Source organism: Schistocerca cancellata, chromosome 6 (genome assembly GCF_023864275.1).
Source record: "Schistocerca cancellata isolate TAMUIC-IGC-003103 chromosome 6, iqSchCanc2.1, whole genome shotgun sequence".
Taxonomy (NCBI): Eukaryota; Metazoa; Arthropoda; class Insecta; order Orthoptera; family Acrididae; genus Schistocerca; species Schistocerca cancellata.
The window spans coordinates 189892667-190036845 of NC_064631.1; the positions used below are offsets into that span (position 1 = coordinate 189892667).

The window sequence follows — 144179 nt, forward strand, 5'->3', positions numbered from 1 at the left end:
ATAGTGAGTGGTACCGTGCAAAGTTATCATGACTGGTAAAAAATTTGACCTGATTGACTGTACAGTGTGGTTTAAACTTATATTTACGAAGCTCACAGTAATAAATTGTACTTTGTTCCGCATAATATAATATATAAAAAGAAAAAAAAAATGCAGTACGCAAGTACAGAACCTGCGACCTCTCATTCAGTAGCCATTAAGGTTACCAGGAGATATTATTAAGCCGCGCGGGATTACCCGAGCGGTCTGAGGCGCGGCAGTCATGGACCATGCGGCTGGTCTCGGTGGAGGTTCGAGTCCTCCCTCGGGCATGGGTGTGTGTGTTTGTCCCTAGGATAATTTAGGTTAAGTAGTGTGTAAGCTTAGGGACTGATGACCTTAATAGTTAAGTCACGTAAGATTTCACACACATTTGAACATTTTTGAAGATATTATTACTGTTGCGACCTGGCCGCTAATCTACGGTCTATTAATACGAATACAGCTGTTCCTGTTTCCTACTGCCTACTTTTGATTGTAAGGCTAGTTTTATTCCAACACGTTGTAAAAATATTGTATTAGACAAAATTTTATGGGATAGATCTGCAAAAATATGAAGCATGGGTAACCATATAGGCACGTTTATCAATTCATTTACTAAGGTACTGCGCATATATATTTGAATCCAGTGCTTTATTTCGTAAGACAAAAGAGACATTGAGCGAATTTTCGTATTACCGAGTAGCAGAAACAAGAAGTGAGTCGATATAGAACTTCAAATTAGCGATGGATTTTTTCCTTGCACTTGCAAACTAATATTGGTTCCCTTTTGTCATGCCGACTATTGGATAGGACCAATTTAACGCGAATTACGAAAACAGGCGTTCAAATTCGATACCGCAACAAGAACTGCGAAATCAGCTTTCGCTTTTAATAAAGGATAGCAGGGAAAAAACTGTGTTTTATGCTCGCCACACCGAGCGAGGTGGCGCAGTGGCTAGCACACTGGACTCGTATTCGGGAGGACGACGGTTCAATCCCGCGTCTGGTCATTCTGGTTTAGGTTTTTCGTGATCTCCCTAAAATCACTCCAGGCAGATGCTGGGATGGTTCCTTTGGAAGGGATGGCCGACTTCCTTCCCTAATCCTATGAGACCGATGGCCTCGCTGTCTGGTCTCCTCCCCAAAACCAACCCCCCCCCCCCCCCCCATGCTCGTCACAACAAATGCATTTTGTCTCATTTAGATTACATTTGTTGAGATTTTTTGTTGCTAAATATCCGACATGTTCCGTTTAAAGTCACTGAGCAGTTTTAGCAGTTCATTAGACAGTTGAGTGCACTTCTCTAATATACCGGGTGATCAAAAATTCAGTATAAATTTGAAAACTTAATAAACCACGGAATAATGTAGATAGAGAGGTAAAAATTGACACACATGCTTGGAATGACATGGGGTTTTATTAGAACCTATTAGAACAAAGAAAAAACGCCCCATATTGCTAGATACGTGAAATATCTCTTGCGTGCGTCGTTTGGTAATGATCGTGTGCTCAGCCGCCACTATCGTCATGCATGGCCTCCCAGGTCCCCACACCTCAGTCCGTGGGATTATTGGTTTTGGGATTACCTGAAGTCGCAAGTGTATCGTGATCGACCGACATCTCTAGGGATACTGAAAGACAACATCCGACGCCAATGCCTCACCATAACTCCGGACATGCTTTACAGTGCTGTTCACAACATTATGCCTCGACTACAGCTATTGTTGAGGAATGGTGGTGGACATACTGAGCATTTCCTGTAAAGAACATCATCTTTGCTTTGTCTTACTTTGTTATGCTAATTATTGCTATTATGATCAGAAGAAGTGCCATCTGTCGGACATTTTTGAACGTTTATATTTTTTTTTGTTCTGATGAAACCCCATGTCATTCCAAGCATGTGTGTTAATTTGTACCTCTCTATCTACATTATTCCGTGATTTATTCAGTTTTCAAATTTATACTGACTTTCTGATCACTCGGCATACAGCTAAATATGCTGCAGAAGTCAGTGTATCACCAGCGGCGCAGTGGGCCCAAAATGGCGGCCACTGGCAAGTTGGCCGTACTCTCCTTATGCAGGGCTTTAGGAGTGATTAGAGAGCCTGTGTAGGGAGAGAGTGGCCAACCGGACGATACGGCGGCCATTTTTCTGCCAAACTGCGGGCAGGACTTTTGAATGGCCAGTGGTGGAGTACACACTCACCGAATCAAAAGCACAAGACGATATAGCGAAATCATCCGTTAAATGCCTTTGTTTATAGGAATAATGTGTTATAATAATTTTCACACAGCCAATTTACAGGTCTGTTTTCAAATTTAACTATGTATATTGCAAGTTGTTTTATATGTAGTAAAAAGCAAAAACGACTTACTTCGCATAGAGTACTTGGTTAGTTTCCGCAAGGCTCCTGTTTGATTTATGTCAGCCCTGTTGACTGCGACTGCCCACTGCTTTCGTCTTTCTTCATTGCGCGGAAATGCTAACATGCGAAATCCACCTTCGCCTCTATTGGAACAACCAAATGCAGCACAACCTGGCATCGTTTACGAACGTCTGCAGAACGAATTACAGATGTCAAAAACAATACTGTACAATTACCGACGTGTTTACTTCAAACATGTAGGCCTACCGACTTCATCACAAAACGCTTCATTATTTCAACTCGTATTTAAGATCGCAAACGCTAATTACGTACTAAAAACGATATACAACTAAATCGAACATGCATGCACAACGCGTAACAAGTCTCTCAATAATTCAAATACCTTTTAATCGTTTCCAAAAGTCGTCTGAACTTCAATTCAACTCAAAAGCACGGCGAACATAGGAAGCGCGAGAGACGTTTGGCGGCATTTTTCTGCCAAAGCTAATCAACCAATCACGGGCAACTTCACCTATGGCCACTTTCTCTGTATACAGGCTCTCTAATCACTCCTAGAGGGCCTGTATACAGAGAGAGTGGCCATAGGTGAAGTTGCCCGTGATTGGTTGATTAGCTTTGGCAGAAAAATGCCGCCAAACGTCTCTCGCGCTTCCTATGTTCGCCGTGCTTTTGAGTTGAATTGAAGTTCAGAGGAATTTTGGAAACGATTAAAAGGTATTTGAATTATTGAGAGACTTGTTACGCGCCGTGCATGCATGTTCGATTTAGTTGTATATCGGTTTTTAAGCTATTATTTCTTTAACAGCTCGTGCATACTGGTAGCATCACAAGGCTTTCTGAAGCCAATATTGACAGTCCTTGCTGGAAACGGTGACGCAGGCAAGTTTAAGCTCGTTTCCCGCAGTTCTTGTGGTTGCTGAAACATTATTCGTAGTAAATAATTGTAGGTACTCTTGAAGACAGTTTTTAATTGGCCTACTTACTGTGGGGTGTGACAGATGTGAAAATTACCGAACAATCAGTTTAATAAGCCACAGCTGCAAAATACTAACACGAATTCTTTACAGACGAATGGAAAAACTAGTAGAAGCCAACCTCGGGGAAGATCAGTTTGGATTCCGTAGAAATACTGGAACACGTGAGGCAATACTGACCTTACGACTTATCTTAGAAGAAAGATTAAGGAAAGGCAAACCTACGTTTCTAGCATTTTTAGACTTAGAGAAAGCTTTTGACAATGTTGATTGGAATACTCTCTTTCAAATTCTAAAGGTGGCAGGGGTAAAATACAGGGAGCGAAAGGCTATTTACAATTTGTACAGAAACCAGATGGCTGTTATAAGAGTCGAGGGACATGAAATGGAAGCAGTGTTTGGGAAGGGAGTAAGACAGGGTTGTAGCCTCTCCCCGATGTTATTCAATCTGTATATTGAGCAAGCAGTAAAGGAAACAAAAGAAAATTTCGGAGTAGGTATTAAAATCCATGGAGAAGAAATAAAAACTTTGAGGTTCGCCGATGACATTGTAATTCTGTCAGAGACAGCAAAGGACTTGGAAGAGCAGTTGAATGGAATGGATGGTATCTTGCAGGGAGGATATAAGATGAACATCAACAAGAGCAAAACGAGGATAATGGAATGTAGTGGAATTAAGTCGGGTGATGCTGAGGGAATTAGATTAGGAAATAAGACACTTAAAGTAGTAAAGGAGTTTTGCTATTTGGGGAGCAAAATAACTGATGATGGTCGAAGTAGAGAGGATATAAAATGTAGACTGGCAATGGCAAGGAAAGCGTTTCTGAAGAAGAGAAATTTGGTAACATCGAGTATAGATTTAAGTGTCAGGAAGTCATTTCTGAAAGTATTTGTATGGAGTGTAGCCATGTATGGAAGTGAAACATGGACGGTAAATAGTTTGGACAAGAAGAGAATAGAAGCTTTCGAAATGTGGTGCTACAGAAGAATGCTGAAGATTAGATGGGTAGATCACATAACTAATGAGGAAGTATTGAATAGGATTGGGGAGAAGAGAAGTTTGTGGCACAACTTGACCAGAAGAAGGGATCGGTTGGTAGGACATGTTCTGAGGCATCAAGCGATCACCAATTTAGTATTGGAGGGCAGCGTGAAGGGTAAAAATCGTAGGGGGAGACCAAGAGCTGAATACACTAAGCAGATTCTGAAGGATGTAGGTTGCAGTAGGTACTGGGAGATGAAGAAGCTTGCACAGGATAGAGTAGCATGGAGAGCTGCATCAAACCAGTCTCAGGACTGAAGACCACAACAACAACACTGTGGGGTAGAAGGGATACCGTAGTTTTCTTGTTATATTTGGTCATTATTACAGTAGCCTACATTTAACATTACCTGATTTTTGTAATCTTTTTCGTTTGTTATCTACGAAAGGTATATATATATATATTAGGAAGCAGTTGTTTACTTGTAACATGCAAAAAGTTTGAAGACGTGGCAAGAAGTACTAATACGTCTCCCACTTTTTGCATGTCACAAGTAAACAACTGCTTACGACTTTCATTCATCTGACGTAATAGAGGTATTTTAAATCTTTGGCGTTATGCACTTCCGATACGAAACAAGTTCTATATACTATATTTTTTATTTACGTTACTTTCATTGCAATATGTCTAGTGAACGAACTTTAAAGGAGATAACTGTAAGTAACGAATAATTTTTACAGCCATTGTATCAAATTTTCCTGTGCTGTACGTATTAGGCTACTATGAGTATATTATAGCGGTAAAGAAAGGCATTTAACGAATGATTTCGCCATATTGTCAGGTGCTTTTGATTCGGTGAGTGTGTACTCCACGACTGGCCATTCAAAAGTCCCGCCCGCAGTTTGGCAGAAAAATGGCCGCCGTATCGTCCGGTTGGCCACTTTCTCCCTATACAGCAGGGCCGGCCAAACGCTGCACAGTGTGCAGACGTGCAGAAGTGCTGCACATGTGCGACAGCGACATTTGGTGTTAGACATGTGTCCTAAATGAACGGGGGCAGCTCCTCTTCCCTGTTTGTGTGATACAAGCAAGAGCGCAACATACCCAGTCTCGTTTACCCCTGGTGACCGTAACCTTAACAGAGAAGTACTGAGAAATGGCAGGTACTGTGAAAAAGCTAAGGACGGGAGATCTATGTTCTCAGTCGTTTCGATCAAGCATCAGTGGTGAAAATCTCCCGCAACTGCTTGTGTTTGTCAATGAGCCGTGCTTTTGTGCCCGATATTAACTATATCATATCTCATGACGAGTGATAAACTTGTTTGGATTTATTCCTTTCATAATTAAAGATTATTGTTTGCTAACTGTGCATTATTGTCTCATTCTGCTCCATTTTACACTATTATCAGGAAAATTGGTCATTAAACCGATTGTTGTATACTTACATTTAGTTTTTTTTTAAATGTGTGAAGGGCTACGCTCAGCTGAAGTCGATGAAACATAACATTCATCTAATTGTCGATTATTATGCAGATTTCAGACGGAACTGATGAAAGATGTAGCAATAATGGTACAGGTGATCATAGAGGGGTCTGCGGTTGTCATTCTGTTCAGAGGTCAGTGAGACAGAAATTATGTGGGTGTAACTGAGGGCACCGAGAATTAGTTACAGGGAACCTTGCATTGGTTTATGTTATTTGAAATCATGACCAAGGTTCGTTGGAAGTCGCTAAGTGCTCTCTTTCTTAAATACTAGATGATAAACGTTACGCGTGTTTAGTGCCGTCAGTCAAGCTGCCTTAATAAAAACCCACGGTTGTTAACTGTATTACTTGTCTTACTGGGTTAAACTGTTAACATGAAAGTAGACGTCTCAATGAGTAGACTGTGACAATATTTTAAATGTTTCATACGCGAAATACCTTCCCATGGTTGGCTTGCAAGCTGTGGAAAGAGCACCAGAATGCGCCGGTACAGAATATCTCAGCAAGTGGATAAAGCGACATCTGTGCGTAGAAACATGCACTACGTGAACGCTGGCGGCTGCGGCGTGCACGCCGTGACCCGGAAGTTGCACATGTGCAGGAGCACCGCACGCGTGCAGAATTTCTGGCTGGCCGTGCTATACAGGTTCTAAGAGTGATGGACTTGCAGCGCTCCAAGTGGCCTGGCGGCGAACCAAGGACGTATTACTGAAGGACCTATACGAGTTTAAAACTCTGCCCCCGCCACTGCTGCGCACAGTCCACGACTGCTGGGCCACTCCCGCAGATGCCAGACAGCTATCACGGAAGCGTGCCGCGCTTGTAGGAACATACCTTTAGAAATGTTCGGCTAGTATAGAGTTGGGAGCATGGAGGTAAGAATAAAGGTCCGGACACACATGCCCGGACCGTGGCCGTGCCGAGACACGTCCGAGTATCGGCCGTCACCCGGACAACGAAATACATCATTAAAACAAATGTAGCGGGCCCCACTTGACCGGGCCGTGCACGGGGAACGTCCACGGGCCGGGGCCGGGCCGGGCGGGATTCGCCGTGTTTAATTTTTCACGTGACGGACACGGCCTGACGGTAGAACTGTCTTGTGAGCTGTGCAACTGCACAAGACCGTTCTGTGTACAAAACATGGATGTGGAACGACTAATAGAAGAAGTTCATAAGTTTCCTGTTCTTTACGATCAGGGAAGTGAAAACTACAGGAATATCGAGTACAAAGACAGAGTTTGTCATCAAGCTAAAAGAGGATTTTTTCAATTGTACAAGACTTTGAGGTGAAGCAACTCATGAATGACGTATCAGTCCATCAATTCACTCCATCATCCTCCAATTCCTCAGCAAAATCTGTTTCAACACCATATCCTTCACCTGTGGAAAACGAGTCAACAGAACCTACACAGCAGCTTTTGGATCTGCAAAGGGATTTCCGCAATTCGTATATAAATAACCAAAGCGATCATCCTCCAAGTTCCCCTGCATCCTCATCAGCTTCAGAAACTAATTCACTGAATAGTCCTCATTTGTTCTTCTTAGGGTAGTAGAAATTTAACTGTATTATTTACTAACTTATATATTTATCTTTCAATTACTAAAGTAATAAAATGAAAATGCTGTCCTTAAAACTTCGTATTTATTTGTGTTCTGTGTACTTTTCTTTAACCTACCTTAAAAAAACAGCCAGTCGTTCTTTGGGTGAAACTGATACTCTCCAGAAAATGTCCTGTTTTCGCAGTCTTGGTTCTAGTTTCTTTAAAAGTTCACAGAAGCTGTACTGCGTCATCCTATAATATTCATAAAACTTAGTTTCATCATCTATGAGATGAGAAAATAATGTTCGAAACTCTCCCTGTACTGGTCTTGTTTTCCAGGCACTGTGGATCCATAATTTTCTTCTTCTGTTTTGCTTTGGTTCTTTTTCCTCTTCGTCTAAAGCAAGTGCTATAAGTCCTAATTCACTATTACGAAAATTAGTGAACATGTTTTACAGCTTTCACAAACAGAAACAAAGATCACCGCGTCCGAGTCACACTACAAGGAACAACAAAGACACGGACGTGCCCCGGCCATGTGTGGCCCCTGCAGGAACGGACCGGAGCACGGCCGTCGCTCGTCCGGCGCTCGGCCCTGACACGGCCCGGACGTGTGTGTCCCGACCTTAAGGGGAGATGGCGCTACGTATCCCAGCCGTACTACGTTTTGAAGCCATGGGGGCGTGGCTCGCTGCCATGACACTCTGATCAAAACATTGCCAGTGTGCTATAGCGCTGCGTGTATTACAGTCGCTAATTGCACCATATACGCATGTAACGTCATCAGATTGGTTGTTCAAAGTTTTTGTTTAAAATAAAATCTCGTAAAGGCGAAATTCCGCGTTTCTTCTGATTAAAAATAGTTTTTAATGTAATATTACGAATAGCTAGCCTTCAATGTAAACGATACAATTTTGTTAATTCAGTAATAAACGTGTATCACAAACTAAATAATAGAAACTGAAAACTAAGTTAGCTATACCCTCCCTCCAAAGCCCCATAAATACATCTTGTTTGTAATACGTACTGGGACATTTCAGTTACGTTACGCTACTGGGAAACACTGTTCATTACCACAAATATTTACTGAAATACGGTACATAGAATGGCAAATCTACACAGTGTCCTGTTTAGGCCTATACTTTACGCCTGTTAATGTAGTGTTAGCTTTTAATTTGGTACATGATGAAGACAAAGTGAGTTACTCAACACTTCGATTATCGACTATACGTACGTATTATACTGAAACGTGAACTTGAAAACTAAGAATTTAATACTTTGAATTAACATACCTTTTGCAAATGTTTTGGGTGTGTAGGGAAAACTGATGGTACAGCATTTTCTCGGAGCCTTACTGTTGAAAGGGAAGTTCGGTCTATGTCCTCTTGTCGGAAATGCTGAGAACATATAGTGCTCCATTTAGACGCACGCCAATTCTTTCTCCTCACGGCATTCTCTCCCAGAGCTTTCCGACTTTCATTTTTAGGAAATCTAAAATGATATCCGGCCATCCTGATTTAGGTTTTCCGTGATTTCCCTAAATCGCCCCAGGCAAATGCCGGGATGGTTCCTCTGAAAGGGCACGGCCGACTTCCTTCCCAATCCTTCCCTAATCCGATGAGACCGATGACCACGCTGTCTGGTCTCCTTCCCCAAAACCAACCAACCAACCATCTAAAATGATACAGGAGAAAAACACGCTATAGTACAAGTACCGATGTAGCACACGTTCATTCACAATGAAGTTGTAAAATCACACTTAACGAGACAACTTACACATGAAATGTTATTCCCTTCGATTTCGCATCACAATCAGAACGATTCGTACATCCGAACACCACACAAGTCACCAAAATAGCGCAAAATCCTTCCAAAAGCGAGCGACGAGCCTATGCACACAAGCTTACAGCAGCAATGTTTTGGTCAGATTGAGATGGCTACCCTCGGCTTCACATAGCTTGACAGCTGTGACGTCACGGCGTCTCCCTCTATTCTTACCTCCATGGTTGGGAGCCTCGTGTTGGTAGGTAGACGAGCACATGAGAGCGGTGTGTGGCGTGTTGCAGGCTGCCCGGCGCAGTGCGAGGCGCGCGCGTGTGACGCGGCCGGCGGCTGCTGCCACTCCAGCTGCCTGGGCGGCTGCTCGGGGCCCAGCGACCGCGACTGCTTCGTCTGCCGGCACGTCGCCATACCGGGCCGCTGCGTCGCGCGCTGCCCGCACGGCCTCTACCAGGTGAGGGAACCCAGCCTCTGCTTCACTGTCTACCTACTCACTAATCACACTCACCATTTGGTTGTACTGCTCTTGCTGATAAAATTACCGGGTGCTAGGTCCACCTCTTACGCAAACAAACTTTCTATTTTCTTTTTTTTTTCCAATCTAAACCCAAACACGTTTCAGCACATTTGTGCCATCGTCATTCAGCAGATTTTATTCAAATTTGTAAAATGTGAACGTGTTTTGAGTGATAATTATTCTACGAAGATTAGGCAAAAACAACAGGTTTTTGATGTTGTCATGACGTTTACATTGTCGGTATCTGAGGGAACCACTGTACTTTATCAGATACTGGCAATTGCAACTACATGATGATAACCTGAGTCTTGGTTTGAACTTTGTCTGCGAAAATACGATGTATGTCGACAAAGTACGAGGTGCATTCAAGTTCTAAGGCCTCCGATTTTTTTTCTAATTAACTACTCACCCGAAATCGATGAAACTGGCGCTACTTCTCGGCGTAATCGCCCTGCAGACGTACACATTTTTCACAACGCTGACGCCATGATTCCATGGCAGCGGCGAAGGCTTCTTTAGGAGTCTGTTTTGACCACTGGAAAATCGCTGAGGCAATAGCAGCACGGCTGGTGAATGTGCGGCCACGGAGAGTGTCTTTCATTGTTGGAAAAAGCCAAAAGTCACTAGGAGCCAGGTCAGGTGAGTAGGGAGCATGAGGAATCACTTCAAAGTTGTTATCACGAAGAAACTGTTGCGTAACGTTAGCTCGATGTACGGGTGCGTTGTCTTGGTGAAAGAGCACACGCGCAGCCCTTCCCGGACGTTTTTGTTGCAGTGCAGGAAGGGATTTGTTCTTCAAAACATTTTCGTAGGATGCACCTGTTACCGTAGTGCCCTTTGGAACACAATGGGTAAGGATTACGCCCTCGCTGTCCCAGAACATGGACACCATCATTTTTTCAGCACTGGCGGTTACCCGAAATTTTTTTTGGTGGCGGTGAATCTGTTTGCTTCCATTCAGCTGACTGGCGCTTTGTTTCTGGATTGAAAAATGGCATCCACGTCTCATCTATTGTCACAACCGACGAAAAGAAAGTCCCATTCATGCTGTCGTTGCGCGTAAATATTGCTTGGCAACATGCCACACGGGCAGCTGTATGGTCGTCCGTCAGCATTCGTGGCACCCACCTGGAGGACACTTTTCGCATTTTCAGGTCGTCATGCAGGATTGAGTGCACAAAACCCACAGAAATGCCAACTCTGGTGGCGATCTGTTCAACAGTCATTCGGCGATCCCCCAAAACAATTCTCTCCACTTTCTCGATCATGTCGTCAGACCGGCTTGTGCGAGCCCGAGGTTGTTTCGGTTTGTTGTCACACGATGTTCTGCCTTCATTAAACTGTCGCACCCACGAACGCACTTTCGACACATCTGTAACTCCATCACCACATGTCTCCTTCAACTGTCGATGAATTTCAATTGGTTTCACACCACGCAAATTCAGAAAACGAATGATTGCACGCTGTTCAAGTAAGGAAATCGTCGCCATTTTAAGTATTTAAAACAGTTCTCATTCTCGCCGCTGGCGGTAACATTCCATCTGCCGTACGGTGCTGCCATCTGTGGGACGTATTGACAATGAACGCGGTCTCATTTTAAAACAATGCGCATGTTTCTATCTCTTTCCAGTCCGGAGAAAAAAAATCGGAGGCCTTATAACTTGAATGCACCTCCTAAGTTCCGTTTGTTTATATAAAACAAACGTGTACAGAGACAGAAAAAATATTTATTATATATAAATCTACAACTGTTAAACTACTTTTTTACATAGCTTCCGAAATTTTGTAGGCACTCGTCATAGCGTGGCACAAGTTTTTGTTTGTGTTCTATATAGAAAGTTGCCGCCTGTGTATTCAACCATGTGGTAACATGTTCTTTCAGCTCGTCATCATCGTTGAAGTGCTGGCCACCAAGGACAGATTTTAGGTGTAAGAAGAGATGAAAGTCGCTAGGAGCGAGGTCCGGGCTGTGTGGAGGATGATCAAACGCATATTAGTGAAAATCCCGTAAGAGTTGTTTGGTCACATTCGCTGTTTGATGTCGGGCATTATCGTGGAGAGAAAAAAAAGCACCTTTTGACGTTAATCCTCGGCGCTTATTCTGTATTGCGCGGCGCAATTTCTTAATGGTCTGGCAGTAACCATGTGCATTGATTGTTTGGCCTCGTGATAAGAAATCAGTCAGCAAAATTCTTCTCTGTCCCAAAAAACGGTGCACATGACTTTTCAGGTGTCGAGATTTGCTTAGGCTTAACCTTTGTTGGGGACGAAGTGTGCCACCATTCTGATTGCCGTTTTGTTTCAGGGGTGTCGTGAGATACCCAAGTTCCATCCCCCGTGACTATCCGAGCAAGAAAACCATCGCCTTCTTCATTGTAGCGTGTTCAAAACTGAAGCAGCCCATACGTTGTTTTTTGTGTTGTTCAGTAATAATTGTGGGTACCAAACGTGAGCAAAGTTTTCGAAATTTCAAGTTTTTCAGTAACAATTTCTTAGATTAGTGATCGTGAGATTTGCAAACTTCCATAGCAAGGGCACTAAGTCTAAACTTACAGTTGTGCTCAATCATCTCTTCAGTTGTGTGAACCAGTTCATCAGTAACCACAGACGGGCGTCCACTTCGTCCTTCATCGTGCACTTGATAACGTCCTTCACTGAACAGTCTGACTCATCTTCTAACCACTGAATCACTCATAACATTTTGTCCATAAATCTCGCAGATTTGCCGATCAATTTTCTTTCGTTTAACTTTCTTTGCATTTAGAAAACTAATCACAGATCTGATTTCGCACGCGGCGGCATTTTCAGTTACGGCTGACATTATAAAGAAGCACTACAAAGCACACGTCGGCAGCAACGATCTGAAAATGGCGTACATGTCTTCTCCTTGAGTCAGAGTAACTGCCGCGCATACTCGGAACTGCGATCGTAACGCTGCCGCGAATAGATACAGAAACTTTGTGGACGACCCTCGTATTTCGCGACTATATTTGCGATTATTTACGTTTTGATTTCAAAAATCCTTTTTCATCTGCATTCCTTTAAGTTGCTGAGAAGCGACACAAAACAGTGCACATACACTGTTCAGTCACATTAATGTCACCGTCTCCTACACTATGCGATCAAAAGTATCCGGGCATCCCCAAAAACATACGTTTTTCATATTAGGTGCCTTGTGCTGCCACCTACTGCCAGGTACTCCATATCAGCGACCTCAGTAGTCATTAGACATCGAGAGAGAGCAGAATGGGGTGCTCCGCGGAACTCACGGACTTAGGACGTGGACAGGTGATTGGGTGTCACTTGCGTCATACGTCTGTACGCGAGATTTCCACAATCCTAAGTATCCCTAGGTCCAATGTTTGCGATGTGGCAGTGAGGTGGAAACGTGAAGGGACACGTACAGCACAAAAGCATATAGGCCGACCTCGTCTGTTGACTGACAGAGACCACCGGCAGTTGAAGAGGGTCCAAATGTGTAATAGGCAAACCAGACCATCACACAGCAATTCCAAACTGCATCAGTGTCCACTGCAAGTACTATGACAGTTAGGCGGGAGGTGAGAAAACTTTGATTTCATGGTCGAGCGGCTGATCATAAATCACACATCACGCCGGTAAATGCCAAACGACGCGTTGCGTGGTGTAAGGGGGGTAAACATTGGACGATTGAACAGTGGAAAAACGTTGTGTGGAGTGACGAATCACGGTACACAATGTGGCGATCCGATGGCAGGGTGTGGGTGTGGTGGATGCCCGGTGGACGTCATCTGCCAGCGCGTGTAGTGCCAACGGTAAAATTCGGAGGCGATAGTGTTATGGTGTGGTCGTGTTTTTCATGGAGGGGGCTTGCACCCCTTGTTGTTTTGCGTGGCACTGTCACAGCACAGGCCTACACTGATGTTTTAGGCACCTTCTTGCTTCCCACTGTAGAAGAGCAATTTAGTGATGCCGATTGCATCTTTCAACATGATCGACCAGCTGTTCATAATGCATGGCCTGTGGCGGAGTGGTTACACGACGATTACATCGCTGTAATGGGCTGACCTGAATTCTATAGAACACCTTTGGGATGTTTTGGAACGGCGACTTTGTGCCAGGCCTCACCGACCGACATCGATACCTCTCCTCAGTGCAGCACTCGGTGGAGAAAGGGCTGCCATTCCGGAAGAAACCTTCTAGCACCTGATTGAACGTATGCCTACGAGAGTGGAAGCTGTCATCAAGGCTAAGGGTGGGCCAACACCATATTGAATTCCATCATTACCGATGGATGGCGCCACGAACTTGAAAGTCATTTTCAGCCAGGTGTCCGGATACATTTGATCACATAGTGTATGTCGGAGATAACGTCCAATAACCACTCACAGACGGCAGGTGGAAGCACAAACATGGAGGGTATATAAAGCATGTCGTGGGGACACTATCCACAGTGCCGTCGTTGTCGCAATCCGAAAACAATGCGTTTTATCTTATGTCCAAAAGAGCACGGTCAGTGGTGTTACGGTCAAGTGCGGAAGCATTTCCAAAACAGCTTAATTTGTAAACTGTTCTCCTGCCACTGTGCATGCCAAAATGGCGCTATCCAAAACCGGCGCCGAGGCAACTATGGTTCACCACGCTCCATAGATGCCAGGGGTGAAAGTTCGCGACTGCAGAGATGTGCACAGGTGAACAGACGTGCAACTGTTGAGCAGCTCAACACCGACGTTAACCAAGACGCTACACAATAGTGTCACCCAACGACTCTTCAGCAAACGTTTCTGCGTACGGGCCTCGCAGCAGGCACCTGGTTCGTGCACCCGTTTAAATGCGCCATTGGACAGATGACCATTAGCTTGCATAGCCCTGCAAAAATCGTTGTTTGCGTCCGTAGTGCAGCTGGGAGCGTTGTTGTTGTTGTGGTCTTCAGTCCTGAGACTGGTCTGATGCAGCTCTCCGTGCTGCTCTGTCCGTGCAAGCTTCTTCATCTCCCAGTACCTACTGCAGCCTACATCCTTCTGAATCTGCTTAGTGTATTCATCTCTTGGTCTCCCTCAACGATTTTTACCCTCCACGTTGTCCTTGATGCCTCAGAACATGTCCTACCAACCGATCCCTTCTTCTGGTGAAGTTGTGCCACAAACTCCTCTTCTCCCCAATTCTATTCAATACCTCTCATTAGTTATGTGATCTACCCATCTAATCTTCAGCAATCTTCTGTAGCACCACATTTCGAATGCTTCTATTCTCTTCTTGTCCAAACTACTTATCGTCCACGTTTCACTTCCATACATGGCTACACTCCATACAAATACTTTCAGAAATTACTTACTGACACTTAAATCTATACTCGATGTTAACAAATTTCTCCTCTTCAGAAAAGCTTTCGTTGCCATTGCCAATCTACATTTTATATCCTCTCTACTTCGACCATCATCAGTTACTTTGCTCCCCAAATAGCAAAACTCCTTTACTACTTTAAGTGTCTCATTTCCTAATCTAATTCCCTCAGCATCACCCGACTTAATTCGACTACATTCCATTATCCTCGTTTTGCTTTTGTTGATGTTCATCTTACGCTCTGAGGATTGTTTTCGTGGCACTCTGTAGGCCTAAGTTATCTCTTCGCTCGGGAAGGCACGATGGATCAACACAAATATGCATCTATCCTTGAGCACCATGTCCACCCCTACATGTAGTTTTTCTCCCCAGCATAACAGCATCTACCAGCAGGACAATTCAACGCGTCACACAAAAATGGTTCAAATGGCTCTGAGCACTATGGGACTTAACTTCTAAGGTCATCAGTCACCTAGAACTTAGAACTACTTAAACCTAACTAACCTAAGGACATCACACACATCCATGCCCGAGGCAGGATTCGAACCTGCGACCGTAGCGGTCACGCAGCTCCAGAGTGTAGCGCCTAGAACCGCTCGGCCACTTAGGCCGGCTCGCGTCACACAGCTTGCAGTGTATTTGTGTCGTTCGAAGAGCGCCAGCACGGGCTTACAACACCGCCCCCCCCCCCCCCCCCCCCCCGCCCCTGGCCGTCAAACTCCCCGGGTTTAAGCCCAGTCGAGAATCTGTGGGACCACCTCGTCGGGCTGTTTGCGTCGTGGATCTTCAAGCGAGAAACCTGGCGCAGCTGGCCAACACACTGGAGTCGGCAGGGATTCAGATCCCTGACAGTACCTTCCAAAGCCTCATCGACTCCCTCCCTGCACTCCGCGGTACAAAAGGTGGTTATTCAGGATTTTGACTGGTGGTCACGTTAATGTGACTGGACCGCGAATTTTGCGTAACTTCGTTCGTAAATAACACATTTCAACCTTTACCAGAAAGAAACCTATCTGTGTCAGATCGCAGTCGCCATTCACTTGTTCTGAGAGTGGTTTGCGCAGAATTATAATATATTTTTACTTTCTCCCTCCCCGTCTGCTGTGGCATTAGCAAAGGAAAACAGATTACAAACGAACAGACTACATTACGCAATGGCGCATTAAAGAGACATTAAAGGAACTGCACAGAAAAGACTATTGTGAATGTAGTATTTGTATTGTATTGAACTGGGGACCTAGAAACGACGGAGAGGCTTCGTCCCCGCCGCAGTGGTTCACAACCCCACAACAGGTTACAGCAATCCACTCACTCCACCGCCGCCCACACCGAACCCGGGGTTATTGTGCGGTTCGGTCCATAGTGGACCCTCCAGGAACGTCTCACACCAGACGAGTGTAACCCCAATGTTTGTGTGGTAATTACGGTGTACGCGTACGTGGAGGTTGCGCAGCAATCGCCGACATAGTGTAACCGAGGCGGAATAAGGGGAACCAGCCAGGATTCGCCGAGGTAGATGAAAAACCACTTTAAAAACTATCCACAGACTGGCCGGCACACCGGACCTCGACACTAATCCGCCGGGCGGATTCGTGCCGGGGACCGGCACGCCTTCCCACCCGGAAAGCAGTCCCGTTAGACCGCACGGCTAACCGGGCGGTCCGAATGTAGTAACTGAATGCTACTATTAATTCATATAAATATCCACAATAGCAAAAAAACTCTCTATGGTTCATAGCCTTCGCACCTTAAGATTATTAAGGTAACACTTGCTCTGACAGGGCACGTTATAACAGAAATGTGGCAGCAAAATAAATAATAAAAATGGCATTTATTAAGAGTATGTTACAGATGCTACTTAACTTTGGTGCTGTTTGATTTGTGGCACTTGATGCTCTAACCTAATACAATGATATCAAAATAAAGAATAAACCAACAGATAAACCAACACTATCCCAAATTGACTGCTTGATAGTTCAGCGAAGATGCCTCACTAAGACAAATCAAATATTAGATACTCCAGGTACGAATATCAACAATGTAGGAAAAGATAGATTGTTATTTACCATAAAGGTAACACGCCAAGTAGCAGACAGGCACAATTAAAACACACACACACACACACATTATATTTAAAAATCACATACATATAAGCTTTCGGCCACAGCTTTCGTCGAAAAAAGAGAAACACATTCATTCACAAAAGCAAGCATACGTCACTCACACATGACCGCCATGGCAAACTGCTGAGTCAGGCAATAAATAATTCAATCACTGTTAACAAGAATATTTTGCCATGAATGTACTCCAGATTGGCGCTCAGTAAGAAGCAAATATCTAAACGGTAAGAACAGTGACGACAGGCGATAACAGAGTGCAGTAATCACCAGTGATTAATAATAGCAAAACGAACGAATATTTCAGTTCAAACTCAATGCGCCGGTGTGCGTCACTAAAAGAATGAACGAATAGACCAATCGATGTGTACAAAGCTACAATCGACTGATTCAATTATTTTCATTCGTAGCTCCCATTGATTGGTTTCATTCAAAAGAGCGAATGAATGATTCATCTGGTACGTAAAACTACAAATGGTTCAGTCGATTGTTTTCCAACAACCAACTGAATCGACTGTTTTCATTCGATTGTTCTCATCACTGCGTGTATGTGTGTGTGTGTGTGTGTAAATCACTGCATAAAAAAAAAAGTGGCTTAAGACAATCACGTAAATGGTCAGTTTGCTAACATTGTTTTCATTAGTAAGTGTGCTGTTGTTGTTGTTGTGGTCTTCAGTCCTGAGACTGGTTTGATGCAGCTCTCCATGCTACTCTATCCTGTGCAAGCTTCTTCATCTCCCAGTACCTACTGCAACCTACATCCTTCTGAATCTGCTTAGTGTATTGATCTCTTGGTCTCCCTCTACGATTTTTACCCTCCACGCTGCCCTCCAATGCTAAATTTGTGATCCCTCGATGCCTCAGAACATGTCCTACCAACCGATCCCTTCTTCTAGTCAAGTTGTGCCACAAACTTCTCTTCTCCCCAATCCTATTCAATACCTCCTCATTAGTTGCGTGATCTACCCACCTTATCTTCAGCATTCTTCTGTAGCACCACATTTCGAAAGCTTCTATTCTCTTCTTGTCCAAACTAGTTATCGTCCATGTCTCACTTCCATACATGGCTACACTCCATACATATACTTTCAGAAACGACTTCCTGACACCTAAATCTATATTCGATGTTAACAAATTTCTCTTCTTGAGAAACGCTTTCCTTGCCATTGCCAGTCTACATTTTATATCCTCTCTACTTCGACCATCATCGGTTATTTTACTCCCTAAATAGCAAAACTCCTTTACTACTTTAAGCGTCTCATTTCCTAATCTAATTCCCTCAGCATCACCCGACTTAATTTGACTACATTCCATTATCCTCGTTTTGCTTTTGTTGATGTTCATCTTATATCCTCCTTTCAAGACACTGTCCATTCCGTTCAACTGCTCTTCCAAGTCCTTTGCTGTCTCTGACAGAATTACAATGTCATCGGCGAACCTCAAAGTTTTTACTTCTTCTCCATGAATTTTAATACCTACTCCGAATTTTTCTTTTGTTTCCTTTACTGCTTGCTCAATATACAGATTGAATAACATCGGGGAGAGGCTACAACCCTGTCTCACTCCTTTCCCAACCACTGCTTCCCTTTCATGCCCCTCGACTCTTATAACTGCCATCTGGTATCTGTACAAATTGTAAATAGCCTTTCGCTCCCTGTATTTTACCCCTGACACCTTCAGAATTTGAAAGAGAGTATTCCAGTCAACATTGTCAAAAGCTTTCTCTAAGTCTACAAATGCTAGAAACGTAGGTTTGCCTTTTCTTAATCTTTCTTCCAAGATAAGTCGTAAGGTCAGTATTGCCTCACGTGTTCCAACATTTCTACGGAATCCAAACTGATCTTCCCCGAGGTCGGCTTCTACCAGTTTTTCCATTCGTCTGTAAAGAATTCGCGTTAGTATTTTGCAGCTGTGACTTATTAAACTGATAGTTCGGTAACTTTCACATCTGTCAACACCTGCTTTCTTTGGGATTGGAATTATTATATTCTTCTTAAAGTCTGAGGGTATTTCGCCTGTCTCATACATCTTGCTCACCAGATGGTAGAGTTTTGTCATGACTGGCTCTCCTGAGGCCATCAGTAGCTCTAATGGAATGTTGTCTACTCCCGGGGCCTTGTTTTGACTCAGGTCTTTCAGTGCTCTGTCAAACTCTTCACGCAGTATCTTATCTCCCATTTCATCTTCATCTACATCCTCTTCCATTTCCATAATATTGTCCTCAAGTACATCGCCCTTGTATAAACCCTCTATATACTCCTTCCACCTTTCTGCTTTCCCTTCTTTGCTTAGAACTGGGTCGCCATCTGAGCTCTTGATATTCATACAAGTGGTTCTCTTCTCTCCAAAGGTCTCTTTAATTTTCCTGTAGGCAGTATCTATCTTACCCCTAGTGAGACAAGCCTCTACATCCTTACATTTGTCCTCTAGCCATCCCTGCTTAGCCATTTTGCACTTCCTGTCGATTTCATTTTTGAGACGTTTATATTCCTTTTTGCCTGCTTCATTTACTGCATTTTTATATTTTCTCCTTTCATCAATTAAATTCAATATTTCTTCTGTTACCCAAGGATTTCTATTAGCCCGCATCTTTTTACCTACTTGATCGTCTGCTGCCTTCACCACTACATCCCTCAGAGCTACCCATTCTTCTTCTACTGTATTTCTTTCCCCCATTCCTGTCAATTGTTCTCTAATGCTCTCCCTGAAACTCTCTACAACCTCTGGTTCTTTCAGTTTATCCAGGTCCCATCTCCTTAAATTCCCACCTTTTTGCAGTTTCTTCAGTTTCAATCTGCAGTTCATAACCAATAGATTGTGGTCAGAATCTACATCTGCCCCAGGAAATGTCTTACAATTTAATACCTGGTTCCTAAATCTCTGTCTTACCATTATATAATCTATCTGAAACCTGTCAGTATCTCCAGGCTTCTTCCATGTATACAGCCTCCTTTCATGATTCTTGAACCAAGTGTTAGCTATGATTAAGTTATGCTCTGTGCAAAATTCTACCAGGCGGCTTCCTCTTTCATTCCTTCCCCCCAATCCATATTCACCTACTATGTTTCCTTCTCTCCCTTTTCCTACTGACGAATTCCAGTCACCCATCACTATTAAATTTTCGTCTCCCTTCACTACCTGAATAATTTCTTTTATCTCGTCATACATTTCATCTATTTCTTCATCATCTGCAGAGCTAGTTGGCATATAAACTTACACTACTGTAGTAGGCATGGGCTTTGTGTCTATCTTGGCCACAATAATGCGTTCACTATGCTGTTTGTAGTAGCTAACCCGCACTCCTATTTTTTTATTCATTATTAAACCTACTCCTGCATTACCCCTATTTGATTTTGTATTTATAACCCTGTAATCACCTGACCAAAAGTCTTGTTCCTCCTGCCACCGAACTTCACTAATTCCCACTATATCTAACTTTAACCTATCCATCTCCCTTTTTAAATTTTCTAACCTACCTGCCCGATTAAGTGATCTGACATTCCACGCTCCGATCCGTAGAACGCCAGTTTTCTTTCTCCTGATAACGACGTCCTCTTGAGTAGTCCCCGCCCGGAGATCCGAATGGGGGACTATTTTACCTCCGGAATATTTTACCCAAGAGGACGCCATCATCATTTAATCATACAGTAGAGCTGCATGTCCTCGGGAAAAATTACGGCTGTAGTTTCCCCTTGCTTTCAGCCGTTCGCAGTACCAGCACAGCAAGGCCGTTTTGGTTAATGTTACAAGGCCAGATCAGTCAATCATCCAGACTGTTGCCCCTGCAACTACTGAAAAGGCTGCTGCCCCTCTTCAGGAACCACATGTTTGTCTGGCCTCTCAACAGATACCCCTCTGTTGTGGTTGCACCTACGGTACGGCCATCTGTATCGCTGAGGCACGCAAGCCTCCCCACCAACGGCAAGGTCCATGGTTCATGGGGGGAGTAAGTGTGCTATAATTGTAAAATTGACTCATTTGACATCATAGCGAGAGATCACGACTGTAATCAGTGGAACATGAAACAACTAACCAACTGCTTTTGACTTGAACTGCACTCAGGTACTTTTGTAGTAGTTTCGAAGGATTTAATTTGATATGTCCGTAAAAATTCCGAGGGAATCATTAATGTAAAATTGAACTAATGGAAAATGAAAAATATGAAATGCCCACTGAATCATTGTAGGATACTTATTTGTGTAGAAAAACTTTAATCTAATTTCTAAGTATGTAAACTCGTCCTTATTCATAAGAGAACTGCTGCGTTTGCTGCCCAAAGTAATTTCCTGTATGATATAAGTTGACACGATCTTTTCGCTATAATGTTACAGTACCTGAACCGGCGTTGTATCAACGAGTCGGAGTGTCGGCAGATGCCAATTCCTCCAGAGGCGGAGGGCGATCTGTCCAGCCTCAACTGGAAACCTTTCAACGTGACCGGCGTGTGCCTGCTGGAATGCCCACCACTGTACGCCGAACATTTCGTCGACACACCCGAGGGCCGTCAGCCTGTTTGCCTACCCTGTAAAGGTGTGTAGTGCAGTCATTGCTAGCAATTACTTCTCTGAGGAATTCGTAACTTTGGCTGCCTGATAATTAGCTTACTTAGAAGGTGTAGATTTTATAGACAAAAGCATCTAATTTTTTTCCAACCACTAATTTGACAAAAACAAAGAAGATGTGTTCTCAAGTTCTAATACATATATAATTCTTTTCTCCGAGTGAGGTGGTACAGTGGTTAGCACACTGAACTCTCATTCGGGAGGTCGACGATTCAATCCCGCGTCCGGCCATCGTGATTTAGGTTTTCCATGATTTTCTTAGATTACTTCATGCAAATGCCAGGATGGTTCCTTGGAAAGGGCACGACCGATTTCCTTCCCCATCCTTTCCTAATCCGAGCTTGTACTCCATCTGTAATGACCTCGTTATCGACGGGACGTTAAACACTAATTTCCTCCTCCTCTAATTCATTTCTTTAAGTGGCTTAAGACAACCACGTAAATGGTCAGTTTGCTGTCATTGTTTTCATGAGTAAGTGTGCTATAATTGTAAAACTGACTCGTTCGACATCATAGCGAGAGATCACGACTGTTTCTTTGTCACGATTTTATGCGGAAAATGTTCATTTCCGTATCGACGCTCGTACAGCTTCTCGTCTCTGTAACAGATAGACTTGTATCACATAGAAATCTACATAAAACAGACTTGCATAGTATTTCAAAACTTACGTCACGCTGGAACCTGTAATCATGTCTTTCATGTAAAAAATTCTTAATAAAAGCTGTAAGCTCCATCTTAAGATCACCAGCGAGAAAACACACAAAAATGACATCCTATTACTATTTTCTGCAGAGCAACGAATAGAAAAACAAATAGTTTTGTACAAAACTAGACATTTACTCCCATAAAACAATTTTTTATGTATGCTTGTTTGTTTTAGTTTTAATAACATCCAGTTTAATTTTTAACGTATAATTTAAACGTAGACCAAATCATCTAATTTTTTTTCCAACCACTAATTTGACAAAAACAAAGAAGGTATGTTCTCAAGTTTCAATACATATCTAATTCTTTTCCTGTAAACTCTCTTCATTGTGTCTTGCAATTATTCTACCAAGAACGTTTGTAGATTTTTATTTTAACATTTATTTCCTACAGTACACTATTGTTAAAGTATTTCACATCTTCTCGAGTGTATGTTCATAACTCTTCTCTTCCACATTCTTGCAGAATTCCCATGTAGAACTTTATAATTTTTCCAAAGGAATGCTTGTTAAATGTAGTTATTCTGTTGGTTTTAAACAATACAAACTGCTTGTCTGTTGCTAGATTCACAGTGTCCAGTAATCCATGTATAGCTGCAATGCAACCATCCCTTTAAGCGAATCCAAAGTGGGAATGGAGGTTTATAAGTAGATTCTGCTTGTATCCAATAATGTAGTAAATGTTCTTGAACCCTTCATTTGTTTCGAGTACTCCCAACATATGGTCACGTTCCCTTGGTATTTACAGGAAATGTTGATATGTTGTATTCTCCAGATTTTTCCATACACTGTATTTAAAGTCATATGTTAACCTTGCTTGCACACCTGCAGTGGTGTGTTCTTTTTCCAGTGTTTGTATTATGCATAAAAAGCAGAGAGCATGCTTGTATGTTCAGAATTTCCTCCCAAGTCCCTGGTTTGATATCACCCAAGTTTGGCAGAGAAACGGGGGCCTCACGAGTATCAGCACTGTGGGCTTATAACATCGTAGCTCGAACAGGAGCACAGGTATGGGCAAAAAAGTGTTTCTTTTCTAACTTGGCATGTAGGCTACCCTGCATGACAGGCAGGTTGTGTGGGAACATATTGACCTCCTAAATCGACCGGCTTTCTAGAGCAGCCAACATGTCAAGGGCAAGAAACGGTTCCCAGACCCCTGACATATAGGCTGTCCTGTTTGACGTCTGTATGTCTTAGCATAGTATTGCCCTGCATTATCGACCTTCCGTGCAAGGGGAGTTGTATCAGCCTGCTTCATTGCATTGGCATCTTTGTGCTGTTGAGCACGGCTGGGGACAGGGTGAGATGGATAGAGGAGGAGGTGTATAAAGCAAGCGTGATGAGGAAGTTAACAGAGAGGGGAAAGGAGACAGAGATACACGAGACAGGTGGAAGGTGTAGAATTGGAGTGGGCAGGTGGAAAAGGGAGAGGGGAGGCAGAGATGGTTAGAGAGGGGGTGGAGGAAATGGACAAAGAGGAGGTGAAGATGTAGAGGTAGAGAGAATGTTGAGGAGGATAGAGATAGAGGTGGGAGGATGAGGAAGACAGACAGAGGGAGGAAGAGATGGACACAGAGAAGGAGAGATGAGGTATATTCAGTGTATGTGTCACACCCAGATGTGGGTGAAGCAAAGGGGAAAAGGCTAGTAGTCTATATTCATCCTTCAGGACAGTTGTTTTCGTCCAATACTCCAATTTGCATTTTTTTACATTTATCTCTTCTATTTCCAGTTCTTTTTGAATGCATGACACATTGACTGCATTTAAAGGAGTAATTTTTTTAATAGGGAATGTTCTCAGTACATTTGATGCTTTATCTCTTTTTCTTTAAGATCCACGGAATAACATTATTTGTGGGAACCAATCCTAATTTGGAAACTTCTATATTAGACGTTATTGTGGAGGGAAATATGTTTTTCCAGTATTAATGTAGTACTTATGTATAATACTTATGTCACATTTGCTGGCATCTTTGTTAACGATTTCCATATAGTGTACAGGTAAATAATTAAAACTAAAGGCAGCCAGAACGTAGTTTCATATATTTTCTTTGTCTTGACTGTTGTACTTCAGTAAGCATTTGTGTATTCTTATTGCCATGGCAGACCAATTGTAAAACGCTGTTAAACACAACACAGCAACTATTCTGTTAGCTATCCAATAGTTTACACTATATAGAAGTTATTAGCACAGAGTAGAATGGAGCACATTGTGAATATTGTTTGTTGGCATGTAATACACTAAGACACTCTTCCAAGGATCAAACGTACCATCTATTCTGTAGTTAGAAATCATAGATTCCAGTGTGGTAATACCATGTCCCTTTGTCAATTAAGAGGTAAAAGTTTCTCAGAGATGTATATTGTAGCACTTTATAAAATAAGTAGGATGATTAATGATAGCTGTGTTCACTCCTGGGCTTGTGGTGTGTGTGTGTGTGTGTGTGTGTGTGGGGGGGGGGGGGGGGGGGTCGGTTTGTACGTGCTTAAACTGCGAAGTAGTAGCTTTCTCAAGCAGTGGTTAATTTTTTTGTGCTGCAATGAGCCTGTTGGCTTTTTTACTAGTGCTGTATTTATTTAGTGTGGGGATGTAGATGTTTTGTGATTTAGCTTGTGGTTTTGACTGCTTTGTCTTACATTATTTATTTTTTCATTTTGTAAAAATATATTTTTCTGTAGCTTCTAGCTTGTTAAAAATACCGAAATATCTTTAAGATCAAGAAATTAATAATGTCCTTTTCTAACTTCTGGTCATGCTACAAAAAATTTTGTAGAAAACACAACTTAATTAAAGTAAACAATCAACACGAATCAGTTATTCTTTACTTTACACTTTATTGGCAGGACCCTGTCGGAAGGAATGCAATCCGACCAATGTGGACAGTATAGCATCCGCTCAAAGGCTGAGGGGTTGCACATACATCAAAGGGGCGTTAGAGATCCAGATACGTGGTGGAAGTGAGTATTATGTTTAATGTTTGCATTATTATGTTGACGCATAAAATTTGAGAAAGCAGATGATTTTATCTGCCCTCCTATGAAAATTGATCTTTTTGTAATGTATTTCCTGTCATGATTGTCTCATGGGAGTATTGCTTTTGTTTGTTACAGAAAATATTGTGAAGGAGTTGGAGGACAACCTGAATATGATTGAGGAAATAGAAGGTTACTTAAAAATTGTGCGATCATTCCCACTTGTTTCCTTGAATTTTCTCAAGAGATTGCGTGTAATACGAGGAAAAATATTAGAAAGTGATAAGTGAGTTTGTGTACCATGTATCGTATCTGTTGACTGTTGAAGATATGAAATTCAATATTAATATTAAGAGAGGTTTCTTAAAGATATTTTACAGGTAGATAGTTTTGTAACAAAAATTTTCTACACGTACATTGTACCATATTGTGACCTGTTGACACTTTTCCTTTAATGGTTTTTGCATATGAGGAGAGAGGAGTAGGAGAAACTAACTGTTTCTTCATTGTATTCCCTCTATGTATGTACACCCTGCATGCAAGCTTCCATATGTCTCCTCTACCTATATTAAACATCTACAATATGAATTTGGACAGATTGCTACTCACAACATGAAAAAGGAGTTGAACAGCGGTCTGACACATTTAAAAGTAGACTGTTGGACATTATTTGTTCCATTCTTAGCTAAGATTCAACAGTGTACTTATAAATGTGCCTGACTGCTGTTCAACTCCTCATCTACAAGTAACAGTCTTTCCGATTCATATTGTTATTCCTTTCTGCATTTTACATTGTATTATCTCACACCTTTAGTACAGTCATACTAATTTACTAATAACTTTGTTCAGAGTTGACTGAACAGTGTCAGGTTAATAAATAAATCTGTTCAGTTTGAAATAATGACACTCTTTCTTCCTTAACTTTTCTGAACTTTGTTTATTGTTCCTTCTGCTTAATACTGTTTAATTCATCCTTTAGGTACGCCTTGGTGGTGCTCGACAACCAGAATCTGCAGGAGCTGTGGGACTGGGACTCGAGGCCATATGCTCTGAACATTAGCAGAGGACGCCTGTTCTTTCATTTCAACCCTAAACTTTGCCTGAGCAGAATTGAGAAACTAAGGCAGGTTACCACTCTCCCCGAGTTCTCTGACCTCGACGTTGCTCCGTCGTCAAATGGTGACAAGGTTGCCTGTGAGTATTGTGCTAGATTTACATTTTGTATTTCATTTTTCTTGTTACAACAGTTTGCTTTCTTTTGAACTCATACTTTTGAGGGGCAGCCAAATAGAACCTGGTCACTCTTCCGTGCACTAAAGAATTACTTTGTGGTGTAGCTGCCAGTTGTACTTTTTAGTATTATAGAAATATTTTGCCCCTCCAAAATTTGGACTCATTGTATTGTGTTCTGCCCACTCGTGTAATATAGGGTGCCCAGGAAATTGTTTTCTCGGATTGTTAGACAATTCAAGCAAATTGTATAAATGGAGTTTATTTAACTTTGTGTATTCAAAAAGGTGTGTCGCAAGCAAATGGCAATATGCAAATAATCAATGTCCTTTGGTATATACAATTTCAATGCAAGCAAAACAATACAATTCATAAGTCATTGCTGTAGCATCTGTATGACGCCTCATCTTCCACTCCGACTGCGGCTAGGCAGCGTAGTGATTGTATACTCTTTGTGTAGAAGCCGCTCCTGTCTTGGTGTCATTCTAGAGAGAGGTTCGTCAGCTTATTATTGGCTGACATCATCTCTCAGCCCTCTCTGCTCTTCCATCCTTGAGTGTTGAGCCAGCACTTGTCGTTACGCTGGAACATCCCCCCCGCCTCAAGCGGTTGACCGTCATTGTATAGGGAGTGCGACAAAGGCAGGGAAGCAGGAGTGTGGATGCTTTGCTGGATCGGAAGCTGTAGCTGCAGGGGATGTCAAGCATCTGGTCGTACCTCACCATCCTGCCTTCACTCTGGCAGAAACGTTCTCCGGAAAGTGACCAGAAAGGTACACGTCCACCTCCTGAGACCAATAACCAGGTGGGGAAGGCGTCTTGCTGTGGTGTGGGTGGGTCCAGCTCCATTGGTAGGATGAGAAGGGGTGGAGGAGGCGAAGGCTCCGTCTCCATGGGGTCATCCCACCGGGTGTTGTGATGACACCCTCTGGTGGCTGCTGTGGCCACAGTGCCCTCGGGATCCGTGACTCTGGGAGAAGAGACACAGAAGGATCACAGTGCATGTGACAGTGGTGAAGTTGATTATGATGACAGTACTGCAATCCGTCACAACCTGAAATGAGATACATGCAAGCACCAAGTTGACAGACAATCTCGCCTCATGTCCACTGTCAGCTGCCGCTAAAAACACTGTGAAACACAATATCATGTAGCGTGGAGAGATACTTGTGGCCTTCCTTCGGCACTGGATGCTGAGGAGGGTGGTGCAGGTGGAGTTGACTGTGAATGGAACAGTGCCATTGTGTTCACAGAATGTTTCAGATTCATTTGATGTGAACTGAGGGCCTTTGTCTGACACTATGACTTAAGGTAAACCTTTGAGGCAAAACCGTAATTGTGCTACGTGATGTTGTCGAGTTCATTGGCTCAGCAAAAGGAAACGTGCTATACTAGTCAACCACAATCAACCAACAAGTCTTCCCAAAAGGTCCTGCAAAGTCGATGTGCACACGTTGCCATGGTGATTGTGACTTAGACCAAGCAGAGAAATTTGAGGTGGAGCTGTCTGATTTTCTGCACATGCGTGACACTGTGACATCATCTGTTCTATTTGGGTGTCCATACCCTACCAAGTATTGTGTCAATGTGTTAACTATTTCGTACGAACAATCTCCCAGTGTCCTTGGTGAAGTAACTGCAACACTTCTTTATGCAAAGCTTTAGGGAACAACACACGTGACTCTCCACTGCCAATTTGAACAAGAATCACACCTTTTTATATAGTGAGGCAATGACGACATGCAAAGTATTGGCACACTACAGAGTTCTTTATGATATGCAAGGAACAAGGCCAAGATGTACGAATGTATGTTAGCAGAATGTTCAAATCTGAGTCAGCTTCGATGGCCTGTGCAATTTTCCTATAGTTCAGCAGAAAAGATTGAAGCAATTCAGAATTCTGAGTGTCGATGTGACTACAAGATGCAGCAGAAGTGTCAGAATCTGTGTCAGGGCCTATCGGAAGACGTGAAACTGCCTCCACATTACCACGTTAGGCTGTTGGACGATACACAATCTTGTACTGGTATTGAGACAACAATGAAGCCCATCTTTGCAATTTTTGGGTAGTTCGTACGGGAACTGGTTTCGTCGGATGAAACAAGGACTGCAACGGCTTGTGATCCGCTACTAAGTAGAATTTTCTGCCATACAAATAGTGGTGGAATTTAGTGAGCCATACCCAAAAGGCAAAGCCTCTTTCTCAATTTATGAATAGTTACACTGAGCTTTGGGCAACACTTTTGATGCAAAAGCGACAGGCTTGTCTTTATCACCAATTCTGTGTGAAAGCACTGCACCAGTTCCATAAGAGGAAGTGTCAACTTGCAATACAACTGGTTTGGCAGGATCAGAGTGAACTAAGCATCGATCACTGAGCAATGCATCTTTAAGTTTTTCGAAAGCTACATGGCACTCATCTGTCTAAACAAAAGGGACATTCTTACGATGCAAGTGATGCAATGGAGCTGCAATTTGTGCAGCATTCGGTATGAACCGAATATAATAGTTCATTTTCCCCAAGACTGACTGCAATTCTGTGACATTGCAAGGAACTGGCAAATCTCGTATGGCTAACAAATGCAACTGAAGAGGATGGACAACTTGTTTATGAAATGACCATGATACTGCAACTCAGGTTTAAAAGAATCACACTTGTCCAGTCTACACTTTAGTCCTCCATCAGATAACACACGAAACAAAGCACGCAAATTTGCAATATGATCTTCAGCTGCATGACCTACTACAACAATATCATCCAAATAGTTTGAACCGTTTGGCACTTGAGCAGTCAGCTGTTCCAAATACTGTTGGAAAATGGCAGGTGCGAAAGCACTGCTGAAAGGCAAACACAAATTTTTAAACAAGCCAAAATGAGTATTCACTATACACACTTTTTAAGACTCTTCATTGAGCAGTTTTTGAAGATATGCATCGCACAAATTAATTTTTGAAACACAGCGACCAGCGCCTAATCTGTCCATGAGATCCTCTGGGCATGGCAAGGGGTAAGTATTAATCACAGTTTGCGGGTTAACCATAGACTTAAAGTCAACACAAAGGCGAATGCAACCTGAAGGTTTGGAGAGCAAAACCAGTGTACTTGCCCACTGACTAGCTTGTATGGGCACAATAGAAGCAATATCTTGCAATTCTCTAAGTTCAGCAGTGACGTTGTCCCGTAATGCAATGGGAACAGTTCTGGCCCGGCAAAATTTTGACTGAGCATTTTCTTTTGGAGTAATGTGTGCAACCTTCAGAAAAGACTTTCGGGAATTCTTTTAGCGAGCTAGCTACACTGTTTTATGCATGGAATGCAGACACTGGCAACACGTTGTCCTGAAAGTTAAAGCCAAACAAATCAAATGAATCAAGACCAAATATGTACTCACAATTGCGTGATTGTAGCACTGTAAAAGGCACTATTTGCGTATGCAAGCGATACATGGTAGGCAAAGTACATTTCCCAAGAAGGGGAATGTTGTGTCCATTATAAGCCGTCAGGTGCGTGCTAGTTTTAGACAGGTGTGGAGAGCCTAAAATTTCATATGTGTGACGATTCAGCAACGTAACAGAGGTACCCGTGTCCAAATGAAATTTCGCATGCTTCCCACAACGAAGCAAACGGACAAAATATGTGTTTGCCTGACATCACTGAGGAAACTGCACACTTGTTAGTTGCGGACTTGGAGTATACTGCATTAATGCCATGGGCCTTCTGACTAGATTTTTGGGAATGGGCCGAATTCTTATGTTTGTTGCGTTGCAAACATACAGATTGTACATGTGATTCCTTGCCACAAGCGTAACACTGAGCTTGTCAGGAGGGGCAGTCTTGGCGTATGTGCTGTGAATAACACCGAGGGCATGACTTAATTCTGATCGCCTGTGTAGCCTCCTGTTTAGTGAGCTGCTTACACGGTCGGGAGAGTTGTTTACGTGGTGTGGTGAGTGCAAGCTGTCACTGTCGAATGGGCCAGTTACAAACAAAGGACTCTACCTGAAAAAATTGCTGGCTGCGCAAATGTATTGGCTGACAGGGCACCTGAATCGTACTGATCTAGTATTTGCACTCTTTGCTGAAACAATGGATCGGACTGTTTCAAAATCTGTTCTCTGAGTGTGACATCAGTTACTTTGTGCACGACCACATTCTCGCAACATGACATCTGAATATAAAGCACCACAAGCACATTTGAATTTCCTCGTTATACCCTGCAAATGTTACCCACATGCGATAAGTTTGTTCTGACCATTTTTTACAATTAAAGAATTGATATCTAGATGCTACCACATTCACTTGTTGGTCATAATAGTTTGTTAGTGAGTCTACAACCTGATCATACGAAAGTTCACTCGGAGTGGCATTAGGAAACAACTTCAGAGTGAGTCTGAAGTTCATGAAACTGGTGAAAAGGTGGTATGGCACTTGGAGCTGCTGTAGTTGTTGCTTGTGCTGCGTTAGTAGTTTGGTTTGCCAGGAGCTGCTGTACTGTGTTTAACAGTGAGGATATTTGCTGGCTATGAAACTGAAACAGGTGCATTGCATCTAATGCTGGCAGCTGTGGCACCGGAGCAGGGGGTGGGATAGGTGGGGTGGGCATGTTGGAAGAGACAGATACAAGAAACAGACAAGGCAAGCAAGAAAAATAAGTACAAAAGCAAAGAAAATTTCTGCAATGTACACCTGAAAACACAGATTAGCAAAAACACAATAGGAGACTGTTGAAGCAAGTAAACACCCCCGCAAAGAAAAGACGAGAGAGAATTAAGGTGCCAGCGAAACCCAAAGGAAAATTCTGTGGCCACAAGGCGTGTGTGTGTGTGTGTGTGTGTGTGTGTGTGTGTGTGTGTGTGTGTGTGTGTGTGTTTTTCTCATATCGCTAGACAATAATTCAAGCAAATCGTGTTAATGGAGTTTCTTTCAGTAAGATAATTCACAATACTTAACTTTGTGTATTCACAAAGGTGTGTCACACGCAAATGGCGACATGCAAAAAATCAATGTTCTTCAGTATATACAATTTCAGTGCAAGCTAACAATACAGTTCATAAGTCACTCCTGTAGCTTTTGTATGACGACTTGTCTTCCACTCCATGGGCAGCTAGGTGTTTACCTTCTCTTCGTGATAGGCTGCTCCTGTCTCAGTGTTGTCCTAGAGAAGGGCTCATCAGTGTACTATTGGCTGACGTCGTCTCACAGTCGTACCTGTTCTTCCATTCTTGATCGTTGTGCCGGCGCTTGTTGTTACACCGGAACAAACTATTTTGATTGATTTGTTTCACATTAACAATAATTCTCATAATGGTTTCACCTGAAGTTAAAATAGGAATAATCATGCCTTCCAAAGGCAACATAATTCATTTATGAAACTTGATTTTATTTAAATCAATATCTTTTGTTAATTTGGACTGAGGGTACTCCATATAGCATGAGATATCTGATGCAGGCATGTTTGGAAAATAGGCCTCTAGTGGGCGGAAGGATGAAATCAGAAAATAGTATGTTAAGATTAATTAATCCTGTAGAACATCTGGCAGTCATCTAATTCAAAACCAAAGCCGGAAGTGAAGAAAGGGACCTCAATGCATCAGTGGCACTCATTTAGATAATATCATATCATTTGTTTATAAATTGGATGTTGAGACGTACACAGAACCCTGCAAAGCTGTACATACAGCTTGCTAGTGTGTTTGGTGCGCAGTGTCTGTGGCCAGCCTATATAGAGCTCAGACATAGATGTTGTCTAGAAATTCAGAACCTTGTGTTCATTAATCGCAATGCAACTACATTGAGATGCATAAGTGATTCTGGCATAGGCTTCACATTTGTGTATTTTTTGATGTTGCTTTGCTTTCGATGCTGCTGATGACCTGTTGGTCACTTGATAAAGTTCAATTTTGGTATAAGTGTTCAGCACAGATTATGTAAGTGAGCAAAAGCTTGTGATGGAAGGCTCAGATTACTTTCTGTTTTATGGGAACAGTTTAAAGTTCTACTTGGCAGTTAGAATTGTTGTTTTGTACAGTTACACTTACAAGAGTCATGATGTTAGTTAAATAGTCATTTAACGTTTTGGTAGGGTTCCAGTTAATGGTTAATATTTCTCTGCTTGTGAGCTCTATGCTCATGATCTATAAGTGTGATTGATAGCCATCTCATAAAGGCATGACTGGGATTGGAGATACCTGAGGTCAACTCATTTGTGTGCTCTTGCAATTTGTGTTAAGCATCTGTAGTTACTAAACCCTTGTGCATTCTTACTGTTGATCATTATAGGACTATGCACCTCTGCCTTGGCAGCCTTATTTGAGTAGCGGACCACCATTTTCCCTGCCCATCCCATCATTTTTTGTACTCTACAAAGTGAACAACCGACCCATATCAATACAATCTGGGAGGCTTGAATAGTGGACAAAGCATCTCAGTGAAACTACTTAACATTATGTTCCTTCTCTGATTGTGAAGGTTGTTGTCTATGTAATACATATGTTTAAACATTGTTGACATTGTTCATGCATATGTTTGTATTTATTGTTTGGAGTGATGCATGGAAGTGCTTGAAATCATTTGAAGTGGACTCGAGCAAAAATTCAACATTTATTGCCTTGTTCTTGAATACAAGTAATTGAATATTTGTTATTAAGCACATATTAGATGTTTTACCTTTTTTATACTTCCTTAAAAGAACTAAAACATGTATTTGCTGGATGTGAATTAGCTATCTTTAACTAAGTTGCCTGCGGTTCTGTTATCCTTTCAAGAGCCTATTTAGTAATAAAAGTGGCTATTTTGTTTCCTAAGTGACTAACTCCTAACAAACTAAGCAACATGTAACACATTTGCACAATGTAATTATTAAATATCCTTTCTATGTAACTAATGCAAGTTTTGCTGTATGCGTGGTTGTGTGTGTTTTTAGTGTATTTTAGAAATAAATGAACTGATTACGTATAATTTTGTTATTCTTTGTTTCATTATAGGTAATGTTACTAATTTGGAGGTGAAAATTAAGAAAACAGATTCAAAAGGTGTGATTATTAGTTGGAAGCAATTTGACCATTATGATCCTCGCTCTCTTCTTGGCTACGTTGTCTATTATACAGAAGCTCCTTACCGAAACCTGACTCTGTATGATGGACGCGATGCCTGTGGCAGTGATGGGTAAGCTATGGCACAATCTCTTCTGTTTTGGAACAGAAAATTGAAACATAAGCAGACAAGTCAAAACATGAAATATTGAGATTTAAAGTAGACTATTTTTGTAAAAATAGGAAGAAAGCAGACACAGAGTTCAGCATTTGATTGACGTCGGCGTCGTTACGGATGAGGTAGTACTTCATTTAGAATTGCAAAGCAGAAATGATCTTGATGCTCTTGTTGATAGAAATGTCTCATTCTTTGCCCAAGCTAATTTAGGGAAAACATTATAAAACTAAATTATGCTGGCTGGACAGTGAATGATATTCAGCTTATTTGTAAAAAGTCAGGTGAAGCAGCAATTTTTATATAAATATCTCAGAGATTTTTGCTAAGACAGTGTAATAAAGCATATTCTAGCCACAACAGATGCTTGTAATTGGAGGATTTCCAATATAACAGTGTTCAGTGGGTTAAAGAGCTCCACAGTCTCAGGATGAAATGAGATCAGTTTATGAGGTAAAGGTGATAGCAGATATAATGTAGTTGTATCAGAGAGAAGTGATACAATTACTAGTACTGCTACTAGAGAAATGACTTGAGAGTTATGTCAAAGGAAATATTAATTGATTTAAAAAGAAAGATGATGAGACTTACCAAACAAAAGCGCTGGCAGGTCGATAGACACACAAACAAACACAAACATACACACAAAATTCTAGCTTTCGCAACCAACGGTTGCCTCGTCAGGAAAGAGGGAAGGAGAAGGAAAGACAAAAGGATATGGGTTTTAAGGGAGAGGGTAAGGAGTCATTCCAATCCTGGGAGCGGAAAGACTTACCTTAGGGGGAAAAAAGGACAGGTATACACTCGCACACACACACACATATCCATCCGCATATACACAGACACAAGCAGACATGTCAAATGTCAGGGAATGTATTTTCCTGGCAAAATGAATGAAATTTATGGACAATCTTCAGCATAACTTCCAAAGAGAGCTACAGTTCTTCTCAAGGTTCATAACATGTGCTCAGTGCTGAAAATATATACTGAAAATTAATGAAAATAATAATGGGGTTATTACATTTTCATAAAGTGAAAAGATTTTGTTAGAAGTGTGTTGGGATGTGGAGAACTATTTAAATTGACCAATGGGCCACCTTTCCCAACTTGATCAAGTCATTTCTAAGCAGAAATACTTGTGCTTTTATCTTCAAATCTACAAGTGAGGAGATATATTAAGGGGTATAAGAAACCTTACTTCTACTAACTAGATGTATGAATGGTGAACGCAAGTGCCACCTACAGAATACAGGACCAAAAAGGGCTAATGTTCGCAAAATTCTGGAGCAACCTGCCGAGACACTCGTGAAGAATATTTCCTGCTTGACAGTCAAAACAAAGCAGCACATTTGTGAAGGTTTCAAGGCAGGAGGTGTGAAGATGTTCTAGTAAAAATAGTCTCAAATGCAAAGAAAACTGCTTGTTCTAGAAGACGTAAAATCTGCTGTGAGTGAGCAACAACGAGAATCCTATTCGGGGAGAGAAGATTTGAAGTCATACTTCATTTGGAAATTTTACTTCATTTGGACTTGTGCTTTGTTATGGACCCAACACAGCTTAATTATGCATCAATTTTTTGTTGTATAATGAATAACTTCATTTTTGGATAATTTGTACAAAATCAAATAGATGAAAAGCTGGATTATATGGTGGGAAATAATCTTGATCATGCAATAATTAGATTTGAAAGTCTAAATTTGTGTGTTTTTATAACAATTGGTCTCTCTCTCTCTCTATCACACACACACACACACACACACACACACACGTGTGCGCGCATGTGTACGCATTGAGGAAATTGAAACTTTGGTTCAGTTAAAGTTTTGATCGTGTTCGGTGCTGATAAAACATTGCTTTAAATTGTATTCATGTTAATGTAGACTTTATTTTCCTGTACTAATAAATAAATTTGTTACAGATGGAGAGTTGTCGATGTTTGGGTAAATGAGGACAGTCAGGAAATAGATCATTTGCTATCACGCCTGAAGCCATTCACGCAGTATGCATTTTATGTCAGGACATACACGATTGCTACAGAGCGAACTGGGGCCCAGAGTGAGATACAGTACTTTGTGACACTGCCAGATGGTGAGTTCCCACCAAATAATTATTAATTGTAAAAAAAGAGATGATGTCTAAATTTGAGGTACTAGCAAGTGGAACAATTTCCACTTCAAATACTGTGCTTGCTAGTGATAAAGTTGATGATTTAGGCATAATAGAATATAATATTTGTCATTGAAATTTTGAATAATTATTTCCTGGCTCAAAGTAATTGAAACAGTTGACACCCTTCACTTACTTATTATGGAGTGAAGGAGCAGACTCCTTTTACTAACTATGAAATGTCCATTTTCTTGTAATTCACTTCAAATTCTTGTCCACAGTTTCTACAGTGAGTAGATCCCATTCTTGAAGTGGTGCTCGTGAAGTCTACAAAACATTTGTCTGCAAAGTAATCTCTTCAGTTGGAAAAAAAAAGTCAACTAAAAGTGCCTTCCAGGCACAAATTTCGTTAGTTGTAAGGTCAGATGCTGAGAAGGGTGCATATATAGTACTGCTGGTAGACACACATAAAAGTATGTGGTCCCATCCTAGCCTTCTGTACTACTTGGTCATTCTTTGGGGACAGATAGTTTTAGGTTGTTAAGAAAGGAGGTCATCTCCTCTGTCAGTGATCAGTGATTTGGTAGTGTGAAAAAAGTCATTTAAAGGGCTGAAGCAAGGCAAAGGCATACCACCTACCGCAGGAACATGCCCAGTAGAGCACTGTCATTTTCAAAGCAACCTTTTGATTGAGGACATCGCTTTGCTCTTGGTGACTGCTGTTTACAAGTATAGGATGACAGATGCTTGTGTATGTGACAGATGCTTAGACTGAAAAACAATTAGGTATTTGACAACCCTTGTATAGTGTTAGGATCAAATAGGTAAAAAGGCAAGACTTGGTAGATCCTCAGAGAACACTGAACATATTTAATTTAATTCACAAAAGGAGAAAGTGTAAAAATGCAGCAAGTGAAGCAGACAAAAGGCAATACGGAAATCTAAAAAAAGTGAGACTGACCAAAAATGCAAAATAGCTACGTGGGAATGGCTGTAGGACAAGAGCGATGCTGTAGAAGTGTGCTTGATGAGGGGAAAGATGTAAGCTGTCTGTAGGAAAATTAAAGAGACCTTTGGAAGAAAGAGCAGCAACTATGTTAATATCAAGAGCCCAGATGGTAACCCAGTACTAAATAAAAAAGGGAGAACTGAAAGGTGGAAGGAATGTACTGAAGGGTAATGAAAGGGAAATGAACTCGAAAGAAATCTTGAAGAAAGGAAAGAGGAAGAAATGATGGCGAGAAGTGAGATACCCTCAGACTTCAAGAACAAAATAATTCCTATTTCAAAGAAGACAGATGTGAATATTACTGAACTATCAGTTTAATAAGTCATGGTTGCCAAATACCGACAAGAATTATTTACAGGAGAATCGAGAAAAAGGCAAATGGTGACTGAGCGGAGGGTCAGTTTGTATTTTAGAGAAATACAGGAACACACAAGGCAATACTGACTCTGCAACGTATCTTAGAAGATAGGTTAAAGAAAGGCAGACTTACGTTTATAACGTTTGTGGACTTTTAGAGAAAGCTTATGATAAAGATAACTTGACTTAGCTCCTTGAAATTGTGAAGGTAGCAGGGACAGAATATAGAAAGCAAAAGGTTATGTACGACTTGTACAGAAACTTGGCTGCAGTTCTAAGAGCCAGGACTGAGCAAGGTTGTGCAGTGGCTAGTACACTGGACTCGTATTTGGGAGGAAGACAGTTCACATTCCTGTCCGATAGTCTTGATATAGATTTTCTATGATTTCCATAAATCACTTAAGGCAAATGCCAGGATGGTTCCTTTCAAAACGTAAGGCCGATTTCCTTCCCCATCCTTCTTTAATCTAAGCTTGTGCTCCATCTCTAATGACCTCATTCTCAATGAGTGATTAAACACTAATCTTTTTTCCTTTTCCAAGAGTCAAAGGACATGAAAGGGAGCTAGCAGTTGAGAAATGAGTGAGACAGGGTTGCATCCTACTTTGATGTTATTCAGTTTGGACAATTAGCAAGCAGTAAAGATAAATAAGGGAAAATTTGGAAGGGAATTAAAGTTCAAGGAGAAGGAGAAAAAACTTTGAGCTTTGCTGATGACATTGTAATTCTCTGGGAGACGGCAAAGGACTTGAAAGAGCAACTGACAAGAGTGGACATTGTCCTGGAAAGAGCCAATAAGATGAACATGCACAAAAGTACAACAAGGTTAACAGAATGTAGTTGAATTAAATCAGGTTATGCTGAGGTGATTAGTTTAGCAAATAGAGACTATAAGTAGTAGATGAGTTTTGCTATCTGTGTAGCAAAATAACTGAGAGTGGCTGTAGTAGAGAAAACATAAAATGCCCATAGGCAGTAACAAGAAATGTTTTTATGAAAAACAGGAGGTTAACAACTAATATAAATTTTAATGTTAGGAATCTTTTTATGAATGTATTTGTGTGGAGTGTAAGCTTGTACAGAAGTGGAACATGGAGAATAAGCAGTACAGGCAAGAAGAGAGTAGTGGCTTATGAAATTCTGTACTTCAAAAGGATGCTAAAGGTTAGATGAGTAGCTTGAATAACTAAAGAGGAGGTACTGAATCAGATGGGGGAAAAATAAATTTGTGACACAACTTGACTAACAGAAGGGATTGGCTGATGGGACACATCCTCAGGCATCAACGGCTTATCAGCTTGGTAATGGGAGGGTCTAGTATCCAATGATGATTCAAATTCCTTGCCTAGTCGAAGTATCAATACAGAGAACACGTCAAAGATACACGAGCTCCAGAAGAAAGATCCGACTCATGGCTGTGTGGGGCAATGCTGCCATGACAAATACATAAGGTGGCACCACCCTCTGAAGACTGTTTACTAATATACCACAGTCTGGTGATTTGAGTGCGAGTTGTTATAAACTGTGTTGTTTATACCTATGTAGGGTAGGATAGTGTGTGGAGTTTGCAGAGGGAGGCTGAACCATGAATATATTGAGTATGTTCAAAAAGGAGGTGACAGTAATTATTTGGAGATGAAAGAGACTTACACAGGATAGACTAGCGCAAATAACTGCACTGAACCAGTTTCCAGACTGAAGACCACAAGTACTGCAGTGTTAATCTATGGCTCAACAGAAACTAATTGTCTGGCAATAAATATAATTTTTGGTGGTTCCACAATGCTTTTCTTTAAAAACTTTTAAGATGCAGAACACTGTCTACAGAAAAAATGTTCTGAAGGTATTTCAGTTTTGTGTGTTTTTTGGATGTATGCCCATTTCCTTAAATCTTTTTTGACACTGATGTACTCTAATACACGACACTTATGTGATAAGTGATAAGTTTAATTCAATTTTGCACACCAAGTGAGGTGGCACAGTGGTTAGCACACTGGACTCACATTCGGGAGGACGATGGTTCAAACCAGCATCCGCCCATCCTGATTTAGGTTTTCCATGATTTCCCTAAATCACTTTATGCATATGCCGGGATGGTGCCTTTGAAAAGGTCATGGCCGACTTCCTTCCCCGTCCTTCCCTTATCCGATGAGACCAATGACCTTGTGGTTTGGTCCCCTCCCCCAAATCAACCAATCAACCAACCGTCCAGTTTTGCACACAAATACATTCGAATTATAATCAGTTGGGACCAGAGCAAAAAATATATAATTTATAAGCAAAATGTTAAATAAAATGTTCAACAGTTCAACAAATTACACTGAGGTGACAGAAGTCATGGGATACCTCCTAATATCATGTCGGACATCCTTTTGCACAGTGTAGTATAGCATCTCAATGTGGCATGGCCTCAACAACAAATCGCTGGAAGTCCCCTGCAGAAATATTGAGTCATGCTGCCCCTATAGTTGGCCATAACTCTATGAGTATTACTGCTGCAGGATTTTGTGCACGAACTGACCTCTCAATTATGTCCCAAAAGGTTTGATTGGAATTCGTGTCAGGCAGTCTGGGTGGCCAAATCATTCGTTTGAATTCTCCAGAAAGCTTTTTGTACCAGTCGCAAACAGTTGTGGCTTGTTGACATTGCGCATTGTCATCCACAAAAATTCCGTCGTTGTTTGGGAACATGAAGTTCACGAATGGCTGTAAGGGTCTCCAAGTAGCCAAACATAACCATTACATTTAAATACAGCCCTCGGCAGTATGGAGCCACCATCAGCTTCCATAGTGCAATTTGACAAGTTGGGTCCATTGCATCATGGGGTCTGGTCCACACTTGAATCTTACTATCTGCTCTTAACAACTGAAATTGGGACTCATTTGATCAGGCCACAGTTTTCCAGTCATCTAGGGTCAAACCGATATGGTCACAAGCCCAGGAGAGATGCTGCAGGTGATGTCATGATGTTAGCAAAGTCACACGGATCAGTTGTCTGCTGCTACAGCCCGTAAAGCCGAATTTCATTGTACTGTCCTACGGATATGTTAGTTGTACATCCCACATTGATTTCTGTGGTTATATCACACAGTGTTGTTTGTTTGTTAGTGCTGACCACTCTACGCAAATGCCGCTGCTCCTGGTTGTTAAGAAAAGGCCATTGGCCACTGTGTTATCTGTGGTAAGTGGTAATGCCTAAAATTTCATATTCTTGGCACACTTTTGACACTGTGGATCTCGGAATAGGGAATTTCCTAACAGTTTCCAATGTGGAGTGTCCCAGGTGCCTGACTCCAACTACCATTCCACCTTCAAAGTCTGTTAATTCTATTCGTGCAACCATAATTATGTCTGCAGACTTTTCACACAAATCATCTGAGTACAAATGACAGCTCCACCAATGCACTCCCCTTTTATACCTTGTGTATATGATACTGCCGTCATTTGTGTATGGGCATATCTCTATTCCATGACTTTTGTCACCTATGTGTACATTATGGTACAGTGTTATGCACTGAAACAGTGTAAATTAAAGTTTTTTTTTCTTCTCAGTGAAAATTTCCTTGTAGCACAATAATAATCTTTTATTTCCTATTTTGTAACAGAAATGCACATTTAATTGGAGTCTACTTTTTAGAAAACTTGTAGCCCTTTTTCAATTGAACTAAGGCCTTCTGCTAAGTCTGCAACTATAATTTGAGATTCTGATTGAATTGGGTATAAAGAATCAAGTTGTTCAATATTTTTCTCTTGGTCACATGTTTCTCTAAGCACATCAATTGTCGGCTCCTGATTGTGCGAATCCAGTGGTTCTTCAATGTCATCACCACCCACCTCTTAAATTTAACAGCCTGGGAAGAACAACCAATTTTTAAATTATGTTATCAATTTAATGGAACTCTGGTGTTGATTCCCCCTGGGTTACAATGGAGAAAAAATGGACACAGCTTTTCTAGGCAGCATTTAAAGTTTTTTTGTAAAATTTCATTCCAGAATTGTCCAGTAATTCTCACAGCGTCTAAAACATTGAATTGCTTCCAAAAGTCTTTAACAAAGAACTCATTGTTTTGTCTCATAGCTTCATGTATATGCACAAACCATCATCTTGTGTAGTAAGCTTTAAATGTTTCATTGACTCTATGGTCCATTGGCTGATGCAAGCTGGTTGTATTTGGTGACAAAAATACAACTTTCACACATGGGTCAAAATTAATTAGATTAGTAGGAGAATTACCTAGTGTGTTGTTGATTAAAAGCATCAGTTTAAATGAGATTTGTTTTCATTGGCAATGACGTTTGACTTCAGGTATGAAATGATGACAACCAGTCATAAGAAAGGGAAGCTATCATCCAAGCTTTAGAATTTGGCTTCCAAATCACAATAAACCAGATATAAGCATATTTTTAAAGCTCTTGGATTTCTGAGTGATAAAATAAGAGAGTTTTTAATTTCCAGTCCCCAGCTGCATTCTCACCAGCCATCGACCTTTGGTGATATCAAACCTGGAAAGGTTTTCTGTTTGCACACGATAAAAGTCCTTTAAGGCATCTACTTCCAGAATAGAGCAGTTTCATCTGCATTGAATGTGGATTGGCTGTTATAGCCACCTTGTATTAGTGCCTCGAGTTTCTCTGGACAGAGTGATGTAGTCTGTTTATCAGCACTTAAAAACTACTTTTGAATTGGCTAAACTGACCATTACTAGCCGTAAACATTTCATCTTTGGTCAACTCCCCAGCTTCTTTTTTCAGTCTCTCAAACATCAGCTTAGCTTGAGAACTCACCATGTTCTGATCAACAGAATAATTTTTCGCTCTTACTTGATTATCTCATGATAACTTTAATGTTGTTTCTATCTTAACAATAATACCATGATGTTTACAGATGATACTTGAATTCAAAGACTAAAAATTTTTCACATCTTCAAGGATTTTCACGTTACCCTTTATAATTTTTTTTAATTGTTGATTCTGGTATATTAAAATTCTTTTTCAGTTCACAAATTTTAATTTTTGCCTTGAAGCCCTTGATAATATTAAGTTTACACCAAAAGATAATGATTTTCTTTTCTTGCCTGATGCAAATGAATCAGTTCTGCTTCATTTGGATGACGTAGTTAGAATATATCACTCAAGCCAGCTCTGTGGATAGAACGATTCTGCTCAGAGTACCTCTGAAGCGGTCATTAGCTGGTCACTGTGTGGATAGAGTGGGGGCAGAAGTGCGCAGTGCTCAAACAGATGAATCACATAACTTCGGATTTGCAAAAAATGGGGCAGCGTAAGTCTGCATATAACTGCGCCACAGTATTATTGTTTTCAGCTTTGAAGCTGATTGTGCTCATTTGGAGTTACCTATTCTTCTTAAGTGGTCATAAAACCACACTCTGTAGTTGTGCTTTGTATCTGTACTTTATCTATTTTAAAATATGGGGTTGGTACATAAGTTCGTAGCATTTTACCATAATAATAATAATAATAATACAACAGATACATGTGACAGAGACTGTAGTCATCAGTAATATATTCTCCTTCACTGCCAATATATTCTCCAGTCTGCCAATGCTGGGGTAAATTTTCAGGTTTTGCATCTGGCTCTTCTACAGCGGCATGATCCTTAAAAGCAAGGGGTTGGGACTGGGAGTGGCATGGAGATGGACTAGCGTGTTGTGGAGGTTGGGTGGGCAACAGAACGCCACTTTCAGAGGGGTGGGAAGAATCTTGGGTAGGATGTCTCTCAATTCAGGGCATGGCAATAGTTAGTCACATTTTAATTGTGCCAGTCTGCAATTTAACGTGTCTCCTTTATGGTAAGTAGCAGTCTTTTTTTTTCGTACAGTGTTGGTATTCCTATCTGGAGTCTCCCCTGTTTGGTTTAAAGTTTGAATCAAACTGAATTGTTTACTAAACTGCTGAGCATGTTACCTCTTCATCCATTAACTGAATCATTGATTGATTCATTTAATTTGATTAGAGTGCAGTGTTCCATAGAGTGTATCATAAAGGAGACTTTTGAGGAATGTGAAACATGTCAAAATGTAAATTTACAGAGATCAGTACCTATGAAAACCAACTTTTGTAGGTTGTTGTAACTGTTATCTCTCATGTAAACATTATCAGTGTGTCATGTCTTGCAGCTCTCAAATACTTAAGAAAAGACGTGTTTAAATGTTTAACACCAAAGCTGCTAGTAACTTACTGGCTGACTAATCATTGTCACGTGGGTCACACCAAGCAGGATAATGAAGAATTGAGATACATTTAAGTGTGATGTCATAAGTAGAATCATACACACAAAACATATCCTAAATACAAATAAGTGGCTTGTGAAAATGGACAAAGTGTGAAACTAGTCAGCCAGTAATTAAATAACAGTTTTGGTGTTAAATATTTAAAAATGTCTTTTCCTCAGTGTTATTTCTCACTTTGTTCAACATTAGTTTTGTGCTCAGAAAGTATTGAACATTGTGGTAGCTCATGATATAAGTATACTAAAAAAAATTACCACTGGGAGGATGTGCAGAGTCGATTCATGATACTGTTTTGTGTTTCAGTGCCAACTCCTCCACAGGTTGTCCGTGCTTTCCCTAACAGCAGCTCAGATATTGTGATTGAATGGAAGCCTCCCTTACAACCCAATGGCAATGTTACTCACTATGTCATTACTGGAGGCTGGGCACAAGATGATCCAGACAATCTTGAACGGAGAAATTATTGCATGGAACGTAAGTGTTGTACACATAGAGTAAAACACTGTAATCAAGAGAATAACACAGTATTTTAAAATCTACTGGCTGTGTATTCATGCTTTTCTGAATAGTTGTAAACATCACTTAAAAAAAAAAAAAAAGATGCAAAATGCTACATCTGCATTCACAAAGCTAACAAAGTTGCTAACAGTTTGAATTGTAACTGACTTTGCATACACTGCTACTATAAAATGGCTGACAGCATTGAAAATTGAAGACACTGCTCAAATATTCGATAGAATTTTAGAGGGACTCTAGTTGAAAGCATTTAAAAATTATAAATGGCACAAGCTTGTCAGGAGGCTGGGTATAATAAAGGTTATTCTGAAGAAATGTGGTAGCAGGTAACTGTTACATCAGAACATTGATGCTCAACACCACATTGTCCAGCAATGCCAGATGGAATGCAATTTTTCCTTTTTGCTGCAACACTCTGGTGATATTTTCTAAGAACAGAAGCAGGTAGTAATTATTATCTTTTATTCTAGTGTGTAACTGTGTTAAGTTTTTGCTGTGTAGTGTATATTCACTGAAGCACCAAAGAAACTGGTATAGGCATGCTTATTCAAATACAGATATGTAAGCACGCAGAATACAGGGCTGTGTTTGGCAATGCCTATATAAGACAAGAAGTGTCTGGTGCAGTTGTTAGATCGGTTACTGCTGCTACAATGGCAGGTTATCAAGATTTAAGTGAGTATGAATGTGGGGTTACAGTTGGCATATGGATGCTGGGACACAGCAATGAGGTGGGGGTTTTCCCATATGACCATTTGACAAGTGTACCATGAATATTGGGAATCCGGTAAAACATCAAATCTCTGACATTGCTGCGGCCAGAAAGAGATCGTGCAAGAATGGGATCAACGACGACTGAAGAGAATTGTTCAGTGTGACAGAAGTGCAACCCTTTGGCAAATTGTGCAGATTTCAATACTGGGCCACCAACAAGTGTCAAGGTGTGAACCATTCAATGAAACATCATCAATACACTCAAAGAATAAATGGTGTTGAAAATATACTTGACTTCTTTGCTACAAATAATCCTGAGCAAATAGGGAGCATCATGATGTTTTCAGGGATAAGCGACCGTAAGGTTGCTGTAGTGAGACTAAATACCATAACATCAAAACCCACCAAAAATAAGCACAAAGTACATCTATTTGAAAGAGCAAATAAAAATTCTCTTGATGCCTTCTGAAGAGCCAGTCTGCACTTCTTCCAATCTGACTATATAAGTATAGACCAGATGTGGTTTAAATTCAGAGAAATAGTACCAGTGGCAATTGAAAGATATATACCATATAAACTAATAAGAGATGGTGCTGATTCCCTATGGCACACAAAACAAGCCAGAATGCTGGTGCAGAAGAAATGAAAAAACATGACAAATTTCAGTGAACAAGATTAGCGAAGTTTTACACAAGCTTGAAATATAGCACAAACTTCATTGTGAGATGCTTTTAATAGTTTCGACAACAGAACTGTCTAGAAATCTGGCAGAAAATCTGAAGATTCTGGTTGTATGTAAAGGGCACCAGTGGAAAGACACAATCAGTATCCTCATTGAGCAATAACAATGGTGGTGATATGGAGGACAGTGCTACTAAAGCAGAGTTACTAAACACAGTTTTCCAAAATTCCTTCATCAAAGTAAATGAACTAAATAGTTCTGAATTTGAATCAGGAACAACTTCCAACATGAGTAACTTAGAAGTAGATTTCTTCTGTGTAGCAAAACAGCTTAAAATACTTAACAAAGGCAAGACCTCCAGGCGAGATAGCATACTAGTCAGGTTCCTTTCTTAGTAAGCTGATACACTAGCCCCATACTTAGCAATCATATACAACTCCTTGCTGGTTGAAAGATCTGCACTTAAAGACTGGAAAGTTGTACAAGTCACACCAATACTGAAGAATGAAAATAGGAGCAATCTGCTGAATCACAGATCCATATCACTAATGTTGATTTGCAGTAGGATTTTGGAACATATACTGTGTTCGAACTGTGTGGGCTACCTTAAAGAGAGAGATTATTGACAGATAGCCAATACGGATTCAGAAAATATCATCTTGTGAAACACAACTAGCTCTTTATTCTCATAAAGTAATTAGTGCTATGAACAGGGTATGTAAAATTGATTCCATAATTTTAGATTTCCAGAAGACTTTTTAACACTGTTGCTCACAAGCGACTTCTGATCCAGTTGCGTGCCTGTGGAGTATCATCTCACAAGGGAACCTCCCCATCGCATCCCCCTCAGATTTAGTTATAAGTTGGCACAGTGGACAGGCCTTGAAAAACTAAACACAGATCAATCGAGAAAACAGGAAGAAGTTGTGTGGAATTATGAAAAAAAAGCAAAATATACAAACTGAGTAGTCCATGCACTGGACAGATAACATCAAAGATAACGTGAGCTCAGGAGCGCCGTGGTCCCGTGGTTAGCGTGAGCGGCTGCCGAACGAGAGGTCCTTGGTTCAAATCTTCCCTCGAGTGAAAAGTTTAATTTTTTATTTTCAGACAATTATTATCTTTCCGTCCGATGCGATCACTTTTTTTGGGATTGATTATCACGTCCACAAGAAAACCTAAATCGGGCAAGATAGAAGAATCTTTTTACCCATTCGCCAAGTGTACAAGTTAGGTGGGTCGAAAACATATTCCTGTCATGTGACGCACATGCCATCACCAGTGTCGAATAGAATACATCAGACATGTTTTCCTGTGGAGCAATCGGTTGACCTATGACCTTGCGATCAAATGTTTTCGGTTCCCATTGGAGAGGCATGTCGTTTCGTCTACTAATCGCACGGTTTTGAGATGCGGTCGCAAAAACACAGACACTAAACTTATTACAGTGAACAGAGACGTCAATGAATGAATGGACAGATCATAACTTTGCAAAAATAAAAAAAGTAAACTTTTCACTTGAGGGAAGACTTGAACCAAGTACCTCTCATTTCGCAGCTGCTCACGCTAACCACGGGACCGTGGGACCATGGCGCTCCTGAGCTCACATTAGCCTTGATGTTGCCTATCTTGCGAATGGACTACTCAGTTTGTATATTTTGCTTATTTTTTTCATAGTTCCACGCAACTTCTTCCTGTTTTCTCGATTGATCTGTGTTCAGTTTTTTAAGATCTATCCACTGTACCAACTTATAACTAAATCTGGGAAGGGTGCGATGGGGAGGTTCCCTTGTCAGTTGTTCAACTGGATCCATGACTTCCTGTCAGAAAGATTACAGTTCATAGTAACTGATGAAAAGTCATCACGTAAAACAGAAGTAAAATCTGGCATTCCCCAATGAAGTGTTAGAGGCCTTCTGCTATTCCTGATCTACATAAACAATTTAGGAGACGATTGGAGCAGCCCTAATAGATTGTTTGCAGATGATGCTATCATTTACTATCTTATAAAATCATCAGATGTTGGAAACAAATTGAAAAATGATTTAGACAAGATATTTCTTTGGTGTGAAAAGTGGCAGTTGACTCTAAATAATGAAAAGTGTGAAGTTTCTCGCATGAGTACTAAACGGAATCTGCTAAATTTCAATTATGGGATAAAACAAGCAAATCCAAAGGTTGTAAATTCAACTAAGCAAATCCAAGGGCTGTAAATTCAACTAAATACTTAAGGCTTAGTGTTATGGATAACTTAAATTGGAATGATCACATAGATAATGTTGTGGGGACAGCAAACAAAAGACAGCGATTTATTCGCAGAACACTTAGAAAATGCAAAATGTCTACTAAAGGGACTGCGTGCACAACACTTGTCCATCCTCCTCTGGAGTATTGCTGCACAGTGTGGGATCCACTTCAGATAGGGGCATTGGAGGACATCGAAAGTGTTCAAAGAAGGGCAGCTCGTTTTGTATTATCGCAAAATCGGGAAGAGAGTGCCACAGATATGATACTTGAACTGGTGTGGCAGTCATAAAACAAAGGCATTTTTCACTACAACAGGATCTTCTCAAGAAATTTCAGTTACCATATTTGTCCTTAGAATGGGAAAATATTTTGTTGTAACCACCTACATAGGGAAGAATGATCTTCATAATAATATAAGAGAAATCAGAGCTCACATGGAAAGATGTACATCTTCGTTTTCCCCTTGCGCCATTCAAGAATCATAATAAGATAAGAGAAATCAGAGCTCACACGGAAAGATGTACATCTTCGTTTTCCCCTTGCGCTGTTCGAGAATGGCATGGTAGAGAAACAGCTTGAAGGTGGTTCGATGAACTCTCTGACAGGCACTTAATTGTGAACTGCAGTGTAAACATGTATATGTAGGTGTAGATGCAGATCTGCAAGGAATAGTGTATCACTGATCTGCAAGGAATAGCGTATCACTTGCAGCCATGTAACTTGGTTTATATCGAGATCCTCACCCATATGGACTAGATATTAGCATCACACTTTGGCATGACAATTTCAAACTCTACAGGAATTGCTGCTCTCAGTGAATGCAGGTCTATCTTAACCAGATTCTGAGTAAACATTGTGAAGTGAGCTGCATGCAATGTACATTTGGATTTGGGTTTCTCACAAAAGGCCGTTGCTCACAACTGCACATAAAGCTGCACGTCTCCAGCAGCTGAATAACCACTGAAGAAATGTAGCTTTATGTGCAGACCGAAGGCATGTAGAGCTGTCTAATGTTTTGTGATTTTGCCTGTTGCCCAATGAGGCATTTAAACTGCAGTGTGTGGAGGATGTACATCCAGGTAGAGGTGGTTCTGTAGCATTTTAGGGGTGTTCTTTTGTAACATGACTTGGATGCACTCATTCAGGTTACCATGAATATAAACCACCATGTTTTTTTCAACATTCTTGGTGACAAAGTATTGCCCCTCTCTTCTTAACCTTTTTATTATGCTGTGAACACTCAGATATTCCAAGATGACAACACCTCTATTCACAGAGTGCTGCAGACGCTGTTTATCAAAGTTCTCATGTGCTGTTTGTGTCTCTTGCACCAGTTTTTATTCCTAATGTAATAGTTTGCCTTTCATTACAGCTCTGGTGTTCTTGGATAAAAAGACGACATATCCACCACTACTGGAAGAAGAAGAATCCAAGGAAGATGATGAGAATGGGGAATGTTGTACTTGCAAGGACTCTGATCAGGATATTGAAAAGATGTCACGCAAAGTGCAAGAAGCTGCAGTTCAAGCACAAATTCACTTTGAGGATTCACTGCAAAATCAGCTGTATGTCAAGAGGTAAATAGGCACTCCACCCTTTCCTGTTGCTACCTCACAGCTAAATTTATGCTTGTTGCTGTTGTTTCGAGGTGAATTAGTAATTCCAGTTTGCACAAAATGGAATAATGAACTTGACTGGATACCTAAAAACTATCATCAGTCAATCATGCTAAATTTTGAAATCAGGTTGTTCTTGTTTTTTCAGTTTTAGTCGTGTGACTACAGGTACATGAATTTTGTGTAAATGCTCTTTAGTTTCCCATCAATGAGTAAGATGACAACAAAAATTTATGCAATACTGCAGAACCAAAGGTGAGATATAGAGAATGGACAGAGTAAAGATAACCAGTCAGTGTGTAGTGTAAGTGCTGAGTGGTAATAAAACCCACAAAAGAGAACTGGCACACTGTATCTCACACACATATGGAAACACATTTTCAGTCTTGGTTGTATCTCAGTCGACTGCTTGGTACCTCAGCTGTACAGTATAGTGGTTGCCGCCATTTGTGCCACTATTTGTTATTATTTTTTAATAGGTTTGTTTGTCTGCCGTCTAAGGACTATTAGAAAGTTTGCAACCATTATGACAGTGCTTTTCATTTATTGTTGTATTAACTGAACCAAGACTTTTTTACCAGTTCACTGTGTTACCTGTAGTCCGATCCACAAATGATGGCGGTTCGCACATTTTGATGCATAGACAGGGATTGCATTATTGATGATTCCAAATGACAGTTGTGGTACGCCCATGTGCGTGCTTTCCGCTCGAAGAAAGTGTTTATCCTGCTAATTATGTCTTTCACTTGCTTCTGCAGAATTTATTACTTACCACCACTATCAGCGATGACAACTCACAACAAATTGAATAGAAATTCGCTAAAGAACTCACTACGATCACTTGCATTAGTCACTGTATTAACAGCAGAGTGCTCACAATATTACTGAATGTTCATTGGCTTTCGGAGAATGCATGACATAGTTACACAAAACAAGCCTAAAGTTGCCTGTCATCATTCATGATTCCAACTATGGTAAGGCCTTTTGTCTGACCATTTGACACCAGTTATAAAAGTCCTCAATGTCACTACAGCTGTTCTGAAGGTGTCACCTTTGTGTGTATTCTGCTTGTATGCCAATTTTCTTTAGATTGTTGTTCAACATTCGTGTGCCAGGATATTCTTTGTGTCAGTATCAAGTAAAAAATTTTGAAGCATTTCATCCATTAGGAGTCATTCATTCTTCATATGTGACCATAAAACTGCAATTATGTATGAACTCAGACTATGTGCTGATTTTCTAGATGGTAATTTTGTTGATCACTTCTGCTACCCTTCTTGTAGACAAGTATGCCTGCTCTTTCTTCCGACTATGAGGCACAGTATTTTGATTGAGGACTGCACAGTACATCACGGTTAAAATTGGGGATATAATAGAGTCGGCAAAGAAAGGTCTCTGCCAGTTGCAATAGGCTCGGCACAGCAGCTGTACTCCTCTACCTCAACCAATAATGTAAAATGATTTTGTATTATGTCTCTGTGACAATGCCTCCATGTTGTCACAACAGAACTCAGTTGTTTTTGCTGCAGCCATTTGTGCTTCACAGCTGAAAGCTGATGGCACACACTACTGTAGCAATTCTACTGTAGCTGCTCAGCTATGATCTCTCTAAACAATCTAGCAAGGATACCATTGGAAAAGGAAGAAGGGAAATTAGAGTTTACTGTCCCATTAACATCGAGGTCATTAGACATGGAGCACGAGCTCAGATTACAAAAGGATGAGGAAGGAAGTTGGCCCTGTGCTTTTCAGAGGAACCATCCTGGAGCTATGTAGGGAAATCACAGAAAACCTACCGTATTTACTCGAATCTAAGCCGCACTCGAATCTAAGCCGCACCTGAAAAATGAGACTCGAAATACAGGGAAAAAAAAAAATTCCCGAATCTAAGCCGCACCTGAAATTTGAGACTCGAAATTCAAGGGGAGAGAAAAGTTTTAGGCCGCACCTCCAAATCGAAACAAATTTGGTCCATTGTAATATGAGACACAATTTAGGTCGAATGAATGACGATACAGCTACAGTAGTTTGGTTCGAGTCGTAAGCTTAGCAGTTAAGCTTTACCAGGTAGCCATTGCTATGCGTCAGGCGCTCTGTCAGTATTTATACGGGTACCCTTCCTTTTTCACGTGCTTCGTCTCGTTTGAATCGATTGCTTATTTTGCTTTGATCTGATAAGTGCCGTTTTCTTTGTTATAGGTGTTTACGCCACTGTAAGCTGAAAATGCATTACTGTACTGTGTCATGCACTGTTTGTCGCATTCTGATAGTGCGTATTTACGGCCATCGCCGCTCGCGGCATGGCTTGCTTTTGTGCGCGCTACCGCCGCTTACAATTAAAAAAAAGAAAAAAAAAGAGGAATGGTCTCATTAGCGAAACAATGGCAAAAGACTGCTATTTGTTGTTACTTACACTGCTGCTTTCTTTGATAATGATCAACAAGAACCATATAATAGACTGCGTATGATAGAACATGTTCTGAACGAGAGTTAGGCGAAAATTTTTCTCTGTTTGAAAATCTTTGTGGCCGCTTCTTTAGTACATAAAATTCTGCACAGAAATTAGTCATCTTAGATTTAAAAATCTAGTCAGTTGCCGTGCTTCATTTCTGACTGTATCACTATTAGGCATAAAAATAATACGAATATAAACATGACACGATACGTATATTCTTCCGCGATTGCTGTTGTCTCGCTCTAGTTTCGTAGTTTATTAGGCAGACAGGATTTAAATGAGATAGCAGCAAACACGAAAGAATACATGGCAAAATGTTTATATTCGTATTATTCTTATGGTGAAGAGAATAGTGCATGTGATTCACATTTCATCAGGTTCCTATTAGCAACCATCTCTTCTCACAGGTAGGAAAAAATTCAGAACGTAGAGTGGCCATATTGACAAACTTCCCAAACAGTCTTGCCAGTCGTATTTTTGTAGTACATTGAAATTCTGCTACATTCGAAGATGAACAATACGGAATTTGTATTTACTTCGTTGGATAATGTATGAAAATGGCCGAAACTCGGGACGGAGAAAAGAAGCTCGTCTTCCGCCTTTTTTTAAAATTTATTTATTGACGCAGAGATTTTGGCGCCAGTGTTTATCTTTGTGTCTACAAAGCATGCTACATATATTCGACGTCAGAAGTTAGTTGTGGCAGCACCTACTAACATTTTTCAGAACTTCCGCTTGCTTTGCACTCGATTCTAAGCCGCAGGCGGTTTTTTGGATTACAAAAACAGAAAAAAAAGTGCGGCTTAGATTCGAGTAAATACGGTAAATCTGGATGGCCAGACGAGGATTTGAACTGTCATCCTTCTGAATGTGAGTTCAGTGTGCTAATCTCTATGCCACCTTGCTCAGAGATTGGTTCAAATGGCTCTAAGCATTATGGGACTTAACATCTGAGGTCATTAGTCCCCTGGACTTAGAACTACTTAAACCTAACTAACCTAAGGACATCACACACATTCATGCCCGAGGCAGGATTTGAACCTGGAACCGTAGCAGCAGCGCGGTTCCGGAATGAAGCGCCTAGAACTGCTCGGCCACTGAGCTGGTGCTCAGAGATTCCATCTGGAACTATGTTGAATATTCCAAACTGTGATTTTTACCATTTCTCTCATTTATGTTTTCTCTTGTCTTAAAGAGAATCTGGAGTCAAGGTGTTTGAAAAGAAGATTGACAAAGAGAGAAATTTCCCATCACCTGATTAGCACGTTAATCCCCCCCTAATACCCTTACTGAGGATGATTTGTAAAATTTTTGATGGATTTTTCATTTAAAATTCATGCATGCATAATTAGTGCATGGTAAGTTACATATTCACTGTATTTACTCAAATCTAAGCCGCACTTTTTTTCCGGTTTTTGTAATCCAAAAAACCGCCTGCGGCTTAGAATCGAGTGGAAAGTAAGCAGAAGTTCTGTAAAATGTTGGTAGGTGTTGCCACAATTTACTTTTGCCGTCGAATATATGTAGCGCTACACAGGCATGCTTTGCAGGAACAAAAATAAATACTGGCGCCAAAACCTCTGCGTCAGTAAATAAATTAAAAGAAAAAAGGTGGAAGACGAGCTTTTTTCTCCGCCCCGAGTTTTGACCACTTCATTTTCATACATTATCCGACGAAGTAAATACAAATTTCGAATTGTTCATCTTCGAATGTGGCAGCCTTTCAATGTACTACGAAAATCCGACTGGGAAGACTGTTTGGGATGTTTGTCAATATGGTCAACTCTATGTTCTGAATTTTTTCCTACCTGTGACAAGAGATGGTTGGCCTAATAAACTACGAAACTAGAGTGAGACAACAGCAATCACGGAAGAATATACATATCATGCCATGTTTATATTAGTATTATTCTTACGCCGATTAGAGATACAGTCAGAAATGAAGCACGACAACTGACTAGATTTTTAGATGACTCTAATTTCTGTGCAGAAGGTAATGTACTAAAGAGGCATCTGCAAAGATTTTCAAATGGAGAAAAATTTCGTTAAACTCTCCTTCACAACATCTTCTATCATACGCAGTCTATTATTTGGTTCTTGTTGATCATTATCAAAGAAAGCAGCAGTGTAAGTAACAACTAATAGCAGTCTCTTGCCATTGTTTCGCTAATGAGACAATTTTTTTTTTCCCCCGGTAGCGCATACAAAAGCAAGCCATGCCACAAGCGGCGACAGGTGGTAAACACTCATTATCAGAATGCGACAAACAATGCGTGACACAGTACAATAATGCATTTTCAGCTTAGAGTGACGTAAATGTGGGGTCACCGCCAGACACCACACTTGCTAGGTGGTAGCTTTAAATCGGCCGTGGTCCATTAGTACATGTCGGACCCGCGTGTCGCCACTGTCAGTAACTGCAGACCGAGCGCCACCACACGGCAGGTCTAGAGAGACGTACTAGCACTCATCCCCAGTTGTATGACGACTTTGCTAGCGACTACACTGACGAAGCCTTTCTCTCATTTGCCGAGAGACAGTTAGAATAGCCTTCAGCTAAGTCCATGGCTACGACCTAGCAAGGCGCCATTAACCATTTCTATAGAGAGTCTCACTTGTATCATCAAGAATGCTGTATACAAATGATGGATTAAAGTTAAGTATAACCGCAGCTACGTACTTTTCTTTATAGCATTCATTACGTATCCTGTTCCAGACTTCACGCCAGTTGGCGTGAGTTGACGCGTGCCCTTTCAGTTTCCTCGCCTTGTGTCTAGACTGTCTTGTCTAGACACAACAGTAAACACCTATAACAGAGTAACGGCACTTATCAGATCAAAGAAAAATAAGCAATCAATTCAACCCAGACGAAGCACGTGGAAAAGGAAGGGTACCCGTATGAATATGGACGGAGCACCTGACGCATAGCAATGGCTACCTGGTAAAGCTTAACTGCTAAGCTTACGACTCGAACCAAACTACTGTAGCTGTATCGTCATTCATTCGACCTAAATTGTGTCTCATATTACAATGGACCAACTTTGTTTCGATTTGGAGGTGCGGCCTAAAACTTTACTCTCCCCTTGAATTTCGAGTCTCAAATTTCCGGTGCGGCTTAGATTTGCGAATTTTTTAGATTCGGGAAAAAGTTTTTCCTTGATTTCGAGTCTCATTTTTCAGGTGCGACGTAGATTCGAGTGCGGCTTAGATTTGAGTAAATACGATTAGTTGGTTGTCTCTCTCTCTCCCCATCTTTCTGAGTAAAGTGCACATTGGAATCAACTTAAAACTCCATGCCTCACCTGAACTTGAAACTGAATGTTTTATGTCTTCATGAACTGACTCAAAGTTCTTTCTCAGCTCAGATTCTGCTCCAGCAGTGGCAATGTGCACAAAACAAAAAAAGAGTGTGATGTTAAATCTGTACAATATAAGGAAGATGCTATGGAGCTATGTGGATAAAAATGTGAGATGGCTGAAAGATGACTGATCAGGTCTATAGTAAGATGATGAGGATGAAGATAACTGTTGAAGAACAAATGTATTTTTCTTACTATGGCAAAAAAGAGAGAAAAAGATGCTTTTCCAGTGGTGCTAATGAAATAACACTACATTGCAGTTACTTATCAGTTTTTAAGAATTGATGATCAAGATATTGTTGTAAGATGTTTCATTAAATACGTACTTATTGCTATATCTCTCTCTGCAGGCTGCCTGCTGCATCTCCTAAAACAAAAAGGTCTGTCTCTCATTGGACTTACCATTCACAGACCTCTGACATCAAAGAAAAAGATAGCCTAAAATTTCCTAGTTTACATTATGACAATGAATACTTTGGGGCTGGTCAGTCCATGCTGATACCAAGTAATGGCAATAATAGCTCAAAGAGTAAGTACACATTACTTACAGATAAAATCATAGGAAAGTATGCAAATTAGCTTAGCTGCTGCTGTCGATGCTTTGTATATATGTATGTATGTTTTCTTCTAGATGGGCAGTTTATGTACAAAGTTTATCAAGTCAATACTCTGGTTGTACACCATCTTAAACATTTTGCTGCATATACTGTTGGTGTACAAGCTTGCCGAGAGTTGGAGGGTAATGAAACTGAGAATACTACAAACTGCAGTCCTAAGAAGATTGTTACTGTGCGAACTCATGCAAATGGTAAGATCCAAATAAGTTGAATTTCTCATTTTTCAAATTTAGTATGTGATGAAAATCAGTGATTCATATATTCAGTTTTGTGGAGATGAAATTTATGTAACACTCTGATTAGAAGAAGATGTTTGTGTCAGTTGTCTTCAGTTGATGTTTTTATTTTGAATGTTCATCTGCAACTTAATATTACTCACTCCTACATCTGTTTTGTGGAGTAGATATAAACATTTTGAATGTTCAGCTGCAACTTAATATTCCTCACTCCTACATTTGTTTTATGGAGTAGATATAAACATGACATGAGATATCTTGGAATATGGAACAAATCCTAGAATGCTCTAGAATGATGAAGAAGCTGTTATAAACTAGTGGTGAGCTTCTGGATGTTCCGCTGAGGTGTTTTCATTTTATGCATGGCTATAAATAGAGACACAAGCCCAATAGTGTTTGGAGTCCTAGCAGCAAGTACACATAACAGCAAGACTTGCAGCACCTAGAGAATACAGCAGGTTTGGTCATCGAAACATTTTCCATAAAGTGGAAACAACAATTCAGTAGAACAAACGGATCAAACCATTAATCAGTCATGCCAAGAAAACCTCAGAGAACTGTTACAAACTGCTTATATGTGCTACTTTAAACAACAATATTTATGACTACTGGAATGGAGCTGAGACATACGTACATCTAAAAACACAGTGAGGTTCAGCTATGTTTTTAAATTTATTTGTGAATTTTTTGATTACTTTCATCTTTCTAGAGCTGTTTCAAATCTGGTGGCTGCTACCAGTGTTTCTTTTCTGTGATGAACACTGTCAACATTAGTGTTTCACTTAAATTTGGAATATATTTAGCATTCATAATTGCTTACACAATTACAATTAAGGTCACTTCATTTAATCTTTGATTAAATTGTGATCTTCAGTCCAGAGACTGGTTTGATGCAGCTCTCCATGCTACTCTATCCTGTGCAAGCTTCTTCATCTCCCATTCCTTCTGCAACCTACATCATTCTGAATCTGCTTAGTGTATTCATCTCTTGATCTCCCTCTACGATTTTTACCCTCCATGCTGCCCTCCAATACTAAATTGATGATCCCTTGATGCCTCAGAACATGTCTTACCAACCGATCCCTTCTTCTAGTCAAGGTGTGCCACAAATTCCTCTGCTCCTTAATTCTATTCAATACCTCCTCATTAGTTATGTGATCTACCCACCTAATCTTCAGCATTCTTCTGTAGCATCACATTTCGAAAGCTTCTATTCTCTTCTTGTCCAAACTATGTATCGTTTCACTTCCATACATGGCTACACTCCATACAAATACTTTCAAAAACGATTTCCTGACACTTAAATCTATACTTGATGTTAACAAATTTCTCTTCTTTAGAAACACTTCCTTAAATGATTGTAAACGAATGTTTTACACAACAGTCAATCAAAGCAACTCTCACTTTTACAGTTATGTTATTTAGTTACTATCTACCCACCACCTGTGGACACATGAAAGTATGAATGTGGATAATTGTTAAAAGAAGTACTTCTCATCATTCTGTAGTCTTACTCTCTCCATGTTTGTGGATCGCTTACTAAAGTTATTTTGCACTACAGTAGAAAATTCCATTCTGAAACATATATAAGAACTCAGTCCCCTACAGAAATTGTATTTATGTACTGTATTGTGAAAGCTGAGCCCACAGTTCATTTAAAATTATTATCAATCATTAAAGAGTTGCTCTAGAGTCATTTCAGTGCTTCTCTCAGAGGGTTCTTAAAGTTTGGTGATCTCTTTTGCATAGTATTTGTCATCATCATCAGCTTCTCCATTGGAATGTGGACGAAAAGGCATGCTTGGGTGTGACAAATCTCGTTGGCTGTACGGAAGTCTTTGAATCCTGCAGGTGTAAATTTTGATCCATTGTCAGTCACAAGCAACTCTGGTTGATCCTCAAGAGAAAATATGGATTCCAAGGCTTGAAGAGTGCAACATGTTGTCGTAGAGTGCAGAGGAACCACAAGAGGAAACTTTCTACAGAGTGCAGAACATAAAACTAGCCTGTCCTACACAGTGATAATGTTCCAGTGCATGCACGTCAGTAATAATGGAAAGCATGGAAAACGAAAAATTTATACCAAACAGTTGCACATGAACTAACCATTTCCTCTGATGTACTGACACTGCAGAACTTTTTTGTTATGTAAGACAGCTGCAGCTGCAGACAGTGAAACTTGTCAAAACCAGTTGAGAAAAAGGCTTTGTTGTGTGAAGGTGGGTTAGTGAGAGTGTGTGATAATGCCATATTTGTTACCCAGGTGGGTTGCCATTGTTGAAGCGTTCATTCGCATTGAATATTTGATGGAAACAAAGAATTTGTTTCAGGAGAAATTTCCAGGATGTTCTGTGCCAGCAAAAAAGTGTCATACAGGAGTTGATTGAAAAGTGGTGGCGTAGAGTATCAGTTCAAAATGCTTCCAGGAACAGATCACAAGCTGTCTGCACACCTGAATTAAAGAGGCAGGTGCAGGAGATAATGACAAGAAGTCAGCAGGTTCGTGCGAGTGAGAGAAGTTGCAGATGTGTGTTAAGGGGATGGAAGTTAAAACCATACCAGATAAGTGTTGTGCAAGAATTGAAGGAGTCTGACCTACAGAAGAGAGTGTATTTATGTTCATGGCTGTTGAGAAGTGTTGCCAGTGGTGTCTTAAGGCTCATCATGAGTGACGAGACATGGTCTCACCTGTTTGGCTACATAAATTTCCAAAACAACTGGTACTGGTCTACAGAAAATCCACACATAATCCGCCAGGTACCCTTGCATGTCGAGAACATTGGTGTTTGCTGTGCCATTTCCACCAGATGGGTTAGGGGTCCCATATTGTTTGAGACGACAGTGAGCAGTGACGTGTGTTTGGGAATCCTGGAGGAGTTTTATTTAGACCTGACTGGAGAGGAGCATCAGGGGACAGTTTTACGGGTGCACCCAGTATATACGCTGAGGACAATCAGCCAATTAGTGTTCCATTAGGGTCTAGCAAAATCCAAATGCAAGCATTGCTGAGGCCCTTCAGGCTTCAACCAATCAAATAGTCATTAAGGAGGGGCTGCCACCATGCATGAGCATGGCACTGTGCCATCATCTGCTTTATTTGTGAGTCCTTGTCAAACCATGTGCAATGTTGAGAATCTGATCGTGTGGTGTGGACCACTCCACAGTGACCCCAATGAATCAAACTATGAACATGCCTGTGAAGAACCTTTGGAATGACCACATGTGGTTGTTCAGATTCAGTACATAGCAGTAGGACACCTTGTAGCACAGACAAGTAATGCTGACGTGCAAAGTATGGGCAAACCACTGGGATAACAATTTATTTGACATGTGAGGTCAACCAGTGTGGAAGTAATGTAACAGAATCTGCAAGTCCAGATCCACTGCTATTGCCTGGCAACCTTCCAGTGATCTTTTGGAAACTGGTGCAGCATGTCTTGAGTCATGTGCATCCACATGGAAACAAGATGCTTCTGATCTGTCAAAGTCTGGATCTAGTTCCAAGGGAAGACAGTAAAGCATGTCTGCATTGTCATGCTTGTATGTGGGCCTGTACATTATCTCATATTGATAGTGTGATAAGATGAAAGCCAATATTGCAGTTTCTGCGCAGTGTGATTCACGATTGGCTTGGCCGAATTGAAAAGCGTCTGCAAAGGCTCATGGTCAGTAACTAAGTAGAACTTTCTGTTGTACGAATACTGATGAAATTTTGTCACTCCATAGATGATGGCAAGAGTCTCCTTCTGTGTTTGCCAATAATTTCTCTGATACTTGTCAAGTAATTTGTAAATGAAAACTATTGGTCTGGCAGCAGAACCAATCCTGTATGAGATTATAGTGTCAATGCCATACAAAGATGCATTCACAACCAAGACCACATGTTTGGAAGAATCAAAATGAACTAGGCAACGATCACTGAGGAGAAAGTCATCAGAAAGCAATGTCACATTCCTGGGACCACACAAAAGCTATTTTCTTGCGGCGAAGGTTGTGCAGTGGTGCCACAATCTGAACTGCACTTGGAATGAGGTTCACTAACATTGACTCCAGTTCAGTAAAGTTCTCTGGAGGTTCGAGGTCACAAATGGCATGCAAGTGCGACTGTGTCAGATGACCACCCCAAGAATTAATTACATGCTCCAAGTAGTCAACTTCAGTTTCGAAGAACACACACTTGTCTCTATTGTATTTAAGGCCTGTCTCTGATGGCATTTGGAACAGGGTGCAGAAATTACTAAGGTGCTTGTCTGCTGAGCAGCCTAATACCACTGTATCATCTAAATAATTTGTGCAAGAAGGCAGAGATGCAGTTAATTGATGTGAATAGTGCCGGAGAATTGCTGGTGTGGATGCACTACTGAAAGGTAACTTCTGGACTTCCATAGCTGCTTAAAATCTGTGCCACGTGGTTTCTTACCCCTCCCCCCCCCCTCCCCCGTGCCAGCTTCTCTGAATTACATATTTTCCGTAAGACACATTCTTCGATTGCAAAATCCTCCTGGCCTGAATCTTCAACAGCCCTGTCCCATACCTGCCTCGATCCCTGTCACCTGTCACTGTGCCTGTTCTCTACCGTCTCCCTCTTCCTCTGTTCTGTTTCCTCCTCCTGGTCCCCTTCTCCTGGCCTGTGGTGAGCCAAACTTCCCTCCTGCTCTCACCACATTTAAGCTGCAATGCCACCAAAATGTAGTTGACCAGGAAAATGTAGTTGTGCAGGTGTGAATGTTCGTATGTTTGTATGTATCGTGTTAACTACGAAGAAGTATTCATCTTAAAGCTTAGCAATGCCCTCAGTCTTGTTATGTGCCTATTGGTGACTAAACACCTCAACTATAAAGTGAGTTATTTACCTCTTCTTTTCCATTACCTGTACTTATTTACATCCCATTAGGGACTTGCAGTTACCATCTTTATTTTATAAAAATATATTTTGTGAATGAATGAAAGAATAAGTGATGTTACTGTGAGACAAATGTTAGTTTCTATTGAATATGTCCTGTGAGAGTGTTAAAATTTTATAGAAATTTAAATGTTACTAATTTGGATGTTTCATTCTTTCATACACTGTTGATGTGCTTATTCACCTCACGTGCTACATGTTGCTAGAGCATTGTTCTGAATTTTTCAGAGACAGCAGATAACATCAACCCTCAAACTCTTACAGCAGAAGTGAATCAAACTGTAGGCACTGTCAAACTGAGGTGGGAAGAGCCCAAACAACCTAATGGAATAATTGTGACATACCAGATTGAGTATGGTCGTGTTGATAGAGTCCCGGTAAGTACACACTTTGGCTCTGTGAGTGTGTACCATGTAACTATCCAAAAATTTTCCTGCATGAGTACAGTATTTTTTAAAAAAGTATTTCTTTATTTGACTGAGTGAGGAATGTATCTGAAATGATGCTATACTGTTACAGTATTTCCACTATTTCTGCAGTGTTTTTCTGGTTCTGCAAACTGTACGTAGGGTCCTCTCATCCTGGGGTTAAGTGACCTGCCTTTCCGCTTTAACCTTTGCCAACATATCTCTCTCTCCTCCATGAAGTGGGAACTAACATTTCCGAAAGCTAGACTAGCATCAACACTTTTACTTTTACACGTCTATTGGCAGAACTGTATATTTCACCTCTTGAAGATAAATGTTTGTCAGCATTTTTGTTTTGCAATTTGTTAAGGTGTATGTTTTAAGTTAGTGTAATTAAGTAACAAAATTTTTCAAACACAAGAAATGGCATGTTTCACATGAAATCTGACATCTCTTGTCAATAATGTTTGGAAAACAACCAGCCACTAATTTCACGATTTATATGTACTAGAACCTTAATAGCAAGTCATTCATGTATGTCTTTTCCTGTAGAAAAAACTTTTACAGAAACTAAACAGTGAAGTAGTTATGAAATTCTGTTAGGGCAGAGGGTCAGCATCCTAGTGGGGCTAATCTCTCTCTCTCTCTCTCTCTCTCTCTCTCTCTCTCTCTCTCTCTCTCTCTCTCTCTCATTTTTCTTATGTAAAACTGGAAGGAGTTAATCTTCTTCTGGTACACAGGGAGTTTCAATAGGAATATACCTGTTACAAAGTATTATGTTGTCAAAACTGTACCACGGCTAATTCATTGGAGGAGATGTTGGGTGTCTTCTGTTTACTTGTTTAGCATCAGAGGTTGCTATATGGCTACTCTACAGCAGAAATCACTTTGTTTCCTCGAGTTTCCGAAGTGTGATTCCATGACATCAGTGCAAAGACTGATCTTCCAGAAGGATGAACCATTCACAGATGGTATCGATAATTTGTAGACACAGGATGTGTATGTAAAGGAAGTAGCTCTGGCGACTCTTGTGTTTTCAGAGAAAATGTTGCATGAATTCTAACTGCTTTCCAATGTAGTCCTAAACAAGCAACACGTCCAGCTGGTTGGGAGTTATAACTCCCTACAACATCATTTGGCATGTTTGTGATGTTGGTTGGTTATGAAGCAATACAAATTACAGTTATTACAGGCTCTGCATCATGATGACAAACACAAAAGTGTGTCATTTTCCAACAAGCTTCAGAATGCTATTGACAGTGATAATGCTTTTATGCAATGCATTGTGTTCAGTGATGGAATGACTTACTACCTTTATGGGAAAGTAAACAAACACAGTGTCCAAATTTGGGACCTACAGAAAAAAATGTACACGATGAACATGTACAAGATTCACCCAAAGTCAATGTGTTTTGTGTGATATCTGACTCACCTGTTTATGGCCCATTGTTCTTTGATTGAAACACTGTTAACAATCAGCAGTACTTTTACTGTGTTACAAAACTGTTTGTTTCTAAGGCTAAACTAGAGCAACTTCATTTTTCAGTGAGGCAGGTTACCCCCTTACTGGAGTAGCCAAGATCATGAATATCTGAATGAAACTCTTCTGGGCTATTGGATTGGTTGTCAGACAGCCAGCAACCTAGCACTTCTCTGCTGGCCTCCATGGTCACCAGATTTGATGCCCTGTGACTTCTTCCTGTGGGGTTTCATTACAGATAATGTGTGTACACATCAACACTACCACAGAACCTAGATCAGTACTAACACAGCATTGGTGACGATGGACATGTTTACCCAGGTAACGTAGAAATTAGAGTATCAATATGATGTCGCTGCTAATCTAAACTTGAGAGATTCTTAAATATGTGTCCAAAGTTTCATAGTTTTATGTCTTACAATGTAATAAATATATGTGTTTGAAATACATATATTCTCTTTGAATCCCCATAATCTTCCATTAAAATTCATTGAGCTGAGCTCCAAGATAACCAACTAGTTCTGACAGTTGATCAATTGTCTGTCGACGGTCTTTGAGCACAAGCTGTAGAATTTTTTCAATATTTTTATCAGTTCGGGCAGTTGATGGATGTCCAGAACGAGGTTTGTCATCAATCAACATGTCACCATTTTTAAATCGAGAAAACCTCTTGTACACTTGAGTTTTTCACATAGCTTCATATTGATAAGCTGTTTTCAACATTAAAACAGTTTCAGCAGCATTTTTACCAAGTAGAAAACAAAATTTCACAGCTGCACATTGTTCAATGAAGCTTGCCATCATAAAAAACGAAACATGGACAAAACAGCACTAGCAAAACAGTCACTGCAGGTGAACAGAATAAGCCAGGTCAACAACACAGGTGGCACTGAACTGGCAATGAGTTGCATCATACATGCCTAGCGACAGAAATGTGTACCACACAAGCTCCGCCCATGCCATTGTTATTCCGTTTTTTTGGTAGGTGTATAGGCTGCCCTGCAAGACAGGTAGCTTGTGTGGAAGTAGTGTCAGCGTGCTTTACCACCCTGCTTTGCAGTGCAACCTACGTATCAGGGACGAGAAATGATTTTCTTTTTTCTGGCCCACAAAGTGTAGGCTGCCATGCACAACTACTGTGCTGTGTTGGGGGTAGTATTAGCCTGCTTTATCAACTCTTTGTGCGGAATACATGTGTAGATGGGCAAGGCAGAGCAGGGAGGTTGGGGGTAGGAAATGGGTAATGAGAGATGGGGAGGATGAGATGGAGAGAGAAAAGTAGGAGGAGCAGGAGGAGGAGATGGACGGAAGGGGTGGAAGGGATGGGCAGAGAGAGAGAGAGAGAGAGAGAGAGAGAGAGAGAGAGAGAGATGGACAGCAAGTGTGGGGAGAAGGAGATACTCACTGAGAGGGGGAGATGCAGAAGGCAGTAGGTGGAGGGGGTAGAGGGATAGTGGACAGGTGGAAAAGGAAGAGGGGTGTGAGGATATGGACAGAGGGAGGGGAAGAGAATATTGACAGAGGAAGGGGAGAAGAAGATGCAGTTGGAGAGAAAGGTGGAGGAGATTGACAAGGAGAGGAGGAGGAGATGAAGAGACAGAGTGGGGAGGAGGCAAAGAGGACACAGAGTTGAGAGGATGAGGAAGAAGAGATGTCTGCAATGTATGTGTTGAATGCATACATAAGCATAGCTGACTTGTATATAAATGCATATGAGATTATAGGTGTTGTTTTTATAAATGGTGGTATTACTACAAATTTAACTTTATTAAGAAACATGTCTTAAATCATTTAACGGCCAGCTGCTTCGTTATACCTTCCTTAGCACTTCTAAAAATTTCCACAAAAAATTTTAGCCTGTGAACATATTCCCGCTTTTTTTTAACATGCAGCTCACCACAGACTCCCACAAGCTCCCGTAACTGTAACTCACTCACAACCACAAGTCCATTGCTGTAAGTTGCTCATACCAATCCACTCTGTTGCCCTTTCTTCACTTAATCACGTAGTCCAACTCTTCATCATCTCTTCGTGTCTCTCTGTCATTGTCTTCTGTATCACAGCCACAGCTCCTTCATTCTATCCTACTAGTACAGTCTCCTCTCACTTTCATTGCCACTGTCTCCTGCTTCCTCTCTGATACTGCTAATATCTCATTCCTTCCTTCCTACTGCTACTGTCTTTTCTCACTGTCACTCTCTCTCTCTCTTCCTCATTGTCATCATCATATACTTGGTCCCTCATTATCACTGGCTCCCCCTCACTCCCACATTCTCGTTTTCTCAATGCGTGCCTCCCTGGCACTGTCTTCTTCACCCTTTTTCTAGTACAGTTCCGTCACTGTCAGCCATGTTCCACAGACACTGTGTTTCTCTCTTTCTTTCACACTGCCATTGTCTCTTTCACTCATAAACATACCGTATTTACTCGAATCTAAGCCGCACTCAAATCTAAGCCGCACCTGAAAAATGAGACTCGAAATTAAGGAAAAAAAATTTTCCCGAATCTAAGCCACACCTGAAATTTGAGACTCGAAATTCAAGGGGAGAGAAAAGTTTTAGGCTGCGTCTCCAAATCGAAACAAAGTTGGTCCATTGTAATATGAAACAATTTAGGTCGAATGAATAATGATACAGCTACAGTAGTTTGGTTCGAATCGTAACCTTAGCAGTTAAGCTTTACCAGGTAGCCATTGCTATGCGTCAGGCGCTCCGTCCCTATTTATACGGGTACCCTTCCTTTTTCACGTGCTTTGTCTGGTTTGAATTGATTGCTTATTTTTCTTCGATCTGATACGCGCCATTTTCTTTGTTATAGGTGTTAACATCACTCTAAGCTCAAAATGCATTACTGTACTGTGTCATGCGTTGTTTGTCGCATTCTGATAGTGCATGTCTATGGCCTGTCGCCGCTTGCGGCATGGCTTGCTTTTGTGCGCACTACCGCCACTTACAATAAAAAAAAGAAGAGAGGAATCGTCTCATTAGTGAAACAATGGCAAGAGACTGCTATTTGTTGTTAATTACACTGCTGCTTTCTTTGACAATGAACAACAAGAACCAAATAATACACTGCGTATGATAGAAGATGTTCTGAACGAGAGTTTAGCGAAAATTTTTCTCCGTTTGAAAATCTTTGCAGGCGCCTTCTTAGTACATTACATTCTGCACAGAAATTAGAGTCATCTTAGATTTAAAAATCTAGTCAATTGCTGTGCTTCATTTCTGACTGTATCACTATTAGGCATAAGAATAATACAAATATAAACATGACATTATATGTATATTCTTCCGCGTTTGCTGTTGTCTCACTCTAGTTTCGTAGTTTATTAGGCATACAGGATTTAAATGAGATAGCAGCAAACACGAAACAATACATGGCAAAATGTTTATATTCGTATTATTCTTATGGTGAAGAGAAATCTGCATGTGATTCACAATTCATAGAAGTTCCTATTAGCAACCATCTCTTCTCACACGTAGGAAAAAATTCAGAACGTAGAGTTGGCCATATTGACAAACATCGCAAACAGTCTTGCCAGTCGGATTTTCGTAGTACATTGAAATGCTGCTACATTCGAAGATGAACAATATGGAATTTGTATTTACTTCGTTGGATAATGTATGAGAATGCAGTGGTCGAAATGTGGGCTGGAGAAAAAAAGCTTGTCTTCCACCTTTTTTTTTTTTTTTTAATTTATTTACTGTCGCAGAGGATTTGGTGCCAGTATTTATCTTTGTGCCTACAAAGCATGCCTGTGTAGCGCTACATGTATTCGACAACAGAAGTTAGTTGTGGCGGCACCCACCAACATTTTTCAGAACTTCTGCTTGCTTTGCACTCGATTCTAAGCCGCAGGCGGTTTTCTGGATCATAAAAACCGGAAAAAAAGTGCGGCTTAGATTCGAGTAAATACAGTAGCCACTGTCTCTTATCTTCCGGTATTTATTACTTTTCTGTCTCTTTGCCACTGTCACTGCTACTGTCTTCTTCTCTCTCAGCATAAAATAGCACGAATAAGTTTGCATGCAAAAATTTTTGGGAAGCATGTTTCAGTCAGAATCCTTTAAATAAACAGGAAAATATTCACATTTCTTGTACTCTGATAGGAGCATTTTTCCACTGCCTTCCTTCTTTTCCCTGCTGCAGGAGGGCATGTAACTCTTATGAAAAGAAATGTATTGGCCAGTAAAATTTAGACACTTTACTTATGTGAAACTGAAGTAATGCAGAACTAATTTTGCACCTCAGATCGGATTTGACGTGTAAAAAAATTTTGCTTGTGCTTCAGTACTACAATAGTTCCCAGATCATAACAGAGACACTGTGCAACATGTTTGTTCATGCTACCTTATAAACTACATTTTCACTTCACACCAGATTTTTCACTCGTATTGTACTAGCACATGCAGGGAAACTTTAAACCTATGTATCTTGGAAGTAGATAAAGATATGGAGAAAATTTTCAAGGTTGTTCAATATCACGATCTTAGGAATACATCAGAAAAATTACAGCCATTTGCTATTCATAGCTGTCTGGGAATCCAAGGATGGGTTTGAATAACAGATAAATATTTCTGAAAATGGGGAGATAGCTCTTCTAGATAAATGTCTAGAGAATACATCATTAAATTTGAACTTTTTGCTGCAATTATTTATTATTTAGATTTCACCTATACTGGACTTTACATGTAGAAGGTGGGTAACTGCAAACCTCTGTATCCTGGAAATAGATAAAGGTATCAAGAAAATTGTCAGGGTTGTCTGAGATCAGAAATACATTGCAAAAAGTTTCAGTCACTTGCGGAGATGACTTGAAATCCTTGGCTGAGTTTTGGTCTGCTAGTGACAGAAAAATTCCTGCTTTTTACAAAGAACCATTCACGAACTAATGGTGTGTCTAAGTCCCATCAAGCCACACCCAGTCCAAGAAGAACCAACCGATTTGCTCAATTTGACTAAGTAGGAGGATGTGTTTAAAATTTGACCCTGTACTGTAGTATTGAGACACTAAAACAATCCTCCCCTTGTCAGTCTAATACATTTGGTGAACATTTATTCCCCCAACATGATTTGATCCAGCTTCTTTAGAGTCATGTGTCCTCAAACAGTCGCACATTAGGGACCTCAGCCATGTGGATGCGTGGGATGAAATAAATGACGATAGATGGATGGAGAGATAGAGATATATAGAGAAAGAGAGAGAGAGACAAGAAAGAGGTATATAAAGAAAGAGAGAGAGAGAAACAAGTTGAGAGGGAAAGAGAGAGATTTATTAACTGTTGATTTAAATTTCTGCCACATTTTAATTTTCATTTTATTTTAACCATTGGGGGTTTCAGTAATTTTGTAATCTTGTTTCAGTCATATTTAGGTATCATTTTGCACCCTTACCCAGTTCCATGAAGTATAAAAGTAGCTGCTGTTAATGACTTGATCCTTAATCTCATGAATGACCAGTAAGATGATGATATAGAAAACAGTAATTGTAATGATGAAGTTTTATATTTCTTTCAGCCCAAGACAATTGTTGAATGTACACCTAGGAGTGAGTTTATTAGGAACAACCGCTCATACATGCTTGTGAATCTGTCACCTGGGAACTACAGCCTTAGAGTGAGAGCTACATCTCTGGCTGGCAATGGAAACTACACGGAAACCAGATACTTCTATATACAGGTATGTATGTACATATATAGTGTAGAGAACCTTTGTTTAGTACTTTCCCAAGCTATATATGAATGTAGTATCTGTTCCCGAAAGAACAGATACCATTGATGACTGTGCAGCTTCTCTAGAATAAAATGATCATTAAATCTACACCCTATTTGCAAACAGGCGTTGATATACATCACTGGGGACATGTTGAAAATGTGTGCCCCGACTGGGACTCAAACCTGGGATCTCCTGCTTACATGGCAGACGCTCTATCCATCTGAGCCAACATGAGTAATGAGTATGATGGGCAACCATCTATTAGGTGCACTAGGAATGTAGTGGAGTAGACATGTTGGGAATGTGGGTCTCACGGGGAGCGTGCAAGGGATATGTTCCTGCAGGCGCATTATCCTCTATGCCCTTGGTGGCTCAGATGGATAGAGTGTCTGCCTTGTAAACAGGAGATCCTGGGTTCGAGTCCCGGTCAGGGCACACATTTTCACGTGTCCCCATTGATATATATCAACGTCTGTTAGCAGCTGAAGGTATTAATATATATTTCTAATTTTGTTCTAGTCGGCTGCAGGTCATCAATGGTGTCTCCATATAAGTATATAGTTCTGGGAATACTGGCCATGACCTTCCTCTTCTGTGCGGATGCACACATATTACCTGAATTCTTATGGGACTTGGTAAAAGTGTCTTCCGTGAGTAATGAATGTCTTGGGTAGGGACACTGCGAATGTAGTGTGTGGACATATAAGGGGAGAATGTGGGTCTCGCAGGAAGCGTGTGCGAGATAGTCCCTGCAGTTGCACTATCCTCTGTGCCCTCGGTGGCTCAGGTGGGTAGAGTGTCTGCCATGTAAGCAGCAGATCCCGGGTTTGAGTCCCAGTCGAGGCACACATTTTCACCTGTCCCCGTTGCTATATATCAACGCCAGTTAGCAGCTGAAGGTATTAATATATAATTCTAAACATGAAATAATACAGTAATGGTACTCCAAGGAAAGCGGCATCCCGAAAACCACACTGAAAAATGGCAGCAGAATTTTAAATACTTGCCTTCCGTGAAACACAATGTTTTCCAGTCATAAGACATGTTTTGACACTTGTTTGGTGCCTCATTCGGGCTTGACGTTATTTCTTAAGTTGTATTCTTTACATCTTAAATTTACAGAATGCCATTCTTCAGTAAATTGTAGAATGGCAGCACACCAAGTTTTATCATTTAAATCCTTACAATGCTTTATATAAGAAACTATGTTAAAGTCATCACAGAGAAAAAGATTAGGGTACTTTGAGTTGTATAGTCTAGTTTTGAAGTGAATATTGTGCCAAGGACTGGCTTCTAATTTTGCATTCGTTACGTAGATCGGATATGATAAAAAAGTCGCCCTGACTACAATAACTCGATACATCCCCTCCAAACAACATGCCGCACTGCTGCTCATGATCATGTGATGCCCCGCTACACATGAAATTCCAAACAGAAACGCGGAAAAAGGTGTAAGAGGAGAGCAGACACCTCACACAGGCTTCCTACTTCATTGTAGCTACGCATGCATAGTAACATCTGTCTGCTGGTGCTCTCTGGCAACTGCTCAAACGAACCTATGTCTAAGAGGTCGCAGGAAAATATTGCAAATGGTGGTTTGAGAAGTGTTACTTTCAAAGTAAATTTCCTCTTACACAAGATTAATTATGTTACACGTGAGAATGTGCAATGAATTTCTTAAATCACAGAGCGTTTGACTCTTATTCAAAACTTAACACTTTGATGACCTACCACTAAGAAAAATTTCAGTCCTGGAAGACCAGACATTTACATCTTCCTTTAATATTTTACTGGCACATTTGTGTTTGAGATATCTTAAAGGGTAACCCATGCAAAAACTTACCTTTGCTTGTAACTATACTATACTATACTTAATTTAAACATGACCATTTCCTGTGTGTGTGTTTGTGCTACTTAACAGTGATGTTGCTATTGACTGACTACAGTGTGTCCTTTGCTCTGAATATCTGCTGACATTTGCTGGCAAGATAATGTGATATGAGCTACGATTGGCTGAGAAAAGTACATCGCAATCTCAATTTCAGTGCTTTGGAAACTAATGTGCTGTGTTTGATGTAATTCATATTTATACTTAATATGAGAGTATGTAGTGTACATTTTGCTGAACATCAAAGATCTTTCCGAAACACATTATTTTTGTCCTGGGTTTCATTCCTTAATGTGTCTTGAAGGTCAATGCCACGGAATAAAACCTTTACCAGTCAAAGGAGTGATAAGTTTTACAGTTCCAAGGGGAAGTATACTGTCACTTAACATGAAGAAAGTGTATTTTCACCCAGGAAAATGAGTATTTTCACCCACAAAGAAGTGTATTTTTAACTGGAGCAGCCAGGGATTTTTTTGTACACATCCTGGTGACCATGCAAATCCATCCACCCACACAAACCGTGCTACTTTAAGGTTGTGTCTGTTGGAAATGGTTGTTGGACTTAATTGACGTAAAAAAAAGCTGGCTTACTTTGCTTTCGTGTCATATCATACTTTATTTTTGGATAACCATAGAAACTAAGATAGGGTTTCCAAGTTGCAAATGGCATAATATGAGTTATTTGTTAATTGAATTAAGAAAATTCTGTTAAAACGTGTTAAAAAACTAACTATATTAAGTACTGCATTTCATTACATTTATTCGTTTGAGAAATTACTTATAAATAATAAATCCCTTTCTACAGCTGACTGTTCCATTCATAGAATCTGTGCCATCAATAGAAACAATATATGGAAGGTTTTGGAACCAGTATTTGGAATACAGTAAAATGTTTGTGTCACAGGACTTGCCGTCGTCGTCGAGTGTCAAGGTGCTCGTGGGCGGTCTGGTCAGCGCACTCCTGCTGCTTGCAGTCGTTTGTGCTGTCGGTATTTACATGCGGCGCAGGTACCTGTCTCAGGTTCCGAGCATGTTGATTGCTTCTGTGAATCCCGAATATGTACAAACAAGTGAGTCATTAATGCTATATTCTGCTTAGAGATAATTTGTATTGCTGTAAATACCAAATGGCTACAAAATATTTAACCATATACGTAGCACATGATACATTCACCATTAACAGCAACACCAGCACCTCCAAAAGCACTTAATGTGCTTTTACTATCAAAGAATTTGTATTGCGTTTGATGTATATAAGGATTTTTAAAACCAATGTTCAATGATGCAATAGCCATTATTTACCGGCCTCCAGCACATTACTCTCTGAAATCCAGAAACGTTTAATTTTCGTTCAGGTACTAACCAACAGGTTCATTACAAGATACTCAAATGGAACAACTACTATTGTGTGAGATGATAGACTAATAATATTTTGTATGAAAGGCCGGGGGGGGGGGGGGGGGGGGGGGCATAATGTGCACATAAAACAGTAAGTTGACTAAAATGTATGTTATCAGAATGAATTTCTTATGCATGCCTGTAATGCAGGGTGTATACACCATGGGACAAATGGGAAATCTGGGATAAATGTAGGAACGTTTTCATCTGGGTAAGACCCAGGTATTTTTTAGAATTCTTGGAGTTTTCATTGTTTTGGTTTTCAGTTAAATTTTTGTATTTGGACTGGTATGAATTGATACTCTAACAAAGAATTTTACTTCAGCCCACTACTTCAGAATAATGCGCAACAATAGAACATAAAAAAGAGAATAACACCAAAATGAAACTTTATTTGCAAATAAAATGTGCCATTTACAACAACAAAATACAGTGCACACAGAAGCAACTACTGATAGCAAAATGTTTCAAAGACTGTAAGATGAAGACTATATAGTACTTAGTAACAACAAACTATTTTCATTGGGTGTGATGTCACAACTTTTCACATTTCTAATAGGCACCAGGAAAATATTACAAATTGTGGTTTAAAAGCGTTACTTACATAGTAAATTTCCTTTTATGCAAAGTAAATTATATTATGTTACTGCCTAACCACACCCTCGGGAAAAAGCAGCAAAAACTTTTTGACAACCAAGATTGTATGTGAAAGCTTACCTTTCTTTTAGCTACACTGCATGTATATTAATTTAAACCATTAAATTTTCCTAGTTGTATGTTTGCGCTACTTAACAGTGATATTACTATTGGCTGACTACATCATGTGTCCCGTGCTCTGAATATCTGCTGTCATTGGCTGGTAAGATCACGTGAGCTATGATTGGCTCACAAAAGCACATCATGCAGTGCAATCTCGATTTCAGTGCTGTGTAAGCTACCATGTAGTATTTGGTGAAATTCAAATTTATACTTTTGTAATAGAAAAATATGTACTATACATGGTGCTGTGCGCCAAAAATATTTTTCCAAAATGCATTGCTTTTTTAAGTCTTTACTATTGAGAGGATTAAGTTTTACAGCTTCAACAGGAAGTATATAGTCACTCAAGATGGAAAAAATAGACTGTCACTCCAAGTATGGTGTATTTTCACCCAGAAAAAGTGTAATTTTTTTTATAAGGAAATCTGGGAAAAATCCAGGATTTCTTTTTCCTTGTCTGCTATGCATGTTTTACATTTTTTTCTTTAATGACTGTTAACACTGACATCAAGTAGGATTGTTTGCTTCTTTTTCTTTTGAATGTGTGATTCCATAATTTTATTACGTTTATAAAGTTCACTTGTGCTTTCACTTTTATGTGTCATATTTCTTTAAGACTTCAAATCAATAAAAGGAACCATGTTCTTGTTTGTCTCAAATTTCAGCATATGTGCCAGATGAGTGGGAAGTGCCACGTGAAAAGATAAAATTAGTTCGAGAACTGGGCCAGGGTTCATTTGGTATGGTGTGGGAAGGCATCTACTGCCACAAGACTGAAAATGAGAGGCGCTGTGCTGTCAAGACTGTGAATGAGCATGCTACTGACCGTGAACGGTCAGAGTTCCTAAATGAAGCATCTGTCATGAAGTAAGTTGTGCTGAAAGTTTGAAATGTGAATACAAATTTATAGTCTTTTTTTCTCATCGCAGATGTGGGGAACTGTTCTTCTCATTGTAAAATTGAGTAACTTAGAAATTATATTATAAGCATGATTGACGTGCACACTAGATAAAGAGTGTAAAATAAGAGTTTGTTGCTAATTACGTATCTCTGCTGTTTCTACTATCCACAGTCCTCTTTCTCTCATAATGACTACAATTGATAGGAGAACATCGTGTGTTTAGTTTGCTATAAAATTAAATATAAAAGATATGCTGCGAAGAGATTATTGCAAAATATTGCACACAGCTGAAGCTGCTAAGAAGTAATAAAAATCAATGAAACATCAAAGATAAGTGTTTGATTCTCAGCATCAGCACAATGACAGCTATGCCCACAAGTACAGGTTTATTTAGACTTAGAACTCATTGGCAATATGTAAAAAAATACTTGCACACTTGGTTTACTTCCAGTGTCTTATAACATCCAAACATTAGAGGTGCCACCTTACCCTAGTCAATTCTATAGTTTAAAAATTGATACCAAGCTGTTAGACAGGAAATCATAAATGTATATCATTAGAATTTATTTAATGCATAATGTTAGGTATTAATATAATTAAACCAACCAGTCACTTTTATTTTATAACCTAGTAAATACCTAAAATTGTATTCTATAGCCTCTCTAAGGGCATGAGACAGATAATGTCAGGAAGTAAGAGACTGCTTGAAAAATGACAGGTCTCTGATACAGCGATGGTAGTTGTGGCTTGCTTTCAAGACAGAAATGAGTCTTGAAATGAAAATCTCATTGATGACAGTTTCAATCAGGTTGAAACAGTGGCTTACAGGTTGAAGCTACAACTAATTCTAGAACCAAAAACAGACCCATCTGCAGTATTGTAGCTTAAACATCCTCAGATTAAGAAATAAAATTAAAGAACCTACTTAGAGGAAAGAGACAGTTTTTTACCACAGAAGTTAATGGGACATAGTGTAAGAAAACTGAAATGAGGAATGTATGAGGTGTGATAAAAAAGTAACAGTAATTTTTTTTAGTTCATGGGCTTTATACATCCAATTTTCAAATTTTTATATCTCGTTGGTACACATGTTCCTGATGTATGTTTGCATTTTCAGCTGTTTTGAATATTTGGTATACTGCTGACACTCGAAAATGCTATACGTGTTTTCGAGTGCTCAATCAATTTTTATTTTTGAGGAAGACAGATCAAAGAATTTTTTGAGAAAGACGGATCAAACAACTTGCATCAAATTTTGCTTGAAAAATGGAATAAAGTACAGCACTGCGTGCGAAATGTTGACTGTGGCTTTTGGTGAATCTACTATGAGTGAGGCAAGAATTTACAAGTGATGTAAATGTTTGGAAGAGGGTCGAGAAGACGTTGAAGATGACGTCCACCATGGATATCCTACATCAGCTATTGATGACGATGTGGAAGAAGTAAAGAACATGATTATGGGAAATTGCTGAATCACTATCAGAGAGGTTGCTGATAATGGAAGTCGACAGTGATCCAGAACATCTAAAGAAGGTTACAACAGGTGATGAAACGTGGGTATGAAAACTGCCTGGAGAGCCAAGGCCAAAAAAAATTCGACAAGTTTGATCATAGGTGAAGGTTCTTCCACTGTTTGCTTCAATTACATCGGGGTAGTGCATCATGAGCCCATACCTTATGGTCGTACAATCGATAAGGAATACTACCTGCAAGTTATGTGCCATTTGTGTGAAGCAGTGTGGAAAATGACTAGAGTTGTGGTAAAACCACTTGTGGAAATTGCATTACAATAATGCTACCACTCATGCCTCACTGCTTGTGTGTGATTTCTTGGAAAAAAGCAAAACTGTTATCCTGTGTCAGCCACCATGTTCACCGGTCATGTCCCCCTGCAACTTCTTTTTATTCCCTAGGCTGAATAGAACCATGAAAGGCCGTTGTTTTGCCCCCATTGATGAGATAAAAACAGAATTGCTGAGGAGCTGAACACCATAATGAAAAATGAGTTCCAGAAAAAGTACTGGCACATGTGCATTATGTCTGATGGGGATTTCTTTGTAGGAGACAAAGTTGATGTTGATGAATACATAAAGATTCTTTAAGAAAAACAAAAATTCCTGTTACTTTTTGATAACACATCATATGTCTTAAATATATGTTTTACTTGTCTGGAAACCCTTAAGAGTCAAAACATGGAGCTGTGTTCTTCACAAAGATTTAGATGCTTGCTGTGGATTCCAGTTTGTTAGTAACAAAATAATTAAGCTGCCATTGAATTGGAGTGGGAACAAATATTGTATGAGCCAGGTAACTTGTGAGAAGAAGGATGCACCAAAGAAGAAAAACCAGACTTCCTGAATGGCTCAGAAGAAAATATGGACTATGTTACATTGCAAAGAATGGAATATGAGTTTACACTGGCTCCACATAAATACCATTAAAGAAATTTGTTGGGTGATCCCTTTTATTTTGATATGAGATACAAGTTAGTTTTAGGTAACATTTAGTTCAAGAAATGGGATGCAAAACCACCCACTTTAGTCATTGACTGTATTCTGTAAAAATGAACATTCGCATGAGAAAATTACATAATTATAAATCATAATTGCTGGCTATTACTGATCTTCAAGGGATGAAATATCAGTATTGTCGATAGACAGGTATAAAATTACACCACACTATCCTAGCTTTCAGAGTAATAATGGTCTTGCAGAAGAGAGCAATATAGGCTGGGGAAGCTTAAAAAGGAAGGGAGGCCACTCAGACCACAGGATGAAAGGGATTCACTTGTTTTGAGGACCTCATCCTCTTTAACCTTTGCCCAACCTATCCTCTTCTCCTCAAGGAAGGAACTATTATTATGAAAAGTAGGATACCATCATGTATTTTTATGTGCACATATGGGCAGTACTAATGTAGACTATATTCTGTCAGATCTAAACATTTAAAAAACTATCAGTTGTATCAACATAATCACAGGTTAACACCTAGATGGAAATCACAGATATGGCAATGAGACCTCAGGAAGTCTACAATAAAAGAATACCAAAAGTTAAAACTAGTTGCCTTCCTCGATAGAAGAATTCAAAGATCAGATTCAGATGTTTTTGCCTAAAGAGGAACTGAAATTTACAAATGAGAAATGAGTTCACAAAATGTTTAGTGTATCACAAGACATTAAATACTTCCATGAAGTTCAATTTACAAATGCATTAAAGAATATCGAAATGGAAAACTTGAAGGACTTGAGGTTGTACAAGAGGTTACAAAACTTGAAAGGAAGTCCTCTGAGGAGAAAGAAGAAGAAAAGGAAGAATCAAGTGATGGTGCTGCTCAGATGAGCTATAAAACTGCACAACTTTTGCCAATGCCCTTGTGCCCTTTCACGTAGAGTGGTTTAATAAATTAACACTTGGCATTTGCAACTGAACATTCATGTACTCTTCAGGCAGAAGAGTTTCACATGTGAATTTATCAGACGTGACTGTCGTGTGTCCCACATGGGCTGTGGCAGACGATGTTAGGAGCCAGTGTGCAAATCCTTTGTAAATAGTTTGCTGCATACTCCACAGCATTCTGTGAAAATGCAGAAAGCTCAGGAACGCAGCTGGCATGTGTCATTCTTAGCAGTGTTGAAGAAAGTGTTGAAAATATAGGTTTGTCATGGAATTTATTAGTTTTTGTGTTTGCAGCCAAAGCACCAGTCATGTTGGGAAATAAATTGGGATTCGTAGGGCAATAAATGGGAAAAAGCTCCAGTACCCAAGTCACTGATCTGTAAAGTAATTGATCTGCAGTGTGACAGGAAATATAATGCCATTTTAGATTTCTTGAGGCATTTCCCTCAAGACTGACTTTCTCATTTACATACACTATGTGTTCAAAAGTATACGGACACCCCCAAAAACATACGTTTTTCATATTGATGCATTGTGCTACCACCTACTGCCAGCTACTCCATATCAGTGACCTCAGTAGTCATTAGACATCATGAGAGAGCAGAGTGGGGCACTCCACCGAACTCACGGACTTTGAAAGTGGTCAGGTGGTTGGGTGCCACTTGTGTTGTACATCTGTACTCGAGATTTCCACACTTCTAAACATCCCTGGGACCACTGTTTCTGATGTGATAGTGAAGTTGAAGTTGAAAGGTGAAGGAAAATGTGCAGCACAAAAGTGTACAGGCCGACTTTGTTAACTGACAGAGACCGCTGACAGTTGAAGAGCGTCATAATGTGTAATAGGCAGACATCTGTCCAGACCATCACAGAGGTATTCCAAACTGCATCAGGATCCACCGCAAGTACTATGACAGTTAGGTGGGAGATGAAAAAACTTGGATTTCATGGTTGAACGGCTGCTCATAAGCCACGCATCATGCTGGTAAATGCCAAACAACATCTCACTCGGTGTGAGGAGCATAAACATTGGATGTAAAAACATTGTGTGGAGTGATGAATCATGGTAAACAATGTGGTGATCCAATGGCAGGGTGTGGGTATGGCGAATGCCTGGTGAACGTAATCTGCCAGCGTGTGTAGTGCCAGCTGTAAAATTCGGAGGTGGTGGTGTTATGGTGCGGTTGTGTTTTTCATGGAGGGGGCTTGCACCCGTTGTTGTTTTGCTTTTGCTTGTCACTATCACAGCAGAGGCCTACATTGATGTTTTAAGCGCCTTCTTGCTTCCCACTGTTGAAGATCAATTCAGAGATGGCAATTGCCTCTTTCAACACGATTGAGCACCTGTTCATAATGCACAGCCTGTGGTAGATTGGTTACATGACAATAACATCCCTGTAATGGACTGGCCTGCACATAGTCCCGACCTGAATGCTGTAGAACACCTTTGGGATGTTTTGGAATGCCAACTTCGTGACAGGCCTCATTGACCGTCATCGACACCTCTTCTCAGTGCAGCAGTCCGTGAAGAAAGGGCTTCCAGCACCTGACTGAACATACACTTGCGAGAGTGGAAGTTGTCATCAAGGCTAAGGGTGGGCCAACACCATAATGAATTCCAGCATTATCAGTGGAGGGCGGCACGAACTTGTAAGTCATTTTCAGCCAGGTGTCCTGATACTTTTGATCACATAGTGTAAGTCTTCACACGACTGCCCACTTTATACACTGTGATACTGGAAAAGATGTTATACCTGCAGCTCACAGACCTGCGCTCACTGTCTGTGGACCACGTTTGCTGTGAATTATCATTGAATTTAAACATTTTCTCAGTTTGTATTCATTTGAAGTCCTCTGATTAATCTTTTTTTTATATGACTCATCTGATTAAAGAAGCAGAGTTCAAATCCTGTCCAATTATTTATATTTTTCCCCCTGAAATTGCATACAGCATATGCTGTAATGGTGGTTTTGAAAACATTGTGAACAGTTTCCTTTTTCACCATTCTGATCTTGAGCTCCAATTCTGTCGACTTCGTAATTGATGAGATATTGAACCCAGATCTCCCTTTTTTATTCAACTTGTTAAGAACCCCTTTTCTTGTCACATGAGATCTACAACATTATTGTACCTTAGTTCTGTCTTTCCTGATGACAGTTTTGCGCAAAAATGTTTTTTATTTACATTTCATCTCAAATGCTTAACATGAAGTTGTCTTGTGTCATTAATTTTTTTAATATAGTGGAAATTTTTTGCAGGGCATTCAACACACATCATGTGGTTCAATTGTTGGGTGTAGTTTCCAAAGGACAACCTGTTTTAGTTGTCATGGAACTCATGGCCAATGGTGATCTGAAAACGTATCTGCGCTCACACAGACCAGATGTAAATATGGACCCATCACGGCAGCCACCTACTCTAAAGGTAGAGCCAGATTTTTTCAGAATGATCACCGCAACAGTTTCGAATTGGCAATAATAACTCAAATATCAGCGAGCAATGTTGAACGTAAATGTATATGCATTGCATTGAAGAGTAATACGAGATACCAGAAAATTAGTAATGAAACTGACTGTGGTGTGCGATTCTGTGTGGACATTTGTTATGAAATTTTCTAAATATTAATTTAGTTGTTGTATTCTGTCTTGTAATTGTTTCTGTCACAAATGACTGCAAATGAAGGTTATCAGCTGTACTTAAAAGTGACTGTCTATTGAGGACATTATCAAGTACCATATAAAATTTGTTGCTCACTAAGAATGTAGTTAAAATTATACACAAAATATGTTTAATAATTATGAAAAGGACTGATTGTTACTTGCCATAAAGATGTCACACTGAATTGTAGACAGGCACAGCAGAAAGACTTGCACACTGAGCTTTCTTTGGAAAAGAAAGGAAAACTCACACAAAAAAGGCAGGCACATCTTATGTGTGCATGACCACTGTCTCTGGCTGATCTAGCCAGACTGGCTAGATCAGTCAGAGATTGTGGTCATGTATGCAAAGGTGTGCCTGCTTGTGTGTGTGTGTGTGTGTGTGTGTGTGTGTGTTTTTCTTTTTGGAAGAAGTCTTTGGCCAAAAGCTCAGTGTGTAACAGTCTTTCCGTTGTGCCTTTCTGCAGCTTAACATACCGTTTTCATAATTGTTGATATTCCAATGTGAACTTTCCATTGTTTGAGAGAACATTTTTACTCATTCAGTTACTAAAAAATATACATTTGCTGTAAAAGAATGAGCAATATTTTCCCTGACTTATAAACTTACATTTTCAGTTTACCTGTGACACCAACATAAGCTGCTTGGTCTTTTAATATATAAAAATATGTCACTAAATAAATTGTTTATAGTGTTTCTTTTCCTCCATCCCATCAGTGTCCAATCCACATTAATATCTACACCTATATCCATTCTCTGCAAACTGCTGTGAAGTGCATGGCAGAGGATAGTTCTCATTGCACTACTTACTAGGAGGGCTTCTTCATACTCCATTCACATATGGAATGTGGGAAGAATGATTGCTTAAATGCCTCTGTGTGTACTGTATTTATATCAATCTTGTTTTTGTGATCTGTATGGTAGTGATATAAAGTAGGTTTTTTAGTATGTTCCTAGATTTCTCTCTTAAAGCTGCATCTTGAAACTTTATAAATAAGCTTCCAAGGGATAGTTCACATCTGTTTTTTAGTGTCAGCCAATTCAGGATTTTCAGCATCTCTGTGACACTTTTCCATTTATCCAACAAATCTTTGACTCTTATCAGAAGTCAAGAAATACTCGATCTCCTTGACTACATTAAACCATGGCTTTCAGGATATCAAGTGAGAAAAATGTGAGTTGAGTTTCACATGATCAATGTTTTTGGAATCCATGCTGGCTGGCATGGAGGAGGTCATTCTCTTTGAGATACTTTATTACATATCTATTCAGAATGTGTTCTAAGGTTCTACAAAAGATAGGTATCAAAGTATTGGATTGTAGTTTTGTGGTACCCTTTTGTTGATGATGGGAGTGACCTGCACTTTCTTCCAACTATTGGCCGCAGATTTTTGTTCGGGGTACCTTCAGTATACCATCGTTGAAACAGGGGCTAAATCTGATCCAAACTCTGTGCAGAATCAGGCCTCATTGCCTCATTTAAGTTCAGTGATTTCAGCTGTTTCACAACTCCACTGACATTAATACCTACAACATTCAGCTTTGCAGTGGAGCTAAAATGAAAGTGAGCAATGTTCGTGAATTTTTCTTTCTAAAAGACTATTTCAAAACCTAATTCAGCATTTCTGATTTTGCATGACAACCCTCAATTTCGTTTTCTCTCTCATCCCTGAGTGTCTGGACATAAACTTTGCTGTAGGTGACTGCGTTTCTGTAAGGGCAGAATATCTTTGGATTTTGTGAGAGATCTTTTGGTAAGATTCTGCTATGTAAGGCATTGAGGGCTTCATAAATATCCCTTTTGACAGACAAAAGTAGTGGATGCATAACTCTATACTGTTTTTTATACCCATTGTACAGAAGGTGATGCTTCTCTAGAAGTTTCTTTACAGAGATACTATAAGATGAAGAATCCTTTCTGTCACAAGCTGTTCTGCTAGGTACATGCACTGATCGGCCAGAACATTATGACCACCAACCTACTATTGATATAAACCCGTCCAGGCAATAGCAGCGTTACCTGGCGAGGAATGACTGCTAGTCAGATACATGCCCCTGTGCATGTAGTATGAGTGAGAGTGCTGTCTGTGTGGAGAATGGGGAAGGTGCACAATGTATCTGAGTTTGACCAAGGGCAGATTGTGATGTCCCGGAGGCTCGGTATGAGCATTTCAGAAATTACGTGACTTGTTGGATATTTGAGGAATGCTGTGATGAGTGTCTTTGACACATGGTGAAACCAAGATGGAACCTCATCCACATGTCATGGGGTTGGGCAGTCACTTCTCATTATGGGTGTCAGATGTCATAAGCTGGACAGACTGGTAAAACAGGACAGGTGGCGAACTGCGGTGGAACTAACATCGGACTTTAATGCTGGGCATAGCACAAGTGTGTTTGAACACACAGTGCACTGAACACCCCTAACAATGTGCCTTTGCAGCATACAACCCATGCTTGTGCCAATGTTAACACCATGAAATTCAACTACAACTGAAATGGGCACATGACAGTCGGCACTGTACATTTGCGCAGTGGCAGAGATTGGTGAACATTCCTGTGGACACCTGTGAGTTCAGTGGAACTCGTGCAAGGCACCATAACGGCCAAGGAGTATTGTACACTGGTGGCAGACCACGAACACCCCTTCTTGACGAATATGTGTCTCAACGGGAGTAGCATACTTCAACTAGACAATGCACCATGTCACAAGGCCAGTAGTCTGATGGTGTGGTTCAAAAACTCAATGGCAAGTTCCAATTGATGTGCTGGCCCCCAGCTCGCCAGATCTGAACCCAGCCAAACACATGTGGCGTGTAACTGAATGTGGCATCAGATCTTATCATCATCTCCCTGGAATTTATGGGAATTAGGTGATTTGTGTGTGCAGATTTGATACCAACTCTCTCCAGCAACTTACCAAAGCCTCATTACTTCCATGCCATGACACACCATCGCTGTTATCTGTGCCAAAGATGGCAGTACATACTGGCTAGTAAGCAGGTGGTCACAATGTTCTGGCTGATCAATGTATGTATCCAGCGTTTGGTTAGCTATTCTTATAAATTTGAGCCACAGTTCCTTTTCATGCTCCTGCCCAGAGCTCAGTGGTTTAAGTTCCTCATGGAGATATGGCACTGCACCCTCTTTATCAGTTTGCTGAACATATAGATCTCTGTACTTGTTTTAGTTGCACTTTGCACTTTATTAACTGTTGTTGGTATAACTGTCTCATGGAACTGATTCCAATTTCAGCAAGGACATCCCAAAAAAGGTCATGTGTAATTGTTGCCATTTGATCCAGTATATTTCCATCATGAGTGGGCTAGAAGCAGATGTAGTCCACTGGCCTGCAATAACAGGTGCCCCAGGCTGCAAGAGCCTGTAGCTCTCCTGACAGTTCACATTAAATGACCAGTTTTCTATTTTGATGTGGCTACTAATTAGTACAGGATAAATGAAGATTATTTTTATACAAAAATTTAGGATTTTGATGAGAATTCTTGGAATGTTTAAAGCTGTACAGGCAATCCCAGGAGGATTAGTTCTTGTTCATTAGAAGAGAGGTGTTTTACAACAGCGAAGATGAAGTGCTTACAGCTCTGAAGTTAACGCATTTTTGTGCCCATGTTTTCTAGACTTTTTTCCTTCGAGTGATCGTTCCTGTCACACCCTTAAGTATTGACAATTTCTCCTGAACACCCTGGCTATTTGTATTACTATAAGGTAGTATTAAAATTTTTCTGTTCAGCTAAAATTTATTTTGTATTAGTTTAAAATAAAATATGTTGAAATGCATTATTTAGTTTTTCTTAATGTTTCATTTTCAGCGCATATTACAAATGGCAATAGAAATAGCTGATGGTATGGCATATCTCTCAGCAAAGAAGTTTGTGCATCGTGATCTCGCAGCCCGTAACTGTATGGTTGCAGAGGATCTCACTGTAAAAATTGGAGACTTTGGAATGACAAGGGACATCTACGAGACTGATTATTATCGGAAAGGTATGTGTAGTATTCAGAGTATAAATATATTGCAGTTTTGGCTCATGTAGTATCATATTCATTTTTGTATAGTGGATCATGAGAAGAAAGTATACATTTAGTTATTTTTTGACAATATATATATAAAATGTATGTTCTATTTCTTATTTAAAATAACCTTTTGGTGTCTAAAGAACATGAGCACAGATTGCCTTGTTTCTGCCATCATCATCATCATCATCATCATAGCAGAAGATCTTTCCTAGAACCCAAGAAAATTCTGATCATGTGTAACATCACTAAGCGATACTAAGGCTTCTAGCCAGTCATTCGTTGATCAGTCTGGTGTGCCAGTAGAAGATAGCAAAAAGAAAGCTGAAGTTTTAAATTTTGCATTTAGGAATTGTTCATGCAGAAAAACCATGCAAACATACCATCATTTGACCATCGCACAGACTCCCATATGGAGGACATAGTAATAAACATCCCTGGTGTAGAGAAACAATTGGAGTTCTACATCTACATCTACATCTACATCTACATTTATACTCCGCAAGCCACCCAACGGTGTGTGGCGGAGGGCACTTTACGTGCCACTGTCATTATCTCCCTTTCCTGTTCCAGTCGCGTATGGTTCGCGGGAAGAACGACTGTCTGAAAGCCTCTGTGCGCGCTCTAATCTCTCTAATTTTACATTCGTGATCTCCTCGGGAGGTATAAGTAGGGGGAAGCAATATATTCGATACCTCATCCAGAAACGCACCCTCTCGAAACCTGGCGAGCAAGCTACACCGCGATGCAGAGCGCCTCTCTTGCAGAGTCTGCCACTTGAGTTTGTTAAACATCTCCGTAACGCTATCACGGTTACCAAATAACCCTGTGACGAAACGCGCCGCTCTTCTTTGGATCTTCTCTATCTCCTCCGTCAACCCGATCTGGTACGGATCCCACACTGATGAGCAATACTCAAGTATAGGTCGAACGAGTGTTTTGTAAGCCACCTCCTTTGTTGATGGACTACATTTTCTAAGGACTCTCCCAATGAATCTCAACCTGGTACCCGCCTTACCAACAATTAATTTTATATGATCATTCCACTTCAAATCGTTCCGCACGCATACTCCCAGATATTTTACAGAAGTAACTGCTACCAGTGTTTGTTCCGCTATCATATAATCATACAATAAAGGATCCTTCTTTCTATGTATTCGCAATACATTACATTTGTCTATGTTAAGGGTCAGTTGCCACTCCCTGCACCAAGTGCCTATCCGCTGCAGATCTTCCTGCATTTCGCTACAATTTTCTAATGCTGCAACTTCTCTGTATACTACAGCATCATCCGCGAAAAGCCGCATGGAACTTCCGACACTATCTACTAGGTCATTTATATATATTGTGAAAAGCAATGGTCCCATAACACTCCCCTGTGGCACGCCAGAGGTTACTTTAACGTCTGTAGATGTCTCTCCATTGAGAACAACATGCTGTGTTCTGTTTGCTAAAAACTCTTCAATCCAGCCACACAGCTGGTCTGATATTCCGTAGGCTCTTACTTTGTGTATCAGGCGACAGTGCGGAACTGTATCGAACGCCTTCCGGAAGTCAAGGAAAATGGCATCTACCTGGGAGCCTGTATCTAATATTTTCTGCGTTTCATGAACAAATAAAGCGAGTTGGGTTTCACACGATCGCTGTTTCCGGAATCCATGTTGATTCCTACATAGTAGATTCTGAGTTTCCAAAAACGACATGATACTCGAGCAAAAGACATGTTCTAAAATTCTACAACAGATCGACGTCAGAGAGATAGGTCTATAGTTTTGCGCATCTGCTCGACGACCCTTCTTGAAGACTGGGACTACCTGTGCTCTTTTCCAATCATTTGGAACCTTCTGTTCCTCTAGAGACTTACGGTACACGGCTGTTAGAAGGGGGGCAAGTTCTTTCGCGTACTCTGTGTAGAATCGAATTGGTATCCCGTCAGGTCCAGTGGACTTTCCTCTGTTGAGTGATTCCAGTTGCTTTTCTATTCCTTGGACACTTATTTCAATGTCAGCCATTTTTTCGTTGGTGCGAGGATTTAGAGAAGGAACTGCAGTGCGGTCTTCCTCTGTGAAACAGCTTTGGAAAAAGGTGTTTAGTATTTCAGCTTTACGCTTGTCATCCTCTGTTTCAATGCCATCATCATCCCGGAGTGTCTGGTCATGATGTTTCGAGCCACTTACTGATTTAACGTAAGACCAGAACTTCCTAGGATTTTCTGTCAAGTCGGTACCTAGTATTTTACTTTCGAATTCACTGAACGCTTCACGCATAGCCCTCCTTACGCTAACTTTGACATCGTTTAGCTTCTGTTTGTCTGAGAGGTTTTGGCTGCGTTTAAACTTGGAGTGAAGCTCTCTTTGCTTTCGCAGTAGTTTCCTAACTTTGTTGTTGTACCACGGTGGGTTTTTCCCGTCCCTCACAGTTTTGCTCGGCACGTACCTGTCTAAAACGCATTTTACGATTGCCTTGAACTTTTTCCATAAACACTCAACATTGTCAGTGTTGGAACAGAAATTTTCGTTTTGATCTGTTAGGTAGTCTGAAATCTGCCTTCTATTACTCTTGCTAAACAGATAAACCTTCCTCCCTTTTTTTATATTCCTATTAACTTCCATATTCAGGGATGCTGCAACGGCCTTATGATCACTGATTCCCTGTTCTGCACTTACAGAGTCGAAAAGTTCGGGTCTGTTTGTTATCAGTAGGTCCAAGATGTTATCTCCACGAGTCGGTTCTCTGTTTAATTGCTCGAGGTAATTTTCGGATAAGCAAATAAGTCACCAGGTCCTGAGGAATCCTTGTTCAGTGTTACAAAGAGTATACTACAGCATTGTGTTAGAACTTTAAGTGTAACACATATATTTCGGAACGACACAACAACACATACAAGTCACAGAGTAAGTTGACATGTGTACACGTTAGCATTCGAATAAGCACTGAGTCCCAGTCTAGCGGCCGCTGCTCGGCTGGCCGCTTAGGTGGCGCAGCTGCTGCATGGCTGGCAGACAGCGCCGCACGTAGAGGACGTGCGTAATTGCGCGGCGGCACTTTGAATGATCGGCGAGTCACAACACATTGACCCCTTACTTAGCTTGCATTTGTCGTGAATCTCTCACTCAGCGCAAACTCCAAAGTGACTGGAATAAAGCACAAGTGACTCCTGTATTAAAAAAAGGATAAAAGAACAGATCCACAAAATTATGGACCAATATCCATATATTGATTTGCATCATAGTTCTTGAACATATTCACAGTCTGAATATAATAAATTTACTTGAGACGGAAAAACTTCTGTCCACAAATCAGCACAGTTTTGGGAAATATTGCTTGTGCAAATTTCATTTTGCCCTTTTCTCACATGATAGCCTGCGATTCCATGTTCTTAGATTTTCGAAAAGCATTTTGACACATGGTGCCTGACTGCAGACTGTTAATGAAGATATGAGCGTATGCAATAGGTCCCCAGCTATATGAATGGCTCGAAGACTTTTTAAGTAATAGAACCCAGTACATTGTTCTTGACGACAAGTGTTCATCAGAGGCAAGGGTATCATGAGGAGTGCCCCACGGAAGTGTAATAGGGCCACTGTTATCCTCTATTTACATAAATGAGCTGGAGGATAGGGCAGGTAGCAGTTTGCGGCTGTTTGCCAATCAGGCTCTGGTGTATGTAATGGTGTCATTGTTGATTGACTGTAAAAGGATACAATATGACTCGCACAAAATTTCTAGTTGATGTGATGAAAGGCAGCTAGCTCTAAATATAGAAAAATGCAAATGAGTTGGAAAAACAAACCTATGATGTAGTAGTGTGCTGCTTTACACAGTCATGTTAATTAAATATCTAGACGTAACGTTACAAAGTGATATGACATGGAACGAGTGTGGAAGGATTGTAGTAGAGAAGGTGAATGTTGATCTTGGTTTATTGGGAGAATTTTAGGAAAGTGTGGTTCATTTGTAAAGGAGATCGTGTACAGGACACTAGTGCAACCCATTTTTGTGTACTACTCGAGTATTTGGGATCCGCACCAGGTTCAGATTAGAGGAAGACATTGAAGCAGTTCAGAGGCGGGCTACAAGATTTGTCACCAGTGTGTTTGGGTAACATGCAAGTATTACAGAGATGTTGCAGCAACTGAGATGGGAATGCCTGGAATGAAAGTAGCTTTCTTTTCAAGGAACACTGTTGAGAAAATTTAAACAGTTAGCTTTTCAAGCTGACTGCAGAATGAATCTACTACTGCCAACCAACATTTCGCATGAGGACCACAAATATGAGAGAAATTAGGGTTTGTACGAAGGCATACAGTCAGTCATTTTTCCCTCATTCTGTGACTAGGATAGGAAAGGAAATTAACTACTGTGGTACAGGATCCCCTCCATCATGCATTGTATCATGGCTTGTGGAGTATGTGTGTAGATGTAGATCATCATCATCATCATCATAATCATCATCATCCATATGAAAACCACTGCTGCATAATGACTCCATTAGAGTTACCTCTGTAAAACATCCTTCAGAATTGTATATATTTTTGTTTGCTCGTGTATTTTTTTAGTACCATCTATTTACCATCTATTGTGTTATTATCTCTTATCTACAGAAATCCATCAAATAACGTCCTTTGTCCACTACCATCAAATTGCCAGACAAGTGTACCTTGAATTAATTTTAGTTGCACTCATAATTTTGTTTTCCACTCTCATCTGTATCTATTCCATCAGTCTGATTTGATGTCTCTCCTACTCATACCTAGCATATACCACCTCATGAATGACTCAGCAACCCCTAGTTTTTGAATGATTTTCACATTCAAAGTCTGTGCCTCATTGCCGCAACCCAGTTTTTGCAGTACGCACAGACTGTACACTTTCTGTTTCAAACACATTAAAATTTTTGTTTCGAAAACACTATTTAGTTTTCACTATTTAGTTTTCAGAAGCACTCCACTGCTTTTAAGTATTTCTACAATTGATTTTCAATCTGACTTTCAAATATCTTTTCCATTCTGGGCGCAAAACACTGCAGCTATTATTGAAATAGTGGATGTACTGTGTGTGAACTGCAACTGGTCACTTTATGTTTCAAAAGTATTTAATAATCAATTAGCTAGCTTCCAAACCACTGTAGACTCATCAGCTGGTGGTGGCCACTGACAGGAACTTTTCCTTTTCCACCCCGGTGCAAGCAGTTTCAGAGTTGTGGGGATCTTATAATCTTGTGAGTTGTTATTGTGACACTTAAAAAGACTCCATTATTTACCAGAATGGAAAATACAGCACTTAGACACATGAGGTTGTAGCATGCAGCAATTAATTTAATTTGACTGTTACAGGTCAACATAAAAATTTGTTAACAACTGTTGTGATGTCTAAAGATCTGGATGCATACTTATCAGCTGTGAATGAAATTTATGTGCATGAGAATGGGTTTGATTAATCCAGACATTGTATTTGAATGGAGCCCATTCTCAGTTCCTTTCAGAATCACTGATTCAGTGCACGTGGGGTGCAGGAAAAACTGACTATTTGTAGCATCACTGAAATACTGAATTACGTCTTCCAAAGAGACAGTTAAAAACGAACAGATCATTCCCTTTTTCAGGAAGGGTTGTAGGACAGATACACGTAACTGTGGAAGATCATAACATGGTCCCTCATCATCGTCCCTCATTTCAATCATTGAATAACTATCAAAATTGCAGATGTTGAAATAACCAATCACAGAATAGAAAAGCAATTACAATTGCTTTGTGGTGGAAAAGCATCAGGACCAGAAGAGATATCTCTAAGATTCTACAAAGATTATGCAAAAGAACTTGCTCCCTTCTAGCAGCAGTTTATCATAGACTGCAGTAGCAACAAAGAGTAGCTAGTGATTGGAAAAAAATGCAGGTCATTTCCATTTTCATGAAGGGCCGTAAGACATACACACATAATTATAGGCCTATATCATCGGTGTAAATCTGATGTAGAATTACGGAACATGTTCTGTGCTCACGTATTACTATGCTTTCAGAGAACAAAAATCTCCCTATAAAAACCAACATGGATTCAGCAAACAGAGATCTTATGAAACTTGGCTCACTCTGTTCCCCCCATAATATCCTTAGTGCTGTAGACAACACTACGTAAAATGTAATAAGGTATCTCAAACAGAATGAACTCCTCCATGTCAGCCAGCACGGATTATGAAAGCATCAGTCATGTGAGTCCTAACTTGCACTTTTACCATGTGACTTCCTGAAAGCTGTCATTAAGGCAGCCACCTAGGTGCAGTATTTCTTGACTTCTGAAAAGTATTTGACTCAGTACCATACTGACACACATTAACAAAAGTACTATCATGTCAAGCCATAAGTTTCAGTAAACACAGTCAACAATATAACATAAGAATCAGCTTAATTTTTCAAGGAACTCCTCAACAGAGTATGAGTGACCATTGAGGAAACTCTTCAGTTTCGATATGAAAGTGCATGGATTACTGCTAAGATTTTTGAATTCTTGTGGTAGCTTATTGAAAATGGATGTGGCAGTATACTGCACACCTTTCTGCACAAGAGTTAAGGAAGTCCGATCCAAGTGTAGGTTGGATTTCTGCTAAGTATTAACTGAGTGAAAGCTGCTTATTCTGGGGAATGAGCTAATATTGTTAACAAGAAATGACAGTAAAGAATATATATACTGAGAGGCCAACGTCAAAATACCAAGGCTAGTGAACAGGGGTCGACAAGAGGTTCACAAACTTACATCACTTATTGCCCGAACTGCCCATTTCTGAACCAAAAATATTCTTTTAGAATGGGAAGAGTTACCCCAAAATATAATACCATATGACATAAGCGAATGAAAATAAGCAAAGTAGGCTAATTTTCATGTTGAACGCTTACTTCAGATACTGTTCAAATAGTAAAAATGGCAGCAACAAGCCTTTGAACAAGATCCTGAATGTGGGCTTTCCATGACAGTTGACTGTCTATCTGAATACCTATAAATTTGAACTGTTCAGTTTGAGTAATCATATGCCCATTCTGTGAAATTAAAATGTCAGGTTTTCTTGAATTATGTGTTAGAAACTATAAAAACTTAGTCTTACTGTCATACTCGAAACCTTTTTATTCACTGAGATATGGAGGTATCACATCTGCAGCAGTGAAAGATCGGCAGCTCAAGATGCATACACACGTCAGTAGCACCATAGAAAAACCCAAGTGGCATGTGAATACACATCCACAGCACATGGGGGTTGGCATAGCAGGACATGTATGCAAGTCCATAGCAGCAAAAGAGTTAATAGTAACATGACTTTTGCTGAAGTTGCAACTATCTATAATCGAAGCACTGTCTAAAAAAAGCTATAGAAATATTCAGGCAGATCTTGTAAAAGTTTCAGAGCATTGCAAATTCTGGCAACTTGCTTTAAATTGTCAGTGTCATTGATTACAACAGCAACTGTAATCAATGAACTTACACAAATACTTGAGTGATACAACTTGTAGCGATACAATATAGAATTATAACAAAAGCTGTGTTGTAGGTAATGCAGGTTGCAGACTTTGGTTCATTGGTAGGATGCTGGGAAACTGCAGTCAGACTACAAAGGAGATTGCTGACAAAACAATTGTCTAGCTCATCCCAGAGTATTGCTCAGGTGTGTGTGACATGAACTAAAGAGTGCAGAGGACATTGAACATACACAGAGAATGGCAACATGAATGGTCATATTTGTTTGGCCTACAGGAGAGCATCATGGAGAGGTATGGAGAGGTATTTCCTATCCTTCACAAACAATGGCACCTTTCTTTCACAAAGAGCCTCATGGAGAGGTATGGAGAGGTATTTCCTATCCTTCACAAACACTGGCACCTTTCTTTCACAAAGTATGAGAGTTGTGCATTTGAGTGTCTGTGGTAAGTTTAGGTGACTGGTGAGAGTGTGTGTGTGTGTGTGTGTGTGTGTGTGTGTGTGTGTGTGTGTGTGTGTGGTGTCATGATTGTGTTGGATCATGATGATGATGATGATGATGTGTCACATACCCTCAGTTCATGAGACACTGTGGAGAGGTCTGGAATTTAATCCAGGTCATCGGTGCAAAGTCTGGTGATCAGGTACTTTATGCAACCACCTCTCCTCCTCTTTGATGTAAAGGCAAAGGGAAAGCAGCCACCAGTGTGTGGTGTACCCATCCAAGTACTGGCAATGTTTGATGTTTCACTAGATTTGACTAGCTGTATTTTTCACAGAGGCATTTAGGTAATCATTACTGCATACTCCAATAGAACAGGTATATGTGCTACTAAGTGGTACATTTTTAAGTACCAGACACCATGCACTTCCCAGTGGTACTGCAGTGTATAGATGTGGAAGTACACATGCCGATTCCTTCACTTTAAAGTTTGTTCCTGTGGTATATTTGTGAAGGATGTGACATGGTGGACGCATGCCCGAGGAAAGCAGTTACATGGGTATACTGATTAAAGGTAACAATGAAGGACATAATAGACAGTGACATTATTGTTGTGAATGTTCGTTGAAAGAAATTGAAGTGTGGACAAGCAATTCAGTAAGCTGAACCTCGGACTAGCAGGGAAGAATACATTCCAGTACCTATTCTGTCAGCAGAGGAATGCATAAAATACTGCCGCCAAGTACCGGATTACTGAAACAACAGGCAGCATTGTTAATGCTTATTGGCTTAACATCATGGTAGCACAATGAGACATATTGCAACTCCTGGAATTGTAAATACTATTCTAAATTAGAAATGATTGTCAATAATATAAGGAAAAGACAGATTGTTGCTTCTCATAAAGAGAAAGTTGCAGACAGGGATGACTAAAAGACATATACAAGTTAGCTTTCAGCCCCAGCCTTCATCAGAAGAGGAAACGCACACACATGTTCATCCACAAAAGCAAGCACACCTCATGCACACATGACTGCCATATCCAGCAGCTCGGACTGGAATGCAGCTGTCATGTAGGTTGGAAACAGCAATCTGGAGGAGGCTGGAAAAGGGAAAATAGCACTGCATGGGTGGAGGGAGAGAAGAGTGCTGCCTGGTAAAGTGTATAGGAAGTAGACTGCCAACAGGCATGGCATCGGGAGGCTGAGGGGCAGGGAGTTGGTTATTGGAAGGGGGGAACAGGGAGTGAAAAAGGAGAAGAATCAAAGAGATGGGCAGTCACATTGGCAGAGGACAACACACAAAGATGGTGCGAGACAAGAATGGAGAGGAGATGATAGGACATAGGGGGTGGATACTGTTGGGTGGAGGGTGTGGGAACATTATGTTACTGTAGGTTGAGGCCAGTATAAATTTGGGAAGGGAGAATGTGTCATAAGTATAACTCTCATTTGTGCAGTTCAAAGAAGCTGGTGGTGGAAGGAAGGATCCATATGGCTCAGGTAGTGAAGCACAGTCATTGAAATCAAGCATGTAGCTGGTTGGTGCTCATACCAATATAAAAAGCTGCACAATAATTGCAGCAGAGCTGGTGTATAAACTGGCTGCTGTCACGGGTAGCCCAGCCTCTGATGGGTAAGATAAGCTTCTGACAGTACTAGAATAGGATGTGCTGGGTGGGTGGATTAGGCAGGTCTTGCATCTGGGTATTCCACAGGTATATAATCTTTGTGGTAAGGACTTAGGTTGGGCTAGGATGTAGTAGAGGTTGGATGGGCAATGGAATACCGCTTTAGAAAGAATGGGCAGGATCTTGGGTAGGATGCCCCTCATTTTTGAGTCTGATGATAAGTAATTAAAGCTTTGATGTGTTTAAAATTTTCCAGTTTGGGGTGGTACTGGGTGACGAAGGGGGCACTCCTTGGTGGCTGGTTTATGGGTGTGTTAGGGGAAATGGCAAGGGAGATCTGTTTGTAGACTAGGTCTGGAGGATAGTGCCTGTCTGTGAAAGCCTTGGTGAGCCCCTTAGCATACTGGGCAAGGGTGTTCTTGTCACTACAGATATGCTATCATCGGGTGGTCAGGCTGTATGGGAGGGATTTTTTGGTGAGGAAATGCAGGTACTGTTGGTGGTTGGTAGGTTTAATGTGGACACGAATGTGGATGGAGCCATCAGAGAGGAGGTCAATGTCCAGGGAGGTGACATGCAGGATTGAGGAAGACCAGCTGAAGTGGAGAGAAGGTGTTAAAGTTGTGAAGAATGAAGATAGGATGTCTTGGCTCTGAGCCCTGATCATGAAGATATTGTCAGTGAACCTGAACCACACCACTAGGGGTCTGGAATTTTGGAAGGCTAGGAAGGTCTCCTCTAGATGGCCCCTAAACAGGTTTGCATAGGAGGGTGCCATGCGAGTATGCACGGCTGTGATGCGGATTTGTTTGTATACCTTCCTTTCAAACGAGTTGTAGCTGGGAGTTAGGATAAAGTTAGTAAAACGTATGAGGAATAAGGTTTGGGGCCTGAAGCATGTTGGGAAATGTATTCAATAGTGGTAAGGCGATGGGCATGGGAGATGTTGCTGAATAGGAAGGTGACATCCACAGTGATGAGTAGGGATCCGGGAAGTGAATGGGTGGGGATGATGGGGAATTGGTGAAGGAAGTGGCTGGTATCTTTGATGTGGGAGGATCTTTGATAATGGAGGCTAGATTACAGGCAATTGGTTGGAGGTGTTGGTCAATGAGGGCTGACATTCCTTCAGTGGGGGCACAATAACCAGTCTCACTGGGGTGTCCAGGATTGTTAGATTTGTGGAATTTGGGGAGTATGTATAAGGTGGGTGTGCAGGGTGTCATAGGAGTGGGGAGGGAAATGGATTCAGGGGAGAGGTTCTGGGAAGGGTCTAGGGCTTTAAGCAGGGATTAGAGGTTAAAAATGGCATCTGATTATTGTAATCCACACCATGTTCTTAGACATAATTTTCCCATCTATTTTTTCTAATCTTTTCCAATATTACTGAATTCTATTTAAAATCAGGACATAATTACTAGAAACCATATATCACTAAGGATGTCATCATTGAACACTACAGCCTGTAGTTACAGAAAAAGGGCAATAACTACCTTTTTTGAAACCGTGCTTACATGATTACAACTTTGTTTGTTAAGAAAAGGAAAATAATAAGAAACATGTATCTATTACAGGCTCCAAAGGACTTCTACCAGTACGGTGGATGGCACCAGAAAGCTTGAAAGATGGTGTTTTTACCAGTAGTTCCGATGTCTGGAGTTACGGTGTAGTGCTGTGGGAAATGGCCACACTTGCTTCCCAACCCTACCAGGTAAGCAAGCTGAACAGTTTCACCAATCTGACTGTTCATTTTCAAAGTATCACCATTATGTTTTCACATGTAGGCTGTATGTTACCTCTTCCATACAACTGGACTTTTATACTGCTTCACAAGATCTACTTATTTCTTTTAAAATTCCATTGAATCATCTACCCCTTCATTATTATTACAATTATTTCTTTCATATCATCTTTTGTTGTTGTTGCTATTAACCCCTTCTTGTCATTTGAAATTATTAATCAATAAGGATGTTACATTTCTTGTAGACTGCGCATAAATTTTTCATTTCATCATGGCAGTCCAAACTGGAATAAAGGAAGCCTGCACACTGCAGGTTCATGGCCTTTGCACAAGGAGTGAAATCCACATGGCTGTGCTGAGCAGGCAGCTGAGTCATTAGGTGACGTAGTATTGCTCTTCTTCAGCAACTTCCACAAAGCTACATGAAATTTAATCAACTTCTTCCCTGCACAATCCAGCAGAGTAACACAACTCAGTTTGGCCATGAGTCTGCAGTGCTTTAACCAAGATGCTCTATGCTTCCTAGACTTTGCTGTGCTGCCATAGGTTGCATGCAAGGGTCCTGTACACCCCTCTGTGCTGTCTATATATTTCATACTACAATTCCTAATTGTGTTCTCTCTGTACATCAGCCCTTACCTTATCTTAATTGGAAACGTTCATAAGGTCCAAATATAGTTCTCTTTTCATGTTTTACAAGTTGTATTAGCCACATGTAGTGCTTTAATATTTATTTATCATACTGAAAAGTTTTGCTAAATAGTACTATTCATTTGAAAGGAAGGAAATGTATGGTTCTAGGAAAGGTAGAATGCCACACAAATTATAGATTACAAGGTAGGTGGTTATTAATAAAAAAAGCCTTTTCAGCCTCCCATTTGTCTCTCTTCAGTTTATATAGTTGTCTTACCAAGGCACATGCCAGGAGTGGCACCAGGTGGCACTCAGTCTTGTTGTGGGCGTTCATCATCATGTTTTGGGTCACCATTGTGTGTTGGATAGCATACTGTGAGAAATAATCTGAAACTCGACATCAATATCACTGAGTGTCCTCTTGGCATAAAATAAACATTCTATTTAGCCATTCTTTTATTGTCCTGGTATTAGACATTCATAGAGGCTTTCCTTTTAACACTAACAAGTTATTCTGTGACTCTTCATTCAGTTTTTCTTTGTAACCACATTCAGTATACAGGAACATCATATTTCTGTATGTTCCTTCTCAAGTATGTTAAAGGCAGATGGGTTTGCAAATTAATGGCTTCCATTTTGAATTATAACTAATATCATAACTTGCACATATCTTAATTCTCTCTGTGGAGTGAAATACGTGTCTCTTCCTTTTCTTTACTCATGTTGGCTTTGGGGTTATCCATTGTTTGTAGACAATTAAGATTTAAATGCAGGTCTTTGATATGCCTTTCAGTTTTATTGTGTATTTTCATGGTATTGGGCTTCTCAATATTGACAAATGAATTTTAAACTATATGATTCATATTACTCAATTCCAAAAACTGAGCAAGGTACTACTGTGGTTAAGACGTCCTGGTCTGGCCGTATGGTTTTAGTTTTCCTCAGTTTCCCTAAATCACTTAAGGGAAATGCTGGGACGATTCCATTTTAAAGGAATTTCCTTCGCTAATCTCAATGTATGCTTCATCTGTAATGACCACGTTTTCGACAGTTATCAGACCCTAATATGGTTTCTCTAGTCCTACAGCTCCAATATTTCAATTAAGTTAATGTGTACTTTAAAGAGTTGTATTCTAAAAATATATTTCTCATTTCCAGGGACTTTCAAATGATCAAGTTTTACGTTACGTTATTGACGGAGGGGTGATGGAACGCCCCGAAAACTGCCCTGACAAACTTTATGAACTTATGCGACTGTGTTGGGAGTACAGTCCAAATGAACGTCCTGCATTTGTAGATCTCGTATACATGCTGCTCCCTGATGTCTCAGAATCATTTGCAAAGGTGTCATTCTACCACAGTCCTGAGGGTTGTGAACTAAGACAGCACCGCATGGATGTGGAGAAGGCCGAAGATGATCCGGCCACCCCACTACGCGAAGACTTCCACGCCAACGGAAATGGCGGTAACGGCGTCAACGGCTGGATCGTATCGTCTCCTACGACTCGCACCACGCAGTGTTGACCGAGGAGGACAGTAGTAGCCTCTCTTAGTGGTCTGTTGGGAATTGAACTTTGATGAAAGCCTATTTTAGGTACATATTTTGCCACAAGTAGTTTCCCACACAGACATGCTAAAAACGTTGTGAATTATGCCAGGTGATGCAAAAATTGAATTATAAAATTATAGGTTGTGCCTTTGTGTGACCTGGTTGCACACGAATTGAAATTTGAACTGTGAATTTAACACGAAGCTGCAGGTTTTGACTCTTGGATGAGTGATTACCTGTTCCCACGGATGGCATCTAATCTGTGATTATAACAAATTACTGCAATAGAGACTGATAGGAGAATTGTTCCCAGTGTATTTTATGTACTGCACAAAGTCTGGAAAACAGCCCATTTCTAGACACATCATCAAAGGCAGTGCTTCTAAACTGGCTGTGAGCATTTTAACATAAGTAGATGTTAGTAAAAAATATGACTGCTGTCACACTGGACTGAGTGTAAAAATAATAATAGGTTTAGGTTAATGTAATGAGTGAATTGCAAGTGGTGCATATGACAAACAAAACTTAGCTCAGCTTGTGACAGACTGACATGATTTTTTTCATGGTATCTTTGCAGTTAGAACGAAAGATGTCAGTCCGTGTGTGGCTTCCAGAATCAACTGACTTATAAGTGACTGTTATGGAAGTGACATATACACTGATATTGGTGATGTCTTACATAATAAAATGCACTCTTCATTCCTGTTTGATCCAGTGAGGTGGCCTTTTCACTGCAGAAGTGTAGTCCTGTGTGTTTGTGAGTTATCGTATTCTATTAAAGTGTGAGTGATAATGGTTATAGGACGTGTGAACACCATGGTAGTGTACACATTACGTGTTTCCGAAAAGGAGTGAAGAGTTATGAAGGGCTGGTCTGGTGGATATATATCAGTGTCCCCCAGGTCTGATTTTAGCCAGTGTTACTGTCAGTATTTATGTTAGTTCATAAAAATTTTCAGTTTGTTTGTTAATAGTATTTATTCCTAATATGCAACTACATTACTAATGTAAATTTTTTTGTAATTTTTATTGCTCTATCATTTCCAGTGATCAGTTCCTATCTCTAGAACATGATATCTTTTCAGTGTCTTTGTAGTGTATTTTAATATAGGCTGCTCAACACTGGTCGTGTTGTTGTATACTGATTCAGGTGTTATTCCATTGTAATGTAAATACGTAAAGAACTTCTGGGCAATGTCTAGTGAATTATGTGTTGTGTACTGCATAAAACAGCTCACTACATCTCAGCTCTGTTAAGTTATTGAACATTCTCTTTTTTGCTGGTGTTGTTGTACCTTTAGAAAAAGGTCATTCAGTGCCTAGAAACTTGTTTCAGTAAGTTGAGAAGTAGTGTGCATATATACGTGTGTGTGCCAGTGAGTGAGTGAGTGAGTGAGTGAGAGAGAGAGAGAGAGAGAGAGAGAGAGAGAGAGAGAGAGAGAGAGGAGGGGGGGATTTCATTCCATGTGATGTAAATTATGAAACTGCATATCAGCAATTTTAAGTTCTGTCCAATTTCACTTGAGTGAAAACAACTGTAGATTAATTCTTAATCACTAAGTGTTAGCACATTGTGTTCTGTTGGACACCTGTGTGAATGCTAAAAGACAAATAAGATGATTACTTGCATTAATGGTATTAGTGGAGCATATTGTGACAATGGGAAAGATTTCATTTGGCACAATGAGTTTAGTTGTTTACTTCTGTTTCCATTGAGAGAAACAGGCAAAAGAACTTGCAGGATGTATGTAAAATCGTAACTATACTGTCAGAAGAAGCTGCACAATGATTCTTGGTGATAACTAAAGCTTTCAATATCCATGAGATGTTTTTTCAGGTAACTGAAGTGTGTAGATTATGACTAAGAGGTACCGGTGTGATAAGTGGTCCATTACCTCCAAAGCTGTTCACATGAGAGTTGAAGAATCATGTTTCTCTAGGACTTTGTGGAAACCTATTCATTTTGTTTTAAACAACGGAAAGTCCAGGATGTGATAACAATAATATGAGGAAAATAGGTTGCTTTTCACCACATAGGGGAGGTGCTGAATGAAAGCAATGCTAGAAATATTTCAGCTCCTGTGCAAGGTACTTTTTCAGAAATAGAAAACTCTCACACATTCACACAACAACAACAACTCACACACGACCACTGCCTCAGGGTGTTAATGCCAGGTTACGACTGCACCTGAAGGGAGCAGAAATCTAACTAGGGTGAGTAGTGGGGGTAAGGAAGAGGTGTGGGGTTGGGAGAGGGAGAGGTAGCAGGATAGGGGTGAGAGTGTGCTGGGAGATTGTGGGGACAGGATTGGCTGCTGAGTGCAACATCATGAGGCCGTGGTGTGCAGAGCTAGAGGGAAAGGCAGGGCAGAGAGCAGAATAGAGAAGTAGAGAAGAGGAAAACACTGTGCAGGTGCACTGACAGCATAGAAGTGTAGTACTGAAGTGGGAGCAGGAAAAGGCGATGGGCAGGTGGAGGTCAGGGTTTTTTTGTGTAGATAGAATGAAATTGACAGTCAGTGGCATTGTTAATTTTCATATATATGTTCACTCACTCATGTCTTTAGAAAACATGAAAATTTGTCTACACACAAACACACATACACACATGACTTTTCTGTTTGCTTTTGGAGAACAACTCAGACGGAAATGAGCTGTGTAGGAAATTAATTTTAGCAGAATAGCTGTTAAGTTCCTTCATGTAGGGCATGATTGTTCTTGCAGAGAGGAACATTCATGAATCTTGAACTTTTTTCTGATGCACTGAATACTCTCTGATACTCTGGGATTACAGCCAGTTATTATTTGCTATCACACATGATATTTCATGTGAGTAACTGCCAGACATCATCAGGTGAAGCATTGTAGACTGACATCAGCTACCCACGTCACTAACATCTCGTACGCGGCTTCGATGATGCCTGACTAGAAGATATCTGGCAGATCCCAGTGAAATAGCATGCATGATTGTGAACAAAGAATGGGACATACTGAAGAACATTCTTGCTGGGGAGTGAAATACTTTTTAAGAGTATTGATGTTTAGGCTTTGCAGCAAACCAATATAGTATTTGAAATTACGAGCTTTTTCCCTCTCACAATCAGTGATATCTGCCCCTGGGCCAGTAATATCTGTTTCTGGGAAATTCCCAAATGAGGGCACTGCTAGCCAGACAGTAGCCAGATGTGTCATCACATTCTTGAGCTTTCCGTCATTCCTTATTTTTGCCAAGAGACTATTTATTTATTAATTTTTTTCAGCTTCTTTGCCACAAGAGTAAACTGTTAAATCCATATATTTTCTGTCACTGTCAAAACTTGTTAAAGGTTGTCATTATGATCTTATCATTGTTATGATTAGATGCTTACCATACTTTCTCAACAACCTATTCATGAAACTTGAGCACTTGCCCGCGAGAGGCAAAAGTCCCGAGTTCGAGACTCAGTTGGGCATACAGTTTTGATCTGCCATGAAGTTTCATAACAGTGCACACGCTGCTGCAGAGTGAAAATCCCATTCTGGAAACCTATTCATTATCGTCTCAGCTACAGCTAATAATGCTGCATCATATGTAAATCAAGTACAGCTCATCTTTACAGCACTTATTGTTAGTGCAACCCTGTGTTTTTTCTTCAAATCAGTTTTATATCTCTTCTTAAAAATAAATTTTGGACAATCTTTCTGCTTAATACACCGGTGTCATTTACTAAGTCCATCTGCTATTTCTTTCAAAATTTGAACTTTTTTCCTTGTTTGAGAAGCATATTGTCTCACAACAGCTTTTTTTAATGTGTGTGACGAATATGTGTAGACCCTACAAAGGCTTTATACAGTAAACTTTTGCAAAAACTTTTTCCAAGTGTGCAGTAATTATGAACACAGGGGTGACATCCTTATTTTGGGTGACCGAAGCAATGCCATAAAGTGTAAAAAAAGGATAATTAAAATGTGAAAACTGTAAAGTGGCAGTGACACAGATTGTCTGGCCAGTACTTACATTTATGAATTGAAATTTCAAGTACTTGCTAACAGAAACAACTTAGGAAAAATATGCTTGTTTCCCGAGTATAAAAGTACCAAAAGCTAGGTGTAGTTCTTTTCTAGTTTTGTTTCTATCGAAAATACTTGGAGTTTCACTTCCTGAAGGTAAGTATCGGCCAACCTTTATGTGTCATAGTAATCTTAAAGTTTTAATTCAGACTGAATTCTGAAAAACAGTTTTCCCTTAATGTGGAAGAGGGATGTGATTTTTTTTTTCTACACAGTTATCATCATTGTTGACTTATTACAAAATATTGCCCTTCACATCATAAGTCCAGGACATAGGTGACAGTAAAAACTGAATGAGATACCACCATTGAAGAAGCTGTGGTCTCTCACATAAGGTGGAGTGAGTTCCAATCCCCAAGCAGCTAATAAACCATCCCAATCAAATACTGAGATCCTATTTTTGAAAATAGCCATAGGAAGACAAAAACACCATTGTTTTGGTTGACAAAATCAAACCCGCAAAAGCACGATAATTACACAATTCTCGTTTGAAGTCTGTTGCAAGTTATTTATGCCAAACGATTTCAAAGAATCATAGGTACAGTAAAAGTCAAACCTACAGTGACACGTGTTATAAATATTCCATAACCATTTTACAATCTGTAAAATCAGGTTTCATCTACAATTCTAATTTCTCCGTCTTATACACAACTGTAATCAGAATTTGCTGGTTTTATGCTCAGGTATCTTCACGCATTGTATTAAAACTCCCTGACATTATACACTCTTCTTTATTGTAGAATACATCAGTGCAAAATAGAATGTCTCTTTGGGAAACACATTACTTAGCTCACTGGAGTGTTTGATTGTATGTGTTGATATGTTATCGTATATTATGTTGGTTTCTTTGCTACTTATCTTTATGGTTTCAACAGCTTTGCATAGAATATATAGTCAATTTTCTTAATTTAGGATGTTCATGAAGTGTATGACAATTTATATTGCCATTATTATTTTTATTACACTTCACCAAAAGTGAAATCTAGGAGATGATGAAATATGACTGTGTTGAATGGTGTTCATGATAATATCTTGTAATAGCGAAGAGGTTCATGTAAAGTAATGTCTTTAAATCACTGTACTAAATTGATCTGAATCACTGTTTGCTTAGAATTTGCAGACTTGGATTCAAAGCCTCTTTTTAGTTTTCCTCATAGGCCATGATCTTGCCTTTCTGTCAGTACGGGGACAGATTTCATTTCTACTTCATTTCCCATATGCGTACAGAATTTGTTACAAAAACATAATGGTAGAACGTTAGAGACTTTTAACTATCCATCATACCTCAGTATTACAGCTTGCTGGGTACAGCACAATAATATGCCACACTTTGGCGGACAGTGCTGTTGTTCAACTTAATCATATAGTGGAAAGGACAGGTGTTAATAATTCAGAAAACGCAATTCCTGAACTTCTGATTTCGCTAGTAACAATAATTTTATCCCTCGTTTATATCAATAAAACTGGCAGCAGAAACAGTAATTATGAGAACTGTATCATATGACAGTGGTTGTATTTCATTAGAGAGATAAGAATGTGCCAGTTATTTTGCATTTATAACCAAAATTTCACTTTGTTTGAAATTTTTTGTGCTGTATTTTTATGTAACCTGCAATGGAAGTAATCATCTTGTTTTTCCAGAAGGCTTGACACTTAAGATATTTTTAGTGTATCAGTATTGAAAAAGACTCAGAAGTTCCATGTGTAGTTGTTGTAATAAAATAATTTTAAGAAAACTATCTCTGAATGCTCCATTACTCTCCCAGATCTGGTACAGAACTGATTTCTCTGTCAGTTAAGCCTGTCAGATAAACTGCCACATTAAAAAGTGTTTCAATGTTTGATGCAAATTGCATTTGATTAAAAATGTATGTGTGTACTTAATAATGAGACTTTTATTCCTGTTTCTTTTTCCTTTTCTTTTTTCTTTTTTACTTTTGTACTCACATGATGTACAAATATTTATAAGGAAAAAAAAGCCTTGGTACAGTGACAGTGATGTTGACTTTATTTCTCCCTGAATTTTAGAACTGATATAAAACTTTTTTTTTTTCATTGCAAGACCTAATCAACCTTTTACACTATAAGAGAGTTTTCAAATGATAAGAGAGAAGACAAAACAAATAAGATAACAGCAATAAAACGAGGTCAGGGGGAGTCACTCATTTACACATCATGTTCCACAAAAGAGGAGTGAGAGATAGACATAAAAAAAGCTTTTAATGCACCTTTTTTACCAATTCATATGGCAGGTGGTCTGTTCTCAAACCTTTTTTTATGTATGTATGTACTTTGCTGGTTCTCTTTTGTTAATTTTTATACACAGGTACAGTACTATATATAGGGCATTTCAGTTTGTGTGTTGAAAAATGTCATGATCAATGCGCATTTTCATATAAAATTATGAGTATATACTTTAAAGAAAGTAACATGAAATAGTTTTACATTATTTTAAAAGTACATCATGTCAGCCAGATAGATACTGGGGTAAAATATTATATGACAAAACACCAGCAAAGATTATTATTTTCTGTACCTTAGCAAAACATTTACTCAGTTTTTTCCTGAAATTCAGGTAGTGGATATTCTCCATACATTACTAGAATGCCTGTACAAAAGATTACCTGAATGTTCTTAAACCTTTTAATATTAATTCGTAAATGTGATAGCTCAGTGAATTTATTAGTACTATATAAGCAGCAATGTCTGTGCCACTTTTCAAATTGTTAAAGCAAATGAGAATTTAATTTCTAAGAGCAACCCATTACAATACCTTTTTACCACAATGTACTGTTCCTCTTGGGTGAAGGATAATTTTTACCATGCTGGATGTAGAAAGTATCTTTTCCGTGTGTTGTATCAAGGAAACATTTCCTTCTGTTGTACGGAAATGGTTCAAATGGCTCTGAGCACTATGGGACTTAACTTCTGAGGTCATCAGTCCCCTAGAACTTAGAACTACTTAAACCTAACTAACCTACGGACATCACAAGCATCCATGCCCAAGGCAGGATTCGAACCTGCGACTGTAGCAGTCGTGCGGTTCCAGACTGAAGTGCGTAGAACTGCTCGGCCACTCCGGTCGGCTGTTGTAAGGAAGTTCTTGTAGAATGTAAATACAGGGTGTACATCAAGTGCAGGAACACTTTCAATTATTTATTGCACAAGAACTAAACATTGTACAGATGTCATCCATATTGCATTTTGAAGAGAGACCCCCCCCTCAAACATTCGATATGAGAACCATGAGTGACCTGGCAGATGTCAGTGCAGTAATCGAATTCGTGCTGTACCTGTCCCACATGGCACCATTTACTGTGGCAGTCGCTTTCCGTATTCTCTCCTGGAGCTCTGCTACATCACGTGGTAGAGGCAGTATATACACCAGATCTTTAATGTGTCCCCACAGAAAAAAGTCACACATAGTGAGATCTGGTGATTGGGGAGGCCATTTCATGAAACAGCTGTCCCCTACTGTAGCACGGCCAATCCATTGATGTGGCAGCTCTGTGTTCCTGTACCCACGAACTTCACGACAAAAATGGGGTGGAGTCCCATCCTGCTGAAATATGAACGGAGAGTCCAATTGCATATGAGGCATCAGCCATTGTTGCAACATATCCAAGTAAGAATATCTCAGCAAAGAAGAATGGCCCTTACAGTTTTCAACATGACAAGGCACAAAAAACATTTACCTTTGGGGAATCACGCTCAAATTCAATGCATTCATGTGGATGTTTTGGGCCCCAGATTTGACAATTATGCCTGTTCATCTACATCTACATGGATACTCTGCAAATCACATTTAAGTGTCTGGCATAGGGTTCATCGAACGACCTTCACAATTCTCTATTATTCCAATCTCGTATAACGCACGGGAAGAATGAACGCCTATATCTTTCTGTATTTCCCCTATTTTATGTTTGTGATTGTTCCTCCCTATGTAAGTCAGTGTCAACAAAATATTTTCTCATTCGGAGGAGAAAGTTGGTGACTGGAATTTCGTGAGACGGTTCCGTCGCAACGAAAAATGCCTTTCTTTTAATGATGTCCATCCCAAATCCTGTATCATTTTTGTGACACACTCTCCCATATTTCGCGATAATACAAACGTACTGCCTTTCTTTGAACTTTTTCAATGTACTCAGTCAGTCCTATCTGGTAAGGATCCCACACCTTGCAACAGTATTCTAAAAGAGGATGGACAAGCGAAGTGTACGCTGTCTCCTTAGTAGGTCTGTTACATTTTCTAAGTGTCCTGCCAATAACACGCAGTCTTTGGTTAGCCTTCCCCACAACATTTTCTGTGTGTTCCTTCCAATTTAAATTGTTCGTCATTGTAATTCCTAGGTATTTAGTTGAATTTACCGCTTTTAGATTAGACTGATTTATCATGTAACCGAAGTTTAACGCATTCTTTTTAGCACACATGTGGATTACCTCACCCTTTTCGTTATTTTAGGTCAACTGCCACTTTTCGCATCATTTCGATATTTCTTCCAAATCGTTTTGCAGTTTGTTTTGATCTTCTGATGACTCTATTAGTCGATAAACGACAGCATCATCTGCAAACAACTGAAGACGGCTGCTCAGAGTGTCTCCCAAATCGTTTATATAGATAAGGTACAGCAAAGGGCCTATAACACCACCTTGGGGAACGCCAGAAATCACTTCTGTTTTATTCAATGACATTCCGTCAATTACAGCAAACTGTGACTTCTCTGACAGGAAATCACAGATCCAGTCACATCACTGAGACGATATTCCATAAGCACGCAATTTCACTACGAGCTGCTTGTGTGGTACAGTGTCAAAAGCCTACTGGAAATCCAGAAATATGGAATCGATCTGAAATCCCTTGTCAATAGCACTCAACACTTCATGCGAATAAAGAGCTAGTTGTATTTCACAAGAACGATGTTTATGGGCCTGTAATTTAGTGGATTACTCCTTCTACCTTTCTTGAATATTGGTGTGACCTGTACAACTTTCCAGTCTTTGCGTACAGATCTTTCGTCGAGCAAATGATTATGTATGATTGTTAAGTATGGAGCTAATGCATCAGCGTACTGTGAAAGGAACCTAATTGGCATACAGCCTGGACCAGAAGACTTGCTTTTATTAAGTGATTTGAGTTTCTTCACTACTCTGAGGATATTTACTTCTACGTTACTCATGTTGTCAGCTGTTCTCGATTCAAATTCTGGAATATTTACTTCGTCTTCTTTTGTGAAGGCATTTCGGAAGGCTGTGTTTAGTAACTCTGCTTTGGCAGCACTGTCTTCAATAGCATCTCCATTGCTATCGTGCAGAAAAGGCATTGATTGTTTCTTGCCGCTAACATACTTCACATACGACCAGAATCTCTCTGGATTTTCTGCCAGGTTTCGAGACAATGTTTCATTGTGGAAACTGTTATAGGCATCTCGCATTGAAGTCCATGCTAAATTTCGAGCTTGTGTAAAAGATCGCCAATCTTGGGGATTTTGCGTCTGTTTAAATTTGGCATGTTTGTTTTGTTGTTTCTGCAACAGTGTTCTAACCCATTTTGTGGACCAAGGAGGATCAGCTCCGTCGTTTGTTAATTTATTTGGTATAAATCTCTCAATTGCTGCTGATACTATTTCTTTTAATTGGAGCCACATCTAGTCTACACTTATATTATTAATTTGGAATGAGTGGAAATTGTCTCTCAGGAAGGCGTCAAGTGAATTTTTATCTGCTTTTTTGAATAGGTATATTTTTCGCTTATTTTTGGAGGATTTGGGGATTACAATATTCAATCTTGCTACGACAGCCCTGTGTTCATTAATCCTTGAATTGGTTTTCGTGCTTGTTATTAACTCAGGATTATTTGTTGCTAAGAGGTCAAGTGTGTTTTCACAACTGTTTACTATTCGCATGGGCTCATGAACTAATTGCTCGAGATAATTTTCAGAGAATGCATTTAGCACAATTTCGGATGATATTTTATACTTACCTCTAGAATTAAACATGTATTTTCGCCAACATATTGAGGGTAGATTAAAGTCACCACCAACTATCATCGTATGATTGGGGTACGTGTTTGAAATCAAACTCAAGTTTACTTTGAACCTATCAGCAACTGTATCATCTGAATTGGGAGGTCAGTAAAAGGATCCAATTATTATTTTATTCCAGTTGCCAACAATGACCTCTGCCCATACTAAATCACAGGAAGTATCTACTTCAATTTCGCGACAAGTTAAACTACCTCTGACAGCAACAAACACACTTCCCCCAACCGTGTTTAGCCTATCCTTTCGGTACACCGTTAGGTTCTTCACAAAGCTTTTGGCTGAGCTTAGATCCAGCTTTAGCCAGCTTTCAGTGCCTATAACAATTTCAGCATCAGTGCTTTCTATTAGCACTTGGAGCTCTGGTACTTTCCCAACACAGCTGTGACAGTTTACAATTGTTATACCAATGGTTCCTGTATCTACGTTAGTCCCGTGTTCAGCCTGCACCCTTTGTGACTGAAGCCCTTCTTGTGTTTTCCCGAGACCCTCTCCCTTAAAAAACCGCCCAGTCCACGCCACACAGCCCCTGCTACCTGTGTAGCTGCCTCCTATGCATAGTGGACACCTGACCTATTCAGCGGAACCCGAAACCCAACCACCCTTTGGCGCGAGTCGAGGAATCTGCAGCCTACACGGTCGCAGAACCGTCTGAGCCTCTGATTCAGACCCTCCACTCGGCTCTGTACCAGAGGTCTGCAATTGGTCCTGTCGGCTATGGTGCAAATGGTCAGCTCTGCTTTCATCTTGCAAGCAAGACTGGCAGCCTTTACCACTTCTGTTAGCCACCCGAAACCAGAGAGAATCACTTCTGATCCAAAGTGACACACATCATTGGTACTGACGTGAGTCACCACCTGCAGTTGGCTGCACCCTTTGCTCTTCATGGCATCCGGGAGGACCCATTCCACATCTGGAATGATTCCATCCGGTATGCACAAGGAGTGCACATTGGATTTCTTACCCTTCTTGTCAGCCAAGTCCCTAAGGGGCACCATAATGCGCCTAATGTTGGAGCTCCCAACTACCAATAATCCCACCCTCTGCGATTGCCCGGATCTTGCAGGCTGAGTGGTTTCCTCTGAAACAGGACAGGCGACAGCATCTGCTTAGCGACAGTGTCAGCCACAGACTGCACCTGGAACCTGTTTGTCAGACAAACCAGGGAGGCCTTATGTGCAGCCACCTGGGAAGTCTTTCACCACCTTCTTCACCCCGGGGCGAACTCCCACTCGACCACAGTGCCTCAGTGCGAGCAGTAACTGGGTTGGCCACCTGTGAGGACCGATCGGAGGACTCTGACGTGCTGGACGTCCGTTGGATCCCCACGGCCGGCCCACAACAGTGGTGCCCATCCACTGCAGCCCCAAGCTGCGTAACTGAAGCCATCACAGCCTGAAGCTGAGAGCGAAGTGTCACCAACTCGGCTTGTATCCGCACACAACAATCGCAGTCCCTGTCCGTACTAAAGACCGTGGAAAACTAAACTAGGCAGATAAACGGGCTATCAGCACGTGCTGCGCAACTCTACTGTAGAACCTGACAAAAACGCACGAACTGTGTCTAGTAATATGCAGATATTCAAAAACCTAACTACCGAAGCACTCGGGTGAAACTAAATAATTTGACCCTGATTTGGAACTTGTAATATGTCACAAAATCGGTTTACTTTCTGATGCAAACGAAAACGCGAGATCCGTGGCTATAAGATGTTAAATTTACATGCATTAAGTCAAGAAACTAAATTATTTAAGCACACAGATGATATAATAAAATTCGCTCCTGGTTAGGAACTCGTAAATGACAAATGCGGTTACTTATCTCTTGCTCGTAAATAACAAATGCGGTTACTTATCTGTCGCGGTCGGCTACTTTCCCTTTAGAGTGAAAAGTGGCTTTGTTGCTAAAAATTAAGTGATCAACAATGCCATCCCCATCCTCATTCAGTTGTTACAACTGTGAACGAAACTCAAAACGCTTGTCTTTGTCGTCATCATTGAGTTTCTCCTCTAGCTCCAATCTGAATGGTTTCATAGACAGCTTCTGTCGCAGGACTTTCCACAGTGTCATTGGAGCCATTTCAAGTTCACGGGATGCATGATGCACTGATTTCTTTGGACTCCTTATGAATGTCTCCATACACACTCCTGCCGGCTGCGGTGGTCTAGCGGTTCTAGGTGCTCAGTCCGGAACCGCACGACTGCTACGGTCGCAGGTTCGAATCCTGCCTAGGGCATGGATGTGTGTGATGTCCCTAGGTTAGTTAGGTTTAAGTAGTTCTAAGTTCTAGGGGAACTGATGACCACAGATGTTAAGTCCCATAGTGCTCAGAGCCATTTGAACCATACACACTCCACATTTACTTCACTCACACTGGGACATCCATTTCTCTTTGCCGGACACAAGCAACCTATTGTAATGAATTTGTTCTGCCAGTGGTAAATGGACTTCCTTGTTGGTGGCTTCTTACCGTACTTGGTTCTAAACATATGTTGAACAGCTGTAGCACACTTGTTTTTGTTGAACTCCAACACACAGAAAGCTCGCTCCGCACCTGAACTCGCCATGTTTGCGACTGGCACTGACTGTCGGCAAATTACCAAACTAAGCTGTGGTGGTACATGGAGAACTTTCAGGGTTTCTCTTCAAAATGACATATGTATGATATCTGTACAATGTTTGGTTCTTAAATTGCAAGTGTTCCCAGACTTTATGTACACCCTTTACTTTTGGACTCTACATGTACATCTGCATTTACAGCTGTACTCCACAAACTACTGTGAAGTACATGGCTGAGGGTACATCTCAACTTAGCAGTCATTTTATTAGTGCTTTTTCCCCCTTCTATTCACTTATGGAGCAGGGGAAAAAGATTGTTTAAATGCCCCTGTGCATGCTGTAATTAATCTAATCTTATCCTCATGAACTCTATGGGAGCAATATGTAGTGGGTTGCAGTATATTCATAGTGTCATCATTCAAAGCCAGTTCTTGGAACTTAGTTGTAGACCTGTGACCAATCATGCTGCCCTTCTCTATATGTATTCAATATCCCATGCTAGTCCTATTTGGTATATGTTCCAAACACCTGAACAGTATTCTAGGATGGGTCACACAAGTGATTTGTAAGCAATCTCTGTTGTAGACTGATTGTATTTCCCTAGTGTCCCACCAATAAGTCAATGTATGCTACCTGCATTATGTGATCATTCCATTTCATGTCTCTACTAACAGGGGGAGGGTCTGACATGTGGATCACTGATTTTGATCTAGTTTTTCAGCCAAGTTCTACACTGAAAATGAAGAAACACGTATTTCGGCTCCCTAGATTTTGAAAAAACCAAGGTCGAAATTAATGACAGGAAGTCATATTTTCAGTGCTATTTTCACTGAAATATCATCTAAAAATAAAATATTTTTATTAATATAATATGGCATTCAAAGTTAATAATGTCTTAGTTATTATCGTTTTTGTGATTCCATGCTGTAGCTTGGGCCCGTGTCATTTTATGTATCCAGCAGAGTGAGGTCGAGAGTCGAACGGTTAAGACATTGGCATACCAGTCTGCTGGTCTGTGTTCAATTCTTGGTCCTGGTTTTTTTAAATTCAATATATTTTTATGTATCTGACAATATTATGGTAATTGGAATACATTTCTTTCCCCTTTTGGAAGTAAATCATCTTGAGGTGTGATTTATAATCATAATGTATCGACAATTAGTTTCATCATGATACTCCGGTATCCCAGCACGATGAGTTTGAAAGCCAGCCAGAATGCGTGGAGCTAGATGACAGGTGCTAGGTTCCACTTGTAATATTTGTGAGTGCTGCTTTCACTGCCTCAGCACTGTGTGGGCCACATCCCACGCGCCAGACTATCGATATCAGCGACTGCATTATAAAGCTAGCAGTGCAGGTGCCCAGACCTCAGTGATGTTCTGACTGCAGTTACATACTGTTCATTGTACTCTGTGTTCCTTGGTTCATGATATTGCCATGTCTAGACTCTTTGTTTCATTCTCCAGACTTGTCATTCTGCTGTGTTGTCGTCATTGTTTGTCCATCACTGTTGTCTTACTATGGTTTTTTAGTGATTCACTGTCGATGCCCTCAGCTGGTCGACCAGTGTCTTGTGGTTGTATCCGATTTCAGTTACTATAATTCGTGACGAGGGGAAAGGTAGCAGTGTATTATGGATGCGAAACCCATGCAGCTTGTGGAACAGCAGGAGCAGCAACTGCAACAACCATTCCAACAGCAATTGCAGCAACAAACCGACTCACTACATCAAGAAATCCAGCTTATGTTGGAAATCATGCACGTTCAGGCTGTGGTTGCTTCCCAGGCAGATTCCCACTTGCCCATGTTTCTGCCATTTCATGGCACCAAAGAAGATTGAGACATGTATTAAGTGACTGAAACAGCACCTTCGCCGCTTTTCCAGTTCTGATAATGCTCTCCGGGTCATTCTTCCTTTCTTGGGCTTTCCCAGAGACATTTTTCTTACTAAAGAAGTTAGCCCCTCTCTCAAATCTGGTTGCACTCACATTCGAGGAGATGTGTTCATTGCTCTCGAACTATTATTTGCAATGTTTTCATGCAGTTGCTCGTGAGTGGTGGATTTGCAGGGACTGAGTCCATGTTGTGATTTCACTTGCACAAAACTATCTTGCAAAACCTTATATGTGAATTTCTTGATTTGAGACATGGTCCAATTATCTCCCAGTCCAGAAGTCCACACTGCAGCCCTAAAGCTGGACAATCCTTCCTTGCATGGTATTTTGAAAATCACACACTGTTTTGAGATCGTGCAGGCAGCAAATGAACACCTTACGGCTCGTCCTCAGGTGGCAGAGGTTGATCTGCCACCAAAGGGTTGAAGTTCTCACAAGTCCTTTTCCCGATGGCAATGTCATGATTCATCACTTTTGAACATGTAAGTGGCCTCTGAGCAGCCAGTAACATGACATTAGCATAAGCAGTGGGGTCTCCCAACTTACTCCGACTGTTTCGCAATGCATCAATTTGCAGACTGTCCAGGTCACTTGGGGCACTGCACTCATTGTGGAAAGGGTGGGCATCCCCACATTGTCTGCCGTCAAGCATCAGTACAGTCAAACACCACTTCACACATGCGTCAAGTGACAGTGCGTGAACTCCCAGCCATTGTCCCCCAGTGCAATTCTCCCACCACCAAGTTGATTGCTGATCTCAAAATTGTGCATCAGAACGTTTGTTTCCAAGTAGACACAGGAGCGATGGTTTCCCTGGTAAACCTCCCAACATATGCTCATCAGGGTTATCCATGGTTGGCCTCGCCCTCCTGCAAGATGGTATCATGTGGTGACAGCTCAGATCCCCTTGGGATCATCTCACAACTGGCTGCGTACAAGAATGTTACACAGCTAATAATGCTGTTTGCTGTCAATAGACTCTCAGCAAGCAACATTGTTGTCCTGGATGCTTTCTTGCTGTTTGTGTTTTTGATTATGGACAAAGTTCAGGTTGTGTCAGACACGGTTCCCTTCCAGGGACTTTGAAAACCTTTGTGCCTCTTTCACATCATTGTTTGAACTTGGCCTGAGGTGCGCTACCAATTTCATGATGCATACTTATCTACGTCCAGGTGCAGTGCCCCTTTCCTGTTGGGCATGTCCGCCTTCCGGTTTCCCTACAGATGGCAGTTAAGCTTGAACTCGATCGCCTTCACGAAACTGGAATAATTGAACTGTCATAAATAGTGCTTTGGCCACACCCCTGCAGATCTTGGGTCAACAGTCATTGCCCAGGCACACAGGAAAAATTAAGCCGTTATCACGTCTGGAGAACCTCCTCACAAAGGTTGTCGGTGGTGAATATTTTTATAAGACAGACCTTGGTGATGCTTGTTTACAGGCCCCACTGGATGAAGAATTGCAACAGAATGGTTAACCATGTCCATTCCCACTTGTACCAATTATCTAATAACTAAATTTTGTCTGAACAGGCCATGAAGGTCCAATGGTACCAACTGGTCACCGTGTCATCCTCAGCCCACAGCTCTCACTGGATGCGGATGAGGAGGGGCGTGTGGTCAGCACATCGCTCTCCCAGTCATATTTCAGTTTGTGAGACCGGAGCCACTACTTCTCAACCAAATAGCTTCTCAGTTTGCCTCACAAGGGCTGAGCACACCCCGCTTGCCAACAGCATTCGGCAGATCAAAGTGCTAGCCCGACTCGACAGCACTTAACTTCGGGGATCGGAGGGAACTTTGTTACCACAGCGGCAAGACCGTTGGCTGCACCAATTACCTAGGTGATATAATAGTTACAGGTGCTATGTGCAAAGACCATCTGTGCAACCTCTGCATTGAGCAAGTTGGCACATGGTTAGGACACTGGACTCGCATTCGGGAGGACAACGGTTCAGATCTGTGTCCAGCCATCCTGACTTAGGTTTTCTGTGATATCCCTAAATTGCTTCAGGCAAATGCCGTTATGATTCCTTTGAAAGAGTGTGACCAACATCCTTCTCCAACCATCCCTAATCCGATGGGACCGATGAGCTTGCTGTTTGGTCCCCTCCCCAAAATCAACCAACCAACCTCTGCATCCTCTTTACTATGCTGCATGATGCAGGGCTCAAGTGCCACCTACACAAATACCAGTGTTATCAGGAGCATGTGCTCACAGGATTCAGCTCACTGAGCACGACATTTAGGCTGTTGACTATGTCCCAATCTCCAAACTACAGAAGCTGCAGGCTTTTTTGGGTAAAGTAAATTATTATTCTAAGTTCCTCCCACATGCAGCACACATTATGCACTAACTCAACCAGTTGCAGAAGGCAGAAGAATGGTGTTCAGTTCCCGTGCTTGTGAGCATGCTTTCACCGAGCTGAAGCACATGTTATGCTTGGCACTGTGCCTTACACCCTTTATTCAATCATGTCCCCTTGTTTTGGCTGTTGATGCTTCCTTCTATGATACTTGTTCAGTGCTGGCACACTGTAATCATGATGGGACTGGGCAACCCATCACCTGTGCATCGAAGACACTGATGCTTGCTCAAAGAAACTACTCACAGATCGAGAAAGAGCCTTTGGCAGTCGTCTTTGCCCTTAAGAAATTCCACGTGTACCTCTTTGGGACTAAGTTTATCCTTATTACTGATCACAAACCATTGGTAGTGCTCTTTGGACCACATGCATGACTTCCAGAGCAGACAGCTCGAAGGCTACAACATTAATTAGAAGACTATCCCATACAGCACACAAACACGGATGTGCTCCCTCATCTATCCCCAGGACCAGACCCAACATTTGACCAACAGGGGATCTGTTTCCACACTGACATAAAATGACATGCAGCTTGGATGGGTTTCCTACTCTCATGACAGAAGACGTGCCATGACCCTATCTTACAGCATGTCCCACACTATGTGCTAAATGGGTGGCCCACTTATTTTATCAAATCTGTTGATCCAGAACTGCGGGACTGGGGTCACCTTTCTCAGCATTTGCCTGTTATCCCTTAATGTTCTCCTGTTGGATGCAGAGGCAGATACCCACAGTGTTTTCTTCCTGTCTGCCTTATTCCTTTGTATACTGAAACTCCTTCATCGTGAGCATTGGGGTATGACGTGGATGAAAGCCTTTGCCAGGTAACATGCCTAATGGCCAGGAATGCACAAAGACATGGAGACCATGGTGTGCAGCTGTTCTGCATGTGCTTAACACCAGGCTGCTCAGTCTTCAGTGACTACCATAGCAGAATATTGTCAAATGATACTATGGGACCGTGTGCTGCGGAATTTGAATCCCCACCAGACGTCATGGACGTCAAAGACCCATAGAGGTCTCTGCACCATCACGCCGTAAGCTATGGTGGCGCGCGCGTACTGGCCTGCATGTAGTGTGAGGGCCCCACAGTGGAACACGTGGTTCCAGCGGCCAATAGCGGCTCCACCGACAGAGTATTTAAGAGCCGACCTCTCGCTCAGCCAGCGAGTCTAATTGTTGCGTGAGTCTCAACACATCGCCTAGACAACAGACAGCGTGTTTATCATTCTTTGTTTTCGTTAATAGTGGACGTCTTGGATTTGTTTGGTTGTCTGTCACACTGCTGCTTCTTGCGTGTTGTCGTCGTAAGGTCTCTCTCTATCGTCCATCGTTGTTTCGTGTCCGTCCTTTCCGTTCATTTGTTTGTGCGCGGGCCACTCTCCATTTGGTCCCCCCAGACTTTCTCGGTCACCCTGCAACCGTTCCGGTTGCGGTCACAACAGGTTACAACATCATTGGCGACAAGGTAAACGGTGGTAGTTGCTAGCCTGGAGGCAAAGTTGGTCTGTCTTCTGGAGCAACAGCAGCAACAAACGCAGCAGCAGCAGCAGCAGCTCCAGTTAGACATCTTTCAAAAGTCACTGCAGTTGCTAACGGACAAAGTCGATGCCCAGGACGCGTTACCACAATAGCTTCCGAGTCCTCGGGTGTCCGATGCTTTCCCACGTCCGTCGCCGATTCCACCATTTCATGATGCTAAAGAGGACTGGGAAACCTACTTACATTGGCTGAAACAACATTTCACGGCTTTTCGAGTCACGGACGACTCCTTGCAGTGGTCGTTGTTTTTGTCTTGGGCCTCCCCAGACACGTTCTCTCTTCTCCGCGAATTGGCACCATTGTCCGATCCTGTGGCTCTCTCTTTCCAGGAGATATGCCTTTTGCTGACAAACTATTATTCCTAATGCTACCATGTGGTCGCCCCTCGGCTGGAGTTCCACCAGTACCATAAACAGCCGGGTCAATCGTATCGTTCCAGGGTCACGGACTTGCAGGGTCTCATCCGTCGATGCAATTTTACATGCACCAATTAGCAGTGTAAGGCTTCATATGCAGACTTCCTGATCTGGGATGTTGTGGTTCAGCTGGCTCCCGATCCTGAGGTCCATACTGTGACGTAGAAACTCGACAACCCCTCCTTGAAAGAGATTCCCCAGGTTGCCCACTCCTTTGAAATTGCTCAAGGGGCTAACGAGTTTCTTATGGCGTGACCACAGGTGGCGGCGATCACGGCGTCACGACGGGTTTTGCCCTCGAGATGTCGACGTGGCCCGGCTGACGGAGACCAGCGCCATCGGGACTCCTCGTTGTCTGACTTCTCTACGGCATCGGCGCCTTCGTTCGCCACTCATCGCCGGTCACACGGCTCACTTCCATCTTGCCCACAGTGCTTTACTGCACATTCGCGGCCTGATTGCCCTCTCACTGGAAAACGTGCAGGTTGTGTAACAAGGAGGGCCACATCTGATCTGTTTGTCGTAGTCGCTCGACTCGCTTGTCCTGCCCCTCCTGGGCCTCAAGATACAGTCCATGCTCTGCAATCCATCATCCCACAGGATGACCCATCAGCACGGAAGCTTTTTCTCACGCTGCGCATTTTCACTGAGGATGTCAGTTTTCAAGTCGACACTGGGGCCACCGTCTCCCTGATTAATACGGTGACATATACTCGGCTGGGCTCTCCAGAGTTGTCACTTCTCTTTCGCCATTTGGTCGCCTACAGAGACAGTTCCATACCCCTGCGTGGGCAGTTTGTCGTCCAGGTGACGTACAAGCGTGTTCCCCGGCTCCTTACCCTCTTTGTCATCGACCATCCGTCGGCTTTGAATATTTTTGGCCTGGATGCGTTTCAACTGTTCGGCTTTTCAATTTCCGCCGAAGTTAAGGTTGTTTCCACAGCTGTTCCTTTTCAGGACTTGAACGATCTGTGCTCTGTTTTTGCGTCGTTGCTTGCAACGGATCTCGGATGTGCTTCCGGCTTTCAGGCACACATCACCCTACGGCCAGATGCACAGCCTCGCTTTTTCCAGGCCTTGCCCTTCCAGTGGCCTTATTGCCAGCGGTCAAGCAGAAACTTGATCGGCTCCAGGCCGCTGGCGTTCTGGAGCCTGTAACTTACAGTGCCTGGACGATGCCACTGGTGGTCATACGGAAACCCAATGGGCTGTGTGAGGACTTCGGTGTTACAGTCAATGCTCAGTCCCTCGTTGACACTTACCCCTTTCCTCAACAGGTAGACCTTCTCGCCAAGCTTGCCGGGGGAGAGTATTTTTCAAAGATCAACCTGGCTGAGGCATATTACCAGTTGCCTTGGATGCTGAATCTCAGAACATCGTGGTTAACAACACGCCTTTCAGATTGTATAAGTACAAGCGCCTTCCCTTTGGTGTCTCTTCGGCGCCGGCCATTTTTCAGCGATTCCTGGAGCAGCTTACACAGCCTATCCCCACCTGTGTGAATTTTCTGGATGACATCTTGGTCACTGGGCGTTCCTGCCAGGAACATTTGCAAAACCTCAGCGCCTTATTTCACGCTCTGCAGTCTGCTGTTTTATGCAGTCAGCTGGACAGGTGTTGTTTTTTTCAACTGGAAGTGGAATACTTAGGCCACTGGCTTAGCAAAGATGGCATTCGCCCTTCGGGTCATAATGTCGCGGCCATTGAGGCCCTTCCTCATCCCAAGGACTTATTTGAACTGAAGGTGTTCTTGGGCAAGGTTATTTATTATTTAAAGTTCTTGCCCCAGCCTGCCTCCGTTGCTCAGCCCCTCAATCACTTGCGTCGCAAAGGGGTACCATTTGATTGGACTCCTGCCTGTGACCAGGCTTTTCTCTGTTTAAAGGCAATGCTGAAGTCCGCTCCTTGCCTTACTCCCTTCTCTCTGGACCGTCCCTTAGTTGTGGTGGCTGATGCATCGGCATACAGCACTGGGGCCTTCCTTGCGCTTTGGGATACCGATGGCTTCTAACAGCCCATCGCTTATGCCTCTAAGACGTTGACCCCAGCACAATGGAACTACTCATACACTGAAAAGGAAGCCCTGGAGATCGTGTTTTGCTGTCCAAAAATCTCACACCTATCTCTTTGGGGCAAAGTTCACCCTCCTGACGAACCATAAACCCCTGGTTACACTTTTTGGACCCCACTCTCACCTTCCAGAGCGGATGGCTCCAGTGCTGGGCATTGTTTTTATGTAATTACACTTACACCTTCTGGTATAAGCCCACCGCCCACCGTGCTAACATGGACGCTTTGTCATGTCTCCCAGCAGGCCCTGATCCTGCCTTTGACCAACAGGAGGTCCTCTACTTTCACATTGATTCCGCCCACCAGGATGCGCTGGATGGTCTGCCTCTTATGGCTGCTCACATTTCTGCGGGTACCCACCGTGACCCTGTTCTCAACTACGTCGTCCACCGGTGGCCCTCCTATGTTACTCATCGGATGCAGTCCAATTTCAGCCCCTGACGCCACCTGTCCCACAGGCTCTCCGTGGTCAATGATGCCCTTCTGTTGGCCACGGAGTCAGATTCACATCGGGTGGTCACCCCTCCGGAATTGCGGCTTCGGGTGTTCGGTTTGTTATACTGCGGGCACTGGGGTATGTCCCATATGAAAGTTCCACGCCGTGGTTCCCCAGCATATTTCCCGATGTCCAGTGTTCCTTCTCCCAGCTGGAGGGCTACTCTGCCAGGACACCAACTGTTCACCCTCCAAGACATTGTCCAGGGCACTTCAGACCCCACATGCCAATTTTGGGAGGCAAGGGATCTGGTATCTCTGCCCGACGAGTTTGAAAGCCTGCCAGAATGCAGACAACAACTGCTAGGCAGTGCTCCTAATATTTGCAACCTGTGCTGTTACCACCTCAGTGCTACGTGTGGGCCACGCACCGTGCGCCAGTCTGTCAGCGTCCACGGCTGTGTTACTAAGCTAGCAGCGCAGGGGCCCAGACCTCAGTCATGTTCCGACTCCACTTACGTACTGTCCGTTGTACTTTGCGTTGCTCGGTTTGTGATAATGATATGTCTATGCTCTCAATTTGATTCACTCTCTGGACTTGATATTCTGTCATTTTGTCTTCATTGTTCATCCATCACTGTTGTTATCTTTCCACGGTTTTAGGCAACTCGTCTCCTCAGTCGGTCCGTCAGTGTCTCCTGGTCATGTCCGATTCTGGTTACTGTAGACACCAAAATACATCTAAAGTATATTATTGCATAATCCTAACTTGATCATCTCCTCATGGGTGTTTTCGCAATCAGTGAGGTGACAATTAACACATAAACAAAATCTTGCCATACTGACATTTTTCCAGATACTGTCTTGGTAAACATATCTGATTCACTTTGCTAAAAATAGATGTATCATATATTAGTTTGGATGTGTACCAAGTGTATAAAAGCATTTCTTGAAAGGCAGGCATGAACAACCGGCTGTGGACCAAAGCATGAATTTTGATAGCATCTGGCTGATCTTGTTCTGCTGTGATATCACATGATTTTGAAGTTGTGCAATGAAATTCTTTTCTGTTGGAAGAATTAAATGTCACACAGTCAACAAAGAGATGTACATTTCAGTGGTATCATTTTCACAGTGCAAGTCAGTTGAGCATCGTCATCTACAAAAGTGCTGTTGTAAGGTGCCATGTATCACAATGAAAATAACTGTTGATACTTTATGTATACTTATTTCATTATTAATTACACCTCCCAATTTTTACTTAAAAAAGGAAAGAAAGGTATTCACATTATGAGAATATTTATCAGATACACTGAAAATAATACTGAGTGAAAAAAATTCACGGTGAAGAATTGAATATGGACCAGCAGTTTGGTAGTTTAATGCCTCGACCACTTGACTAATAACCTCACTTTGCTAGACATGTAGACTTACGGGTGCCAAAGTTACAGCATTAAAACACAAACATGTTAATAACTTGAACATTATTAACTTCGGATGCAATGTTATAGTAATAAAAAGTGTTTGTTTGTAGACGATCTTTCAATGTACGGCATTAAAAATACGACTTTCCGGCAGCAACTTTGACCTCGGTTTTTTTCAAAAACTGGGGAATGTCTAGGAAAAAGCCAAAACACATATATATTTTCAATATTGAATGTCTTTGCAAAATTTGATCAAAATCAATGACCCACATACCAGACCCTTGTAAGTGTTACACTCAAGTATTTGGATGACTTTATAGATTCCGTCTGTGATTCACTGATATTATATTCATAAGCTACTATGCTTTTTCATTTTGTGAAGTCTACAGTTTTACATTAATGGTCGTTTAAAGGAAGTTGACAGTCTTTGCACCACTTAGAAATATTATCAAGATCCAACTGAATATTCGTGAAGCTTCATTCAGACTGCACTTCTTTGTAGATAAACTTGTGATCTGAAAAAAGGCTGAGGTACTATTAATACTGTCCACAATATCAGTAATAAACAACATGAACTGCAAGGAACCCAACATGCTTCCCTGTGGTACACCTGAAGTTACTTCTACATCTGTCGATGACTCTCCATCCAAGATAACATGCATCATCCTCCCTACCAAGAAATCCTCAGTCCAGTCACAAATTTTGTCTGATACTCCATGCAATTGTACTTTTGATAGTAGGCATAGGTGTGGTACAAGTCAAATGCTTTTCAGAAATTGAGAAATACTGAATCTTCGTGACTGCCTTGATCTACGCCTTTCAGAAAGTTACATGAGAAAAGTGGGAGTCGGGTTTCATATGAGTGATATTTTTGAAATCTGTGCTGGCTGGCATGGATGAGGTTGCTCTGTTTGAGATACCTCATTGTGTTTGAGATAAAAAATATGTTCTATGATTCTACAACAAATGATCATCAAGGATTTTGGATGATTGTTTTGTGGATCACTTCTGTTATCCTCCTTGTAGAAGGATGTGACCTATGTTTTCTTCCAGCTACTGAGCACAGTTTTTTGTTTGAGGGATCTACAATAAATTATAGTTAGAAGAGAGGCTAGCTCAGCCATAAATTCAGTATAGAATCTGATAGGGATTCCACTGAGCCCTCGAGCTTTGTTCGATTTTAATGACTTCATTTGTTTCTGAACTCCACTGACACTAATACTTCTTTCATTCATCTTTTTAGTGGTACAAGGATTAAATTGGAGCAATTCTTTCGGGTTTTTCTTTGACAGAGGAGCATTTGAAAACAGAGTTAAGCATTTCAAATTTTGCTTTGCTACTCTCGGTTTCAGTTCCTACTTTGCTTGTCAGTGACTGAACACTAACTGTGGTGCCAGTAACAGTTTTTACATACAAACAGAATTTATTTGGGTTTTATGAAAGATCTTTCAACAATATTCTGGTATGGTAATCAATGAAGGCTTCATGCACTGCTTTCTTGACTGCCAAACTCGTTTAATTCAGCATCTCTCTATCTATAGGCTTATACTGTGTATTGTACCTATCATGGTAAAGTTGTCTCTGTTCCTTTAGAAGTTTATTTCCAGTGACTGTATACCGTGGAGGATCTGTCTCATCATGAACTATTCTACTTGGAATATATTATCTATCCAGTGCATGGTTAACTATTCTTTTCAAACTGAGCCATAATAGTCCCTCTACATCAGTGGTAGTCAACCTTGTCCTTACTGCTCACTAGTGGGTGTTACAGCTTTCGTGATGGGTTGTCTGTGGTACTGATTTTCAATAGCTTTTCATGAAATTTTAACATAATGTTTTGGTAAGTAATAATTGTTAAATGCTTGAGGTTGCTGTAACTTTGCTTTATAAATTTCATAAAGTGAAGTTACCTCCCTACTTTATAAATCACTATTACTGTGAAACTGATGGGCAGTTAGAAAATTTTACTGTTAACAGAGATAGAAAAGTGTGTGGTAGGTAAAAGAGATTGACTAAATGCTCTTGTCCTGAGCTAAAGGTTTCAAGTTCCTCATTGAAATGTGACACTAATGCTTCTCTTATCTAGTTTGCTGAACATTTCTGAAACTGCCTCATGGTCACTGATACCAGTTTCAATGGGGACTTCCTCAAAGGGGTCAGGTCTGTTTGTTGCCATTAGATCTAAAATATTTTCATTGTGAATTGGGTTCGAACTATCTGTTCTGGGTAAGTTTTCAGAGGAGACATTTAGTAACATTTCACAGGATGTCTTTTCTCACCCACCACTAACAAAACCATAATCATCCCAACTGACTGTCAGGTGGTTAAAGTCTCCTCCAGTGATTATTATGTGATTAGGGAACTTCTGCACAAGTGAAGTGAGGTTTTCTCTAAAAGTTTTCAGTTACATTGGCAGGTGAGTCTGGTGGTTGATGGACGGACACTATTTTAATTTTTTGTCCATCCTTGATACTGAGTTTTGCTCATACAGTCTCACATGCAGTTTCAATTTCTATTTTTTGGAGTTATCCTTTGGTGACCTAGTATGAAATGCACACAGAAATACACACACACACACACACACACACACACACACACACACACTCTCTCTCTCTCTCTCTCTCTCTCTCTCTCTCTCTCTCTCTTAGCTATGCATACAAATGCCTGTGTCTTACATATGGTACCAATTCTGCAGGTGGACTGTTTCTAGTGGGGGTAGTGTGAGTGGAGTGGGTAGAGGGAGAGGGGCTGGGGGTGGATGGCTAACAACTCAGAGGAGGCAGGAGGGAAGAGTGGCAGGTATATGGGGTAGGAATGCAACACATGATTGTAGGGCCTGGTGGGGAGCTTTGCACACTGTGGCAATAGGAGGGGGGAGGGGGGGGAGTGGCATGAATTAGGAGGCAGTGACAGTATGGAGGAAGGTGAAACTATTTGGTGAATGGTGTGAGGACAATGAGTTACTTGAAACTTGAGGCCAGGATGAGCACGCGAGCGAAGGATGTGTTGTAAGGATAACTCCTATCTGCATAGTTCAGAGAAGCTGGTGGCGGAGCGAAGCATCCAGATAGTTCAGGTTGCGAAGCAGCCACAGAAACTGAGCATGTTTACTCAGCTGGGATATGATCCCTGTGGGGGGGATGTCCCTTGTTTCAGGATGGGATAAGAGAAATAGTATGCCTATTCCTAAAAAAAAGTACATCTGCATCATAAATGTAAATTATTAATTATTACTGTGATGAAAATCAGTTTGCAAGACTTTATCTTGTTGCTCCTCCCTTTAACCTTAAAAGTATTTTGTGCATCAGAAGAGCCTCCTTACTGAATGATGCAGCGTGCAAAGCATTATATTATTTTTTTAACACAAAATGAACAAAAGCAAAGTAGACGGCTTTCAGAGAATATTTGTGGCAGAAAGAACTTTCATTCAGAAACATGGGGATTCATGACCCCCCCCCCCCCCCCCACCCCCAAAAAAAGTGAAAGCTCTGTACTAACCACTGATGTAAAGAAATTCTTATGTTATGTTAAAACCATGTAGTATGTATTTTAGTTTTATTATTATTAAACTCCTAGGCATCAGTGCTACATTAAATGTAGGTGTGGTTGTAAGTTACATATGGGGGATGTGGAGGAGGGAAACAAAGTAAAAGACTGTGACAACCCACCTTCCTGCCCCAGAACAGAGAACTGGATCTGTGCCTAAGATATATCTGTGACACCATCATGTATTTGCTTTTAACAGTTTCCATAATGAAACTTTGTCTAAAAATCTGGCATAAAATCCAAAGAGATTCTAATCGTATGTAAAGCAGAGTAGTGCAACAAACAATCAGCACCTCCACTGTGCCGTATAGTTACTGATGACAGCACTATTAAAGCAGCATTACTTAACACAATTTTCCAAAATTTCTTCACGAAAGATGATGCGTTAAATATTCCAGAATTCATATCAAGAACAGCTGCCAACACATGTACCTTAAAAGTAGACACCCTCAGTGGAGCAAAGCAACTTCAACCATTTAACAAAGGTACAACTGTATAAAATTAGGCACCTTTTGGGGTATGCTGATGTAATAGCTCCATATTTCACAATCTTCTACAACCGCTTCCTCTATGAATGACTGGAGAGTTGCACAGGTCACATCAATATAAAGAAAAAGGAAATAGAAACAATCCACTTAATTATAGACTCATATCACTGACATCAATTTGTAGTAAGGATTCAGCAAATATCATTCTTATGAAATGCAGTAGACCTGTTATTCACACAAAGTAATGTGTGCTAATGACAAGACACCTCAAGTTGACTCCATATTTCTATACGGCTTTTGACACTGCCTCATAAGCAGCTTATAGTTAAACTGTGCGCCTAGGGAGTATTGTCTCAGTTGTGCAACTGGATTCATCCTTACCTATCATAAAGGCCACTATTTGTAATAATTGGCAGGAAGTCATTGTGTGAAACAGAAGTGATCTGTGATGTTCCCCAAGTATGTGTTATAGCACTTCTGCTGTTTATAATCTATGAGTATGTACATGATTAGGGAAACAATGTGAACAGCCCTCTTAGATTATTTGCAGATGATCTGTTGTTTACCATCTATTAAAGTTGTTAGAAGATCAACACAAATTGCAAAATGATATAGACAAGACATCCGTATGGTATGAAAACTGACAGTTGACACTGGACAATAAAAAGTGAGAGATTGTCGACATGAGTACTATAAAGAATCAGTTAAATTTCAATTACATGAAAAATAATATATATTTAAAAGTTATAGATTCATGTAACTACCTAGGGATTACAATTACGAAAAATTAAATTGGAACTGACACATATAAAATGTTGTGGGGAAGGCACACCAAAGATAGGGTTTTATTGGCAGAACACTTGGAAGATTTAACAACTCCACTAAAGAGGCTGTCTACACTACACTTGCCTGTGCTCTGTAGAGTATTACAGCACAGTCTTATATCCCTCGGTATAGGACTGACAAAGGACACCAAAAATGTTCAAGGAAGGGCAGCTCATTATGCATTATTGAAAAATAGGGGGGAGAGTTCACTCATATGACGCACAAGCTGGGCCTACAGTCATTGAAAAAAAATATTTCTCATTGCAGAGCTTTTCACAAATTTTCGATCACCATCTTTCTCCGCCAACAGCAAAAATATTTTATTCATCTACACAGGGAAAAATGACCATCATAATAAAGAGAAATCAGAGCTTGCACAGAAAGATTTAGGTGTCCATTTTTCCTGTCTGCTGCTTGAAAGAGGAGCGGTCAGGAAATAGTCTGAAATTGGTTTTGTAAACCCTCTGACAAACACTTGTATGTTAACTGCAGAGTAATGATGTAGACATATGTGTTCTTCATGCTTTGCTCAGACATTCTTCTTGTGCTACATAAGTTAAGTAATTCTGTTTTGCTTTCATTGAGTGGTTTAATCCACCTTTTCATCAAGAAACTTTTTCATTCAGTTGACTTTACTCAAATGGACTCATATTTCTGATTTTGAATGTGTGAGCGGTTTGAGTTACACTGCCTGAAAAATTACTCTCTGATAACCCTATATCCAGATATATACTCTGCATCCACTACTAAAGGATACCTTGTACCAACAATAGTGATTTTCTTCTATTCCATTTATGTATTCAGGAGGTTGCGTAGATGCGCACTGTAATCTGCCTTTTCTTATTCTCATGATCACGTCATGAAATACGGGATGGAGGCAGCAGAATTATCACACAGCCTTGTACTGGGGTTTCAGGTAAACAATAGTTAGGTCCTTAAATCACAATAATAATTATGAAAAATACATCATCAGGATAAATATAGAACAAGCACTCATTATCGTTTCAGTGGGCAAGCTCTTGATGCTTGGTTCCTATTTGAGCTAAGAACATAGGTTTTGGTTTAGCCTGGGCCAGTGGCCATTTGTATAGCCATCCAAACATCTTTTTACTGTAGCTGTATTACGACATATTAAGCAAGGTTTGAATGATGAACCAGGCAAATTGTGCAGACTGATCAATTCTTTTTACAAATGATTTTAATTGGGCTGAAATTAATGATTAGCTGATGACATAATTTATATGTGCACCATTGGGATTGCACATGCAAAAACAGTCACCCTTGATCAGATTTTACGTCCAAAAACAGTCACCCTTAAATAACTCCAGACTGGAGCAAGACTGATGGTTCAAATTTGGTTCATTGGTATATCAGATCCTCAAATCTTGGTTTGTTTGGAGTTTGTGTGGAAAAACACATTTTTCTGGCATGTTTTTGAAGCATAACACTTTGCTATTTTAAACTTGTAACTTTGCACGAAGACAGGTGAATGGTTAAAGTCAAGATGAATTTTTTTATCCAATAATCTTTATCTGTTTTTGAGATATGACTGTTTAAAGTTGAGCTAAATGTAGCACATAAAATTCCTTCTTATATGAATTGAGTGTGCAGAAACAGTTTAAAATTAATCAGATAAATAAAAAATGCATTCTTAGAATAAAATTGAAAGCTTGCTTTCAAAAATCTAGCTTCATTTGGATTTTACATGCAAATAACTCATTTTTTGTGAGGTTTTTTTATGCACCTGGCTCTGTGTTTCAAAATTGTGCAAATCAGTTCAAATTTTATAAGAAGGTAGACACATACATCTCATTATCGAAAGACAATTAAAAAGTCTGTACTGGAACGATCACCATGTGAGTCAACAAAAATCTACATCGGTTGCCAACTTGTGGCAGTCTAATGTCAGAATTATGGTAGAGTAAAAATTGGGAACTAGAATTAAAAATGCTCCTAACAAAGTGCAAAAAAGGTGAATATGTCCTGGGCAGAGTTAGGGATGTAAAAGAAGGGAACTAGCATTTGACTTATCCATCAGCTTCAGTGAAATTTAAGTCAAAACATCTTGGCATAATCGTGCTTTTTTATGAGTTAACCCTACTTCCCCAGCAAAGCTGGCTCTCTTAGCTGCAAAATGTTGGCACACTTTCTTGGCATTTTTCAATTAATAGGCTGAAGCCCTCATCCTGTGCACAAAATCCAGAATTTGCTAGCCATAGTAAACAATATACAGGGTGAAGTGAACTTCGTGTACTTGGGCTTTGCAGCGCAACTCTTCACATGCCAGCGATAAAAAAATGTCTCTCTCAAAATTTCGCCCAGTGAGTACATCTGGCAGATGATGATATTTGGCATGTAGGGTGCTCAACTGCATGGTCACCAGCGTCCATACAATGTCCCAATTTCTTTAAAGTCCAATTTTTACACAATCCAATTTAGTCATTGTGACAAATGATGATGATGATGATGATGATGATGATGATGAAATAGTTAGGGCAACACAAACACCCTGTCCTCAGGCAGAGAAAATCCCCAACCTGGCTCCAGAGGCAGCAACGCTAGACGCTAGACCACGAGCTGTGGACAACGTTAAAGAGTGGCAATCTGGCAACACCGTGACCATATGTATGGTAATCACATTTGTCAGCACATATTTGTCATGCTGTACAGCTGGTGCAGGGGAAGGAGTTTTGGGTTAGATTGCAAGAGGTCGGTGGTTTTATGCTGGGTTGAGACATATGTTTTTTATTTGGTAAATGTAGTCCAGGTGGTACAGTATCTGACATATTAATCGTCAACAGCGATTGCAGTGTGTCCTCTAGAAAACATTTGTACTTACATACGGAAGATTGGTCAGCTTTGAAAGAAGCTCTTTCCACATCGTGGGCATGAATTTATTTGCACAACTTTATCTACTAGATCTGAAACCTGTTTTCTTTGTACCCTCCCCCAATGGTCCCATAGATTAGTACCAACTATTATTCTTGCCTCATTCAGGTCCATTACGTTTTGTTAATTAGCAGTATGACTAGCAATGTGCTTTGCAAATAATGTCCAAACTCTGTTACTATTTGTATGTGTTATTACCATGGTCCCACTAATTATGCCTTTCAACATTCAGCATTGAGTCTGGTAACTGCATGCTGTTTAGTATGTATCTCAATGCATTATTATTATTATTATTATTATTATTATTCTATTGATGGGATTGTGTAAACAACACATCTATTACCATTAGGGAAACAGAATAATTTGAAACCGAACATTTCACAGTTAGCGGTGTCAGGATGAATCATGCAGAACAATATCTGTCAGAGGGGTAATGCATGTTAGATGGAACAGCACGAAGCGCTGATTGCATGTTTATACTGTATGTGCTGTCCACCGGACATGGACTAGTTGTGAGCAGAGTAACGCACTCATGACAGGCTCCAATGTACATGCATACACGCATTGAATTTTCACATTGTAAACCTCTAAACCAGTGTGGCAGATATATGGCATATACATGCTTCTGGCCCTTGGTGCATTTGATAACTGGGCTGGTGTTGCCACTCGTGAGTATGCTGCTAGATATCCTCGTCAATGCCATCCAGATAAAAATGTGTTTCGTCATGTGCAGCTGCACCTTCGGGAGTCAGGTTCTCTCCTTCCATCATTGCTTGACAGATCCGGGGCCGGAATATTGTGAGACAGGTGTTTGGACCCCTACATGTTGCCTGACCAGTTGACTGCACAAAAGTACCATCCATTCCCCTCAAACTATCTGCCTGATGCACTGGAATATGTTCCACTACATGTTCGACAGAGGATATGGTTCCAACAAGATGGTGCACCTCCACACTCTGGAATTAATGTGCGACAGTATTTGGACAGAACATTTCTAGGGAAATGGCTTGGCCTTGGAGATCCAGCTGTGTGGCCACTGCATTCACCTCACCTAAATCCCCTGGATTTCTTCCTGTGGGGACACCTGAAGGAGCATGTGTACTCTACTCTGCTGACAAATGTGGAAGAACTGGTAGTGCGAGCTCATTCTGCTCTTCTTACTGTGGACACAGCTTTGCTGCAAAGGGTCCAGAGCTGTATGATCTGGCAGGTTGCGCAATGTTTGGATGTGCAGGAGGTCGCTTTGAGCATCTGTTGTTCTGAGGACAATGTATTCTGTTGTGTAGGTCATGTGGTCATTAATATGGACATGGACATTATTGTCACTGGTTGCTGATGTGCAACATCTGAGTGCTCACATTACATGTAGTACAAATGACAAATAGATGTTGTGTTATCATGTTAAGCATCTTAAAACTGATATTGTTTTTGTAGTTATTTTGTCCCATGACAGGTCATTTGTTTGAACTGTCTATTTCTTATTTGTCTAACCATGTATTTGTTACCTTTAGTGTTACAAAATGTTGTAAATTTAGGATACATGTGACCTAAGAAATGGTGTATATTACAGTATGAAATGTCAGAATGAAATAAGCAAATAAAAAAAAAAAAAGCGCTCTAACCCAGGATCGAACCCTTGACCTCCTGCATGCTAACTGAAAACTATCCACTGCACCAATTGTGCAGCACAACTTATATGTGCGGACAGAGGTAGTTACCATACATATGGTTACAGTGTTGCCAGATTGCCACTCTTTAACGTCCTTTATCTGCTGGATGTAATTGCTGGACAAAATTTTGTGACAGACATTTTTTTATTGCTGGAATGTGAGGAGTTGCGCTGCAAAGCCCAAGTGTGCAAATTTCCCTTCACCCTGAATAACAGCAATCCTGGGTGCCCCATTGTGGCTGGTGACAGTGCCCCCACCTAAAGAATCTTGGCCCTTGTTGATCAACATCTCCAACCAATTGTCCACACCTGGCCTCCAACATTGAAGGTACCAACCACATCCTGCACCAGCTCTTCACCATCCCCACACCCTTACCTCCCAGATCTCTACTCACCTGTGTTTATGCAACCTCCATATACACCAACATCCCTCATACCCAAGGCCTTGACATGCTTGAACACTATTTCTTCCAATGCGCTGCATGTTCCAAACCCGTCACATTCTGTGTGCACCTAACCAACTACATCCTAATCCATAACTACTTCACCTTTGAAGGGAAGGTATACAAACAAATTCATAGCACAATCATGGACACCCACCTGTCACTCTCCTATGCCAGCCTCTTCCTGGGCCACCTAGAGGAAACATTCCTTGCTTCCAAAAATTCCAAACCCCTGGTTTGGCTCTTTATAATCTGGACCCAAGGTTGAGACACCTTATCCTCATTTCTCTGCAATCTCAATACCCTCTTTCCATCCACTTCACCAGGTCCTCCTCCATCCATTGTGCCATCTTCCTAGATGTCGATTTCCTCCTCAGATGGCTCCATCTACACTTCAGTCCATATCAAATTCAGCGATCACCAATGTACCTGCACTTTGATAGTTGCCACCCTTTCCACAGCAAAAGATCCCTCCCATACAGCATGGCCACCCATGGTAGACACAACTGTTGTGGTGAGAACTCCCTCACCCAGTCTGCTGAAGGCCTCACAAAGGCCTTCACAGACAGGCAATACTCTCCAGACCTAATTCACAAACAGACCTCTGGTGCCATATCCTCTCTCACACACATACACACCTGATCCTCACATCCATCCCAAGAACCAGCCACAAAGAAGCGACCCCCTGGTCGCCCCAGACTGAAACGACTGAATCACATCCTTTGGCAGGGCCTTGATTATCTATCATCAAGCCTTGAAATGAGGAACATCCTACCCTCCACAATATCCTAGTCCATCCCCTGTGGAAGACCCTGATGCAAGACCTTCCAAATCCACCTACCCAGCACCATCTACTCCAGTCCCATCACAGGCTTATCCTACCCTATCAGAGACTGGGGCACATGTGAAAGCAGCCATCTTATAGACCAGCTGCAACCACAGCACAGCATTTTACATTGGCAGGACAACCAACCAGTTGTCAACTAGAATGAATAGCCAATACCAAACTGTTGCCAAAAACAAGGTGGACCACCCAGTGACACAACATACAAGATTTCAATTGCCTCTTCACAACCTGTGGATCCTTCCCACCACCACCAGCTTTTCTGGGCCGCAGAGATGGGAGCTATCCTTACAGCACATCCTTTGCTCCCATAACCTTGCTGGCCTAAATCTAAGGTAACTTGCTGCCTCCCACCCCCCACCCAGTAGTATGGGTGTGTGTCCCCTGTCCCAATATCCCTGCACCACTTGTGTCCCCACTTCGGCTAGCTGCATGGTGTTATCTCATGCCCTATTCTATGAAATCGCATGCCTAGTCATCTGCCACCTGCATCCCTAGCTAGCCCACAGATAGCACCCCACTCTCCTGCCAGTCTCTAGATGCTTCCCTTCCTGCCTCCCGCCTCTCTCCATCCCTCACCCCACCCCACTCGACACTCCCAGCTCGCAACAGTCACTCACCACGGGATAGGAAAGAGATGACAGTTGACTGAGCACAATCTAAAGAGACAGACATGAGCATGTTTGTGTTTGTATGTGTGTGTGTGTGTGTGTTTAGTACAGCTAGAATTAGGAAGTGCATTCCAAAAGCTAGCCAAGCTCTGTACCTTTTGTTTGTGTACGTATCGATGATGCAGTACTTCTGCCTTTTGATGAGTCATCTCCTTTATACCTAAATAATTTGTAACAGTTAAAAAAGTTTCCTGGTGAGGGTGGATTAAAAGCACAAATGCTTTGGTTTAAATGTCTTTGAAGCTGCCAGATAAAACTAGTTCCCTTCTGTTACATTTCTAATTCTTCCCAGGACATATTCGCCTTTTTGTTCTGTGATATAAGCAGTTTTCATTCTGATATATATTGTTATTCCATCCTGCACTTCCCATTATTAAATAAAAAAGTATTTAAGTGGCTACACACTGGCCATCTTTTCCAGAAAAAATGAATAGTTATTTCTATTTGAGTATTCCACAGCAGTATAGTTGAGCTGTTAAGAAGGAACATCTCTAACCTACATTTGAAAACGCTTTTGCTTTGCTTTTCTTCTATGAATTCATTCAGTGTCTGCTGTCATGCATTCATATAAGGCCTACATATGCTGCAATAGTTATAGTAGTAACTGTTATTACTTTTGTTGTGGTCTTCAGTCAGAAGACTGGTTTGATGCAGCTCTCCATTAATAGTCTTTCATGAGCAAGCCTCTGCATCTCTGCACCTAGTTCAAGTTTGAACCTTTTTACTGTATTCATTCCTTGGTCTCCCTCTACAATTTTTATCTCCCACACTTCTCTCCAGTATCAGATTGATGATTCTTTGGTGCATCAGGATGTCTCTTATCAGCCGATCCTCGTTTTAGCCAAGTTGTGCCATAAATTTCAGTTTTCAGCAAATGGATTCAGTATCTTATCATTAATTATTAAATCTATCCATCTAATCTTCAGCATTCTTCTGTAGCACCACATTTAAAAAGGTCTGAACTGTTTATTGTGCATTATAGTCAGTCTGTATTTTATATCCTCTCTATTTTGGCCATCATTAGCGTTTTGCTGCATAGATAGCAAGACTAATCTCCTACTTTCTGCATCTCACTTTCAACTCTAATTCCCTCAGCATAGCCTGATGTAATTTGACCACACTCCATTACCCTTTTTTTTACTTTCATCGATGTTCATTTTATAACCTCTTTTCAAGACACTATCGAGTCCATGCAACTGCTCTCCCAAGCCCTTTTCTGTTTCTTATAGGATTGCACTGTCATCAGCAAACCTCAAAGTTTGTATATCATTTCCCTGAATTTGAATTTGCCTTCCAAACTTCTACTTCCTTTCCTTTACTGCTTGCTCAATGTACAGACTGAATGAATTTGGGGATAGTCTGCAACTCTGTCTCACTCTCTTCTCCACTCCTGCTTCCCTTTCACGTTCTTTGACTCGTATAACTTGAGTTAAGTTTTTATATAAGTTACAAGTACCTTTTCTTCATAGTCTTTTATATATGTTACCTTTAGAATTTCAAAACATTGCCTTCAGAAATTCAAAGAGTGTATTCCAGTCCACATATCCAAAAGCTTTCTCTGAATCTACAAATGCTACAAATGTAGATTGCCTTTCCTTACCCTATCTTGTAGGTTCAGTGTGCCTCACATGTTCTACATTTCTCCAGAACCCAAACTAATCTTTGTCAGAGTTGGCTTCTACAAGTTTTCCATTCTTCTGTAAAAAACACCTGTCATTATTTTGCAAGCAGCAGTACTCTTAGAATTGGCTGCACTAGCATCTTGCACCCGATTTCATATATAGGGGTACTACCCTTTCACAAAACCTTCCTACGAATCTAAGCCTTCTGTTCATCTTCCTTATTGCTACATGTTCATACCACAACTTATTATTATCCATAAATATTTAATCAAGTTCTTCCACTTTGTTATGGGCATTATCTTGTAGTTATTCACATTCAAGGAGAACTGCCCATCACTACACAAAATGAAAATTTTGCCCAAGTCTTTTCGTGTTTCCTTGCAATCTTCCTTTGGCAATTATTACACTGTAGACTACAGTATCATCAGTAAACAGTCTGATGGTGCTGATGAATGTATATATATGACAAACCACTGATGTATATTGAGAACACTAGGAGTACTGTTTCACTTCATTGGGGCACATCTTATGATAATTTCATTTGTTTTGGACATCCATCATTTGGAATATTGCACTGAGTTCTGTCAGTGAAACACATTTTAAGCCAAGGGCATACTCGTGAAGATACTCCTTATGTTTACTGAGCCAAGTGGCTATGTGATTAGACACTGGTCTTGCATTTGGAAGGATAATGGCTCAAGTTTTCTACTTCAAATCGGCAACTGGCCATTCTATTTAATTTTTTCAGAGGTTCTCTCATCTCTGGAGGCCTTTGTAAGAGCTGAAGCTGATGTCCTTATCAAAACTCTAAGTTTCCTTCCTTCTTCAGCAGAGACAGAATTATTCAGATACTGAACATCATCGATCATGGGCTTGAAAGTATAGAGCAGAAGTCAGTGTACAGACGTTAAAAAGAAAGGCTGCTATATCTTTTGGTGCCATATCTAGTGGAGTAAGTGATACAGATTTTATACAAAGGTCAGGGTATGTTTGGCATGAAACACTTTATTGTATCCCGCATATCGATAGTAATTGATGTTGCAGCAGGAATGGCTGCTGGAAGGCAACAGTAATTTCTGAAAAAGTCACTACAATTCAGTTACCTGCATTTCATTTCAAATACATAACTGTGGTCCCTTAAATGGTCTGTTGAATGTAAGAAACTTCCTGACAAATTAAAACTGTGTGCCGGACCAAGACTCGAACTCGGGACCCTTGCCTTTCGCAGGCAAGCGCTGTAAAGCTGTGAGGAAGGGGTGTGAGTTGCGCTTGGGTAGCTCAGATGGTAGAGCGCTTGCCCGCAAAAGGCAAAGGTCCCGAGTTCGAGTCTCAGTCCAGCACACAGTTTTAATCTGACAGGAAGTTTCATAGCAGCGCACACTCCGCTGCAGAGTGAAAATCTCATTCTGCTGAAGGTAAGTCTACCAAATTTGAAGACATCTGCTTCAAGATGCTACAATATAAACTGAATCTTTCAAAGCAGATACTTCAGTCAGCAAATGCCTTAGTGGTCTATATATTATAGTAGGGTGCACTAAAGAGCTCTATATCCACAGGGTGGTTCACAAATGTTGCAACAAATTTCTAGGGGAGCTGGGGCATATCATAAGGATTGAGAATTGCATAGCAACCAATGGCAACAAACGTTATGGGAAAGTGGTAACAGATGTCGATGATTGGAAAGGAAATAAGAGAATGATTCATTTGAAACATTTATTGGACATAATGAGTACACATGGTGTATGACATGAGTACATCTGTAATGTTACAACAGATGCTCGGATGCCATGCATGTTTGTGACCAACTGAGCATTGACTTGCAGACATACTACTTTGATTGTAGCAGCTGGGCAGACAGTTCTTGCAACGAGATCCATTTCAGATTTCACAGGATACATGAGAGATTTCATGGCACCCAACAGAATAAATCAAGCCTCGATAAATCTGGTGAGCAAGGGGGCTAGGGAACCGGTCCACCACACCTGATCCATTGATGGGGGAATGACCTGTTCAAATGCTTACAAAGAGCCAGTCCAAAATAAGCAGGTGCCCCATCAGTACCTAAGAGCTGCTGGAACATATTCAAGTAAACTGGGAAGAACTGTTCAAGAGAAGTCTGACAATTCATTGAAATCAAGTGTGATGGTAAAGGCACAACCTAACTAAGCAGTTGCCAACGAAAATCTGCCCACACATTAGCTGCAATGTGATGCTGTGCTGTGTGGTGCCATACACTGAGGGAGTTTTCTGATGCCCACAGTTGCTCATTGTGATGACTGAATACGTCATCCCCAGTGAATGTGACTTCATCGGTGAACAACACATAAGCTTGGGAAGGCAAAATGTGGCCACTTTGTCGCAGAAACCACCTTGTGAAATGCATGCATGCACGAGGCTCATCAGGGTGCAGTAACAGCATCCTTCAGAGATGACAGATGTGTAAGGACTCAGCATTCAAAACAGCCTGTACACTGCTACGAGACAATCTTAGGTATGAGGCAATGACTTGTCTGCTGGTGTTTGGAGTAGTCTCCGTGGCATCCGACACACATTCTTCCCTAATGACTGAATACGCCAATTGTGGCCTGCCCTCACTAGCCTTGCCACTTCTTAATGATCTGCACTTGAAGAAATATCAAAGCATATGTGGAAACAAACTGCGGCACAGCTAATATCTGTCTGGGAAGTGTTCTCTATAAATGCATCTGGCCGCTCATCCATTGTACTCAGCCATTCCATGTGCATGTCTGCAAGTTAACCAACTGTACAATGTTTGACGCTCCTTGTATAATGGCTAGCACTTGAATGAGGAAATCCTTATGTTCCCCTCCGGTGCTCTTGGGTATGGCACCTTCTAGGAGCACATGACGACATTTGCAGCCGTGGGTTTCTCTGCAGTTCTCAACCCTCATGATGTGTCCTACCTCCTCTAGAAGTTCTGGGACCATACATACTCTGCAAATCACTGAGAAGTGCATTGCAGATGGTACTTAGGATTCTAGCACATGTTAGGCATTCTTGCCATTCCAATTACATATGGAGGCCACAGAAGAATGCTCCTGAGTGCACTGGAATTAGTCTAATCTTGTCATCACAGTCTCTTCAGATGTGATGCTCAGGGGGTTGAAAGATATATCCAGATTCTTCACCTAATACTGGCACTTGAAACAGTATGAGCAGGCTTCAATATGATAACTGTCATCTGTTCAAGTGTCAGTCATTTCAGAATTTTGAGCATTGCTGTGACACTATCCCCTGAGTTAAACAAACAAGTGACCATCTGTGGTGCCCTTATTTGAACATTCAACATCCCCTGTTGGCCCTGCTTAGTATGGGCCCCTCACACTTCAGCAATATTCAAGATGGAAAGTGTAAGTGTTTTTTAAGCTGTTTCCTTTTCAGACTAATCCATTTTTCCATTATCCTAGTAATGAACTGATGAAGCTTTGCCTGGACAGCGATATTCCAATATTTTTTATTCAAGCTTGACTTTTATTTACATACTGAAGTTAATGTCATCTCTGCATTATGTTTAACAAATATCTCATGTTTTGAGTTTCTGTTAGGAGTGATTTCTGTCTAATGTTTTTGTTTGCATATGTCTGATGTAACATAGCTCGTGCTGGTAGCAAATCCAACACATTGTCGGAGGTTACATTCTTTTTACGTATATTAAATTAAACATAATACATAACAGTCCTTTTGTTTTGTATATTTAAGTATTTTTTAGATATTTTTATGACCACAAGTGGAAAGAGTGGGTGCTGTCACAGGAAACAGTAAGTGGTTTCATTGGATCCATGTAGAGGGTAGAACTCTGTGGAGGTCATTGAGGTCCTCTCTTGGAAATGCAGAATATGCAGCAGGAATAGACTGACAGAGGAGCAGGAAAGGAAGATCTGTGCCCTTTGGACATATTTGGACCAAGCTAGAAGAGAGCTAGTGAGGATGAAGGAAGGTAGTGGTGAGTGGTGTGTTTGGGATCTGGCAGTTGGTAGAAAGGCAAGACACATCTTCTACAGCTGGCAGAGTTCAGGAGAGAAGAACCTCTAGATGGTGTAGAAGTAGGCAATGTGTAGCAGACTTTGTCCATGAGTAGGAAGGATAAGAAGAGCACAAATGTTAGGAAGAAAGGAGGACTGTTGGTCGGTAGCAGTCATGGCAGATGTGTAGGCCCTCAATTACAGGAGAAGTTATGGGAGAAGTATCAGGTCACCAGCATTTTTAAACTGATTGCTGGAACTAGAGTGGGTGATTGAGGGCTTAGTACTTTTGTGCAGGGATTTCAGAAAGGAGAATCTTGGATAGGGATAGGGCATACAACACAGGCGGTGACCCGAGTGAGATAGGTTCCCTAACTGGTGGCACCAAGACGAGCACAGTCGGGCTGTTCCACCAGCACAATTGGCCTCCTCTGAGCAGAGCTGTTTGGTTAATTGTTGCAGAGCTGGAGATGGCACTGATGACTGCTGACCAGGCACACATTGCATTGATGCTGGAAGGGAGTGTGGGACTATTGGTAGGTGAGCCAAGCTAGATATGGTCTGCACCTAAACAGGCTTGGGAAATGGAGGTTGGTGGAGTTAATTACAGTATAGCAGGTGGGTGGGTGTGGTGCCACACACGTTCAAATACCTGTTGCCATGCATAGGAGGACTAGGCCATTTTTAGAATGAATCATGACAACAGGCTCTCCTCCCTTGTACGTATCTCAAACAATTAAGAGATTTCCTCATTTTGTTTCCAGAAGATAGAGTCTTCCACATCAGAATACACAAAAACCATGGAAATTTGCTTGGAATTATCAATTATTCATCAAAGTGTGCAGTTCATTAAAAATAAAGTATGCCAACTTCGAGGTAAATTACACTGTTCGAACAATGTATTGGTATGCTTTAGAGAGCCCTGGTGTAGAGATAAAGAGTTGCAGTGTATAGTGTTACCTCATCTGAATGTGCTAGTTGCACTGTAGAACTACGTTAAAGGGAAGGCGGTTATATCTTTATATCAGAAGTGGCACATGTTTTAAAGCTAGAGATGATCTAGTAACAATTAGTGTGGATAAACATTCTGAATTGGTAGCTGTCGAACTAACAAAGCTAGACACCTATAAGAAGTTAATTATTCTGTCTGCATATTGCTCACCTAGCAGTAATGTGGACGATTTCTTTAAGAAATTAACCAAAGTCCTGAAGAGAGTCTCAGCACCCAAAATTAAATTAATGATATGTGGAGACATGAATATTAACACAGGAGTTGAGGGTGAAATTAGTAGTTATTTCCTAAACATTTTGAGCACACTTAGCACTGCATGAATGGTAAACATTGCTATTAGGATATCAAAAATGTTGGCATCAGTCATAGGCAATGTACTTACAGATGGTGATGGGGAGAACTGTAAAGTACCTGTAAGATATCTTGGCCTTTTTGATCATTACTGTCATAATATAAAGCCCACAAAACTGCACATCTAAAAGAAGATCTTCTCAGAAAATAAGATACATCCTTTTTTCTAGGACATCCTTTTTTATAGATTCTGCACATTGTTTAAATTAATTTACAAAAGTAGCCACTTCTGCAGTAGCAGCTATGGAAAATAAATGGATAACTGCTGATATTAGAAGGTCCGCACAGACACTTAAACTTCTCAGTTCTTTATAAAAAGCACTGCACTAATCCACGACTTCTAGATTACCACCACAGATATAAAAAATATACAGGAGGCTACTGCTTGCAACAAAAAATATTTAAGGCAGAAAATAAAAGCAAAGTGATGTGGGATGTTATAAACACAAGAAATTGGAAAAGACCATCACAAGTTTAATAACCCACAGATCAAAGATAGGGGTAGGATACTAGAGAACCCTCAGGAAATGGCAGCTTTTTCATGACTATTTCTCTTGTATTGCAGAGAAGTTTTAGCAGAATCTTCCTAAAACATGTGTAGCACCTACAGTGACCCATACAGCAAGCACAATGATGTTATGCCCCCACAACAGAACTTGAAGTTAGGAAAATAAAACAGAAATTAGAAAATAATAAACCTGCAAATTTAGATGAAGTTCCAGTCTCTGTTCTGAAAGGGTGCATAATAGTGCACAAGCCCCATTAACAAACATAATAAATGAATCCCTCAGTTCCAGGTATTTTTCCAGAGTTCCTAAAGCAAGGTCACATTGTATCCTTCCTAAAGAAAAGTAATGCAGAAAGCACTGAAAACTACAGACCAATTAAACTACTCTCTTTTTTCTCAAAAATATCTGAACCTGTTATGAAGGATAGACAATGAGTTACATGAATAGATACAACCTGCTTGTTGAAGTGCAGATTTGCTTCCAAAGTGGGAGATGTGCAATACTGGCCATTGTTGAGTTCACAAAAGTGGTACTTTAAACTCTTGACAGGGGTAACTGTATTTCAAGCATGTTCTAAGACTTGCCAAGGCTTTTGATACTGTTGACCATAACAGACTGCTAAAGTAGCTACAAGCATTAGGTATAAGAGGAATCTTACATATAAGAGGAATATCTCCAACCCAGCTAGGAATTGAATCCGGATGCCTTACGTGGCAGTCATGTCATACTGGCCACTCAACTGTGGACGTGGGGTGTAAAGTAAACCAAAAGTGTGCACTTCAGCATAGAGAGGGAAAACAGCTCTATCACATTATGCGTAGATGACGTTAACTCGGCAACAAGCAAAAAAAATGGTTCAAATGGCTCTGAGCACTATGGGACTCAACTGCTGTGGTCGTAAGTCCCCTAGAACTTAGAACTACTTAAACCTAACTAACCTAAGGACATCACACACATCCATGCCCGAGGCAGGATTCGAACCTGCGACCGTAGCGGTCGTGCGGTTCCAGACTGTAGTGCCTTTAACTGCTAGGCCACTCCGGCCAGCGGCAACAAGCACAAAGTTTTTAGCGATGAATGTTGATCCTCAGTTAACGTGGAACGAGCACACAAGATACTGGGAAAACAGTGTCATCAGCGTGTTATGTACTTAGGGCTTTATCATCAGTTTGTAACAGCAATTGTGTTGTGGTGACATACTATTCCTGCATACACTCAATTCTTAACTCTGGTATTCTTTTCTGGGAATTGAAGGTATGAAACATGGACATTATTTTAAACTGCAGATGAGGACCATAAGAATAATAACTATAAGTAGAAAGTGAGTGACCGCTAGATACGCAATCAGCTGGGGAGGCGTGGCGTCAGCGGTGGTGGTGGGGGTCGCTCAGAGTGCTGTAGGGGAAATGCTGCTCTAAAATGAAGCCTACGCTGACATTTTTGTTAAGTATCCTCCTCACCCTCACTTGCATGGTGGCTATTCAAAAAGATCTATTGTCACCTCAGCTTTGGTCAGTATCTAAAAAGAATTCCGCCGAAAATGCAGCAATTTATTTTCGACTAGCTTGTTAACCATTTGTAACTTTCAGGGAAGCCTCATCGGTGGCGAATTTTGGGTAAAACCTATATATTTCTCTGGTTGCCAAGTCAAAATTTGCTTTTTTTTTGCCAAAACTGGGTTTACACTGTGTCACCTCACTAACATGTTGTGCAGACACAATTGCAGGAGAATTCTGAAACAATGGTTTATTAAGTTTATTAAGTGAGGAACTGACGAAAAGAAAACTCAGTAGCTTATGAAAAAGTACATTCTCGATACAAGAAAACGTGTAAAGTGTTCACATCTATTGTTCCAAAAACCATAGCATTTCTCACTTCACCAGTTATCGATGATCCTTAAAAATGACATTCTGTCACCGAAAGTCTGTAGTTATTGGAATAACACGGTAGATAATGAAATTTTACATAATAACTATATGGCAAAATGCTCCCTCTTAGCTTGCTATCATTTGCCAAAATCTCATTTGGATATCTGAAACAGGCTACGAAATATGATGAATGTTGTGGATATTTCGCTCTGGCTTTATCGCTGGCGCGGTGCGATCGCAAATGGGTGTGCTACATCAGATCAATTTCCACGAGATTGGTGACAGATAGATACCTCTACGCAAGTCTAAAGAAAAATTCAATATGTTAACTAAATTTCATACGAAACAACATATTATGAAATATGCACCAAAGTCAAAATCATAGCGACCTCTATTTTTCATTGCATACTTTTTTCTAATTTAGCGCAGTGTCTTACTTTCACGTAAATATCACACTAGTTCTGTTCATTAACGAAATGATGGACACCTAATCATGAACCTTACATACGGAATAGTTTCTGTAAAATCGTTTGGGAAAATTTGGAGGGGTGCGCGCGTAGATTCTGTCATCGCTGACCGGCCAAAAGATGGAAAACACTTATCGGCCTCCCCTTCCGAACAAACGAATGAACTCCCCCAGCGCTTAGGACAAAAACAGTCACTGCGCATCGCCCACCATTTCCTGCATGAGCTGTAGTTGGGGGCTCACCGTAAAGAGCTATTTAGAAAACTGGGCGTCCATGCTGCACCAGGTGAGTACATCTGACCAATCTGTGGTGCATATCAGGGATAACATTGCTAAATGTTCCACCAATAGTTCTATGCATAATGATGGAACAAAGGACAATGTGGATTTGCATTTATCAAGGGGGAAAGAACAGCTCAAAACAATATTTTCTACTGGGAATTCATCTAACTGTATAGTAACTTATCCAAAGAAAGAAGGACATTATTAAAATACGTCTGTTTAAAAAGATAGCTAAAACATTTTTCAAAACTAATACATATGACACGATTACGGATTATGTGAAGGACTGAGAGTAGTGTGTAACAATGGAAGGGGTTAACTACAACACCCTGTCACGTTTCGATACATGATCAGAGTTTACCGCTTTTGCAAGGAACACATGTGTCAGGATGTATATACAGGGTGGTCCATTGATCGTGACCGGGCCAAATATCTCACGAAATAAACGTAAAACGAAAAAACTACAAAGAACGAAACTTGTCTAGCTTGAAAGGGGAAACCAGATGGCGCTATGGTTGGCCCGCTAGGTGGCGCTGCCATACTTCAAACGGATATCAACCACGTTTTTTTAAAAATGGGAACCCCCATTTTTATTACATATTCGTGTAATACGTAAAGAAATATGAATGTTTTAGTTGGACAACTTATTTTTCTTTGTGATAGATGGCGCTGCAATAGTCACAAACGCATAACTACGTGGTATCATGTAACATTCCGCCAGTGTGGACAGTATTTGCTTCGTGATACATTACCCGTTTTAAAATGGACCGTTTACCAATTGCGGAAAAGGTCGATATCGTATTGATGTATGGATATTGTGATCAAAATTACTAACGGGCGTGTGCGATGTATGCTGCTCGGTATCCTGGACGACATCATCCAAGTGTCTGGACCGTTCGCCGGATAGTTACGTTATTTAAGGAAACAGGAAGTGTTCAGCCACATGTGAAACGTCAACCACGACATGCAACAAATGATGATGCCCAAGTAGGTGTTTCAGCTGCTGTCGCGCCTAATCCGCACATCAGTGGCAGACAAATTGCGCGAGAATCGGGAATTCTCAAAAACGTCGGTGTTGAGCATGCTACATCAACATCGATTGCATCCGTATCATATTTCTATGCACCAGGAATTGCATGGTGACGACTTTGAACGTCGTGTACAGCTCTGCCACTGGACACAAGAGAAATTACGGGACGATGACAGATTTTTTGTACGTGTTCTATTTAGCGACGAAGCATCATTCACCAACAACGGTAACGAAACCGGCATAATATGCACTATTGGGCAATGGAAAATCCACGATGGCTGCGGCAAGTGGAACATCAGCGATCTTGGCGGGTTAATGTATGGTGCGGCGTTATGGGAGGAAGGACAATTGGCCCCCATTTTATCGATGGCAATCTAAATGGTGCAATGTATGCTGATTTCCTACGTAATGTTCTACCGATGTTACTACAAGATGTTTCACTGCATGACAGAATGGCGATGTACTTCCAACATGATGGATGTCCGGCACATGGCTCGCGTGCGATTGAAGCGATATTTAATAGCATTTTCATGACAGGTGGATTGGTCGTCGAAGCACCATACCATAGCCCGCAGGTTCACCGGATCTGACGTCCCCGGATTTCCTTCTGTGGAGAAAGTTGAAGGATATTTGCTATCGTGATCCACCGACAATGCCTTACAACATGTGTCAGCACATTGTCAATGCATGTGCAAATGTTATGGTAGGCGAACTACTCGCTGTTGAGAGGTATATTGTTACACATACTGCCAAATGCATTGAGGTTGACGGACATCATTTTGAGCATTTATTGCATTAATGTGGTATTTACAGGTAATATACCATAACAGCATGCGTTCTCAGAAATTATAAGTTCACAAAAGTACAAGTATCACATTGAAATAACCGAAATTAAATGTTCAAACGGACCTACATTCTGTATTTTAATTTAAAAAACCTACCTGTTAGCAACTGTTCGTCTAAAATTGTTAGCCATTTGTTTGTGACTATTACAGCGCCATCTATCACAAAGCGAAAAAAGTGGTCCAACTAAAACATTATATTTCTTTACGTACTACACGAATATGTAATAAGAATGGGGGTTCCTATTTTAAAAAACGCAGTTGATATCCATGTGACCTATGGCAGCGCCATCTAGCGGGCCAACCATAGCGCCATCTGGTTTCTCCTTTCAAGCTAGACAAGTTTCGTTCTTGGTAGTTTTTTCGTTTTACGCTTATTTCGTGAGATATTTGGCCCGGCCACGATCAATGGACCACCCTGTATAGTGCATGGTAGTAATGTCTTAATGATGCAGTATTTGTCAGGTGGATAGAGGGAAGGCAGGAGGAAACATGGCACATACTTGAATGTTGGTGGCGCAGGAATTGGTTGTCAGCACAGGCTGGAGTTATCGCAAGGGACATAGCAGCCTCTCTGTGGCGCAGAATTCATCAGTGGGTGTCCTCAATTTGTGCAACGATGCAAGACTGTGCTTTTATATTATAGGTTATCAGAAGCAAATTGTGTCTAAATCAAAGAACGTTCTATAACAGGGTTCAGGTGAATGAGGCGGTGGAGCTGCTAAGGAACTGAGTGCGTATGTGGGAGGATGAAGTTCACTCTGCCTGGTCATCCTGATTTTGGTTTTCCTAGATCACTTCATTCTTTAGGCAAATGCTGGAATGGTTCCTTAATCTTGACCATAGCTGAGCACATGTCCTATATCATACAGAGTGTACTTAAGTATTTCGTGTACATCTGTATTTTGCGCTGATTTTTATTGTGTTATTGTGACAATTCATTTTGAATTTTGAATGATCCGCGAATGAAATAAATGAATAAGTAAGTGTGCCAACTGCCTTACCTATGACTGTGCTAATGCGATGGTTCCACTTCATATCCCTATAAATTGTTACACCCAGATATTTGCAT

At 40.8% G+C, this 144179-nt stretch overlaps 1 protein-coding gene and 1 non-coding gene across 2 annotated transcripts; both read left to right on the forward strand.

Annotated features, from left to right (window-relative positions):
* Positions 1–2063: 2063 nt before the first annotated feature.
* LOC126088240 (insulin receptor-like) lies at positions 2064–102762 on the forward strand. Its single transcript, XM_049906370.1, has 21 exons — positions 2064–2076; positions 7853–8005; positions 9461–9627; positions 21461–21659; positions 25241–25354; positions 25508–25655; positions 26349–26563; positions 33583–33763; positions 35724–35893; positions 43833–44003; positions 49061–49265; positions 55469–55647; positions 55750–55926; positions 61103–61251; positions 68279–68440; positions 71269–71434; positions 73187–73388; positions 79080–79245; positions 83310–83484; positions 94625–94761; positions 96583–102762. The coding sequence occupies exons 1-21, from the start codon at positions 2064–2066 to the stop codon at positions 96946–96948; spliced, it is 3615 nt and encodes a 1204-aa protein (XP_049762327.1). The 3' UTR covers positions 96949–102762.
* On the forward strand, positions 68837–68911 carry Trnat-ugu (transfer RNA threonine (anticodon UGU)). The gene has a single exon. It is a non-coding gene; the product is annotated as a tRNA-Thr (tRNA).
* Positions 102763–144179: the final 41417 nt, after the last annotated feature.

Excerpts from the sequence above, each read along its gene's own strand:
- LOC126088240 (XM_049906370.1), top strand. Across the intron at positions 26,564-33,582 it reads AAATGGTGACAAGGTTGCCT|GTAATGTTACTAATTTGGAG; the intron begins GTGAGTATTGTG and ends GTTTCATTATAG. Across the intron at positions 71,435-73,186 it reads TCCCGAATATGTACAAACAA|CATATGTGCCAGATGAGTGG; the intron begins GTGAGTCATTAA and ends CTCAAATTTCAG.